The 108796-nt window shown below is 46.5% G+C and overlaps 1 protein-coding gene across 1 annotated transcript; it reads right to left on the reverse strand.

Moving 5' to 3' along the window:
* Window positions 1–7767: 7767 nt before the first annotated feature.
* ddx43 (DEAD (Asp-Glu-Ala-Asp) box polypeptide 43) lies at window positions 7768–83803 on the reverse strand. The gene is made up of 17 exons (XM_072498562.1): window positions 83477–83803; window positions 67528–67583; window positions 58699–58837; window positions 57023–57169; window positions 56793–56874; window positions 42245–42401; window positions 42023–42141; window positions 38911–39021; window positions 34695–34836; window positions 29416–29516; window positions 28950–29037; window positions 27218–27345; window positions 22672–22781; window positions 18235–18373; window positions 10766–10853; window positions 9567–9704; window positions 7768–8147 (listed from the first exon to the last, which is right to left on the reverse strand). The coding sequence occupies exons 1-17, from the start codon at window positions 83766–83768 to the stop codon at window positions 8139–8141; spliced, it is 2046 nt and encodes a 681-aa protein (XP_072354663.1). The 5' UTR covers window positions 83769–83803; the 3' UTR covers window positions 7768–8138.
* Window positions 83804–108796: the final 24993 nt, after the last annotated feature.

A 108796-nucleotide genomic window follows, 5' to 3' on the forward strand; every position in this document is an offset into this window, starting at 1 on the left:
CTAAACCCTTCACATTTGAAAGCATGCAGAGTGATTTACAACAATACTATCAGTAATGAGGAAATTCAGTTATGCATAGAGCTTGGAGAAACTGGGATTATTCTCACTAAAGGTTAAATTATGGGGAGGTTTAATATCAGTGTTCAAAATCATAAAGGGTTTTGATTGAGGTGGCACGGTGGTTAGCACTATTGCCTCACAGCTCCAGGGACACGGGTTCAATTCTGGCCTCGGGTGTCTGTCTGGAGTTTGCATTTTCTCCCCTTGTCTGTGTGGGTTTCCTCCGGGTGCTCCGGTTTCCTCCCACAGTCCAAAGATGCGCAGGTTAAGTGGATTGGCCATGATAAATTGTCCCTTAGTGTCCAAAGGGTTAGGTGGGGTTACGGGGATAGGGTGGAGACGTGGCCTTAAGTAGGGTGCTCTTTCCAAGGGCTGGTACATGGGCCGAAAGGCCTTCTTCTGCACTGTAAATTCTAGGATTCTATATGACTGGCAGGTGGGGTCAGTAACCAGAGGACACAGAGTTAAGGAAATTGGAAAATAGCCAGAGGAGATGAGGAGAGTTTTATTTTAACAAAACAAATTATGATCTGGAATGTGCCACCTGAAAGGTTGGTGGAAGGAATTCAATTGTAATATTTGAAAGGGAATTAGATATATTGTACGAACATTTGCAGTGCAATGTGTAAGAGCAGGGGAGTGAGATATAAAGTTTATCCCATAGACACAACACAGTCTTATGGGCTGAATATCCTCTGTTTTTGCTGCAAGAGTCTGTGGTTCTATGAAATGCGAATTTGATGGGTATATTTTGAACCAGTTTGGATCAAACAGTAAAATCCTGATTTGCTCTTCACCTTCAGTTCTAAATGGTGGATTATTTACTGCGTTTAATAAATGTTCAAACTATTGAACTTCACACAAAGGTAAGTGAATTAAAGAACAATGGGGCAGTAGGAACCTCAGGGATATTATTAGAAGCGCCTGAACATGAAACCTTAAGGCTACACACACAATTAGCTTTTCCCTTCATAAATTCCTAAACTCACATTTCCTGGTCCCCCAGCCGTGTTTCTCGGTGGTGCGGTGTTCGCTGGCAGCGGAATTCTCTTGTTCCGCTGCTTGTCAATGGGATTTCCCATTGAAGCCACCTCATGCCGCCAGGAATCCTGCGGACAGGGGGGTGCCGCCGCCGGGAATAGAGAATCCCAACGGCCGGAGAATTCTGGCTGAGAGGGTGTGATCATAGTGTGTCTCGTTTCCAATATAAATATGGACCGAGGGTATTATAATGGAGATGTATAAAAATAAGAAGAGAATGGATACTAGATTATATCTATAAGCACTGACCCAATTAGCTTCCACCTGAAAACCACAAATTTGTTCTGGACTTCCTCTGTGTTATGTCATGGGCGACATGGTGTGATTAGGGGAGGGGGTGCGGTGTCATGAAATCCATTGATCCTTGCGTCCCTGGGCGCTAAATTAGAAGTCTCTGGAGATTGCTACATTTAAGATAGGTAATAGAATTCTTTATCATGGTGGATAGTGAGGTAGTTGATACTAAGACTATGGATCTGAATCTCAATAAAGGTAACTATAATGGTATGAGGCATGCGTTGGCTATGATAGAATAGGAAACATTACTGAAAGGAACGAATAGGTGAACTCCAAAAGTTATTTATTCCTATTTGGCGCAAGAGTAGAAAGGGAACATTGGTCAAACCATGGCTTACAAGAGAAATTAAGATAGTATCAGATTCAAAGACGAGGCATACAAGTTAGCAAGAAAAAACAATAGACCTGAGGATTTGGAACAGTTTAAAAATCAGCAAAGGCTGACCAAAAGATTGATTAAAGGGAAAATACAATAAGAAAGTAAGCTAGAACGGAACATAAAAACTGACTGTAAATTTTTCTATAGATATGTAACGAGAAAAGATTGATAAAATGAATGTAAGCCCCTTACAGTCAGAAACGGGAGAATTCATAGCGGGGAATAAAGAAATGGCTGAGGAACTAAATTTGTACTTTGTTTCTGTCTTCACAAAGGAAGGCATGAATAATGTACTGGAAGTTCTGAGAAAGACAAGTTTCAGTGAGCAGCTGAAGGAAATTAGTATTAGTAGAGAAATGGTTTTAGGGAAATTAATGGGATTGAAGGCAAACAAATCTCCAGCGCCTGATAATCTTCAGCCCAGAATACTTAAGGAAGTAGCCCGAGAAATAATAGATCCATTGGCGGTCATTTTCCAAAATTCTTTGGACTCTGGAATGGTTCCTGCAGATTGGTCGGGAGTTAACATAACCCCACTATTCAAAAAGGGAGGTAGAGAGAAAACAGGGAACTATAGACCAGTAAGCCTGACGTTGGTAGTAGGGAAGTTGCTAGAGTCCATTACAAAGGGTTTCATAGCACAGCATTTGGAAAGCAGTGGTGCAATCAGACAAAGTCAGCATAGATTTATGAAAGAGAAATCATGCTTGTAGAGTTGACCAGGGAGACACGGTGGATGTGGTATTTAGACTTTCAGGAGGCTTTTGACAAGGTCTCACATAGCAGATTACTATGTCAAGTTAAGCGCATGGGATTGTGGGTAGTGTCTTGAGATGGATAGAAAGCTGGTTAGCAAATAGGAAGCAAAAAGTTGGGATACTGCTAAGGATCTGCTAGGACCACAGCTACTAGTGGGGTATTGCTGGGATCTGTGCTAGGACCACAGCTATTCACATTATATATTAATGATTTGGACGAGGGAACAATATGTATTTCCAAATTTGCAGATGATACAACGTTGGGTAGGAGGGTGAACTAAGGAGGATGCAGAGATTCATCAGCAGGATTTGGATTGGCTGAGTGAAAGGACGTATGTACGGCAGATGCAGTATAACATGGATAAATGTGAGGTTCTCCACTTTGGTTGCAAAAATAGGAAGGCAGATTATTATTGTATGGGTGTAAATTGAGAGAGGTGGATACTCAGCGAGACCTTGGTGTCTTTGTGAATCGCTGAAAGTAAATGCGCAGCAGGCAGTAATTGAGGCAAATGGTATGTTGGCCTCTAGTGAGAGGATTTCAGTATCAGAATAGAGATGTTTTACGACAATTGTGTAGGGCATTGGTGAGATCACACCTGGAGTATTGTGAGCAGTTTTGGTGTCCTTATCTGAGAAAGGATATTCTTGCTATGGAGAGAGTGCAGTGAAGGTTCACCAGGCTGAATCCTGGGATGGTGGGACTGTCATATGAGGAGAGACTATATTGGTTAGGGATTATATTCATTGGAGTTTAGAAGATTGAGGGGGGGGGGGGGGGGATCTCAGAAACTTGTAAAATTTGAACAGGATTAGACAGGGTAGATTCAGAAAGAATCTTCCAGATGGGGGGAGTCCAGAATTAGGGGTCATAGTTTGAGGATAAGGGGTAAACCTTTCAGGACTGAGGTGAGGAGAGATTTCTTCACCCAGAGAGTGATGAATCTGTGGAATTCACAACCACAGAAAGTAGTTGAGGCCAAAACATTGTAAAATTTCAAGAAGGAATTAGATATAGCTCTTGGGGCTAAAAGGAGGAAGGCGGGATCAAGGTATTGAACTCGATGACCAGCCATGGTCATAATGAATGGCAGAGCAGGCTCGAAGGCCGGTATAGCGTCCTCCTGCCTCTATTTTCCAAGTATATTTCTAAGACAGGATGTTCCAATGCTTGTTACGTTAGTTTCTGGCGAGTAACAAGGGTGACACCCTGTGGGAGTGTTTGATAGGTCCCCAAGTCACTTCCAGGGACAGTGAACAGCTCTTCTTGAGGCAATCAGTTTGAGGTAGTCTGCCAGACTGAAATGTCACAGGGACAGGAATTGGGCCCATCATGTAAATTAAAAGGAAGCAAATAAATAGGCTCGGAATTAAACAAACAAATGCAGTTAGCAGACTGACTCCATACTGTGGGCCACTGGGGCAAAGTTACCCCTTTGGAGCATAGTGTTCTTTGGCACGGCCATAGATCTGAAAGTGTGCTTGTGAGCTAGTGTTTGAGTGTATTCTGGAATTCAGGGAGAAGGAATATCGGAAAGCAAGATTGAAACCCTATGAGGGGGCTATTGTTAAAGCCGCCAGAGTGGGTGCGACCTTTGGAGAGAGAAATCCATGGAATGTTTTTTTTGTTGCATTTGTCATTTGCTCTGTAGTGTGGTTGTCCGACCGCAGTTTGTCTGTTAATTCACATGTACCTCATTGCCTGAATGTTAGAATATTAGATGCATATTGTATTTTTTTAATTATAAATTTAGAGTACCCAATTATTAATTTTTTTCCCAATTATGGACAATTTAGTGTGGCCAATCCACCTACCCTGCACATCTTTGTGTTGTGGGGGTGAGACGCTGCAGACACGGGGAGAATGTGAAAACTCCACACAGACAGTGACCTGGGGCCAGGATCGAACTCGGGTCCTCCGCGTCATGTTTTGCTAACCACTGAACCACCGTACTACCCTTAAATATTGTAAATCGTTTTATCTTTCTGAACTTGCACAGTATTGTTTGGCTTTGTTTGATCAAAGTCCGTGTATTCAACTTTAAACAAAATGTTATTGGTCCCTAACCTGGTATCTTCCCACATCTGGTCAAGAATCGCAACAGGAACGATTGACTAATGTACCCCATTAAATATCCTCTAGAATACATTCTTTCTGCCCACAAATCTCGCTTCTGCTTGCCATGCCAGCATTTCATCTAACAACTTTACCCGTTTATTTTGCCAGTGTCGTGATGCAGGTTCCCAGCTCTGCCACAAGATGGCTGGGAAGCGAATTGCCAAGTTTGGTTTCCATCTATCATATAAAAGGACGTGCTGCTTTATATTAGTTGCACTGAATGCCATGTTTAAGATCTGAAATAAAATAAAACCAGAAACTGTACGGTGCTCCAAACAATAAATGAAAAGTAGAACTTTAACAATTTATGCTTTTTATTCTTTTGTTTGTATATTATAAACCGCAGAACCAAAGAGGAGGATTTGATGCATCAATCCTGTGACAACTGTTATCGCTTCATTTACATAAACTTGTGATTTCAACTCTTAATGGTTTAGTCGACATTTATTAAAGGGGACCCTTGCAAAGATTTATATTTAAATTGTTGGTAACAAAAACGTTTACAACCTTGATTTAGCATCGGTTACTGGGTACGATATTGCAATAGTAAACTATCCCATTTTGAAAGGGAAAGTGAACAAACATGTCCATTGCACCAACCTATCCCCCCCCCCAAACACACACACAGCCCCGCAACTACCACACTGCTCCCAGACGACAAGATTGAACACAAGCGTAAAATTTAAACGTAAAAGAGTTACAACACTGATATATTCCGGATATATTTGTTGGAGGGGTTTGGGTGGAGCAGGGAAGATCTGTTTTTTAATGTGTTGTCCTGGAAACCTTATGTGCATCCTGTCTAGCCATGAGGTTTGTGAAGCACCAATGAAGGATAAGAATTGAATGGACCTGGCACACTCTCAACAGTTCAAATTTGAGTCACTGTCTCTTCCTGGCTTCAATTGTTATATTATTTGTACTTCAGCTTTTTCTTCCCAAATGACCGTCTGTTCATTTATTCCCACACCGCAACTGGTAGTGTAATATTATGTACTTTATATGGGTCCTTTATGTTGGAGTAGTGGTGGCTCATTGATGGTTTTGCATGGTATAGCTTCCACATTGCAGGCTCTCTGCTTAAAATGTTCTTTGACCATGTGTTGTCTTTTGTTGCCCTCCTTTGGGTCTTCTGCTGCCTCCAATCTATGGTCTTTCATTGCCTCTTCTTTAAGATCTTCATTGCCTATGGACCTTTTCTTTTGAGAGTTGTCCTCTCCTTCAAATTTCCTGCCATAGCTGTTTGTTTCTTCTTGTGGTTGCCACTTTAAATGTATTACTTCTTTTAGGGTATTGCTGTTTTAAGACTGTCACCGTTTGCTGGTTGTGTCTCTGCGTTTCTTCCTATGCTTTCAGCATTTTGTCAGAAACGTGGCTGTTCTTTTTGAACTTTTAAAAACTTTGTTTCAAAATGAAGGCCATTGCTCCTTAATTGGAAAAAAACCCATAAACACTGCAATGAAGTTACTGTGAAAAGCCCCTCGTCGCCACATTCCGGCGCCTGTCCGGGTACACCGAGGGAGAATTCAGAATGTACAATTCACCTAACAAGCACGTCTTTCGGGACTTGCGGGAGGAAACTGAGTACCCGGAGGAAACCCACGCAGACACGGGGAGAGCGTACAGACTCCGCACAGACAGTAACCCAAGCAAGGAATCGAACCCGGGTCCTTGGCGCTGTGAAGCAACAGTGCTAACTATCAGCCGGCACAGATACGATGGGCCAACACTTCTGTGTTGTAAACTTCCTCTGATTCTATTCTATGAAGTCTATCTCAACTTAAAATTCAGGATTGAGATGTTGATCACTATTATCTGTTCTTGAAACTTGTTGATTGCAGGGTTATGCGGCTGTGCAATGGTGGGATAATAGCCTGGTAACTTGTCTGGTCACAGCCCAGATACAAAAATAGTGGGTGGTTGCTGCCAGCAGATAGCATTGATCAGTGTGGTCAAAATGATAGCCTTGGTTGATTGGAACAGAAGAGGACTGGTGAAAGCACTAAGCAACATTCTATACTGAATACCTCTCTGTTACCACATTATGATTAATGTATAGAGATTAATGCACAATGTGCATTCATCTCTCTATAGATTTAACAGTGTGTGAATTGATCTATAGATTGAACACTGAGTCAAAAAACAGAACTCCACCCCCAATGGTAGAGTGGATGTACCCACATAAGGGCTTCAATGGTTCCAGTAGGTGGCTCACCACCAGCTTTTCAAGAATGCTAAACACTGTTCTTGCCAGCAATGTCCACATCACATGAACAAATAAAAAACAATGTGGGTTGATTTTGTTATATATTAAGATGTGGATTTTTCTCTCTTATCGATTGAACACTTCTCTTTATCCAATAAAGCTGAATTTAAGCCAGGGTCAGGAATCCAGATATTGACATGCACAGATGTGGCATTCTGCACATGTTGCAATTTTAAAGTTTCAGTTCCCCTCCCTCAATGCTGGATGCAGCAGCAGTAATTCTTAGACTATGTTCAATATAACAGATAGATAAGGGGGAAGTTAGCTAAATATTTAGAACAGAGTTCAACAATCAGAAAGCTGTGTGGTGTTTACTTGATATAAGAATATAGGATAATGTACCAGAAAGCTTTCGGTGAAATTCTAGTATTTACTCCTTCACTGAAATCTGTAAGAGTTTTACTCACATTTAATGGTAAATTTCTGGCTCGTGGTGTGTGATCTCCGAGATTTGAACTCAGGCTAAGTAAGTGAACTACTGAAGGGACAGTATGGCCTAATGGTAGCATGCTCAGCCAAGTCTGGAGACTGTGGGTTCAGTCCCCAATGCAAAACCAGATCCAATAAATAAAGCCTGACACTTAACTACAGTACCAAGGGTGAGCATCGCCTACACACCTTAGCATTTGACAATAATTGGATTTACCCAGAGCCCCAAAAAGTACAAACTAAAGTCACAGTGAACAGTAACACATTTTCCTACCACTTCCATAAAGTGTGCTGTAATAAAAAAAAACGCTTGTTTAAAATGAATTGGATAGGCATTTTGCCATGGGAGCACTGAACACCGGGTGACCCTCCATACTGGTCAGGAGCCTCAGGGGAGGCACATATATAGTCAGGGACATTTAAAATTGGAACTGGCTGCTTGTTTATTCATCTTCCAATAAAATACAGAAATATGCATAAAGTTAAACATCAACATCCAGGAACAGCACGTGTTGCTGCTGCTCCAGCTACTGAATGGAACCATCTTCATTTCTTCCAGAAAAGGACAGCCACAGTAGAAAATAACATTCAGATTACATAAAAGAAAAAAGCAATTGTTCAAAAAACATTTTTTCCAGCTTTCCAAAAAGTGAAGGATACAGGAAAGTGCAATGTTCATGTGCGTCGGAATAGTGTCTGTGCAGTAACTTGCACTTTGCTGCGCTGTACAATTCAGGTTTGTTTTCTCCGTTTCCAGAAAAGACAGCAAGTAGTGTGGGGCTCATTGCTTCAGTTTCTCTGCAAAGGTACAAATGCCCAAATTAGTCAATTGTTCGTCCGCAACATTTAAAACAACTAAAACTCCTTTAGTTCAACCCCGTAATTTTAAACATTTGTGAGCTATTCGAGATGTTTTTGAATGAAAACAATCTTTTTTTTTTAAATCCAATTAAGTGGCAATTTTGTGTGACCAATCCACCGACCCGGCACATCTTAGGGTTGTGGGTGAGACACATGCACACATGGGGAGAATGTGCAAAATTCAGCATGGACAGTGACCCAGGGCCGAGATCGAACCCGGGTCCCCGGCTCCGTGAAGAAAACAATCCTTTTTCTTTTAAAAGAGTACCCAATCATTTTTTTTTTCCAACTAAGGGACAATTTAGCGTGGCCAATCCACCTAGCCTGCACAGAGTTGGGTTGTGGGGGTGAAACCCACATAGACACAGGGAGAATGTGCAAACTCCACATGGACAGTGGCCCAGGGCCGCGATTCGAACCCAGGTCCTCAGCACTGTAGGCAGCAGTGCTAACCACTGTGCCACCACAATTTCAAGGACATTTACCATCTAACATTTTTTCCGTGATCAGAGTCCCAATGCAAGCTGATGGCCGCACTGATGGTATGCTGCAGAACGAAGGGCTGCAAGTTTGCCTGATCATGCGGAACCACACATTCCTGTGCCCAATGCATTGCTAGATCAATTTATAAATTGATATTTTTAAAATCCATTTCTTTGGGGTGGGATACTAGTTCTTTGGTGCTAGTTCCATCTTCGTATTTGTAACAAATAGATCTGGGAGGACAACAATGTTACTTCACAGTTTTCTCAGGAGATTGATGAACATAAACGTGAAGAATAACTCCAACCCAACATCTCAGTTCTGTTCATGGCAGCCTGTCAGTAACTGTGTGAATAACTTCACTCTGGGGAGCAGCCCAAACTAGTCATGGTCCCAACACCATTAATATAAGCCCTCAAAGCTGTGAGAATGATAGCATGGGTTATTGTATTAAACATACTAAAAACCTGGAGAAGAAGCATAACATTTAATTCAGCACTGTCAGCAGCAGCAATATTTCATCAACACTTTATTTTTAAGTCAGGGCTAAAGCCAAGTTTGACAAAGGTGTAAATAATTCGGAATACAAAAATCAATCCTTGTTTTCCACTGCTGTCAATTTCGCTGCCAGTTTTTCTCTGCAAGGATGGTTTGAACTTTAAATCATACCCGTGTACGTTTAGTACAGTTTAGTTTATCTCTTGCTTTCCTCTCAAGAAATATAAATTTCACCATCAGATTCAGTACTGTCAGTTGCAGAAGACCAGCATAGCGCATTAGGCATTTAATCAAGTAAATTACAGATTTATGATCTGCCATAGCTATAATCTAATATCGAAGAGATTCAATTGAGAGAAAGTTTTTAGAACTTACTTTGTTCCAGCCTCTTCTGCCTTGCCCACGACCTCTGCGGCCTTCGCCATAGGAGGCTGCGAGCTCCCGTTCATGCTCCTTCTTCATTTTGTTTTGCTCATACCGTTTTGCCATTTGCAGAAGCTCTTCAGGAACCGGCTACACATGGGAGAGACCACATCACATGAAGACCACGTCACATGACCAAGTTTGATTAGAAAGGTCCAGCAATATAACTACCTCACTCCCTGCCAACACAGACTGCAGGTGGAAATGACATTACATAGAATGTGCGACACAACTGGTTCATGTTCCACACAAGGTTCCTCTCACTTTGCTTCATTTAAACCCATCAATATATCTTTCTATTCCTTTTCGCCCTCATAGATTTAGGGGGAAGTTCGGTAAACCTATGCTATTCACTTCAACCACTCTCTGTGACAACCAGTTCCACATTCTAACCGCTCGCTGTACAGACGTTTCTCCTGAAATCCTTTTTTAAAAATAAATTTAGAGTACCCAATGCATTTTTCCAATTAAGGGGCAATTTAGCGTGGCCAATCCACCTAGCTTGCACATCTTTGTGTTGTGGGGGCAAAACCCACGCAAACACGGGGAGAATGTGCAAACTCCACACGGACAGTGACCCAGAGCCGGGATCGAACCTGGGACCTCGGCGCCGTGAGACTACAGTGCTAACCACTGCACCACCGTGCTGCCCTTCTCCCAAATTCCTTGCCGTATCGGTGAGCCTCATATTTGTAGCCCTTAGTTTTGGATTCCCAAAGGTGGAAACATCTTCTCTCGAAATATAGTCCATCAAGCATTTTCATAACTTAAAAGACCTCTATTAGGTCATTCCTCAGCCTTGTCTCAAGCAGCTTGGACCTTTGTGTTTGAGTACAAGAACATCCAGGGACACCAGATCCATTCAATTCAGATCATTTTGACTGAACACCGCTGTTTCTGGGGAATTACACAGTTTTTCCGCTGGTTCTTTTTCAGAGGCTGGGGTACAGGAGATGCTATCTAACTCTCCCAGGAACCCCAAAGCAAAAGTCTCCCTTTTAATTTTTACGCTATTACAGTTAGGGAACAATTTAGCCCTGACCTTTCAGTCAGCCTACATGTTCACCTGCTTTCAGTTGAGGTGTTAGAGTGGAGCTAACTGAATTGGTGAATTCCTGACACACAATGCCACTAGAGCTATAGAAACGTACTTGACATGCTCGTTCCAGAATTGCAATCAACTCTGCAGCAAATCGCCAGTCACTCCTTGTGATGAGGGTTATTGCTGATCCCATGCGACTGAAAGAGAACACAGCATGTTTAAAAGAAAAACAAATCCACAGTGCCCTGGGTCACTGCAATAAATAACGAGAGATGGTTCTGTTTTTGTCCAATGTGTGCAGGAGGGTTTCCTGACACAGTATGTAGATAGGCCAACGAGGCAGGCCATATTGGATTTGGTACTGGGTAATGAACCAGGACAGGTGTTAGATTTGGAGGTAGGTGAGCACTTTGGTGATAGTGACCACAATTCGATTAAGTTTACTTTAGTGATGGAAAGGGATAGATATATACCGCAAGGCAAGAGTTATATCTGGGGGAAAGGCAATTATGATGCGATGAGGCAAGACTTAGGATGCATTGGATGGAGAGGAAAACAGCAGGGGATGGGCACAATGGAAATGTGGAGCTTGTTCAAGGAACAGCTACTGCGTGTCCTTGATAAGTATGTACCTGTCAGGCAGGGAGGAAGTGGTCGAGCAAGGGAACCCTGGTTTACTAAAGCAGTCGAAACACTTGTCAAGAGGAAGGAGGCGGCTTATGTAAAGATGAGACATGAAGGTTGTTAGGGCGCTCGAGAGTTACAAGTTAGCTAGGAAGGACCTAAAGAGAGAGCTAAGAAGAGCCAGGAGGGGACATGAGAAGTCTTTGGCAGGTAGGATCAAGGATAACCCTAAAGCTTTCTATAGATATGTCAGGAATAAACGAATGACGAGGGTAAGAGTAGGGCCAGTCAAGGACAGTAGTGGGAAGTTGTGCTTGGAGTCCGGGGAGATGGGAGCGGTGTTAAATGAATATTTTTTGTTAGTATTCACACAGGAAAAAGACAATGATGACGAGGAGAATACTGAGATTCAGGCTACTAGACTAGAAGGGCTTGAGGTTCATAAGGAGGAGGTGTTAGCAATTCTGGAAAATGTGAAAATAGATAAGTCCCCTGGGCCGGATGGGATTTATCCTAGGATTCTCTGGGAAGCTAGGGAGGAGATTGCTGAGCCTTTGGCTTTGATCTTTAAGTCATCTTTGTCTACAGGAATAGTGCCAGAAGACTGGAGGATAGCAAATGTTGTCCCCTTGTTCAAGAAGGGGAGTAGAGACAACCCCGGTAACTATAGACCAGTGAACCTTACTTCTGTTGTGGGCAAAATCTTGGAAAGGTTTATAAGAGATAGGATGTATAATCATCTGGAAAGGAATAATTTGATTAGAGATAGTCAACATGGTTTTGTGAAGGGTAGGTTGTGCCTCATAAACCTTATTGAGTTCTTTGAGAAGGTGACCAAACAGGTGGATGAGGGTAAAGCAGTTGATGTGGTGTATATGGATTTCAGTAAAGCGTTTGATGAGGTTCCCCACGGTAGGCTACTGCAGAAAATACAGAGGCATGGGATTCAGGGTGATTTAGCAGTTTGGATCAGAAATTGGCTAGCTGGAAGAAGACAAAGGGTGGTGGTTGATGGGAAATGTTCAGACTGGAGTCCAGTTATTAGTGGTGTACCACAAGGATCTGTTTAGGGGCCACTGCTGTTTGTCATTTTTATAAATGACCTGGAGGAGGGCGTAGAAGGATGGGTGAGTAAATTTGCAGATGACACTAAAGTCGGTGGAGTTGTGGACAGTGCGGAAGGATGTTACAAGTTACAGAGGGACATAGATAAGCTGCAGCACTGGGCTGAGAGGCGGCAAATGGAGTTTAATGCAGAAAAGTGTGAGGTGATTCATTTTGGAAGGAATGACAGGAAGACAGAGTACTGCGCTAATGGTAAGATTCTTGGCAGTGTGGATGAGCAGAGAGATCTCGGTGTCCATGTACATAGATCCCTGAAAGTTGCCACCCAGGTTGAGAGGGTTGTTAAGAAGGCATACGATGTGTTAGCTTTTATTGGTAGAGGGATTGAGTTTCGGAGCCATTAGGTCATGTTGCAGCTGTATAAAACTCTGGTGCGGCGGCACTTGGAGTATTGCGTGCAATTCTGGTCGCCGCATTATAGGAAGGATGTGGAAGAATTGGAAAAGGTGCAGAGGAGATTTACCAGAACGTTTCCTGGTATGGAGGGAAGATCTTATGAGGAAAGGCTGAGGGATTTGAGGCTGTTTTCGTTATAGAGAAGAAGGTTAAGAGGTGACTTAATTGAGGCACACAAGATGATCAGAGGATTGGATAGGGTGGACAGTGAGAGCCTTTTTCCTCGGATGGCGATGTCTAGCACGAGGGGACATAGCTTTAAATTGAGGGGAGATAGATATAGGACAGATGTCAGAGGTTGGTTCTTTACTCAGAGAGTAGTAAGGGCGTGGAATGCCCTGTCTGCAACAGTAGTGGACTCGCCAACATTAAGGGCATTCAAATGGTCATTGGATAGACATATGGACGATAAGGGAATAGTGTAGATGGGCTTTAGAGTGGTTTCACAGTTCGGCGCAACATCGAGGGCCGAAGGGCCTGTACTGCGCTGTAATGTTCTATGTTCCATGAGAGAGCAAATTGCACAACATTTCCAAGGAAGTTACAACTTGACCGTTACCAGCCCAATCCCCTTATTTAAGGAAAGATGTAGTGGCATTGGAGGCAGTTCAGGGGAGGTTCACTAGATTGATTCCAGAGATTCCAGCTATGTTGAATGAGGAGAGATTGAACAGTTTAGGCCTATACTCTCTAGAGTTTAGAAGAATGAGGGGAGATCTAATTGAGGTATAAAAGATGCTAGAAGGTATGGATAAAGTAGACGTGGAGCTGATGCTGCCTCTTGTGGGGCATTCTAAAACGAGAGGTCATAATCTTAGAATAAGCAGCAAATTTAAAACAGGAAAAACTACTTCTCCCAAAGGGTTGTATATCTATGGAATTCACTACCCCAGAATGTGTGGATGCTGGGACAGTGAGTATATTTAAGGAGGAGTTAGACAGATTTTTAAATTGGTAATGGGTTGGAGGGTTATGGAGAACGGGCAGGACGACGGGAGGTTCGCGAGCCGGAGGAGAAGTACAGGCTCCCCCCGGGGAACACCTTCAGGCACTTACAGGTAAGGGCGTTTGCCAGGCGGCAGGTGGTAGAATTCCCTCGGCTGCTGCCACACACAGTACAGGACACGGTGCTCTCGGGGGGGTGGGTGGGAGTGGGGAAGATCTCAATCTCGGAAACTTACCAGGTGATGCAGGAGGAGGAGGAGGCCTCGGTGGTGGAGGTGAAAGGTAAGTGGGAGGAGGAGTTGGGAGAGGAGATTGAGGAAGGGAAGTGGGCCGATGCCCTAGGGAGGGTGAACACTTCCTCATCGTGCGCGAGGCTCAGCCTCATACAGTTTAAGGTGCTGCACAGGGCACACATGATCAACGATATGGCGGGGGTTATTAAGTTGGAGAGGGTGAAATTCGCCTTGAGAGGATCGGTACAAGGGTTTTTTTAGGCGGTGGCAACCGTTCTTAGACCCCCCTGGCAAAACGATAGACATTGGTCAATGGCAGCAGCAACTCAGGGGAGGGGGGGGGGGATTACTTTATTATTGTTTTTGTTATTTACACTGGAGGGGTTGAGGGGGTGTATATACCTGTTGTGTTAAGTCGGGGTGTTAATGTTAATTTATTATTTATGTACAGGGGGGAGGGGGATATGGAGGGTTGCTTTTCTAGACTGTTTTGTACTTAACCCTGTTGGGTTCCTTTTTCATTTTGTTATTGATATTTTATGAAAACCTTCATAAAAATTATTTTTCAAGAAAAAAGAGAACGGGCAGGACGGTGAAGTTGAGACTAGGATGGGATCAGCCATGATCACATTGGGCTCGGGAGGCTAAATTGCCTACACTCGCTCCGAGGTCATGTGTTTTAGGGAGGCGATGCTCTGGCTGATTTTGCAGTCTAGCTCTTGGCCTGTAACATTGTCGGTAGCAGATGAGGAACATATCAGCCATGATAGAATGGCGGAGCAGACTCGATGGGCCGAATGACCTAATTCTGCTCCTATATCTTATAAATCTATGAACAATCACTAAAAGTGAAGAAAGTCAGTTTAGTTCTAAATCCAAGTGTCTTACATTGACTCTGGGAGCACCCATGGATAATAGGCAGCCAACATGGCTTTATTTAAAATATATATATATTTTTATTCTTTTTCACATTTTCTTCAAAATTTACACCTGCCAACAAACAATAAACGGTAACGAATACAATGTCAATCCCCTTATTAACAACGATCCCATCCTCCCACCAACCCCAAAACAACAGTCCGCATGACAACACAAACATCAAATTTAAAAAAGGAATCAGGAATCACCCATAGTCACCATCAACATACACAGTCATCTCCCCCCCCCCCCCCCCTAATGTTCGGTATCATCCAATTCTTGAAAGTGCATAATGAATAATGCCCATGAATTGTAGAACCTCTCCATCCTTCCCCTCAGTTCAAACTTCACCTTCTCAAGAGTTAAGAATTCCAGCAGGTCCCCCCACCACGCCAGGGCACAGCGTGGAGAGGTTGACCTCCATCCCATCAGGATCCACCTTCGGGCGATCAACGAGGCGAAGGCTACATCTGTCTCTGCGCCCGTTTCCAACCCCAGCTGGTCCGACACCCCGAATATGGCCTCCTGAGAGTCCGGGTCAAGTTTCACGTGCGTCCATCCCTTACTTCACTCCCAGCTCCGTCAATTCTGCAAACCGACCCCCAAGAAACAAATCTTTTAGTGCCCTACCTCCCTTTCCCCCCCCCCCCATCCCCGAAAATTCCCGTCCCACTTCCCTGGCTCAAATCTGTGCTTCCTCCGAATCGGCATTTTCCGTGACCCTGCCCCCAACCTGAAGTGCTGGCGAAACTGCCTCCGAGTATTTCCCCGGGGCTATCGGGAGCGGCGCCTTCAATCCTGAACCCCTACACAAACTCTCCTCCATTCTGACGCACTGGGAATCCACAACATGGCTTTATGACTGGGTATTCAATTAAAAGCATGAATGATGGCAGAATTAAGGAGAATGAGCAGAGAATGGGAGATAGTTGGGAAATTCTCAGAGATTGGGTGTTGCTCATTGCTTTCTTTGAAAATCAGCAATTTCCAAAGTGCCTAAATTTTCAGATCTCACCAAGTGTGTGCAAACGCGGAAGGATTTCAGAGTAGGTATGTGGCAGATACAGTTCAATGTGGCTGTGAGTCTGGTATATGTCAGGAATGTGCTGCCGGGCATCAGCCCAGGGGGACAGAGCTCTAAATACTGGCATATTGTTCCCAGCACCATTAAGCCCCGAGTGGCCACAGATAGCAATCAAACAAAGCAAAGAGATAATGTAATGAGCTGAATTCTCAGGGATTTATTGACATCACCTTTGGAGAATTATTTCCCCCAAAATATCACATCATTAGAAGGCAAAGCATCAATAGCAATATTTCGGAAAGTGGGCTGTGCAGCCATGCTTTGTTTCTTGTGATGAGACAGTTAACTGGAAGTTCAGTGAAGGCCATGTTGCGATCAGTGAAGTTTTTTTCTATCTTATCTATAATTGGAGACCTAGATAAATTGAGGTATTGAAGCCATTTCAAAATGGAAAAAGACAAAGTCTGTAATTTGAACTGTTAACTGGTTATTACATGGTATACATTACGGTACATTGCTGATATCCAAGAAAAGATGAAGGGTATAACTGAGGTATCGTTGCCAAAGGTACCTTTGCCTGGGTTGTCATACCTGTGTCCAAGCATTACCCTAGCCTGTGTTTTTATCAGTCAATGATATTGAAAAACTTGAATGGCAATCCAGAGGACAGATCGTCAACATTCTGGCAAATGCATCATCTTCTTTTGTTAAACTGAGAGACAGAGTGCAAGTGTGAGAAAACTTGCACTTATATAGCACCTCTCATAACCTCTCCGCAAAAGAGACTGTTAAATACGTTAAACGTCCATGGCGTTTAAGACCCTGGCATGGGTAGAGGATTGGCTGACTGGCAGAAGGCAAAGAGTGGGGATAAAGGGGTCTTTTTCAGGATGGCAGCAGGTGACTAGTGGTGCGACTCAGGGGTCGGTGCTGGGACCACAACTTTTCACAATATACATTAATGATCTGGAGGAAGGAACTGAAGGCACTGTTGCTAAGTTTGCAGATGATACAAAGATCTGTAGAGGGACAGGTAGTATTGAGGAAGCAAGGGGGCTGCAGAAGGACTTGGACAAGCTAGGAGAGTGGGCAATGAAGTGGCAAATGAAATATAATGTGGAAAAGTGTGAGGTTATGCACTTTGGAAGGAGGAATCTAGGCAAAGACTATTTTCTAAATGGGGAAATGCTTTGGAAAGCAGAAGCACAAAGGGACTTGGGAGTCCTTGTTCACGATTCTCTTAAGGTTAATGTGCAGGTTCAGTCGGCAGTTAAGAAGGCAAATGCAATGTTAGCATTCATGTCAAGAGGGCTAGAATACAAGACCAGGGATGTACTTCTGAGGCTATATAAGGCTCTGGTCAGACCCCATTTGGAATGTTGTGAGCAGTTTTGGGCCCCATATCTAAGGAAGGATGTGCTGGCCTTGGAAAGGGTCCAGAGAAGGTTCACAAGAATGATCCCTGGAATAAAGAACTTGCCGTATGAGGAACGTTTGAGGACTCTGGGTCTGTACTCGTTGGAGTTTAGAAGGATGAGAGGGGATCTTATTGAAATGTACAAGATACTGCGAGGCCTGGATAGAGTGGACGGGTGGAGAGGATGTTTCCACTTGTAGGACACCATCTCAGATTAAAGGGACGATCCTTTAAAACAGAGATGAGGAGGAATTTCTTCAGCCAGAGGGTGGTGAATCTGTGGAACTCTTTGTCGCAGAAGGCTGTGGAGGCCAATTCACTGAGTGTCTTTAAGACAGAGATAGATAGGTTCTTGATTAATAAGGGGATCAGGGGTTATGGGGAGAAGGCAGGAGAATGGGGATGAGAAAATATCAGCCATGATTGAATGGCGGAGCAGACTTGATGGGCCAAGTGGCCTAATTCTGCTCCTATGTCTTATGGTCTTATAACAGCTCTTTTACAACCCAAAGTTCTTTACAACCAATGAAGTACTTCAGAAGTGTGATCACTGATCCCCCAAGCTGCCAATTATTCCAAACAACATTAAAGTGATAATGACCAGTTAAGCTGTTGTGATTTTGATTGAAGGATAAATATTAGCTCAGCAACAGGGATAATTCCCCTGCTTTTTATCAAAAAAGTGCCATGGGATCTTTTACATCCACCTGAGAGGTGGGGCCTCGGCCTGATGTTTCATCAAAAACGTGGCACCTGACAGGGCAGCATTCCCAAGGTACAGAGTGTGTGATTAAGAGAGCAACCAGACACATTGACAGGACACAAAGTCAAAGACAGAAAGAAAAAGAAAGAGAGAGAGGTAGAGGCAGAGACTCTATGTCAGAGTCTGTACTTACCCTGCTCTGCCAGTCCGCCCGATTCTGTGCACATACTCTTCTATGTTGCGAGGAAAGTCGAAGTTAAACACATGTGTGATATCGTGTACATCAAGTCCACGCGAAGCAAGATCAGTTGCAATAAGAATCCGAACTCTCCCTGGAGAGCACAGAGGTTTGCATTTATCGTCAGATCCCCCAGCAACATATATTCTGCATTTTCATATTAACCTAGCACCCCCCACAGCTCATACCGACAACTCCCCCCCCCCCCCCCCCCCCGGGCTCATTTATTAATTATAGTCTGAAGTTTAGAACAGATCGTCAACATTTTGGCAAATGCATCATCTTCTTTTGGATGAGATATTAAACTGAGAGGCAGAGTGAAAGTGTATAGTATACAAGCTTAAACACTTTGATATACTGCTTGCCTGGGCATCAGCTATTTTCCTGTGCACATGATAATCTGATAGCTCAATGATGCACTATTTAGGAGGTGGCACCAGTTCAGCATCTTCCTCATCAGGTTTACGAGGTTGGAGGAACACTGGGATTTGCCTGGATTCCCACAGGAGCAGGCACCATGGACTGCTTACACATAGCCCCAGTGCATACGGTTTCTCAAGAGGAAGGACGTCCAGTTAATCAAAGTGCAATTTGAGTGTGGTGACAGGCAGTGACACATGCTGGTCTGGGCCAGCATTCCTGGCAGTATTCGCGCTGCTTTTATTCCACCCTAGTCATCAGTACTCCACCTGTAACTCCCAGTCTAACGGGTGGCAGGCAGGCTGCTAGGGCCAACTAGCTTACGACTCATGTTAGGAGAGATGTCAAGTTTTGATATAACAATAATAATACTAAGAAAGTGGAAGTAGTTGGTGATGGTGAAATATGGGGTCGGAAGCTCATCTGAGGGCCAAGTAGGACGGAAAGTTGCAAAATGTCAGGTTCAGCCTCAAAAAATCAGGAAGAGGGATGAGGTCAGTAGCTATGGATAACGTTTGTGGTGGGGGATGAAGACACTAGCTTATCTTCCCATATTTAGGTGGAGAAAATTTCTGCTTGACCAGTATTCGATGTTGACAATTTAGAGGCAGTGGAGGGGCCTGGGTGTTCTCAATGTACATATGGAATCTGATGTGTTTTTGGATGATGTATCTGATAGGCAGCAGGTAGATGAAAAATAGTGGGGGCGGTTGATGGAGTTAATAGTGCTGGGATGGGAAGAGAAGCCATTACAGGTGATTCTCTGGCTACAACTGGATAGCTAAAAATGGAACAGGAGAATGCAGTTTGGTCTTGGCCTTTGAGGGAGTACAGCATTGATTTATCAGAATGACAGCTGGATGCAAAGTGAGGAAATATTACACAAACTAGGACAAAAGCAAAATATTGCAATGTTGAAAGCTGAATTTAAAAATAATCAGATGAAAAGGTCAAAAAACCTGGAATGTTAACTCTATTTCTCTCTCCACAGATGCTGTCAGACCTGCTATATATTTCCAGCATTTTCGGTTTTAGTTACACAAATCAGAGTTGTATTTTCTGGAGTTTAGAAGATTAATTGAAGTTTTCAAGATAACAGGGGGAACAGATAGGGTAGAGAGAGGGGAACCATTCCCACTGGATGGGAAATCTAGGACTAGGGAGTCACTTTCAAAGATCTGTGTGCAACCCCCATCCCCAGGTTTCTCTGTTCTGCATGCAGTTTTACACTCCTGGCAGCCTCTCCTGTGCTTACCATTGTCTGCAATTCTTTGAAGTAGATGTCCACAGCCAAATTGCACCTCCCCTTTAAGAGGGGCAGATGCCTTTAAGATATATCTCACTTGTGTGAAGTTGGGACCCAAGGTGCCGATCAACAGCATGAGGAGATTATGGCAGCTCGTCACTACTTTCAAAGAGTACCATTTTTTTTCCAATTAAGGGGCAATTTAGCGTGACCAATTCACCTACCCTGCACATCTTTGGGTTATGGGGGTGAGACCCAAGCAGACACGGGAAGAATGTGCAAACTCCACACGGACAGTGACCTGGGACCCGGATCCCATTGCGACACCGTGCTGCCCTTTTCAAAGAGTACCATGAGTAGGGGTCTTCTTTCTGCCCAGGTGATTGGGCACCTCACCTGTCCAAGGAAACACATTCAAATAAAAGTTTACCCATAATGTCTGTCAGCAATCAACAATTTGGCAAATTGCTTCTGGCAGGGCCGGAGACGCACAGTTTCTGAGAAGCTTGTCATGAAGGCTGTAACTATTAAAAATCAACCGCTTTAAAATCATACAGTGTATTAGAATTTAGAAGAATGAGCGGTGATCTCATCAAAACATATAAAATTCTGAGGGGTCTTGGCATGGTATAGATGCTGAGAGTCAGCACAGGAGGAGGCCATTTCGCCTATCGAGTCCATGCCTGCTCTCCGTAGAGCAATCTAGTCAGTGCACCGCCCCCCAACCTGTATCCCTTAGCCGTACAGGTTTATTTCCCTCAGTTGCCCATTCAACTTCCCTTCAAAATTACTAATAATCTCCATTTGCACCACCCTCACAACCAGCGATTTCCAGGTCTGTTATATATTGGGAAAAATTTGTTAATAGGGACAGAAACCCAGAAGTCTAAATCGCATGTTTAAAGACATCATCACATAATGGGTATGCTGCTCATAACATAGAAACACATTACATTGCTCCCCCTTTTATAAAAAAACTCTTTGATAAACTATTTAGTGAACTATAAAACGTCAAAAACAGAAAACATCTTTGAGAATATGTACACTTTGCAAAATAGAAGCTGACTGCTGACTTTTTTTCTTTAAATCTTATCTATAAAGTCTACTGATTGGTTTACAAAGTCTTCCTGATCTTCCTCGGTGTAGATTCAGATTTCGGACTGTCTGGTTTTAATTCAGGACGTACAGAAGATCAGTTTTTTTTTGTGGATGGACTGGACAGCTCAGAACTAGAACATAATGAGGCAGAATTTGTTCACTCAAGTGGGCTGTGGGATGCTTGGGCATTGAGCTCATTCAAAGCTAAAACTGAGAGAGTTTTGGAGATATGGGTCACTCCTGCTTCTATTTCTCATGTTCTTAAACTATGGACACGAGCTTCTGCCACATTCTCATCCTGAGGTTTAAGTTCCTCCAGTTGCCCCTACAATGTTCTACGCTTTATGTTGTCTGTGCTTTATTCTAGGCAATATCCTAGGCTTTTGATAAGGTCCCACGTGAGGTTAGTCAATAAAATTTGAGCACAAGCGATTGGGGGAAATACAGTAGTATGGATTCATAATTGGTTAATAGAATGAAAGCAGAGAGTAGTAATAAATGGATCATTCTCAGGATGGCAGACTGTTACTAGTGGGATAATGTGAAAATCAATGCTTGGTCCAAAATCCATATAAATAACTTGGGTGTGGGGACCAATTGTAATATTTCCAAATTTGCTGGTGACACCAAACTGGGCAGCAATACAAGTTGTGAGGAGGATGCAGGGAGGTTTCAACAGGACTTGGACAGGCTAAGTAAATGGGCTAGAACATGGTAGATGGAATATAATGTGAATAAGTGTGAAATTATTCATTTTGGTCGAAAAACCATAAACTTCTTAAACAGTTAATGTGGGAAGTGCTGGTGCCCAAAGGGAGATGATCAGCCATGACCTAACTGGAAGATGGAGTAGGCTCAATGGACTACTCCTATATATTCCAGCAACCACTTCCAAAATAGCTTCCTCCCTGCTTTATGGAATTCTCATGCTGCACAATCTTGAAGTCTATCTCTTAGACTACACCTTCAGGTGGGATGTCAACCGTTGACCTGAAGTCTCCAGCAGACCAGTGCCGCAAATGTTTGTTTGGTCCATAGTCTAAAAAGCATGTTGCTCTGTGACAGTTACAAACCAGAAAAATAATCACAGGATCACGAAATTAATTGTGTGCATCGTTTTCTTTGAACACTTTCATGTATTAGTCACAAAATATTCAAGGTAAAAAAAACCCCAGCTGTTTTGACTGCCTGGGGCGGTCCGAGGCGGGAAGTCATGTGATGAAACTTCCAGGAACACATCCAGCCAGACTTGCCAACTCTTAATCACCTTCTCAAATGTTCCTCCCACTAAACCCGTTGATTCATATTTTCACCTGGTGGGTGGACCAAGATTACTGAGGGAGGCACTGCTAAGCGCGACAGAGGGAAAGACCATGTTCACTTGTTATGCAACATTGCACAATTGACAGGAACTCCTTGTTCCTTAGGAACAAAGGCAATAGTCAAACATGTCACAAGATGCATCGGGGGAAGTGAGTATCAAATATAGAACTAGAAATAACTAAAAGTTGCCAAGTACTCGAAGAGTCAACAATGGCCCAAATTTTTAAGTGGTGCAGAAAATGTTTAATTGATGCAAAACTTCCTTAACTCAATGTTCAGTGGTTAGACATTTCCCTTTCAGTTACCTTCCTTAAAATCTTCCAGAGCCTGTTCTCGATCACACTGTTCCCGATCACCATGAAGAGACTGGACTGGGATCCCCTGTAGACTGAAGTCACTCGACAAATCATCAGCTCTAGAATCAGGCCCAAACGATATTGTTAGTCACCAGGCGAAAACTTCCAAATTGAAAAAAAAAGGACGCCACCTCTTTGACCAGTGGCCTTCAGCCCCTTCTGACACCTCAAAAGTGGTGTTGGTTTGGTTGGGGGGGGGGGGGGGGGGGGGAAGAGAGAGAGAGAGAGAGAGGAGGAGACAGCTGTCAAAGACTGACAAGTACTCGCTGCAGAGATTTACTATCTTATGCAGAGCGTATCAGCTCCCTCGTCATCTTCCACATATTGAAATACTACGTTTAGGACAAATTTATACTTGCTTTCCTTATTGTTTCTACACATTCTTCTAGTCATACTTTAGAAGGGCATTCAGATTAAGGGTTTCCAAAATTTGTTTTGATGGAGTTTTCAGAAGATTAAAGCACGCTCTCCTGTCATGTTTGAAATAAAAATCAGGAACAAGGGGGTTAATGAGCAGTGGATTGCTGCAGACTCAGACTGAATGACAAATTCTGCCTGCTGGTTACAAAGCCACAAAGAACCTGTTCAGGTTTCCGGAACCAACTGGCTACTCTTCCTGATAGAGATTTCTTGTAGACGAGGCAATCTCACCAAAAAAAACTTGAATAATATAATGCCACACGCTGAGTAATTTGACCACTTGGGTTTCGATTCAGCAGAAATGAAACATTTTTGGATAATTTCTTCCAGTATTTCCTACGAAACATGACCATGTCGTATAACCTGCTCTACAAGAATTACCATTCATATCATGCCATATCTTTCCAACATAGAGGAAAGTCCCAAGATGCTGCACAGAAGTAGAACCATATTTTTAAAATAGACAGTCAGAGATATTGGGAAAAGTCGCCAACAACATGCTCAGACATAGGTTTTAAGGGGGGCTTCCCAAATTGTGGGTCACAATGAGATTTTGGGATCGTGAGCGCGGAGGTTGCAATGGCTGACATGGAGCTCAGACTGATTTCTGACAGCTTGACTGCTCTCCCAGTGTATTGCCTCGTCATTTCATCAACAGCAGCCCCCCCGTCTCTCAACTCCTGTTTTCCCCCCTACCACCCAGGTCAAGAACCAAAGCTGCATTCCCAACCCCATCCACTCCTGATCAACAACTGAAGCCCCCCACCCCACCTCGGCCCAAATTATGACTCTGGGGGGTCACACAGAGTGTAATGGTGCCACATAAGTAAAATGTTTCGGGAGAACTGCTTCAAGGGGTGTCTTAAAGGAGCAGAGAAATAGAGAGGCGGAGAGATTTTGGGACACAATTTCAGTCTTTAAGGCTTCAACAGCTAATGACATTGTTGCTGATGGTGATCTGAAGGGATAGGGGACGCATAATTAAAAGAAACCAAAAGTTATTTTTCGGGTGTGGAGGTGGTTGTTCGTAGAAGAGGTTACAGAGATAGGGCGATCACTTGGAAGGTTTGGAAGACAAGAGTGAGTATATTAAATTGAAGACATTGCCAGACAGTGACTGTTTGTGGAGTGATGGGTGAGCTGGACTTGGTGTGAGTTAGGAAATGGACAGCAGAGTTTTGGAAGTTTATAGAAGTTGGAAGATAACAGGCTAGCCAAAACAGCATTGGAATAGTCAAATTGACAAAAATATGGATGAAATTTTCGGTAGCAGATGAACTCAAGCAGGGGTGGACACAGACAATGTTACAGAGGTGGAATTAAGTGTTCTTAGCAATGGGAAAGGATTTGGGGTCAGGAGCTTAACTCAGCATCAACTAGGCCAGTGAGGTTGCAAACAGCCTGGTTCAACCCGAGAGAGGGGATTGGTGAAGAAGGAACGGAGAATGTGATAGGGTTGAAGATAATGTCATTGTTCTTCTCAATATTTAGCTGGAGGAAAGAATAGTTCATCCAAAACTCAAAATGCGATAAGCAGATTGGCAACACAAAGGGAGTGGAGGGGATCAGGGAGGCAGCAGTGAAATAGAACTGGGCATTATCAGTGTTGGTGGGAAAATTTTGTCTCTCACATTATATGATTGTGGGACATTCATGTGGGAAAATTCAGCTTTTTACAATATATAACTAATTCTTAACTATGTTGCAAATTATATCTAACCCTGCGGTCCGATGTACTTTGTGTGTCTGCTACTGGAATAGCAGCCCTGTGTGCAAAACAAATGTCTCATCGCCAGGTGCATGCTCAAAGACAGTGGACTATTAACAAACTTTGCCCAAGGTCTGAATGCCTTAAGATAGCTGTGTCTGCCCGGCTAGCTACAAGCCGAAGAATTAGCAACAACAGGAAAAGGCTGTAGATTACAAACTAATAAACCATTTACAGCATGGACTGAGATAAGGAAGGATTAATTAGTTGCATGGAATGAATTGTGACGCGAATAAAGGTGATTGGCTGTATGTAAATGAGATTACAAACTGATTTCGCTTTCGAATCTGTATATTAACCCCGTGCAAACCTTACCTCAAGTGAGAAAGAGTGCTGCTGCGGAGCCACAGGCCTTTCTCCCAGATCTGATATAATAAACTGCTTCTTTACTCACTCAAAAAGGCGTGTGTGTGAATATTTTCACCTCTAACAATCAGCATTCATGTGAAATGTGACCCCGAGTTTGAGAATGGCATCACCGAGGCACAGCACATTGACCAGGAAAATGGGCATTTTACTATTAAGCCAAATGTAAGGATTGAATTTAACATTGAAAAGGACAGGTTGAAGTGCCTTTTAACTTTTCATCCTCTATCATAGAATCATAGAATTTACAGTGCAGAAGGAGGCCATTCGGCCCATCGAGTCTGAACTGGCCCTTGGAAAGAGCACCCTACTTAAGCCCTGGCCTCCATCCTATCCCCGTAACCCAGTAACCCCACTTAACCTTTTTGGACACCAAAGACAATTTATCAGGGCCAATCCACCTAACCTGCACATCTTTGGACTGCGGGAGGAAACCGGAGCACCCGGAGGAAACCCACAGACACGAGGAGAACGTGCAAACTCCGCACAGTGACCCAAGCCAGGAATCAAACCTTCCATACATAGAACTCCTGATGAATTACTGGTTTACGCTCAGAATCACCGCTCAGAATCTAAAATGCCCACATGCTACAATTATTGTGAATTAAAACTTTCCTACATAATGCAATCGCAAGACCAGAAACAAGGCTGAGTTCAAGTTGATAAATGGGGTAAAGAATCAGGACGTTTTATGTGGGAGGGGACCAACTCTGATGTTAATAGACAATGAAAGGCAACATGGGCAGCGAGAAATTAATTCTGATGGTGTTTGACGAAAACGTGCGGAGAGGTCCAGGGGTGGAGGATAAGCACTGGCATAGGCATGTTGAATGTGGGGCTGTTTTTGTGCTTAGACTTAATGTAAAGCATCAATGGAACATTCCTCCACTGTGTTGAGGGCATTTTTATACAGAGACAAGCCTGTGATTCGCAATGAATTACAACTCAATCAGTATCAATTCTTGTTTATATTTGAAAGAATTCTCCTTTGAGCTGCATCTTTATCATTGGAAAATTCTCTGTAGTCAAAGTCTAAATCAGGTGGCCAGAAATACAATTTTTAATCTTAACAGCATGCATGGGACTGCCATTTGGACCACTCTCCCTTGGTTGGCCCATTGGCCGAATTACAATTTTTTATTTCCAAGTGCGCAATCTAATTCCCATTTGAAAGTTACATTTTAATTAAATCTAAAGCGATTTGAAGAAAAACCCTAATTTGTTTTGGGGTAGTGGCTACTACATTGTGATGGCCTCCTCGGCATGAAATGCACCTGATGCTATCACTGCTCCCGGCTGCAGCCAGCAAGTCCAAACTCTCTGATATTATCCCAACACCTATACTACTAAGTCAACAAAGTGCTCCAAAAAAAGGGAGCAATCAGGTGTCAACCAGAAAAGGAATCTAAATATATGGAAAACCAGACAATTCATTTCTTCCCAGCCCCATTGTAATGAGGTGAATTTTCCTTGTTTTCTGGTCAATATTTATTCCTCAATCAAGGTGACTAAACAAACCTGGACATTATCATATTAATGTTGTGGGCCTTGTGTCCAAATTAGCTGCTGCTTTTCCTACACTACAATGGTGTGCACGATTCAAAAGTACTTCATTGGCTGTGAAGTGCTTTTGAACATCCTGAGGTCATGAAAGGTGCTATATAAACACAAGTCCTTCTTTCGTTCTGTAATCTGACACTCAATTGCTGCCACATCCAGAGCTGGACTATTGCATGACAGCGGTTCAGGTACTGTTTCCTGCAGGAGCAGTAAAATATCCTGATGAAATATACCAAGTCAGTCTAAGCTAGAGCAACCAAAACAGCTCATTTGACAGCAGCTAGCGCCCCAAATCTGGAATTTTCTAACGTTTCAATAAACAAAGGAGAATGGAGGAAAAGCAGAGCACCACAAGTCCTGCCCTGCTAACACTGAACGTACGTAAGCTTTCTTCCCACAAAGATGATGACTTTGTCCATGGGGTTCATGGATTCAATGAAGTGAAGTGTGTAGCTTCTTTTCTCTTCTTCAGGGATAACTAGTACATTTTGTTCCACTGTCTCCACTGCCTAAGAGAAACATGATTATTTATTTCTTACAATATAAGCACTCATCTACTTTTGTCAGTTGGATAAATATGTTCAGTGTGGTGATATAATTATAACACACATACGCTATGCATTTGGCAACATTAGGTAGATTTGGTGAAGCTACTCTCCCAATGGGAAGAAAACACAAGTCGAAAAACTAACACTATCTCCATGGCAAGTCATTTCACCATGTCTCCTACCAGGATAGTTGAATTTACACTTTTGCCAATATATATCGACCCCTCACTATTCAGTTTAATTCCTGGGCTTCTATTGGGCATCAGTATTGACCTCCAGCTCAAACCAGATTATACAATCCTTGCAGTGCAGAAGGAGGCGATTCAGCCCATCGAGTCTCCACCCAAGCCCACTCCTCCACCTTATCCCCGCAACTCCATAACCCCACCTAACTGTTGGACACGGAGGCAATTTAACATGACCAATCCACCTAATCTGCACATCTTTGGACTGTGGGAGGCAACCAGAGCACCCGGAGGAAACCCACACAGACAGGGGGAAAATGTGCAAACTGCACACAGGACAGTCACCAGAGGTTGAATTGAACCCGGGTCCCTGGCTCTGTGAGGCAGCAGTGCTAACGACTGTGCCATCCCAACAGATGTACGATTACACACATCTAATACAGGAACAGTAAAAACAGCTCCTGAAACTCACAATTTGGAGGAGAGAGTTTCAGATTTCTAATGCAAATTGTATGAAGAAATGCTTCCTGAAATCACCCCTCAACTTCCAGCTCTAATTTTAAGATTATGCCCCTTTATCCAGGACTCCACCCCGCCAGTGGAAATATTTTCTCTCTATCTTACTGAATTCCTTTAGCACCTCAATAGATCACCGTCAATCTTCTAAAGTCAAGGAAATACAAATCTCGTCTGTCTCACTTGTTCTCATCATGTAACCCTACAACTCCCTCAATTGCCGGGCTTGTGCTGATGGCTGAAATTGTTTGGCAAAAGGCCTGTACTTGCTCCACACTATAGATTTCATGCTAATTGCTGCCAGTTTAAAAAAACACCGGCCAGAGCAGCTCTTTAAACATTTTAACCTCTGGTAATGCCAGCTGCACTCGATAATGGTTAGTGGAGCTTTATGTAGAACTCAAGGGTCAGGACACGGTAGCACAGTGGGTAGCACTGTTGCTTCACCGCTCCAGGGTCCCAGGTTCGATTCCCAGCTTGGGTCTATGTGTGTGTGGAGTCTGCACGTTCTCCCTGTGTCTGCGTGGGTTTCCTCCGGGTGCTCCGGTTTCCTCCCACAAGTCCCGAAAGACGTGCTGTTAGGTAATTTGGACTTTCTGAATTCACCCTCTGTGTATCCGAACAGGCGGCGGAATGTGGCGACTAGGGGCTTTTCACAGTCACTTCATTGCAGTGTTAATGCAGTATGTTACCTGCAGTACATCCTACTTCACCTAGCCTACTTTAACAAAACAAAACCACCAGAATTCTCTTTTTATAAGTAGAGCGTGCTTTTACTGTTTTGATACACAATGTAAATTACAGTAACCTTCTGAAAGTGTTTTAACAGATTGCAAACAAAAGTACTTATTTTCCTGTACTCACTGCCAAATCCAGAGTTCCTACATAAACCATCATCGGATTCTTCAGATATGATTTTGCTAATCTCCGAACGCCATCAGGCCATGTTGCACTGCAGAGGAGAAAGGGTTAACAACACAGTGGTGTCTGTAGCTTTGCAATTACATAAAGTTATATGCTAAGTGCTGCAATGATGAAAAAAACAGGCTGATTCCAGCACAATGCACAAGCATATTTATGTATATATTGCTAAAGCATTCTCTTTCTTCATGCCAACCTGCTTTACATTTTCCATAAAAGCATTGAATCTATAGTGCTCAATGTTGGGGTACAGTTCCACACCTAACTTAAAATTTTTTTTTTTTTTTTTTTTTACAGGATGTGGGTGTCGCTGGCTAGCCTGCATGTATTTACCACCTCTCTGATATCGTGGTCTATTGAAAGAGCTACACGATCAGAAAAAGGGAGAAGTCAGTTTACCCTTTTCTACCTGGTCATAAGGGTTTGTCTATCAGGTCGTATGTCCAAAAGAATCTTCATAATCTGTGGTTCAAATCCCATATCCAACATTCGATCTGCTTCATCCAGCACCTGTTAGAGGCAACGTGACAAGATTGTTCAACATAATCTATTCTCTGCTCAAATTACTCAAGTAAAAATTATTTATTTCTGTCACACAAGCCTTCAGACAATGAGGAGCTGCCTCTGATATACAGTTAGCCAGAATCTATCCAGCACCTTGAAAGCATGTGGCATGCAGCTTTAAACACCGAGTATTCTATTGAACACTGGAACCCCCTCCGACAGAACGGTGGGTGTCCCTATGCTTCAGGGACTGCAGTGCTTTTAGGGGCAGCTCACCACTAGGGATGGGCAATGAATGTTGGCCTTGCCAGCAATGCCCCTATTCCATAAATGAATTAAAAGAATTATGGAAGCAATCACAGATAGAATGACAATGTCGTTTTCAAAGAGCTCATCCACTAAAGCCTGAAGATCATTGGGTACCATGATAACATATATTGCTTTGAGAGAGAACTGTCCGTTTTTGCAAGAAAAGTGAGGATCGTTACAAATATCAAAACTCAGTATCTGATGTGCAATGATGTCCATGGTGAGATATAGCAATGCAATCACTGCACATTTGAGCACAGGATTACAGGTTAACATACCACATTCACGGAACAGAAGACTTGAATACACTTCCGGCCAACTTCCTACATTCTAGTCTCCACATTTCTGATGGGAATTGTCCATATAAACTGGTCGTGCTATAAGTAAACCTTCCTGGCAGTGGTGACAGGATTGCAGTAATACATTTGTAGTGCAGTTTCTATGATAAAAGTGAATATAGAAATTTATTTTGGAAATAGAAAGTCTAACTTTAAAATTAAAACCTGCATACAAGATGCACTCAGTCTTCTCTGTATAATGACACTTCACCAGAACACAAGTATAGACTTGTTTCGTTGTGCCAATTCCTTTTATATTTGTTCATGGGATGTGGGTATTGCTGGCAAGGCCAGTAAGTATTACCCATCCCCAGTTGTCCAAGGAGTTAGTTGGTGCGCTGTCTTCTTGAACTGTTGCAGTCATTTTGGAGTAGGCGTTTACACCATGCTGTTAAAGGAGGGATAACCAGGATCGTGACCAAGTGACATTGAAGGAACAGTGATATAGTTCCAAGTCAGGATGATGCGTGACTTGACAGACACTTGCAGGGGGTGGTGTTTCTGCACCTACTGCCCTTGTTCTTCTCGGCAGTAGAACTCACAGGTAATAATAATAATAATATTGGAATATTAATATTAGGTTTGGAAGGTGTTGAAGAAAACTTGATGAGTTGCTACAGTGCAGCCTGTAGATGGTGGCGGAGGGAGTGAATGTTTAAGATCAGGCAGGCAGCTTTGTCACGGATGGTGTAAACCTTCTTCAGAGTTGTTGGAGCCACATTCATCCAGACAGGTGGAAAGTATTCCATCATATTCCTGACATGTACCTTGAAGATAGTGAAAAGGCTTTAGGAAGTCAAGAGGTGAGTTACTCGCCTAGCCTCGGACCTGCCCCTGTAGCCTCAGCATTTATATGGCTGGCGCAGTTAAATTTCTGGTCAAAGGTGACCCCCAGGATATTGTGGGGGGAGGGGGGATTCAGCAATGGTAATGGTGTTGAGTGTCAAAGGGTGGCGTTTAGATTCTCTTTTAGAGATGGTCATTGCCTGGCACTTGTGTGGCACAAATGTTACTTGTCACTTATCATCACAATCCTGAATTTGTCCAGGTCTTGCTGCATATGGAAGGGGCATGCTTCAGTTTCTGCAGAGTCACAAATAGGACTGAACACTGTAGTCATCGTGAACATCTCACCTCATGATCGAGGTGATTGCTGAAGTGGCTGAAGGTGGTTGGGCCTAGGACACTATCCCGAGGAATGCCTGCAGCAACGTCCAGGAAGACTGACTCGTCATCATGTATAGATTAATCCAATGCCCTTGAGCCAATAGGAAAGGGTATTCCTCCCTTTGATTTCTAACTAGCAGTCTGTGCTCTCAGTGTCCATTCTCTATGGAAAAGTCAGTCCACACTCACTACCCAGACTGACATAAAGACCAGCCTCTTTGCCAAAGTTGCCTGGCATATAATACATCTGTATAGTTGCCTCTCGAAAACTGAATGCAGTTGAAACTCATGAGGTTTGAAGAAAATGCCACCTGCTGGGGAACTAATGCACTACAACACATGATCCCAGAAATTTCACCAGCTATTTACAAGTGAATGAATCCTTTGCCGCCACCTCCGATTCCAATGTAACATTGCTAGATATATCCAGACTAAAATTCTATTAAGGCCTGGTTAAACTGAGCAAAACATAAAAACTAATGTGAATCACGAATACAATGCCCAGCATTAAAAACTGAGAACCTGACAAAGTTGGACACTGGATTGAAATCCAGTCTGGACTGAGTGTCTGAAAGACCCCGCTATCTGTTGGTGGCCAGGATCCCATATAAATTCATTTAGCCAGTCTTAGCACAGTTACTAAGTGCCCAGAGAACTGTCGGATGGTCGATTTGAGGAAACATGCTGTCGGACGGACAGTCCTGACAGCCGCATTATTTGCTGGAAATACTGAGTGGGTCTGGCAGCATCTAAGGAGAGTGAGAGAAACAGAGTTAACGGGCAAGATCTACCCGCCGCATCACTCTCAAATGGAAGCGCAGCTGGTAGATGCTGGGTGAACCAACCCACACGTTTCCCAGCAGCCACAATGCTTTGCGGGTTTTACCCAAGTCCCGTGAGGTGTCGGGATTAGGAACCTGCCCACAATGGGTGGAGCCAAGGCCCACTTGCACAAGTAGGCCTTAAACCTATTAAGGACTACTTGCCTGCGATTAAACGGCCTCCCCAGGAAGTCGCCAGCCAGGTGCAGTTCGGTACTGGTCCAAACAAACGTGGACCTGGCGGAACGGCACCCGGGGGTCTGGGAGGCCATCGGAGGCCCCTGCATGACTGGGGATTGTGCAGTGTGGCCCCCTGGCTCCCTCCCTGGAATGTGGGCAACCTGGCACTGTCAAGATGGCAGGGTCACTGCCAGGGTAGCAGTACAAGGCTGCCCTGGTAGCACTGCCAAGGCTCGGGGACTAAGGGGGGACCATGCCAATGAAAGGGGGATGGGGGAGCATGTAAGGGGCGCCTAAAGAGGGAGGCCCCCCTTAGCGAGGTGTCCTCACTTGGTGGTTTGGGGGGGGGGGGGGTAATGCCCATGTGGGTGTGGGGTGACATTGCCAATTAGTGGGGGCTGTAAAGTTCACTTTGAGATCGAGGCACCCTTTCAAAATAGCGCCCCGATCTCGGAGAGGCCGGTCTGGCCAGCAAGTCCAGCTCCCCAGAGATGAAAATAATTTTGAGTGTGGGCTAAACCGGTGAGAAACTCCCCAGGGCCCAAAAAAGTGACTATGTTTTGTTAGACAGCTCTGGGGAACTCGCTGTCAGAGCCAGTGTGAAACCCCCAGGAAAAAACACCATAAATGACCCTCAGAAACTTTGGGGGCAATAGTTGCTTCATAAAATCCTTACAGTGCAGAAGGAGGCCATTTGGCCCATCAAGTCTGCACTGATCCTCTGAAAAAACACCCTACCTAGGCCCACTCCGCCCAATACCCATAACTCTACCTAATGTGCACATTCCTGGACACCAAGGGCAATTTAGCACGGCCAATCCACCTCATCTGCATATCTTGGACTGTGAGAGGAAACCGGAGTACGGAGGAAACCCACACAGACACGGGGAAAAAGTGCAAACTCCGCACAGTGACCCAGGGCTGGAATTGAACCCGGGTCCCTGGCGCTGTGAGGCAACAATGCTAACCACTGTGCCACCGTGCCACCCTCACAAAATTTAGATTGGAAGATGCTTTGAACTCTTCCCCTTTCCAAATTAAAAGAAACACACAAAGCAAGATTTAGTATTAAAGAGATTGGGAAACTATTTATAACCTGTTTTAATGTTACGTTGCTCAGAAAATACTTAAGTAAGAAGATATCATCTGGTCGAAATAACAGAAATGCACGCATTTTCGATTTACTGCAGGTATGTTTAAATATTTAACAAATTAATCAGGAAATGAAATGGATCAGGTATATGTTAATATGTCCCAAAGTGTTTCGCCTGAAAGGGAAAGGAAGTGAGGTTCAAACGTAAGAGTGTTAACAACAATAAAATCAGCATCTTGAGTGGGGGGGTAACTTTAAAACCAAAAATGGTGGGTTGGAGTTGGGAGAGATCTCAAAATGTTAAAAGTTGCAAATGCTTTGGCTTTAACAGATGCAGGTCTGATGCTGCTGCGGGGATGGTCAGGCAATCAAAAATAGGACTGATGCCCGGGCAGGATGGTCAGGCAATCAAAAATAGGACTGACGCCCGGGCAGGATGGTCAGGCAATCAAAAATAGGACTGACGCCCGGGCAGGATGGTCAGGCAATCAAAAATAGGACTGATGCCCGGGCAGGATGGTTAGGCCACTCCTGCGGTGCGGGGGGTGTATTTAAATATTACACGAGGATGCATGCCTCAGGTTTAATATATATAGACAAAGTCAAAGATGCAAGACGATACTTTGAATGTGAGCCGTTGCAGGAAATTAAGTCTTTACAGATTCAGAGAGAGGGATAATCCCAGGTTAAAGAGGTGTGAACTGTCTCAAGCCAGGACAGTTGGTAGGATTTTGCAATGCCAGGCCAGATGGTGGGGGGTGAATGTAATGTGACATGAATCCAAGGTCCCGGTTGAGGCTGTACTCATGTGTACGGAAATTACCTGCAAAGGCTCGCATTCAAAGTATCGTCCTGCATCTTTGACTTTGTCTATATATATGTTTCTGGAACCTACTTCTTCATTCACCTGAGGAAGGAGCAGTGCTCCGAAAGCTAGTGATTCGAAACAAACCTGTTGGATTGTAACCTGGTATTGTAAGAACTTCTTACTAGGAATAAGACCAATCATGTTTAAACAAACACCATGTCATAAATATGGCTTGTTAAAAACAATCCTAAACTCCAGTGCAGCTTTGGGGTGAAAGGGAAATTAGAAAGTCCTCAGTCCGGAATCACTTTTGTGATTGCTTCACGCAGTGTCAGCAAATTACGTGCAGGCTCTTTGAAGCACCCAGATCAAGACCAGATTCAATGAGGACCCATGTCAAATGAAAGCTCCTTGTGGAAAATAGAAGACACGGGGTTAGGTTCTGCTTCACTTCCTCTGTTCACTCACCAAATAAGTGATACTCTTCAGATTGATATAATTGTTCATTTGAAGATCATTCAGCCGTCCAGGAGTTGCAATAACTATGTCCACTCCTTTTGTAACAACGTTGATCTGATCTTTACGGCTTCCACCTCCATAAATACAAATGCTGCAAAATTAAACATTTGACAATTAAACACAGAATAATTGAGAGCATGCGAATACTGAAATGTGTTCAAACATAGGTTATCATAGAATAGAATTTACAGTGCAGAAGGAGGCCATTCGGCCCATCGAGTCTGCACCGGCTCTTGGAAAGAGCACCCTACCCAAGGTCAACACCTCCATTCTATCCCCATAACCCAGTAACCCCACCCAACACTAAGGGCAATTTTGGACACTAAGGGCAATTTATCATGGCCAATCCACCTAACCTGCACATCTTTGGACTGTGGGAGGAAACCGGAGCACCCGGAGGAAACCCACGCACACACGGGGAGGATGTGCAGACTCCGCACAGACAGTGACCCAAGCCGGAATCGAACCTGGGACCCTGGAGCTGTGAAGCAATTGTGCTATCCACAATGCTACCGTGCTGCCTTATACAAGGGTGCAAAAAAAATAAACCCCCCTGTTCAGATGAATGAATCTGGAGCCTGAATTTCAACTGGGACTGTCCTGATCTGGAGTCTGAATTCCCACCCGGATTTTCCTGACTTTCCATTTAAACTTTAGTGACATGGGAAATGCATCATTGGAGTGGAAGATCTGTGGTAATGGACAGTTTTCAATCTGAAACATTTCCTGATCATGTGCAAGTCCAGTCCACCCCAGGTCACTGTCCTCTGCTGCCTGCAAATCAGTTGGGAGGTGTAGTCTGAAAGTGGTCACTGTCCACCCTCCCAGAGGTGGTGTAAGGTTCCAAAATTGGGCAGAAACTGAAGGTACAGTTATCTAAAGTAAAAGGAAAATGCTGAACAGTGAAAATCTGAAAAGAGAGAAAATGCTGGAAAATATTTAGCAAGGGCAGCACGGTGGCACAGTGGTTAGCACTGCTGCCTCACAGCGCCAGGGACCCGGGTTCAATTCCGGCCTTGGATGACTGTCTCCCAGTGTCTGCGTAGGTTTCCTCCGGGTACTCCAGATCCTCCCACAGTCCAAAGATGTGCAGGTTAGGTGGATTGGCCACACTAAATTGCCCCTTAGTGTCCAAAAAAGTTAGGTGGGGTTACTGGGATAGGGTGGAGGCGTGGGCTTAAGCTTAAGTAGGCTGGGGCTTCCAGTGACATTGGGCGGGAGGCAGCTGTACGTTGGAGGGTTCCCGCTCAGTTACAGTATTTTCAGGGTTTTAACATCCGGTCCCGGGGGCAACGGAGGCTGAAAATGTTGTAGGAAGGCACAGTGAGGGGAAATGTCCAAGTTTGGGAAAATAACGGCCGTGAAAAATTAATGTCCGCCGGTGAGTGGAAAAGTCAGCGCAGGAACTGTAAGGAAAGAAGAAGCTGGGGCACCAGGGGAGGCCGCATTGCACACGGCAGAAGAAATGACGAAGGTGATGGCCGTGGAACTTGAAAAACAGTTCACAAAGCACATGGAAGCGATGAAGAAGGAGATGGGGGCGGTATTGAAAGTGCTGGTGGAGAGGCGATTGACCCGGTGAGGGCAGCAGTATCGAGCACAGCGGCGGAGGTGCAAGAGCAAGGTGAGACACTGAAGGAAGTGGAAGAGGCATTATCGCAGCACAGTGATTAACTCACCTCGATAGCGAAGGAGCTGCGGAGGGTGATAAGAGACCAACAAGGGTCTGCGAGCCAAAATGGAAGACCTGGAAAACAGATCCAGGCGGCAGAATCTGAAGATTGTGGGTCTGTCCGAAGGGGTGGAAGGCCCGAGGCCGAGGGGGTATTTTGCCACGATATTGGCGGAGCTATTGGGGGAGGGGAAACGATCCCTCTCGATACGAACTGGATCGGGCTCACAGGTTGTGCAGGCCTGTACTAAAGGCGAATGAGCCGCCAAGAGTAGTGACTGTTTGTTTCCGTAGGTACAGCGTGAAGGAGAAGGCCCTGTGCTGGGCAAAGCAGAAGTGGGTCGTGGAGCTGGTATACGCATATACCAGGACTTTAAGGTGGAATTGGCGAGCGGCCTTCAGCCGGGTGGAGAAGGCACTGTACAACAGCAAGGTGCAGTGAGGCATAGTGTATCCAGCTAAGTTGAGGGTGACGTACAAATTCAAGGACTTTTATTTTGGGACGGCGGAAGCGGCGGAGGGGTTTGCGAAGGCAGAAGGACTGTGGCAGAATGGTGGAATGGGACCGAGAGCTGGTCTTGTACCGATGTAGCCTCATGTAACTTTATTTTTTTCACAGCGTGTTGGTGTTATGTACTAAATAAGTCGATGCTGTATATTTGGACAAGGGAAGAGTGGGACTTTCATTTGTAATGATGGTTATTTGGGGCTTGGGTGTGTATGCTGGGGTTGCGTTAAAGGGGATTTCTTTGTTTGCCTGGGACTGGGCAAGGGGGAAGGAAACCCGGGCGGGGGTCTCCACGCTGGCCAGTTTAAGCCGGCCAGGGAACAGGAGTGAGGTGGGGGAGGGGCTGCGGCCATTGGCGCCTGGTAGAACAGGTTTTGGTGAGTTTAGCTGGGGTGAAAAGTTGGGAGAAGGAACCGAGGCTGGGGTGAGGCGTTTACAAGAGGAAGTGGAGGGGAGGAATCTGTGTGTGTTGGGGGCGGGGGGGGGTCTACAATTCATGGGTGTCATTCACAGTACACTTTCGGGGATTGGATGGCTTTGAATATTAGGGGGGGGCAGAGGGGTTGGGGGGTGGACTATATGTCAATGGTGACCATAGGCGATTCCGGATTCCTTTTTTCTTCTTGGGAGGTTTTGTTTTATTTGATGCGTATATTGTCATGCGGGCCGCTGATTTGGGGGTTGGTGGGAGGATGGGATCGTTGTTGTTAATAAAGGGATTGCCGTTTACTGTTTGTTGGTGGGGTGTAAATTTTGAAGAAAATGGAGAATAAAAATATATTTTTTTAAAGGCTTAAGTAGGCTGCTCTTTCAAGGGCCAGTGTAGATTTGAGGGGCCGAATAGCCTTTTTCTGCACTGTAGGGATTCTAAATTTCCAAGTCTGGTAGCATCTGGCTCTAGAACAGGGAGGCAGTGGTATAGTGTTATTGGCCCTGGACTAGTAAACCAGAGACCCAGAGTAATGCTTTGGGATCCAGGTTCAAATCCCGACACTGCAGATGGTGAAATTTGAACTCAATAAAAATCTGGAATTACAAGTCATGAAACCCTTGTCGATTGTCGTAAAAACCCATCTGGTTCACTAATGCCCTTCAGGGAAGGAAATCTGCCCTCCTTAGCTGGTCTGACCTACTTATGACTCCAGCCACAGCAATGTGGTTGACTCTTAACTGCCCCTTCAAGGGCAATTAGAGATGACAATAAATGCTGGCCCAGCCTCCGACGCCCACATCCCATGAACAAATAAAAAAACAGTAATTATTAGGTAAGGCCGGCAAACTGAAATGTTAGCTGTTTTCTGTTTAGACAGATGCTGCTTGGTAACATTTTCTGTTTTTATTACATTTTTATGTGGCAGACTTTGCTGCTGGAATCAGTTACCTGCACTGACACCAATGGACAAGGCTGTTGGACACTTTGAGCTACAAAGACGTCAACAGCACCATTCTATCGAGTGGGGTTGAAGACGGAGTCCCTAGAAACCACGAAAGAGATCCTGGAATCAGAGGCCCCGAGAAATATTTCTCGCCAGATTTTGTTACAACATTTTGATACCACATTTTCCAGTGCCCGAGAGATGGCACCCATGCTACGCCTGTGGTTCAGTTAGGCAAATTCCATCCCGCCATGGCTGCTTCTAATGCTGTAGGTCTGAGGAACAGCAAGGTGTGTGTACAAAGCAAACCACACCATTTAATATTCATTTTGTAGGGATGTTAGTGCTGCTGATTTGATATTATTGGATGTTCCAAAGTCTAACATCTGATAAATTAGCAGGCAAGATCCACTGGCCAGCCAGATTGTCCTTCCTCCTCCGCTAAATATCCTGTAAACTCGGTGACTGCTGGATCAGGAGACTGCTAGATCAGGAAAGTTATGGAAAGGCTTGTATGCAAAAGTCTGGCGGTCATGGGTACAAAGATGCAACAGGACACGTGAAAGCAGTTTTCTCTGTTAGCTTAACTTATAGCACAATTATCAGTACCTTTTAATTCCTTTATAACTGTACTTGTTGCATTCTTCTTGTATCTGTAGAGCGAGCTCTCTAGTTGGAGTGAGGACCAACATCCCCGGACCATCACTCTTCTCTCGCAGCCTAAATAGAAACAAAGCTGTTATGGAGAACAGGCATGACATAATCCAATAGGATTGAATAATAGCCTCGATCAGCTTGAACAACTCTCAAAACAATTACAATTATTCACAAGCCTGAGGCCTTGCCTTGGAGTATTCATATTAACATATTCATATGAACACGGTGAATAATGTCAAGTATATGGTATCATTTAGAGTATACCTGATTTACTAAAGAGTGAAAGCGCCCCAAAAAGACTACTTATCTATCAGTACAGGCCTTGGCAGTGCCAACAGTGAGTGACTATTAAGTGCAATCACAGCATAACAAGTGAATAAGGAGCTATGGAACAGTCAGGGGGCAGTAGCTTCGCAGGTTAATGATTACATTCATATAAACCAGCAGCAAAAGAACAATCATGCTTCATCCACATCCCTAAATTCTTCATCCTCAAGTACCTGCCCAACGTACTCTTTAAAAAAATAATCAGCTTCCACCACATATTCAGAAAAAACATTCCTAAAGCCAACAACAGTGAAAGAAAATTCTCCTCATCTTCCCTCTTAAGTAATTTGTCAATGATTTTGAATTTATGATCATTGGTCATTAAAAATCAATTTTCTCTTTCAGCATCTTGAAAATTTCAATTCAGTCATTTCTTAACCTCCTCCATACCCCATCTAATGCCTTTACATCTCTTTGGAAGGGAGGTGCCTGAACTATCCATAATACTCCATCTAATTTTAAAAAATAATCTTTATTGTCACAAGTAGGCTTACATTAACACTGCACTGAAGTTACTGTGAAAATCCCCCAGTCACCACACTCCGGCGCCTGTTCAGGTACACACGAGGGAGAATTCAGAAAGTCCAATCCACCTAACAGCACATCTCTTGGGACTTGTGGGAGGAAACCGGAGCGCCCGGAGGAAACCCACGCAGACACGGGGAGAACGTGCAGACTCCTCACAGACAGTGACCCAAGACAGGAATCGAACCCGAGACCCGGGAGCTGTGAAGCAACAGTGCTAACCCCTGTGCTACCATGCTGCCCTGAAGCTCAACTGATGATTCATAAAGTTCCAGCACAATTTCTGTTTTTATATTTTATTCCTCTCTTTATAAAATAACCCATATACTTTTTAAACACCTTATCAACTTGCCTGACCTCTTTTAAGGAGTTGTGCATAGGCACGCCAAGGTCGTTTTGCTCATCTACACGTTTCAGAATAGTGACATTTATAGAATATTGACGTTTCATATTAGTCCTTCCAAAGTGCTTCACATCACAGTTCCCTCCGTTTGGCTCCAATCTGTAACACTTCTGCTTATTTCAGGATCCTGTTATCCTGAAGCCTATAATTACCCTTATTCGTGCTGTAATCTCACCGATTAATGATTTCAGTGAGATAATCTCACCAATTAAATGATTACTAAACCAGTAATCTCTTGAGGAACTAGGCATAGAGGCACGGCTGAGAGCTGTAAATGATGTGAAACTGTTTCCATTTGTTCTGTACATACAATTTGAACGTTTACTTGAACATTTAAACAAAATAGTCTACGGAACTATTTGCAATAGTTTCATTTTTTCACAAGTACTTTTGCGATTGTACTGGTTTCACATCACATGCTGTGTGTTGGTTTCAGTTCCTGCTGCAAAACTGACAATCTGAGGAGCTAAACGTGTTTCCACTTCAAATGATTAATTTTAAAGGAACAAAGATTAGATGAGAACTACAACACAGAAGCGAATTGCATTACTGAATGACATCTCAGGTGCTTTCAGTGCACGGGAATGACTGCCCAGAGTTCAGGCTAGGTAATCAGTTTCACTGTTTCAGGCAGTCTAGGGAAGAGACTTCATTTTGTGGCATTGATAATAGTTTTTGCAACAGGGTTACACTTGTTCAAGTCACATGTTTATGGTGTATGCTAAAGCCAAGCAATTAATGCAAAGAAATACTTTAAGCAAAGGCACTAACGCTGCAGTTTATGCGAAGCCCAGGGTTAATCTGGCAGTCTGACTGAAAACTGTCAAAAACACACAAATGTTCATCTCTTTAATTCTCTGTTGAACTTTTGACTCAATTTTATTGTTACTCAAATAATCAGTGAACTACTGAATTTTACAGCAAAGCAGGAGGCATATTGAACCCCTCATACTCATGCCAGGTCTAAAAGATTATATTTATCTCCATGCCCCACAGTCCCATTCCATGTTGCCCCTGTGGTCTCTCTTTGAACGAGCTCTCCTCAGTCCCATTCCACCATAGTTTCCAGCCTCCCTTTTCAAATATTTAGCTTATTTGCATGAAGGACTCTGTATCTTCCACTGTCTCAATAGCCCAATATCTACTGGCATTAAAAAGACTTCTAATTGCTCCCCTAATTATGTGGCTGATGAGATGCTGATCTGAAATTGATGTCCTCATGTTCCTGACCTAGCAACTAATGCACACAACTTTCCAGAACATTCTTTTCATTCTTTTGAAGTAGTAAATAGACAACCTTAAATACTCTATCCTCATGATGTTCAAATGAAGATTTCTTACTCTTCACCTCTCCCAGCAACTCTTGTTGTTGAACTCACTTCCTCCCTTATTCTCTCCTACAATCCATGCTTGGTGTCGAGTAAACCACTGCTTTTTCATTCCTCTCTTCTCACCTTACTCTTCCTGAGCCTGGTACTGTCCTGCTCTACTCTTGACTTGGGTTTCTTGATATTGCCAGGGACTGGAATGTGCTGACCAAGTGGTAGTGCCAATACAATTGCCATTGGCTTGTTTTTTTTTTTGCCAGTTTTCAGCAGGCTGGGGGAGACAAGCATGGCAAAAAGCAGCAGAGTTTGCCTCACCACACAGTGCACTGCTCCTGTACTCAGTTGGTTTGTATCGGATGAGGTGTGGCTCTCTCAGGCCTGGCTGAAAGTGGAGGACACAAAAGGTTAATAATGGGACAGACAAAGGAGAGAAAGGAGATGGAATTTTAATGTCAGAAAGCAAGAGAAACAAGTAACTTACATTGGTTGCAGGTCCAGGTGGATGAACCCAGGTAAGAGATACGCCAGGGTTTTCCCAGTTCCAGTCTGTGCTATTCCAATTATGTCAATTCCCAGTAGAATTACTGGCCACGCTTGAGACTGAAGCATGAACACAATCCACACATGACAATATTAAGTCTCACTTGCTTTCAAAGAATGGTCAGTATACAGGAAAGCTGTTGAATATACGAAGTTTCTATACCTGGATAGGTGTTGGACGCTGGAACCCAACTCTCTTAATATTTGCCATGATCTCTGGATAATGTTGAAAAGCTTCCATAAATGTGCGCACTGGATTAGGAATGTGCCGCTTTTTGCTTTCAATCATATCTTCACATATTATATTGTTGTTTAACTTTCTATTAAAACAATCGCATCAGTTCAGAGAGTTTGAGATGAACATTTTAAGAAATATCATAACTTTACAAAAAACTATGAAATAATGCATCGCTTTCCACCCTCCCCATTCAGATCCTGGGGCTACAGGAATAGGCAACCTGCTCCCAGGCTTTCTCTTGTTTTTAAACCGCCTGCAAGGGGGCATTGCCAAAATGAAACTCTCCTCTGCCTTAACTGGAAAATCCCGGTTCCACTCAGTACCTCACCATCAGTTCAGCTGAAGGGAGGAATATCAAGCAGAAACCAAGAACACAGTTGCATTTTGATATAACCTCCCATTGGACAGTTTCAACACAAGTGAATAGATGGGATATGAAATGCAGCAGTTCTGCGAACATGGTAAGGTCTCAAACACCAGAGAGCTTCCAGCCGTCAGCTAAAAGACACATCAGGCCAACCTCATGGAAATCCTCCACAAAAAGAATCTTCAATAAACTAGAATGGGCGATACTAAAAGGTGCAGTCGACTAGATTAGGTAACACATTGTATTAAACACAATAAGGGGAACATGCATTGGTGGTATCTCTGCAACTCTCCGTGTATGATGTATCAAATACAATAAGGGGAACATGCATTGGTGGCATCCCTGCAACTCTCCATGTATGATGTATCAAATACAGGGGAACATGCATTGGTGGTATCCCTGCAACTCTCCGTGTATGATTCTTTCAAGGAAGTTCAATCAAGGGGATTCTCACCGCAGGGCTCACTGCTCAAATGGCAGGTCGCGCTCAAAACGCTTCACCAAATTTGCTGTTAAAATACATATTCATCCTGAACACACATTAATTCGCAGACCCATGCTGGGGTGGGATGGGAACTTTCCAGTATAACAAAGTTGTCTGAAATTGCAACAGCCCGAAGGCGTCTTATATTTAGTTCTTCCTTCATCTTACAAAAACTAAAGCATTATGAAAGTAGATTTGATTAATCTAGATTAAAGATGTAGAACCCCAAATCCCGGAATCTTCCAAATCATTATTTTCCAAATCTTTACTGATTTCTCAATGTGACTGGCCGACTGTTAAAAAGTTGCTGTTTATAAAAGCTGTAATGGTGACGGAAAGATAGTTGACTGTCGACAATGGCACAGTGCGGATATGTGGGTAACATGGTTTCCTTTGTATTTGGAAACCCTGTCAATACATGATGAGTGGAGTCAGCAGGGGGCAAGCGTTGGCAACCAATTGATGGGTTGTTTCCTGAAGGTGATCTATTTAAAATACAGAGCTTGAATGCTGCTGACGTTTTTCATCCTGCTCTCATCAGGACAATTGCAAGAATGCCAAATTTCAAACAATCACAACAATTTATTCTACAGGAGAAAGAGCTACTGATTGGCAAGTGAATGCTGATTGGTCGAGGTGTTACCATGGGGAAAGCAACAATAGGCTCCCCAATCTCTTGGGTAATTAAAAAAATCAGAAGGCTCAAACATATCCCTTTTATTTGCAGAGAACCAGTCCCTGAATTTGAATATATGTTTTATTTGTATTCTCTGGATATTTCTGCGTATAATACTGGAAGGACCCTTCCTGTTGATTCTTTTATTTCCCATTTATTTTTACTTTGCCGTTATCATTTTTGATCCTTGGATGTTTAATGGATATTTGAAATGTATTTTAAATAGATCACCTTTAGGTCACAACCCATCTATTTGTTGCCAATGGTTGCCCCCTGCTGACTCCACTCATCATGTATTGACAGGGTTTCCAAATACGAAGGAAACCATGTTATCCACATATCCACACTGATGCTCAGTCCTTTCCCTTAACCTAGATACTTTGAATGTGGTCCATAATCTTTATAATACTACTCCATTTTTGTCCGTCTGGAATGTTTTGATTGATCACTTTAAGGGGCTGGTCTGTTGGAGGATTTATTTGGTGGGCAGTGCTTGATGCAGGCTAGGGGCTGGTTTAGCACAGTGGGCTAAACAGCTGGCTTGTAATGCAGAATAATGCCAGCAGTGCAGGTTCAATTCCCGTACCGGTCAATTCCCGTACCGGCGCCGGAATGCGGCTTTTCACAGTAACTTCATTGAAACCTACTTGTGACAATAAGCGATTATTATTAGATAGTTGGGATGTGCGGGGACCAGAACACATGATACACCTGCACCTACTAATAGTTAGTGATGGATAACAAAAACAAAAGGGAGCTCAAAGTTACTTGGGCCAGAGAGATGGTTTCCCTGAGGAATAGCATGGGACAGGTGGATCAGACAACAGAACTGCGGCAAAATGCAGGGACAATTATTTGATACAACCTATTAATCAAAAGCTATTCTTTGACCTAAAAATAAAGATTTGAATGAAAATATTTTGGAAAAGTTGCCAGATGAATTAAAAGAATACATTAGTGTTGATTCTAGAAATGAAGCTGATAACTGTCTATACCCTCAAGAAGGTCTACACCACCCTACTCCAATGGGCAAAACCATGACTCAGAGACTGAAGGAAAGAGCAGTTATATCCAATTGGGAGATTTTCATGGAACAAGATTTGTAATTAGAAAGCTATGTTTTTAGAAAGATAGATGCTAAAATTATTTCCTGAAAATCTGAGTGTTATGAAGTGTTTATTCTTTGAAAAATATTGAGCCCATTAAATGTAAACCTGCTTTTTCAGCTCAGGAGAATGCTGTTCCCAATTAGACTTTCATATTCTATGACTACAAACAAGTCACAAGGCTAAATTCTTGACAGCGTGTGTTATATTCCTTGGCTTTTTTTACAAATGGAGTTTTGTGTAGCTTTTTCCATAGTGAGGAGTTTTGATTCTCCAGAAGCCTTTGATGGAGAAATAATTTGACGTCAAGTATTTAAAGTACTGTTGCAATAAAGATGCTAATTTGACTGCAAATGTTTTGAGGGTATCGACTAGTTAAATAGACACTTCACCATGAGAACTTAAGTGTCATCAGCAAGTTTCAAATTGTAAATACCTTTACCAACATTTAACCAGTAGGGTGTCCACAAAGGATTGCTGCTGGATGTCACTCAATACTGCCCTCCCTCCATACCAATACTGCTAGGCTCTACTTTCCACTGCTAATCAGGCATTCAACCCAGTCAAAAACATTCTCTTGAACAGAGCTTGTGAAACCATGTGACCGTGGACCGTGCTCCAATGGTGGGAAGACCTAGAGGTAGGAACTTCACCGTACTGCGATTTATAACCTGCATTGGGTTCTGCCAACTGACAGTCAAGCCACAGGGTTCAGTGAAAGGGGAGTGCAGGAATAAAAAAATAGGCAAGTGAAAAGGAGAGAACAAATAGCAATAAAGGAATAGAGACTCATCCAAAAACAGATGTTGGGTCGGGAGGAGATGTTGGGTCGGGGGGGGGAGTAGTGATTCATTGTGGGATATCCATTGCAGTGACCTTTCGTGAGAGAGGTACGAGTGGGAATTGAATGTGTTTTCACTGGAGCTTGGCCAATAATGTTGGAATCACTGCTCTGGGATTTTCATGGCACACAAAAAGAAAATAGGTTAGCAAGTCAATATTATTGCTTCAGTAAAACACCATCACTCAATACAGCCAATCTGGCGCTGGTTTTTCATAGGCAGGAAACAAAAGGTAGATTCATTCTTTATCTGTATTATAACCTTTACAATTCACCTTTCCCCTCAAGCTAACGAACGGTTGGGGCACTAATAAATGTGTTAGCACTTGCACTAATATTTTCGGAACATCCATCTGAGGCCATTCAAATTTTCAGAATTGCAGGTAACTTATGCCAATCTTCCTTTCACTGTATTTTCAGTTCCAAGAACCCCACCAACTACAAGCCCCCTTCCCTCCCAGGTCACATCACATCCTGATTTTGAATGATATTGCCATATCTAAAGCCTAAAAAGATGGTTAAGCATAAAGGACAAAATGTTTTTAAAAATAAATTAAAATGTACATACAGCAATGCAGAGTCCATAATAAAGCATGGAACTGGAGACAATCATACATTGGGAGGAACCAGACATAGTAGTGATTACTGAGACAAGGCTACAGAAAAATCAGGACTTGGAATTAAACATTGCAGGGTATAACATATTTTGAAAGGACAATTGGGGAAAATGGATGTGATGTGCGTCTGTTGGAGGGGTGGGGGGGATGGGGGTGTCGTCTTGTCTCCCAGGGGTCCTGATGTCTGTCTGGGGGGCTGGGGAAGGTTTAACTTTGATTTGGGGCTTGCCGGCTCTATCAGGTCTTACCTAGTGAGAATGAAGGCACAAAACACGCACCCTGTTTTCTTTGCAAAAGTCAGAAGACCTGGAGTGAAAACCTGGCTATATTTCTAATAATCTATAATAATAATCTTTATTAGTGTCGCAAGTTGGCTTACATTAACACTGCAATGAAGTTTCTGTGAAAAGCCCCTAGTCGCCACACTCCGGCGCCTTTTCGGGTACACAGTGGGAGAATTCAGAATGTCCAATTCACCTAACAAGCACATCTTTTGGGGTTTGTGGGAGGAAACCGGAGCACCCGGAGGAAACACATACAGATACGGGGGGAACGTGCACAGACAGTGACCAAGTCAGGAATCACCCTGGCGTTGTGAAGCAACAGTGCTAGCGTGCCTCTCATTCTGGGGAAAAACATGCCGGTTTTTTCAGTCAGAACCTGACACCGCCATTTTTAAGGAAAATTTGCATATGTTTTCTTCCCCCACCCCCTGCTATTTCCACTCAAGCTCATTTGCATATCACCACATGGCATAATTTTTAAGGTGTAATTTTTCAAAACAATCTGCTTCATATATTTATGAGTGGTAACTTGGGTGTAGTTTTATTAAAACGGAAAACATTTTTAACTCTCATCAGCTCTCCTCTACCTGAAAGTCCCCGATTTTCAATTTAATTGACTTTCAACAAATATACAGAGCCATTTCCTGGTTATATTAATAGTAGTCAATATCTTGGTATTTTTCTTAACTTGAAAAAGCAAAGAGGACCAAGAGATTGATAAAGAGAAAAAAAAAGGGTATGCGTAAACTCGCAAGTAACATAAAAGCGGACTGTAAAAGCTTCTATATGTATATAAAATTAAAAAGATTAATGAAGATGAAAGTAGGTCCCTTACAGTCCGAAACAGGAGAATTGATAATGGAGAACAAGGAAATGGCAGAGCAATGAAACAACTATTTTAGGTCTGTCTTCACAGAGGAAGTCAAATAACTTTTTAGAAATGCTAGGGAACAAAGGTCTAGTGATCAGGAGGTATTGAAGAAAATTGGTATTATTAAAAACAAATTGTACTGGAGAAATTAATGAAAGCCAATAAAACCTCAGGGTCTGATATTCTACATCCCAGAGTGCTAATGCTGGTGGCCATAGAAATAGTGGATGGCAGTGGCTGTCATCTTCCAAAATTCTCCAGATTCTGGAACAGTCCCAACAGACTGGAGGGTGGCAAATGTAACCCTGCTATTTAAGAAAATGAAGGCGAAAGAAGGAAAATACTGACAGTTAGTCTAACATCAGTATTAGGGAAAATGCTAGAGTCTAATATAAAGGATGTGATATCAGGAATCTTAGAAAATATCAACGAGGTTAGACAAAGTCAACATGGATTGATAAAATGGAAATCATTGTTTGACAGACCTGCTGGAGTTTTCTTTTAGGGCATAACTAGAAGAATAATTAAGGTGAACTAGTGGATATGATGTATTTGGATTTTCAGAAGTCCCACATAAGAGGTTAGTGTGAAAGATTAAAGCTCATGGGATTAGGTAATATATTGGCATGGATTGAGAATTGGTTAGCAGATAGAAAACAGGGAATAAGCTTTTTTCGAAGTTGCAGATGGTTGACTCGTGAGGTTCACAGGGATCAATGCTTGGGCTCCAGCTAGTCACAGTGATTTGGATTAGGGAAACAAATGCGATATTTCCAAATTTGCTGATGATATAAAACTTCGTGGGAATGTAATTGGTGAGGAGGAAGTTATTGCACAGAGGCTTCAAGACGATTTAGACAAGTTGAGTGAGTGGACAAAATGTGGATAAGTGTGAAGTTATCCACTATGGACAGGGAAATGGAATGGCAGAGTGTTATTTAAATGGTGATACATTGGGAAATGCTGTCATACAAAGGGACCTGGGTGTCCTTGTACACCAGTCACAAAGAAAACGTGCAGGTACAGCAAGCAGCTAGGAAGATTGCTAGAGGACTCGAGTACAAAAACAAGATGTCTTATTGCAGCTGTACAGGACCTTGGTGAGATCACACCTGGGTTTTGGTCTCCTTATCATAGAGGGAGTGCAGCGAAGGTTCACACAGACTGATTCCTGGGATGAAAGGATTGTCGCACGAGGAGAGATTGGGTCAACTGGGCCTTTATTGACTGAAATTTAGAAGAATGAAACGTGTACAATTCTAACAGGACTGGAGACAGGGATTGTTGTTTCCTTGGGTGGCAAGGGTAGGGTGGGGAGGGGGGGGGGGCAAAAACAAGGCATCACATTCTCAGGATAAAGTTTTAAAGTTTAATTTGGGGTCCCTTTGTGCAGCTCGGTAGCACAAGTGGATAGCACTGTGGCTTCACAGCACCAGGGTCCCAGGTTCAATTCCCTGCTGGGTCACTGGCTGTGCAGAGTCTGCACCTTTTCCCTGTGCTCCGGTTTCCTCCCACAGTCCAAAGACGTGCAGGTTAGGTGGATTGGCCATGATAAATTGCCCTTAGTGACCTAAAAGGGTTAGGAGGGGTTATTAGGTACGGGGATAGGGTGGAAGTGAGGGCTTAAGTGGGTCGGTGCAGAGTCGATGGGCCGAATGGCCTCCTTCTGCACTGTATGTTCTATGTTATTTAGGACTGAGATGAGAAACCTTTACACTCAGAGGGTGGTGAACATGTGATACCACAAAAGGCTGTGGAGGCAAAAATCACTGAATATATATTTTTTTTATTCTCCTCCTTTTTCACATTTTCTCCCAAATTTACACCCAGCAATAAACAATAATCAGTAACGAATGAAATGTCAATCCCCATATCAATAACGATCCCATCCTCCCACCAAACCTCCAAACATTAGCCCGCATGTTAACATAAACAAATGACAAAAAGGAATCAGGAATCACCCATAGTCACTATTAACAGAGAGTCCCCCAACCCTCCCAGCCCCCAACCCCCCTAATGTTCGATATGATCCAATTCTCGAAAGTGCATAATGAATAACGCCCATCAATTGTAGAACCCCTCCATCCTTCCCCTCAGTTCAAATTTGACCTTTTCAAGCGTCAAGAATTCCAGCAGGTCCCCCCGCCACGCCAGGGCACAGGGTGGAGAGGTTGATCTCCATCCTAACCGCCTTTGGGTGATCAACGAGGCAAAGGCTACAACATCTGCCTCCGCGCCCGTTACCAACCCTGGTTGGTCCGACATCCCGAATATGGCCTCCCAAGGGCCCGGGTCCAGTTCCACGTGCACCACTTTAGAGATTACCCTAAACACCTCCTTCCAGTAATCCTCCAGCTTTGGACAGGACCAAAACATATGAACGTGATTTGCGGGGCCCTCCCTGCAACGTTCACATACATCTTCTACCCTCTCAAAGAGCTGGCTCATCCTCGCTCTTGTAAGGTGCGCTCAGTATACCACCTTCAGCTGTATTAGCCCCAACCTCGCACACGAGGTGAGGTGTATCACTGAATACATTTAAGATGAAAATAGATAAAGATTTCTCGACTTTAAAGGCATCAATGGTTATGGGGAGAGTGCGGGAGTGTCGTGGAGTCAGAGGATCAGCTATGATCATACTGAATGTCGGAGCTGTCTCAAAGGGCCGAATCGCCTCTTCCTGCTCCGAATTTCTATATTAAATTGTGCTTAAGGCTAATAGGGCTATTGTACTCAAAAAGACCAGCTTCATTTTTGGAGCCTCTTTCAGAGACCATAAATGCACGCAATTAGCAAAATTTCACCTGGTGAACAATTCAATCTGCAGGTATGGCCGTTTTTTGTATGGGCTGGTTTTTGACACGATGTTTTAAAAACAAGTGTAATGAATCACTGAAACGCAACATGTACTGAACACAATGTGTGCTCAAAAGTCTGATCATCTGCACTGGTTATGCCAATTTTGTAATGAATTATACCAAAAACAAACAGCAATATTAAGCAGAAACTCTGCCCCACAACACAAAAATGTAAACTTTACACGGTGCAAAATACGCAACACAAGTACAGTCTACTCCAGTCAATTGGAAATTGTTTTACGTCAAAAAGTGGAACTTTTGTAATTTGTAGTAAGCAATTTAAATGAACAGCACAAGAGGGATTATTTTACACAATTTTAATTTAAGTTAAAATGCAGTAGATTGAATACAATCAGAACAGAATTAGCACAAGTCAAAGGAAGGACTGAACATAAGGCCTGCTCTCTCACGGGGTGGGATTACAAGAACAGCTCAGAGTAAATACACCCCTCTTGCCAAGAGAAGGACTGAAAGAGATTGATAACTTTACAGCTATCGGCTCTTCCTATCTGGTTATGAGGCAACTCCCTATTCAAAATGACTCTTCAGAGACTGGGCTGTTTAAATGTAGATATGGAAAGTGTTGCTTTAAGACAATGAACACCTGACCCTTATCCACCTGGAACTGCTTGTGTGAAGGGTCCACCTACACCCGGAGCCAGAATATAGAATTGAGGCCCAGTTCCTTCCTCAAAACCAAATCAATTTTCAACACTCTCGCTGCAGCTTTCCAACAAACACAGCTGTGAGGAAGGTCTTTACTTAGATTTGACAACATAAAACAGAACTACATCTGCCAGAATAATCACTTGACATTTGTGTAGCAATCAGGGCAAAGAAAGTCACCAAAACACAGATGGCAAAAGCAATAATTCTCCTTTGCTGTCGGTGAGAAGTCAGTGATATTCCATAAAATGGACAGCATGTCAACAGCTGATAACAGCGAGAGTGCAAATGCCACCGCTCAAACACAACAATTAGACAACTCGGAGTTAAATCTACTTGCCTGCAGCTTTTGAGACCTCAATCAACTGAGCACAGTTGGATGAAACTGGCCAGATATACAAGAAAAGATTTGCATTAATATAGCACCTTTCACAACGCACAATGTGAACTTTTTCAAAGCCAATTAAGTACTTTCTTTGGAAAAGTCATCATTGTTGTAATGCAAGAAATGGAATTTACATACAGTAAGATCCCATAATCAGCAATTAAATAAATTATCAGATAATTTGATGGAGTGATGCTGATTTGATGGCTAAATATTGTCCAGAATACAGGAGTGTATTTCCTTGCTCTTTTTCAAAATAGTGCCAGAGGATCTTTTAAACCTGCCAGAAGGGGCAGATGGGGCCCCTTAGGATTTTCCATTTTAGCTGAGGTCCTCCCTGGGTATCCCGCCTCCGACAATGTGTCCTCACTGGGTACCGCCCCTCCGACAATGTGATCCTCACTGGGTACCGCTCCTCCTACAATGTGATCCTCAGTGGGTACCGCCCCTCCGACAATGTGATCCTCACTGGGTACCGCCCCTCCGACAATGTAATTCTCACTGGGTACCGCCCCTCCGACAATGGGGACCTGTCTGGGTACCGCCTCTCCGACAATGGGGACCTGTCTGGGTACTGCCCCTCCGACAATGGGGACCTGTCTGGGTACCGCCCCTCCGACAATGGGGACCTGTCTGGGTACCGCCCCTCCGACAATGGGGACCTGTCTGGGTACCGCCCCTCCGACAATGGGGACCTGTCTGGGTACCGCCCCTCCGACAATGGGGACCTGTCTGGGTACCGCCCCTCCGACAATGGGGACCTGTCTGGATACCGCCCCTCCGACAATGGGGACCTGTCTGGATACCGCCCCTCCAACAATAGGGACCTGTCTGGGTACCGACCCTCTGACAATGGGGTCCTCACTGGGTACCGCCCATCCGCCAGTGGGGACCTCACTGGATACAGTCCCTCCGACAGTGGGGACCTCCCTGGGTACTTCCCCTCCGACAGTGGGGACCTCCTGGGGCACCCATCCTCAGGCGGCAGGGACCTCCCTTGGCCAGCATGGGGAAGAGTGGCATAGTGGTTAGGCCTGCTGGCTCACAGCGCCAGGAACCATGGTTCAATTCCGGTCTTGTGTGGAGTTTGTACGTTCTCCCAGAGTCCGTGTGGGCTCCCTCCCACAGTCCAAAAACGTGCAGGTTAGATGAATTGGCCATGCTAAATTGCCCCTTAGTGTCAAAGATGTGGGGGTTAGATGAGATTACAGGGATAGGGCGGGGGAATGGGTCTAGGTAGAGTGCAGACTCAATGGGAAAAATGGCTTCTTGTGCACTATAGCAATTTTATAATTCTATGCCCCTCTGACAACATGGGCTCTCTGGGTACCCTCTCCCCAATATTGGTGCCTCCCTGGGTACCACCGCCCCTCCCCGAATGTGGAGCCCTCCCTGGGTACCACCATTCTGACGGTGGGGTCCTGCCTAGGTACCGGAAGTGGACTGACTTATACTTGCCCTGTGTGGGAACTTTCTGGCTGCTGCATGGTCATGCAGCTTAGAGGTAACATTGGCCTTGACTGACACGCATAACGCAATCTGTTCGGACTCGAGAGTGGAAAGTGGTTCCAACTCGATGCACAATGCTGACGACATGACCAGAGTGGGCCGGATCTTGAATTACAACGAGTCAGATTACAGGAGGGAGATAGAGAACCTAGGGGAGTGGTGCAACAATCTATCCTTCAAGGCTAGCAAAATTAAAGAGCTGGTCATTGACTTCAGGAAGCAAAGTACTGTACACACCCCTGTCAGCATAAACAGGGCCGAGGTTAACAGCTTCAAATTCCTAGGGTTGCACATCACCAAAAGTCTGTCGACGATACGACCAAGAAAGCACAACAGTAATTGTGCAGGTGAGGGATAGGGCAGGGAAGTTGGTGGTGGCTCCGGATCTGATTAACAAGGTTTTTGAGGCATTATATGAGAGGTTGTACAGGTCAGAGCCACCTGGGGGAGACCATGAGATGCAGGAATTTCTAGATGGGTTGGAGTACCCGAGGCTAGGGGAGGGGGACAGGGCTACATTAGAAGGAGCGATAGTGGAGCAGGAGATAAAGGATGCGATTGGGAGGATGCAGTCGGGGAAGGTGGCAGGGCCGGATGGGTTTCCGGTGGAATATTATAAAAAATTCAAGGATAAGCTGGCACCCCTATGGTTTGAAGAGGCGATAGGGAAGGGAGTGTTGCCACAAACTTTGGAGCAGGCATCGATTTTCCTGTTACTAAAAAAAAGATAAGGATTCAACAGAGTGTGGGTCTTACAGGCCCATATCGCTTCTGAATGTGGATGCAAAAGTATTGACGAAGGTACTGGCGGGTAGGCTGGAGGAGTGCCTCCCGAAGGTGATAGGTGAAGATCAGACAGGGTTCGTGAGAGGGAGGCAGCTCTTTTCAAACAGTAGAAGGGTATTGAACGTCGTTATGGCACCGGCAGAGGGTAAGGAAACCGAGGTGGTTGTGGCATTGGACGCTGAGAAGGCGTTCGACTGGGTAGAATGGGGGTACTTGATGGCAGTTCTGGAGTGGTTTAGGATTGGACCAAGATTTGTGAACTGGGTAAAGGTACTATATAAGGAGCCGAGGGAGAGTGTCCGCACAAACAACATCAGCTCGAGATACTTTTCTCTCCACCGTGGGACTAGGCAGGGATGTCCTATGTCCCCCCTGCTGTTTGCACTCGCGATTGAGCCGTTGGTCATTGCATTGAGATGTTCGGGGGTATGGAAAGGAATAGTGCGGGGGGGGGGGGGGGGGGGAGCATAGGGTGTCCTTATATGCCGATGACTTGCTGTTTTACATGTTGGAACTGAGTGTGTCGATAGGGGGAATATTGGAGCTGCTTCGAGTGTTTGGGTCTTTCTCGGGGTACAAACTAAATCTAGACAAGAGCGAGTATTTTCTGGTGTCTCGGCCGGGGGTGGGGGCAGGGGTGGGGGGCTGCCATTCCATAGGGCAGGGACTCACTTTAGGTACCTGGGGGTGCAGGTTGTCCAGGAGTGGGGGGGGGGGGGGGGGGAGGTTCCGCAGGTACAACATTTCTACTTTGGCGGGGAGAGTGAAAGCTGATCTGGCAAGGTGGGACGGTCTCCCTCTTTCACTGGCGGGTCGGGTACAGGTGGTTAAAATGAACGTGTTGCCGTGATTTCTGTTTATTTTTCAATGCCGGCCGATTTTGCTGCCAAAGGCTTTTTTCAGGGAGATTGAGGGAAGGATTATGTCGCTCATATGGGGAGGGAAGGTGGCCAGAGTTAGAAAGGTGCTGCTACAGAGGGGAAGGCAGGCAGGGGGTTTGGGTCTTTCAAACCTGATGTACTACTACTGGGCGGCGAATGTGGAGAAGGTGCGGAGCTGGGTCAGAGGGGTTGATTCCCAGTGGGTCAGAATGGAGGAGAGTTTGTGAAGGGGGTCGGGATTGAAAGCGCTAGCAACAGCGCCGCTCCCAATAGCCCCGGGGAAGTACACAGAGAGTCCGGTAATAATAGCTTCATTGAGAATTTGGAGGCAGTTTCGCTAACACTTCGGGTTGGGGGCAGGGTCAAGAGAAATGCCGATTCGGGGGAACCACAGATTTGAGCCAGGGAGGTAGGAAATAAATTTTCGGAAATGGGAGGAGAGGGGGATTAAGACACTGAAAGATTTGTTTCTTAAGTTTCGGTTTGCAGGGTTGAAGGAGCTGGAAGCGAAGTATGGGCTGGAGCAGGGGGAAATGTTTAGATACATGCAGGTTCGAGATTTTGCCAGAAAGGAGATACGGAACTTCCCAGAGGAGCCAGCATCCACATTACTGGAGGTGCTGACGACAGGGGGACTAGAGAAGGGGGCAATCAGCGGTTTACAGAGCTATTTTGGAAGAGGAGAAGGCACCACTGGTAGGGATCAAAGCAAATTGGGAGGAAGAGTTGGGAGAGGATATGGAGGAGGGGTTCTGGTGTGAGGTGCTCCGGAGAGTGAATGCCTCCACCTCATGCACGAGGTTGGGGCTGATACAGCTGAAGGTGGTAGACAGAGCACACCTCACGAGGGCGAGGATGAGCCGATTCTTTGAAGGAATAGAAGATGTGTGTGAACGTTACGGGGGGAGCCCCGCTAATCACGTTCATATGTTTTGGTCCTGTCCAAAGCTAGAATATTACTGGAAGGAGGTTTTACGGGTAATTTCTAAAGTGGTGCACGTAAAACTGGACCCGGGCCCCCAGGAGGCAATATTCGGGGTGTCGGACCAGCCAGGGTTGGAAACGGGTGCAGAGGCAGATGTTGTAGCCTTCGCCTCGTTGATCGCCCGAAGGCGGATCCTGATGGGTTGGAGAGCAACCTCTCCACCCTGTGCCCTGGCGTGGCGGGGGAACCTGTTGGAATTCTTGACTCTTGAGAAGGTTAAGTTTGAACTGAGGGGAAGGATAGAGGGGTTCTACAATTCATGGGCATTATTCATCATGCACTTTCAAGAACTGGATAACATCGAACATTAGTTTGGGGGGGCGGGGGGGGGGGGGGGGTAAATTTGGAAGAAAATGTGAAAAAGGAGAAGAAAGAAATATTTTAAAGAAAGCACAACAGTGCCTATACTTCTTCAGGAAACTAAGGAAATTCGACATGCTCACACAGACTCTTACCAACGTTTACGGATGCACCATAGAAAGCATCCTATCTGGCTGCATCACAGCCTGGTATGGCAACTGCTCGGCCAAAGACTGCAAGAAACTCTTCCAACTTCTTCTTTCGGGCAGGACATACAAATGTCTGAGAACACACACAAATAGACTCAAAAGCAGCTTCTTCCCTGCTGTTACCCGACTTCTAAACGGCCCTCTTATGGACTGGCCTGATTAATACTACACTCCTGTATGCTTCACCCGATGCTGGTGTCTGTGTATTTACCTTGTGTTGCCCTATTATGTATTTTCTTTGTGTTTTCTTTTATTTTCATGTACATAACGATCTGTTTGAGCTGCCCGCAGAAAAATACTTTTCACTGTACCTCGGTACACTTAACAATAAACAAATCCAATCCAATCCAATCCAAAAAGCAGTAGATACTGCATTTTGGCCCATTTGAATTATATTGCAATATAAGCTTCAGTTTAGCAAAAGCACCACTGAGTGTTCGCCATGCAGGAATGGAGACCAGACTGGCAGATAAAACAAAATTGAAAATTTCTCTTTCTTTTTTTCCCCAAACTTGTCGGAGTTCAGCTCAAATCAGGGAAAGAGAAATTTAAATTTTTTTAAAATAAAACTTGTTGCTCAAAGCACTCAGAAATGTTTTCGAATAAGTATCTCTGAATTTGGAGAGTCAGATTTCAGAAAAGAATTACCTCCAATCTGTAACTTCTTCTGGTGTCATATTGACAACTGTCTCAGCTTCGATGTAGAAGTTTTTTTTAATTGGTGAAAGGCCTTAATGCAAGAAAAGAGAAAGTTGTTATTGCTAAATCTGATTCTATCTGGTCAATTTTAATATGGGATACGGATACACGGCCACAGCCCTCACTGGTGACCAGGGTTTCTGAATGTTTGTGTAATAAGGCAGAAGGGAAATACCAACCGGCCCACTTCATAGCTTCGTATTTCTCCTTGTTCTCACGCAATGAATTCCAGTTGATGACAGGTCGGGGCGAATTCACGCTGCCACACTTGGCTGAGTTGGTGTCCGAGCTGTTCCTTGCACTGCTGCCTAGTTTCGATGCATTGCCTTTAGGCAGATGAGCGAGGAAAAAAGTCAAACATTTAATGCTGATTTCCAATAGACTGGAGTTTCCTTTCACTTAGAATCATAGAAGTTTACAGCATGGAAACAGGCCCTTCGGCCCAACCAGTCCATGCCGCCCAGTTTTTACCATTAAGCTAGTCCCAATTGCCCGCACTTGGCCCATAACCCTCTATACCCATCTTACCCATGTAACTATCTAAATGCTTTTTAAAAGACACAATTGTACCCGCCTCTACTACTACCTCTGGCAGCACATTCCAGACACTCACTACCCTCGGAGTGAAGAAATTGCCCCTCTGGGCCCTTCTGAATCTCTCCCCTCTCACCTTAAACCTATGCCCTCTAGTTTTAGACTCCCCTACCTTTGGGAAAAGATGTTGACTATCTACCTTATCAATGCCCCTCATTATTTTATAGACCTCTATAAGATCACCCCTAAGCCTCCTACGCTCCAGGGAAAAAAGTCCCAGTCTATCCAGCCTCTCCTTATAACTCAAACCATCAAGTCCCGGTAACATCCTAGTAAATCTTTTCTGCACTCTTTCTAGTTTAATAATATCCTTTCTATAATAGGGTGACCAGAACTGCACACAGTATTCCAAGTGTGGCCGTACCACTTCACTTCTTGTACAACTTCAACAAGACGTCCCAACTCCTGTATTCAATGTTCTGACCAATGAAACCAAGCATGTCGAATGCCTTCTTCACCACCCTGTCCACCTGCGACTCCACCTTCAAGGAGCTATGAACCTGTACTCCCAGATCTCTTTGTTCTATAACTCTCCCCATCGCCATACCATTAACTGAGTAGGTCCTGGCCTGATTCGATCTGCCAAAATGCATCACCTCACATTTATCTAAATTAAACTCCATCTGCCATTCGTCGGCCCACTGGCCTAATTGATCAAGATCCCGTTGCAATCCTGGGATGTCAGAATGAGTTGTCGCTATATCTGAGATCCAGCACACCAGCAACTACTGGCTGCAACTACCAGCAATTACAGCCATAAACGTGGCTCCACATAACAAGCACATATCACAAACTTACACCGTGGCAGCTCATCTAGTCTGAATGTCCTTTGTATAATTACCTTACAGTAATAGAGAGTGGCAGGGGCTGTAATCTGATTGAAGGGCTCCACAGATCTGGGCTTGAAGCTGACAGACTCGGAAATCCACAGTTACAGGCATCAAGAGTTGGACCCAGGATCGGGTTTCCCACAACAGCCTTCAATCAATGTGGTGATTCTGTTTGGTCATCAGTGAGGCAATCCTTACCCACCCGAATGGTAAGTCGATGTAACACTAATCCCACTGTCCACCCCATGTCAGTGTGCATGTTCCCCAACCCCCACAATCCTAACTCCCACTCCCTCCCCTACTGTGGAGCCAACCAAGCAGTAAATGAACATACTGGATACAAACTTTGCAATAAAGTTGCTGCAATGGGATAAAACATCATCTGAACTCAAAAAAGAAGCATGTGACCTTTGTCCAAAAACAAGACTTACTTCGGTCAGTCCTCTTCGCTCCATTCAACTCATCTGTATTTCTCCTTTCGACAATATTCTCAATCAGTTCCTTGGCTTTCATCTGGGCTGCGTAGCTGCCAAAGAGCTTCACTTCCACTTCAAAGTCTCCTTTTAATATCTGGCATCAAAATATACATAAATACATACATACAAAGCACAATGAACAGCACAGTGACCCCTGAATGGGGCAAAGCAGCTTTTTATAGTCCTTGTTTGGGTTGACGCTTTCGGACAGGGTAAGGTAACAGGCTCCACTCTTCTTAGCAATCGCATACACTTTTCTTTGGAGCAATGGTGAACAGCTCTCATCATAGGCTGCAATGAATGAATGGCAGTCTAATCCAGAACTGCTGCATTCAACATTCGAAAGACCCTCAGTTCTATTACAAGCGGTACATGATCTTTAATATTATTACTGCATGGCAATGCTCCAATTGATGCTTCTTCTGGTTTCAGGAATGAATGAATGTTTCAGAATTGATGCTGGTTTGGTTTTTGTTTACGGCTGATTAAATTTTGCTTCTACCGTACGCTGCATCATTACATTCAAGAGGTAAGATTCACAAAGAATGTTTAGTGAAACACCCTCCTTGTTTTGAACAGTTCCCTTCCTGCAGCCTACACACTCGGTGAATGATAGAACGGTGACAAACTAGAAGGCCATTCAGTCCACTGTGTCTATGCTGGCCCGATGAAGGTGCCATTTTCCCTGCCTTTCCACATAGCTCTGGAAATCTTTCCTTTTCAGATAATGATCCAATTCCCTTTGGAAAGCCTCAAATGACCCCCTCTCCACCACACTCCCAGATGCTCGCCACTCACTGCTTGAAAAAGATTTCCCGGGAGCAGCACGGTGCCGCAGTGTTTAGCACTGCTGCCTCACGGCGCCGAGGTCCCAGGTTCGATCCCGACTCTGGGTCACTGTCCGTGTGAAGTTTGCTCATTCTACCCATGCTTGTGTGGGTTTTGCCCCCACAATTCAAAAGATGTGCAGTGTAGGTGGATTGGCCATGCCAAATTGCCCCTTAATTGCAAAAAAATTAATTGGATACTCTAAAATTTAAAAAAAAAGTAAAAGATTCCCCCACTTCCGGTGGAGGCCATGAAGTGAACGGTCGCGCACAAGGTGGCTCCCACTTGGAGACTTGAGTTTTTGGCCCTTTTTACCCGATGAATGGGCATGGCGGTGAGGAGAAAGCTGAAATAATTGAAGTTTGTTGTTTTCTCTTCTGGTGTGGGATGCCTGCAGGATAAAACACAAGGCAAAAATCGAATAAAGCCCCCGCTCCAGATTCAGAGGACTGTCGTGGGGGAGTGAGAGAACATGGTGGACACCTGCCTAATTGCTCACAGGGAAGCTAATGGAATTCATCATGGGAGAATTCCAGCATAGACAGGCGATGGGGAAGGCCTGCCTAAGGCGACTGAGGAGGTGGACCGAGGAGGTGGTAGTAGATACCCTTCGCGTGGCGATAGAAAATGTGGAGCAGTGATTTGAAGTCACTGGTAGTGATGATTCGGGAGGAGGTGAGAGCGGGCTCGGACCACAGCGACCGGATTGTCTCTTTCGAGGCTGAAGTATCAATGTTGGTGGAGGCCTACAAAGTCTTGAAGGCCAGGTTGGATGACCAGGAGAACCGATCCAGGCGTCAGAACTGGGGGACAGTCGGGCTACCGGATGGAATTGAAGGTACGAGTGCCACCGAGTTTATGGCGAAGATGTCTGGGAAATTGGTCAGGGAGAGGGGGTCTTCTCTTCATTAAACCCCCAATCCCCGAGATGGGCCAGACCCACTGGTCGCTGCGCCAGAACCCAAGCTCCAAGGATCCACTGTGGGCAGTAATCGACCCTCTACACAAGTATTTGGACAAGGAGCGAATTTTAAAGTAGGCGAGAGTGTAGCTGGGAGCGACACTCCATTCAAATTTGACATGCTGTTAGGTAGTTTGGACACTGAATTCTCCCTCCGTATATCCGAACAGGCGCTGGAATGTGGTGACTAGGGGCTTTTCACAGGAACTTCATTGCAGTGTTAATGTAAGCCTACTTGTGACAATAAAGATTATTATTATTTGAGGGTTAGGGATCAGACGAGGCTAAGGAAGGGATGTGGGCCGTGGCGGTTTAGTCACCCAAGGGAGACGGGGTCCTCCTTCTTCTCACATGTGCATCTCGGGCAGCACGGTAGCATTGTGGATAGCACAATTGCTGCACAGCTCCAGGGTCCTAGGTTCGATTCCGGCTTGGGTCACTGTCTGTGCGGAGTCTGCACATCCTCCCCGTGTGTGCGTGGGTTTCATCCGGGTGCTCCGGTTTCCTCCCACAGTCCAAAGATGTGCGGGTTAGGTGGATTGGTCATGATAAATTGCCCTTAGTGTCCAAAATTGCCCTTAGTGTTGGGTGGGGTTACTGGGATAGGGTGGAGGTGCTGAACTTGGGTAGGGTGCTCTTTCCAAGAGCCGGTGCAGACTCGATGGGCCGAATGGCCTCCTTCTGCACTGTAAATTCTATGATAATCTCGTCTTCACCCGAACAGACATTTTTTTGTGGTGGGGAAATTGGTATTCCCAAGGGAGGAGGCTGAGTATTCAGTGATTGTAATATCGGACTATGCATCACATTCTGTGGATGTGAAGCTGGATACAGGCTGAGCCCAGAACCCCCACTCCCCCACCTCGGTGGAGGTTGGAAACGGTGCCCCTTGTTGACAAGTGCTTGTGTGTGAAGGTAGCCTGAGCCATAGGGAACTATGTAGGTTTCAATCAGGATGGGGAAGTTTTACCCTCTACATTCTGGGAAGGGTTGAAGGCGGGGATCAGAGGGGAGGTAATCTCATAGAAAGCCCACAGGGACAAGGTTGAAAGTGTGGTTGACTGCATTCTGGAGGTGGATCGGCTGTACTCTACTGCCTCGACAACAAAGCTGTTAGCAGAGAAAAGAGGTTACAAATGGAATTTTAATTGGTATTGACTGGGAAGGCGGTGAACTGACTGTCGCTCACAGGTGACATTTTAGGAGCATGGGAGAATATTAGCCATCTATTGGCTCACCAGCTGAGATGGCAGGCAGCCGCATGAGAGATAGCCCAGGTTAAGGACAGGGGGCGCAGGTTGAGGAGGGGAAGAGAGGGTTGGTTACAGTCCCGGACAAGATTAATGGTGCCTCTGAGGTTTTCCACCGGGGTCAGTATAAGTCTGAGCCCGCGGAGCAAGGTTCCGGGTTGGAACAGTTTCTGGATGGCTTGGACCTCCCGGTGGAGGGGGTAAAGGAGCAGGGGTTGGAGGCACCGTTACGGCTGGAGGAGGGTATGGAGTGCTCCATGCAATCGTGGAAGGCTTCAGAGCCAGATAGTTTCCCGGTGGAATTCTACAAGCATTTTGCAGCATTACTGGCACCACATTTATTGGGGATGTTCAATGACTATCTGTCACGGGCAGAGCTGCCGGCCACGTTGGCGCAGGTGTCAATCTCTCTGATCCCGAAGAAGGACAAGGATCCTGTGGAGTGTGGGTCTTACAAACCTATCGTTTTATTGAATATTGATGCAAAGGTATTAGATAAGGTTCTGGCGAAGCGTCTGGAGGGTTGTTGCCGGAGGTGATCACTGAGGAACCAACAAGGGTTTGTCCTGGGCCAACAGTTGTTGGCCAATATCAGGCAACTTTAAAACGTGGTCATGTCCCCATCTAGGGGGAAGGTGCCTGAAGTAATCATTGCCATGCATGCAGAGGTTTTTGATCGGGGTAGAGTGGAGGTACCTCTTTGAGGTTCTGGGACAATGTGGGTTTGGGCACTCAAGTGCTCCCACGACGAATGTCTGGACTAACTCGGTGAGCTCATGGTATTTCTGTCTGGGCTCAGGGTCAGGGGAACAAGGCAGGGATGCGCATTGCAGTGCGCGCTAGCAATCAAACCTTTAGCCATCGTGCTTAGATCATCGAATAGGTGGAGGGGTATTACGAGGGTGGCAAGAAGCATTGGGTGACCCTTTGTCCGGACGATTGGTTGTTGTACGTTTGTGATCCTCTATCTAGTGTAGGAAAGATAATGGAGCTGTTGAGGAAGTTTCGACCCTTCTTAGGGTACAAAGGGAATGTGAGCAAAAACAAAATGTTCCCGCTAAACCCACTGAGAAGGGTGGCAGACTCGGGAATGCTGCCGTTCAAGCTGGTCAAGATGAAGTTTGGATACCTACGGATTCAGGTGGCTCATGAATGGGTCCTGTTGCATAAATTGAACTTGGCCAATGTAGTGGAGTGGGTGAAAGGGGACTTGAAGAGGTGGGATACCTCCCGCTTTCCTTGGCGAGTAGAATGCAGACGACTAAAATGAACATTTTACCAAGATTCGTATTTGTGTTCCAGTCTCTCCTGATCTTCCTCCCCAAATCTTTTATCGTGAGGGTACACAAGTTAATCTCTGCCTTTGCTTGGGCTGGTAAGACCCCCAGGATTTGAAGGACCTTCCTGTTGAGGGGATGGCATTTGTAGGGCTGGCGTTACCAAATCTAATGTTCTAACACTGGGCGGCGAACATTGAGGTGGTGCCGGGGAGAGGGGGGGGCTTTGGGGAGCTGGGATCAGGGTGGGGCAGATGGAGGAGGCCTCCTGTGTAGGACATGTCTATGGGCGCTGATTACTGCGCCTCTCCCATTCTCTTGGGCCAGATTCACAAGGAGCTGGGTAGAGGTGGCGTCTCTAAGAATTTGGAACCAATTCAGGCAGCATTTTAGATTGAGGGCATGTTATTATTGTCACCAATTTGTGGGAACCAATGGTTTACACTGTCAAGGATGGACCCAACGTACAAGATTTGGAAGAGGGAGGGGGGTCGAGGTTCAGGGAATTGTTTGTGGAAGGTAGGTTCACGGGAAGAGATGATGGAAAAAGTTCAACTCCCAAGGGGGAGTGCGTTTAAGTATCTGTCGGTGCGGGAATTTGTTTGTAAAGAGCTATCTTCGTTCCCTCAGTTACCAAGGTCCAGACTGATGGACAGTATGCTATCTTGTGATCAGTTGGGAGAATGGAAGATATTTGATATATAGGGCGGTGACTGGAGACGGGGAAGGTGCCGTTAGAGGATCTAAAGGGGAAGTGGGAAGAGGAAATGGGCCTGGGGCTGGACGGAGAGGTCTGGAGTGAGATTTTGTACAGGGTAAACTCTCCTTCCTCTTGTGCCAGGCTGAGCCTGATACAATTTAAAGACGTTTATCGGGCTCACCTGACTAGAGTGTGCATGAGTCGGTTCTTCCCCGGTCTAGAGGACAGGTGTGAATGGTGTTTAAGGTGGCCGGCGTACCACTCGCACATGTTCTGGTCCTGACAAAAATTAGTTGAGTTCTGGGTTTCGTTCTTTGAGACCATGTTGGAGATCGTGGGGGTTAGGCTAGAGCCGTGCCCGCTGGGTGGCAATTTTTGGGGTGTCGGACTTGCCGGAGTATTTGGAGAGGAAGAGGGCTGATATCTTGGCCTTCGCCTCTCTGATAGCCCGGGGATGAGTCCTCCTTGGATGGAGGTTGGCGGTGCCACCTAGATCCTCGGCATGGTTGGGGGACGTGGCAGAATGTCTGAGATTGGAAAAGATTAAGTATGTCATCAGAGGGTTGGAAGAAGGGTTCTACTCCAGTTGGAAGCCATTCAATACCTTCTTCAAGGATCTGTTTGTGGGCAGCAGCTGGGGGAGGGGGGTCTTGGGGTTTTGCAGTTATGGCAAACTGTTTGTACTATATTTGAGTGTTTTTTATGTATATGTGAGATTTTTTCAATGCTTGGAATAAAAATATAGTTTAAAAAAATATTTTTCCCATGTCACCATTGCTTCTTTTGCCAATTATCTTAAACCTTTGCCGTCTGGTTCTCGATCCTTCCACCAGTGTGATTGGGGTTGGATTTGTTTATTGTCATGTGTACCGAGGTACAGTGAAAACTATTTTTCTGCGAGCAGCTCAAACAGATCATGAAGTACATGAAAATAAAATAAAAAGAAAATACATAATAGGGTAACACAAGGTACACAACGTAAATACATAGACACTGGCATCGGGTGGAGAAGTTTCCCCCATCTATTCTATCCAGACCCCTCATGATTTTAAATGCCTATATCAAAATCTTCAAATTCACGAGATACCAAGGTTACTCAGTATCAGGCTGAGCATCACAATTCACAGTATCTTCACCGATACCTTTCATCTGCTCTACATACCCGGGAATTGCACCATCACACCAGAGTACCCCTTTTCTTTTCCTCAGAGTACAACAGGAAGAGTGGAAACATGCAATCGCAGCTTCAGCTCCCCCACATAGCCAGACAGGGAAGCAAGTACCACGGTATCAAATGTATTCAGAACAAACACTCTACCAAGTGACAGAAGATTTGAACTAAGCAACAAAACCATAGAACCGCTACAGTAAAGGAGAAGGCGATTTGGTGCATCGAGTCTGCACCAACTCTCTGAAAGAGCACCTTACCGAGGCCCACTCCCTCGCCATATCCCCCTAACCTACACATCTTTGGACTGTGGGGAGAAACCGGAGCACCTGGAGGAAATCCAGATACGGCAGCATAAGAGGGGCACAGTGGTTAGCACAGTTGCTTCACAACTTCAGGTTCCCACGTTTGATTCCCGACTTGGGTCACTGTCTGTGCGTGTCTGCGTGGGTTTCTCCCCGTGTCTGCGTGGGTTTCCTCCGGGTGTTCCGGTTTCCTCCCACAGTCCAAAGATGTGCAGGTTAGGTGGATTGGCCATGATAAATTGCCCTTAGTGTCCAAAAAGGTTGGGTGGGGTTACTGGGATGGGGTGGAGGTGTGGGCTTAGGTAGGGTGCTCTTTCCAAGGGCCGGTGAAGACCCAATGGACCAAATGGCCTCCTTTTGCACTGTAAATTCTGATTCCATGACACGGGGAAACGTTCAAACTCCACAGTCAGTTTTATTACATTGCTGTCTGAATTTCTGAATGAGTTGCTGGGATCACGCCCATCTGACAAAAACAGAAAATATTGGACAGCCTCAGCAGGTCTGACAGCATCTGTGGAGAGAGAAGGGAGGTAACATTTTGAGTCTCAATGACTCTTTGTCAAAGCTGGAGAACACTGGAAATAGGGTCAGATTTAGACTGTTGTTGGGGTGGGGATGGAGGGTGGAGCAGTGGGGCTGAATAGAGGGTGAGCGATAGGTGGAGATTGATAAAGATGTCATGGACAGAAAGACAAAGGGAATGTAAATGGCGGTGATCAAGGCTAAGGGTGCTGATAGCAGCCTATTAAGAGATTAGAACGTGTGAATGGCAGAATCAAGGTAAGCAGTATGTCAAAGGACAATTTGGAACAGGGAACAGATGGCTCTAGTGGGGTGGGGTGGGGGAGCGATAATGTTGAGGGAAAAGGAAAATGAAAATAAATTGATAGAAATACAAATGGGGTGAAGGTGGAGGAGAAGAGTTCAGTCTGACGTTGTTGAACTCAAATGTTAAATCTGGAAGGCTATAATGTGCCCAATTGGAAGAGGTGCTGTTACTCCAGTTTGCGTTGGGCTTTACTGGAACATTGCAGCAGGCCAAGGACGGACAGGTGAATGTGAGAGCAGGACGGTGAGTTGAAATGGCAAGTGACAGGAAGGTCTGTGTGCTGCTTGTGGACAGACCAAAGGTGTTCTGCAAAGCGGTCACCCAGTCTCTGTTTAATCTCTCCAATGCAGAGTAGACTGCATGGGAGCAGCAAATGCAATAGACCAGATTGAAGGAGGTGCATGTGAAGCACTGCCTCACTTAAAAAGTGCTTTTAGGCTCTTGGTGAGCAGGGAAAAGATACAGGGGTATGTGTTACATTTTCTGCGATTGCATGGGAAGGTGCCAGGGGAAGGAGGTAAGGTGTTGGGGGTGATGGAGGAGTGGCTCAGGATATCCTGGAGGGAACGGTCCCTGTGAAATGCTGACAGGGAGAGTAAAGGGAGGGTGTGGTTGGTGGTGGCTTCATGCTGGAGTTGGTGGAACTGGCGGAGGATGATTCTTTGAATGCTGAGGCTGGTGGAGTGAAAAGTGAGGACAAAGGGGACCATATTCTGGTTCTGGGAGGGAGGGGAAGGGGTGAAAGCAGAGGTGCGGGAGATGGGTCGGGCACGATTGAGAGCCCTGTCAACCACAATGGGTGGGATGCCACGGTTAAGGAAGAATGAACACGTCTGGAAAATGGAATCATCGAAACAGATGCATCGGAGGTGAAAGAACTGGGAGAAAGGGATGGAGTCCTTACAGGATGTGGGGTGTGAAGAGCTGTAGTCGAGGTAGCTGTGGGAGTCGGTGGGTTTGTAATGGATACTAGTGGAAAGTCTATCCACAGAAATTGAGATAGAAAGGTCAAGGTAGGGAAAGGAGTGTTCAAGATGGACCATGTGAAGATGATAGAGGGATGGAAATTGGAAGTGAAAGTAACAAATTTTTCCAGGTCCAGACAGGAACACGAAGCGGCACTGAAACAGTCGTTGGTGTACCGAAGAGCTGTGGGATGGAGTAGGACTGGAACATGGAATGTTCCACATACTCCAGAGTCAAAACTGCCCCATGCAGGTACCCATAGCCATGCCTTTGGTTTTGGAGGATATGAGACATGTTAAAGGAGAAATTGTTCAGTGAGAGGACAAGTTCAGCCAAATGGAGGAGAGCTTTTAACAATCTACCAGTGGTTTCTGGTGACTGCATTAGTCAGAACCTGCTGTATCTGGAATCTGTTAGCATTTTGGGAAAAATTACACTTCACAATTGTATCTAGATTGGAATGAATTCTAGTTGTAAAAGTCTCTTCAAATTCCTACCTGTATTTTCGATCCTGATGTTTCCTCCAGCTCACGTATTTTAGATCCTCCTCGACCTAAACAAACATGAATGTGATATCAACCCCTGAGCTAGACAATGCTGCTGAACAAAGAACTGTACAGTTACTGGACCACGTAGACGCTCAGTGCTTGTACCAAATCCGCTTCGTCTGATATTGTACAGTAAGGGTCTTCCAAACAGCAGGACCTTAGACACACGCAGATTATTGGAGTAGGATGGAATCAGTACGGAATAGTTGAGACAACATTATAAAAGCCCTGGACACCAGAAACCAAGTGAATCCTACATGTCATGCCAATGATCTCTACTTATGTTCCATACTTAAACTGATAGATTCAGAAATTGGATCACATTGTGTCTATATTATACAAACAAAACAGGCTAAGGCTCCAATATTGTAGTCAGTATGTGTGCACACATTATGCTCCAGCCCTGCACCTTGAATATGTAAGGAGTCTTACAACACCAGGTTAAAGTCCAACAGGTTTGTTTCGATGTCACTAGCTTTCGGAGCGCTGCTCCTTCCTCACATTCACCTGAGGAAGGAGCAGCGCTCCGAAAGCTAGTGACATCGAAACAAACCTGTTGGACTTTAACCTGGTGTTGTAAGACTTCTTACTGTGCTCACCCCAGTCCAACGCTGGCATCTCCACACCTTAAATATGTAATAGACCCTTTAAATAAGCAAATATGGGATGATCACCTATTTCGAGCTCCCTTTGTAAAGCTGGATTGCAAATTATGGCATTTGGTGTTGTGCCTGGTGTGGGAACTTTCATCAGATTCTCAGCGGATAAACCATTCAAGAAGATGGTGCTTCCATATAGTGGAACGCCTGGGAGAAGGTGAGCTCTCCACAGCTCCTCATTAAATCACAGATTGGATTGGATTTGTTTATTGTCACGTGTACCGAGGTACAGTGAAAAGTATTTTTCTGCGAGCATCTCAAACAGGTCATTTAGTACATGAGAAGAAAAGAAAATGCGTAATAGGGCCACACAAGGTACACAATGTAAATACATAGACACTGGCATCGGGTGAAGCATACAGGAGTGTAGTATTAATCAGATCAGTCTATAAGAGGGTTGTTTAGGAGTTTGGTAATAGCGGGGAAGCTACTTTTGACTGATGGCTACCATTAGCCCTCTACCTGCATGTACGGGTGGAGGGAAAAGTAGTGGAATGAGAGTGATTTAACAGAGTATCAACCTCTAGTATTTATCCCAGTATTCACCATCAGAATTTAAAAATAAATAAATTTAGAGTACACAATTCTTTTTTTTTCCAATTAAGGGGAAATTTAGTGTGGCCAATCCATCTACCCTGCACATCTTATTGGGTTGTGGGGCGAGACCAATGTAGCCACGGGAGAATGTGCAAACACCACACGGACAATACCATTAATCAAATTGCAATGTTTTTGAGGGAGTATTACGATGAGGGTTGAAATGTCTTTGTGGGGAGGAACAAAGGAACAAGATTAGGTCATTTAGCTCCTCGAGCCTGTTCTGCCATACCACGAGATAAACTGATTTGTGATCATACTCCATATACCCACTATTGCCCCTTGTCCCTCAACACATTCAATTAACAAAAATATATCAATCAAGAATAAAAAATAATCTAATGTCAATCAACATTTGTGGAAGAGTTTTAAACTTCTCCCATCCTCAATGCAGAAACATTTTCTAATTTCATTCCTGAAACACATGGTTCTAATTTTATGACATAGCCCCTGGCCCTAGACTCCCCAAACAGCAGAAAGTTTCTATCTACATTGTTCCCTTGACTACTTTGATCAAATCACCATGGCTTGATGGCATAGTCGTTAGCATTGTTGCCGCAGTGCCAGGGATCCCGGTTCTATTCCGGCCCTGATTGACCGTCTGTGTGGAGTTTGCACTTTCTCCCCATGTCTGCATGGGTTTCCTCCCACAGTCTGAAGACGTGCAGGTTAGGTGGATTGATCATGCTAAATTTTGCCCCCTACATTTAGAGTCCCCAATTCATTTTTTCCAATTAAGGGGCAATTTAGCGTCGCCAATCCACCTAACCTGCACATCTCTGGGTTGTGGGGCCGAAACACACGCAAACACGGGGAGAATGTGCAAACTCAACATGGACAGTGACCCAGGGATCGAACTTGGGACCTCGGCGCCGTTAGGCAGCAGGGCTAACCCAATGCACCACCGTGCTGCCCAACCATGCTAAATTTCCCAAGTTCCCAGAGATGTGCAAGTTAGGTGGGGCTATGGGGTTACAGGGATAGGGCAGAGGAGTGTGCCTAGGTAGGTTACTCTCAAGAGGGTCGGTGCAGACTTAATGGGCCAAATGGCCTCCTTTTGCACTGTAGGAATTTTATGGTTCGCCACTTAACCATCTAAATTCCACGGAATTCAACACTAGTTTGTATAATCTTTCCTCATAATTTAACCTCTGGAATGCAAGCTTTATTTTGATAAATCTACACTCACTGCAACATTAATATATCCCGTTGTATTCTTGTCCTATAGATGAAAAAGCCATCATTCCATAGCCTGTTCTGACATTGTACTGATCTATTACATGGAACTCCTAGTCTCTTTGGACCTTCACTGTTCCTAGCTTTTTACTACTTGGCAAGCACATGGTTCTATACTTTTAAGATCCAAAGTGGATCACCTCACACTTATCTACATCAAAATTCATTTTCAGTCTTGCAGCACATTCACTCAATCTATTAATGTATCTTCTCAGTTTTATGTTTCCATCTACATTGCTAACAATGTTACCGGTGTGTCTTCGGCAAACTTTAGTATATGGCTTTTCACCCCACCTTCCAAGTTGTTACTAAATATGTCAAACAGCTCAGCCCCAACACAGATCCTTGAGGGACACCGCTGGACACATTATGCCAATTAGTACACTTGCCCAGTATCCCTACTGTCTCCAGTTGCTCAAAACATTGCCTAATTAGGTCAATAATTAACCTTCAATTGCATGAGCTTCAGCTCTTGCCAAGTCTCTTATGAGTTTATCTTATAAGAAACTTTATTAAATGGATTCTGGAAGTCCATATAAATAATATCCCTGTCCATTACTTTAGCCACATCTTGAAAATACTTCAGTCACAATCATCAGGCGTGCCTTACCTGTTACAAGTTGGTTCTATGATTAGCGGAAATATTTAAAGCTGTTCAATCACCCTAGTTATAGACTTACTAGTTTCCCAGCAAACTGATCCCTCCTTGCCTTAAAAATAATGGAGTGACATGCACAATTCTCCAAATTAAAAAGGGTTCCTGAGGCACGAGAACGTTGGAAGATTGTAGTTAGTGAATTACGATGTTCTTACCTACTTCTTTTAAAACCCATGGATAGAAACCATCTAGTTCTGGGGAATTGGTTACTCTTTAAAGCCATTATTTTCTTCTTCACTGTTATTTTGTTTATATCAATTTTGAGTTTGTTTTTGATTCAATATTAGCTTCCTTAGGATGGATGGCACAATGGTTAGCACTGCTGCCTCATAGCACCAGGGACCTGGGTTTGATTCCAGCCTTTTGTGAATATCTGGAGTTTGCACGTTCTCTCATGTCTATGTGGGCAACCTCCAGGTGCTCCAATTTCATCCCACACCCCAGACGTGCAGGTTAGATGGGGTTACAAGAACAGGGCGGGTGAGTGGGCGTAGGTCGAGTACTCTTATGGAGGGTAGTTGCAGACATGATGGGCCGAATGGACTCCTTCTGCACTGTAGGGATTATATTCTTAGTTTGGCCTGCTGATTTAAATCTCTGCATTTATACAATTTTCTACTTGTTACGTAAAACCCCCTTTTCTATTTTTTAATTCTGCCCAAGTCTCCACTGCTTTCTTACTTCTCAGATCATTTAAGTGATTTCTTTCTTAACAAATGAAGAGAGCATTCTTAAGAGTGCATAACCCTGCCATACTGTGTTAACTCAATTTCATTACAATTACACAGATCTTTCTTTAGGCTTGCCTCTGCCTGGCTGATGCTCTGTAACTACAAAGCTGGGAAATTAAATCTTTTTTATTATGAGCTTCCATCTCACCAACTGGCTTCAGGCCAATCCACATCCAACAATCTGCTCTAAAAAATCTGCTCATATTTTGACAGCTGTGATAAACAGCAGCTGATACATTCTGAATAGAACCTAGAATATTCTAAAAAAATATAAATTTTCCCTATTTCCCAAAGTTCCAGGATCTGGATTGTTATCAAAAACAAATCTGTTCTTCCTTGCCATAACCCTGTGTACCAAGCTTGTTGAATTCCGTTTCTGAGATACATTACTTACAGACTAACAGAGGAGAAACATGATCACCTCTTCACTGCCCTTTTTTCTATCTTTCCTGAAGATTTTGCCTGATATATTTAGTTCCCAGTGCTGAACATCTTACAGCCCTATCTCAGCAATGGCTACCCTATCAACCCCTTCATATTGAATTTGTGCCTGTAAATCATTTGATTTGCACGTTATACTCCATCTGTTTGCATGAAGGAATTTTATTTGGACTACACATATTAACCTGTTCGTCTGCCCTACTGTTTCACTCTCATTTTTGAGTTTTAATATTAAATCATAGGTTTCCTCTTTACCTGCATTGCGTAAAGCATGACTTTACTCCTTTTTGTTTGTTTTGAACTATTTATATTACCTTTCCACATGAACCTTCCCTCCCACACCCTACTTATTCTTTCCACTCGAATCTTGGCTCCTGCCCAGTTCGCAAACAGCCCATTTCAACATTTCCTTCCTGTCCCAGTGGGTGTGCCAACATTGCGTTAAATAGAAACCCTCTTCCAAAGCACTCCTTCAGCCACATGTTCACTTCTTTAATCCACTTATGCCTACACCAAGTTGCACATGGCATGCAAATACATTTTGAGATTGTTATCTGCAAGATTATATTCTTTAAAGTTCACTCTGAGCTCATGGCAGTCCAAATTGGACCCTTGTTTACTCTTCCTTATGGCTTTGCTCCCAACATGGATCACAATGAGTGGATCCTTCCCCTGTTGCAGCTCTAGTATGCTTTCAAATCGCTTTGGGATGGCCTTCACCCTCATACTAGAGTACCAACATACCACATGGGTCTCTTCATCTTGCCCACAAAGGATGCTAACTGTCCTGCTGATTCTCCGACAAATTGCCATTCTCCACCTCCCCCACCCTTGGACAGCCTTCTGCTCCATTCTGACTATGCTTCCAAAGGTCTTTATCCTTATCCTCACAGGTAGCATATCTATTGTACCTGTTGAATAGGATCAATTTCTACAGATCCTCATCTTTTATTCCAACTGAAACACATTATAGGTCTCACCAAACTCATTCTACACCTGCATCTCTCCACAAGGTGACTGAAGCAAACTATCCAGATGTGCTGGGGTGTCTCCAAGTTGCATTCCAGCTCAATGACGTTGAGCCAGAGAGATCGAAATATAAACATCAACTGCCGATGTGTTCCACTAAGGATAGATTGGCTCTTCATAAATTCCCACATACTGCAGTCCAGAGAGGCAACCTGCTGTGCCATATTTAAGTCTAGATTATTTATATTTACGTTTTAGTTTGTTGGAAGTTTTTGCTCCCACAAACTAGTTGGCAATTAACACCTAGATATTATTTTAATATGTATTGCCTCAAGCTTACATAAACCACAAGTATTGGAGGCAAAGGGCAGCACTTTAGTAGAAATGAAAAGCAGAATATTCTTTTTAAAAGGCAAGAAATTACTCAATGATGAAACTCAGAAGGATTTAGATGTCTTTGCATATAAAACAAATTTATCAGGCAAGTATAGCAATTAAATTCACAACTTTTATATTTATTTACACTATACTCCTTTTGTAAATCACTCTCCATCGGGGGAACCAGTGGATGCAGCATATTTGAAATTTTAGAACGCATTCAAAAAGATGTCTTACAAGATTTTACTTCACAAGATTAGAGTTCAAGTGGTTGGAGTTAATAGTGAAGATTGGTGAATGAATAGAGAGAAGAAATAAACTGATCATTGTTGAGATGGCAAGCTGCAACCAGCGAATGCTGCCAGGACCTTCGTTATTTAGAAGCCATTATCCATTGCTTAGATGTGGGGCGATGTGGGGCACAGTGTGCAACATATCCACTATAATAAAAGCAAAACAATGCAATGATAGAAAAGAAATTTAAAATAAAAGCAGAAAATGTGGATAAACTGAGGAGGTCTGGCAGCATGTGTGGAGAGAAACAAGAGCTAATGTTTAATGTTTCGAGTCCATATGACTTCTTCAGAGCGAAGAGAGGGTGAATTATGATGGATTTTATACTGTTGGGAATGGAGTGGAACAAAATAGGTAGGTACAAGACAAGTCTTAATGGCAGTGTAAAGGACTACAGAGGTGCCAATAGTGGCATTAAGGTGAGATAGCAGAATGTGATAATTGGAGACAAGTGACAGTTGAGGAGGGCAATGCATTGGGGCAAAAACATTTCTGGATTTAAAAAAAGGTCAAGATGGTAGAGAAAGTTCAATCTAAAGCTGTTGAACTCAAATGTGGAGTCTAAAAGGCTGTAACGTGCCTAATTGGAAGATGCAGTGTTATTCCTTCAGTTGCACTGTGCTTCACTGGAACATTGCAGTAGACCAAGGATGGACATGTGGGCATGAGAGCAAGATATAAATCCAAGCAAAATATATCCAAGTTTGATTACACAAAGCTAGGTGGAAAAGTAATCCACGAGGAGGTGCAAAGAAACTGCAATGGGATAAGAGACGGATGAAATGATGGCAAGAGCAAGATCAATGAGTGTAATGTTGGGAAGTGTGAAATTCATTTGGGTAGCATGGAAAAGCAGAATATTCTAACAGGCAAGAAACTAGTCAATAATGACATCCGGAAGGATTTGGATTTCTTTGTACACAAAACACAAAGTTATCATGCAAGTAATTAGGAAGGCAAAGGGTCTGTTGATCTTTATTGCAAAGGGCAATTAGGGATAGGCAATAAATGCTGGTCTGGCCAGCGAAACCCACATCCCTTGAATGAATAGAGTATAGGTTTTGTTGCAATTATATGGGGCCTTCGTGAGACCACATATGGAATAACGTTTTAGTCTTCTTTCTATGAGAAATATATCCTTGCCTTAGGTATGGACAAGGTTCACTAATTTATTCTTGTAATGGGAGGGCTATCCAAAAAGGGAAATTAATAGCAGGGTCCTTATGTTTTGTGCAATTCTGAAGAATAAATGATGATTCTCATTGAGATGAACAAAATTTCGAGAGGATTTGACAGGGTAGATGCTGAGAGGCAGGAGAGTCTAGAATTGGTGTCAGTCTCAGGATAATGAAGAGATTAAAAAATCTTCACTCTGGAGGTTGTGAACCTTTAGGATTCTCTATTCAAGAGTGCTGCTGTGGGTCAGTCTCAAGATCATCGAGGGTAATTTTGGTCTCAATACGAATCAAAGGACAGGCTATATGTAGAAGTTCAGTCTTAATGAATGACATGGCAAACTTGAGGAGTTATATAATTTGTCCTGTCCTTATGTTATTATTCTCTGATATTTCATCTGGTATTTCCCACTTGATAAACACAGTACACAGTCAGGTCATTCTACACACATTTGGATCTTGACCCTTTTCTACTGTATTCACACCTGGGTATTTACCGCTGATATTCACAAATAGCAATGACCCTTCTGGGTATTTACCTCTCCCTCCAAGCCCATTATTTACCCTGGCTGTTTACCCTACGTTTCACGAAAGGGTATTTATTCTGGTAATAGGCAGACGGGTATTTGCCTATCCCATACCGGTATACCATGTTTATAAAGCAGCCAGAGCTACACACGGGGAAGAAGGCCGATGCCCTAGCTTTCGCTTCCTTAATCGCACACCGGAGAATCCTGCTCGGCTGGCAATCAGCAGCACCACCCTCAGCTCCAGATTGGCTAGCTGACCTCTCGGAATTTCTCCACCTGGAGAAGATCGAATACGCCATCCGAACTGCATGGGGGCAATTTGTCGGTCTGTTCCAAAACCTGTTTGAGGCCAGCAACAACCAATAGAGGGAGAACTGGAAGGAGTAGAGGAAAAATAAAGACAAGGAGCAACGCCAGGGATGCACAACCCGGGGGGGGGGGGGGGGGGGGGGGGGGCTCATCCATCAAAATTACACAGGGCCTTGGTGAGATAATACCTTCAATATTGTTTGCAGCTTTGGTCTCCTTATCTGAGGAAGGATGTTCTTGAAATAGAGGGAGTGCAATGAAGATTTACCAGACTGATTCCTGGGATGGCAGGACTGCCATAAGAGTAGAGATTGAGTTGTTAGGATTATATTCACTGGAGTGTAAAAGAATGAAGGGCTGGGGGGAGGAGGGGGGGGTGGCGATCTCACAGGAACCAATAAAATTCAAACAGGATTACACAGGGTAGATGCAGGAACGATGTTCCCGAGGCTGGGTGTCCAAAACAAGGGTCACAGTCTGAGGATACAGGATAACCCATTTAGGACAGAGACGAGGAGAAATTTCTTCACTCAGAGTGGTGAGCCTGTGGATTTTGCTACCACAGAAAACAGTTGACATAAAACATTGTATGTTTTCAAGAAGGCATTAGACATAGGTTTGGGGGCTAAAGTGGTCAAAGGGTATGGGGGGAAAAGCGGGAACAGGTTACTAAGTTGGATGAACGGCTTGAACGGCCGAATGTTCTACTCCTGCTCCTATTTTCTAAAGTTTTCATATACATTAGCCCCTCCTAGTATTTACCATTCTCTGGTCTTTATCCAGCTATCGACACCCAGGAACATCCAATGGTATTCACAGCCAGGTTTATACCTCGAGTGTTGACTCAGGTACTTATCTCAGTATTTACACCTAGTATTCACATGTGCTATCAAGAAGCAGTTGAGCAACTAAATACAAGAAAAAGACGATACACCGTTACAGTAACAAAGCATGTGACCGAGTGGGGCATCAAGGAGGCCTAGCAAAACTAAGTCAATGGGAATTATAAGGAAATTTCCTCTGGTTGGCGTCAAGCCTAATGCAAAGCAAGAGCGCTGTGGTTGCTGGAGGCCAATCGTAGGTGTCAGGGCAGCACAGCAGAAGTTCCTCATTGTAATGTCCTAGGCCCAACTATTTTCAGCTGCTTCAATGATCTCCCCTCCATTAGGTCAGAAGTGGGGTAGTTTGTTGATGATTGCAGTGTTCAGTACTATATGCAAATCCTCAAATACCAAAGCAGTCTGTGCCCACCTGCAGTAAGAACTGGAACAACATTCAGACTTGGGCTGATAAGTGGCAAGTAATATCACACTACACACGTGTCAGGCAATGTCCATTTCCAAAAAGAGTGAATTTAATCATTTCCCCTTGATGTTCAACTGCATAACCTTAACTGAAACTCCATCATCAACATCTTGTGGTTGGTGGCGGGTGGGTGTGGGCAGTAGGGGGATGCGTCAACATTGACCAGAAACCTAACCAGTCACATACTGTGGCTTCAAGAGCACATCACAGACAGATTTCTGCGGCGAGTAACTCAACTCCTGACTTTGTGCACATCAAGACTGACATTTGCACCTGAATATTTACACTTAACATAAACAGATAGGAACTGAAGAATGTTTCACATCTGGTGTTTACAGCCGACATTCACACCCAGATATTCATCACTATTTACTCCTAAAATTCACCCTCAGGTATTTACCACTAATATTCACATTTGTTCCTACCCAATACATTTACGATGTGGAGATGCCGGCGTTGGACTGGGGTGAGCACAGTAAGAAGTCTTACAACACCTGGTTTGAAACAAATCTGTTGGACCTTAACCTGGTGTTGCAATAATTTACATTAGGGCATATAGCACTTATATTTACACCAGTGAATACCCAGGTATTCATCATCACTGGACATGTGCTAATATTTATCTTTGTTTTTTTCACCTGGCTATTTACAACTGACTTTCAAACCAGGAATAAATTCCTGGATCAGGATGGGGGAAGTGGGGCTCCAAGTCTCAATACTCATAACTTGGTAGTTAATCTCAACATGAACACAATACCTCACGCAGATGTCTGGGTGCTTATCCAGTGACGCCAATGTCTGGACGTTTACCCATCAATCAATGGGGGAATACCACTCTGACACCCAAGCCCTTGGGGTGGGGGGGGGGGTCAAATCATGATGAGCTCACTGATCCATTAAAGCTCAAACCAGCCCATGATGTACACCTGGGTACTCACTCCACAAATGTCCAGTAGATAACCACACACACCATGCCCTTGCCCACGCATTTACAGTCCCGACACACGCATCCTGGCAATTACCCCTATCGAAACATCTGGGAATTTAACCACCTCCGACACACGTAGCTGAGTATTGCCTGCCACTGCCCCCCACAAAACAGGGAATTTTACCATCTCAGACACACCTGGGCATTTAACTCCCCACAATGCAAACGTCTGGGTATTGGGCATCTACACCCCACGCTCTGGACACTCAGGCACGGGCAATTAGCGAGGTATTTACCCCCCTCCCACACACTGGGGTATTTACCCCCCTGACTCTGACACTGGGGTATTTACATCCTTTACTCCCACAGTGGGGTATTTACCCCCTGACTCCCACACTGGGGTATTTGCCCCCCCGACCCCCACACTGGGGTATTTACCCCGACTCCCACACTGGGGTATTTAACCCCTTTACTCCCACACTGGGGTATTTACACCCTGACTCCCACACTGGGGTATTCACCCCCATGACTTCCACACTGGGGTACATAACCCCTTTACTCCCACACTGGGGTATTTACCCCGTCTCGCACACTGGGATATTTACCCCGACTCCCACACGGGGGTATTTACCCCCCCCGACTCCCACACTGGGGTGTTTACAAGTCCCTGCCTCCCACACTGGGGTATTTACCCGCCTGACTCCTACACTGGGGTATTTACCCCCCTGACTCCCACACTGGGGTCTTTATCCCGACTCCCACACTGGGGTATTTACCCGTGACTCCCACACTGGGGTATTCCCCCCCCCCCGGCTCCCACACTGGGGAATTTACCCCCTGCCTCCCACAGGGGTATTTACCCCCTGGCTCACACACTGGGGTATTTACCCGACTCCCACACTGGGGTATTTACCCCCTGGCTCCCACACTGGGGTATTTGCCCCTGGCTTCAACGCTGGGGTACTTCCCCCCCCCCCCCGGCTCCCACACTGGGGTATTTACCCCTAACTCCCACACTGGGGTATTTATCCCCTGGCTCCCACACTGGGGTATTACTCCCTGGCTCCCACACTGGGGTATTACCCCCTGGCTCCCACACTGGGGTATTTACCCCCTGGCTCCCACACTGGGGTATTTACCCCCTGGCTCCCACACTGGGGTATTTACCCCCTGGCTCCCACACTGGGGTATTTACCCCCTGGCTCCCACACTGGGGTATTTACCCCTGACTCCCACACTGGGGTATTTACCCCCGACTCCCACACTGGGGTATTTACCCCCGACTCCCACACTGGGGTATTTACCACTACCTCCCACACTGGGGTATTTACCACTACGTCCCACACTGGGGTATTTACCACTACCTCCCACACTGGGGTATTTACCACTACCTCCCACACTGGGGTATTTACCCCCTGGCTCCCACACTGGGGTATTTACCCCCTGGCTCCCACACTGGGGTATTTACCCCTGACTCCCACACTGGGGTATTTACCCCCGACTCCCACACTGGGGTATTTACCCCCGACTCCCACACTGGGGTATTTACCACTACCTCCCACACTGGGGTATTTACCACTACGTCCCACACTGGGGTATTTACCACTACCTCCCACACTGGGGTATTTACCCCTACCTCCCACACTGGGGTATTTACCCCTGACTCCCACACTGGGGTGTTTACCCGACTCCCACACTGGGGTATTTACCCCTGACTCCCACACTGGGGTATTTACCCCTGACTCCCACACTGGGGTATTTACCCCTGACTCCCACACTGGGGTATTTACCCCTGACTCCCACACTGGGGTATTTACCCCTGACTCCCACACTGGGGTATTTACCCCTGACTCCCACACTGGGGTATTTACCCCTGACTCCCACACTGGGGTATTTACACCTGCCTCCCACACTGGGGTATTTACCCCTACCTCCCGCACTGGGGTATTTACCCCTACCTCCCACACTGGGGTATTTACCCCTAACTCCCACACTGGGGTATTTACCCCTACCTCCCACACTGGGGTATTTACCCCTGACTCCCACATTGGGGTATTTACCCCTACCTCCCACGCTGGGGTAATTACCCCTACCTCCCACGCTGGGGTATTTACCCCGACCTCCCACGCTGGGGTATTTACCCCGACCTCCCACGCTGGGGTATTTACCCCGACCTCCCACGCTGGGGTATTTACCCCGACCTCCCACGCTGGGGTATTTACCCCGACCTCCCACGCTGGGGTATTTACCCCGACCTCCCACACTGGGTTATTTACCCCGACCTCCCACGCTGGGGTATTTACCCCTACCTCCCACGCTGGGGTATTTACCCTTACCTGCCACAATGGGGTATTTACCCCTGACTCACACACTGGGGTATTTACCCCTACCTCCCACGCTGGGGTATTTACCCCTACCTCCCACGCTGGGGTATTTACCCCTACCTCCCACGCTGGGGTATTTACCCCTACCTCCCACGCTGGGGTATTTACCCCAACCTCCCACACTGGGGTATTTACCCCTGACTCCCACGCTGGGGTATTTACCCTGACCTCCCACACTGGGGTATTTACCCCTGACTCCCACACTGGGGTATTTACCCCTACCTCCCACGCTGGGTTATTTACCCATACCTCCCACACTGGGGTATTTACCCATACCTCCCACACTGGGGTATTTACCCCTGCCTCCCACGCTGGGGTATTTACCCCTACCTCCCACACTGGGGTATTAACCCGACTCCCACACTGGGGTATTTACCCCTACCTCCCACACTGGGGTGTTTACCCCCTGGCTCCCACACTGGGGTATTTACCCCTACCTCCCACACTGGGGTATTTACCACTACCTCCCACGCTGGGGTATTTACCCCTACCTCCCACACTGGGGTATTTACCCATACCTCCCACACTGGGGTATTTACCCCTACCTCCCACGCTGGGGTATTTACCCCTACCTCCCACACTGGGGTATTAACCCGACTCCCACACAGGGGTATTTACCCCTACCTCCCACACTGGGGTGTTTACCCCCTGGCTCCCACACTGGGGTGTTTACCCCCTGGCTCCCACACTGGGGTATTTACCCATACCTCCCACACTGGGGTATTTACCCCTGACTCCCACACTGGGGTATTTACCCCTACCTTCCACGCTGGGGTATTTACCCCTACCTCCCACGCTGGGGTATTTACCCCTACCTCCCACGCTGGGGTATTTACCCCTACCTCCCACGCTGGGGTATTTACCCCTACCTCCCATGCTGGGGCATTTACCGCTACTTCCCACGCTGGGGTATTTACCCCTACCTCCCATGCTGGGGTATTTACCCATACCTCCCACACTGGGGTATTAACCCGACTCCCACACTGGGGTATTTACCCCTACCTCCCACACTGGGGTGTTTACCCCCTGGCTCCCACACTGGGGTATTTACCCCTACCTCCCACACTGGGATATTTACGCCTACCTCCCACGCTGGGGTATTTACCCGACTCCCACACTGGGGTATTTACCCTACCTCCCACACTGGGGTATTTACCCCTGACTCACACACTGGGGTATTTACCCCAACCTCCCACACTGGGGTATTTACCCCTACCTCCCACACTGGGGTATTTACCCCTACCTCCCACACTGGGGTATTTACACGATTCCCACACTGGGGTATTTACCCCTGACTCCCACACTGGGGTATTTACCCCTGACTCCCACACTGGGGTATTTACCCCTGACTCCCACACTGGGGTATTTACCCTTGACTCCCACACTGGGATGTTTACCCCTGACTCCCACACTGGGGTGTTTACCCCTGACTCCCACACTGGGGTATTTTCCCCAACCTCCCACACTGGGGTATTTTCCCCTACCTCCCACACTGGGGTATTTTCCCCTACCTCCCACACTGGGGTATTTACCCCTGACTCCCACACTGGGGTATTTACCCCTGACTCCCACACTGGGGTATTTTCCCCTACCTCCCACACTGGGGTATTTACCCCTGACTCCCACACTGGGGTATTTACCCCTACCTCCCACACTGGGGTATTTACCCCTACCTCCCACGCTGGGTTATTTACCGCTACCTCCCACACTGGGGTATTTACCCATACCTCCCACGCTGGGGTATTTACCCCTACCTCCCACGCTGGGGTATTTACCCCTACCTCCCACACTGGGGTATTAACCCGACTCCCACACTGGGGTATTTACCCCTACCTCCCACACTGGGGTGTTTACGCCCTGGCTCCCACACTGGGGTGTTTACCCCCTGGCTCCCACACTGGGGTATTTACCCCTACCTCCCACACTGGGGTATTTACCCCTACCTCCCACACTGGGGTATTTACCCCTGACTCCCACGCTGGGGTATTTACCCCTACCTCCCACGCTGGGGTATTTACCCCTACCTCCCACGCTGGGGTATTTACCCCTACCTCCCACGCTGGGGTATTTACCCCTACCTCCCATGCTGGGTATTTACCCATACCTCCCACACTGGGGTATTAACCCGACTCCCACACTGGGGTATTTACCCCTACCTCCCACACTGGGGTGTTTACCCCCTGGCTCCCACACTGGGGTATTTACCCCTACCTCCCACACTGGGATATTTACGCCTACCTCCCACGCTGGGGTATTTACCCGACTCCCACACTGGGGTATTTACCCCTACCTCCCACACTGGGGTATTTACCCCTGACTCACACACTGGGGTATTTACACACTGGGGTGTTTACCCCCTGGCTCCCACACTGGGGTATATACCCCTACCTCCCACGCTGGGGTATTTACCCCTACCTCCCACGTTGGGGTATTTACCCCTACCTCCCACGCTGGGGTATTTACCCCAACCTCCCACACTGGGGTATTTACCCCTACCTCCCACACTGGGGTATTTACCCCTACCTCCCACACTGGGGTGTTTACCCCTACCTCCCACACTGGGGTATTTACACGACTCCCACACTGGGGTATTTACCCCTGGCTCCCACACTGGGGTATTTACCCCTGACTCCCACACTGGGGTATTTACCCCTGACTCCCACACTGGGGTATTTACCCTTGACTCCCACACTGGGATGTTTACCCCTGACTCCCACACTGGGGTGTTTACCCCTGACTCCCACACTGGGGTATTTTCCCCAACCTCCCACACTGGGGTATTTTCCCCTACCTCCCACACTGGGGTATTTACCCCTGACTCCCACACTGGGGTATTTACCCCTGACTCCCACACTGGGGTATTTTCCCCTACCTCCCACACTGGGGTATTTACCCCTGACTCCCACACTGGGGTATTTTCCCCTACCTCCCACACTGGGGTATTTACCCCTGACTCCCACACTGGGGTATTTTCCCCTACCTCCCACACTGGGGTATTTACCCCTGACTCACACACTGGGGTGTTTACCCCTGACTCTCACACACTGGGGTGTTTACCCCTGACTCACACACTGGGGTATTTACCCCTACCTCCCACACTGGGGTATTTACCCCTGACTCCCACACTGGGGTATTTTCCCCTACCTCCCACACTGGGGTATTTTCCCCTACCTCCCACACTGGGGTATTTACCCCTGACTCACACACTGGGGTGTTTACCCCTGACTCACACACTGGGGTGTTTACCCCTGACTCACACACTGGGGTGTTTACCCGACTCCCACACTGGGGTATTTACCCTCACCTATCACGGTGCCCACGGCCGCACTCTGCATGTAGAAGCTGAGGAAGGGTGAGGCGGAGGGCGCTGGGGTAGGGCAGTCCCGGGACACCCCCCCGCCGGCTCCCCGGCCCCCAGCCTGCCTCCCCCGCCGGCCCCTCCTCGAGTCCCCGCGGATCTCCCAACGGTCCCCGCTGCCCAGCTCGCTCCGAGGGCGGCTCCGGCTGGGGCCCGGGCTCGGCGCGGCTGGCGGTCTCCACTCGGACCTCGGCCTCGGCGCCTGCTCATCGCCGCTGTCCGCCTCCCAGTCCGACATGGCTGGCTCCGCCCGCTGAGCGTCCGCGCCTGCGCACCAGCGCCGGGGGCGCGCCCGCGGCCTTATCGGGGCGCGCGCAGTGGCGCGCAGCGAACCCGCTCCGGGAGGGGGCGCGCCCCAAACCCATCAGAGACCCCAAACCCACCAGACTCCCAAACACATCAAAGACCCTCAAACCCATCAGAGACTCAAAACCCACCAGAGACCTCAATCCCATCAGACTCCCAATCTCATCAGAGACCCTCACAGAGACCTCCACAATGGGCAGCACGGTAGCATAGTGGATAGCACAATTGCTTCACAGCTCCAGGGTCCCAGGTTCAATTCCCCACTGGGTCACTGTGCGGAGTCTGCACATCCTCCCCGTGTGTGCGTGGGTTTCCTCCGGATGCTCCGGTTTCCTCCCACAGTCCAAAGATGTGCAGGTTAGGTGGATTGGCCATGCTAAATTGCCCATCGTGTCCAAAATTGCCCTTAGTGTTGGGTGGGGTTACTGGGTTATGGGGATAGGGTGGAGGTGTTGACCTTGGGTAGGGTGCTCTTTCCAAGAGCCGGTGCAGACTCGACGGGCTGAATGGCCTCCTGCACTGTAAATTCTATGATTGGACCACCAAATAAATCAGAGACCCCCAATGTTATCAGAGACCTCAATCCCATCAGACTCCCAAACTCATCAGAGACCCTCACAGAGACCTCCACATCCATTGGACCACCAAATAAATCAGAGACCCTCAAACCCATCAGAGACCACCAATGTTATCAGAGACCACAATCCCATCAGAGACTCCAATCCCATCAGAGACCCCAACCCATCAGAATCCCCAAATCCATCAGAAACCCCAAACGCATCAGAATCCCCAATCCCATCAGAATCTCCAAACCCATCATAGACCCCAATCCCAGCGGAGACCCCAAACCCCATCAGAATCCCCAAACCCATCAGAGACCCCAAACCCATCAGAATCCCCAAACCCATCAGAATTCCCAAACCCATCAGAATCCCCAAATCCATCAGAAAGCCCAAACCCATCAGAATCCCCAAACCCATCAGAATCCCCAAACCCAGCAGAGACCCCAACTCCATCAGAATCCCCAAACCCATCAGAATCCCCAAACCCATCAGAATCCCCAAACCCATCAGAATTCCCAAACCCATCAGAATCCCCAAATCCATCAGAAACCCCAAACCCATCAGAATCCCCAAACCCATCAGAGACCCCAAACCCATCAGAATCCCCAAAGCCATCAGAATCCCCAAACCCATCAGAATCCCCAAATCCATCAGAAAGCCCAAACCCATCAGAATCCCCAAACCCATCAGAATCCCCAAACCCAGCAGAGACCCCAACTCCATCAGAATCCCCAAACCCATCAGAATCCCCAAACCCATCAGAATCCCCAAACCCATCAGAATTCCCAAACCCATCAGAATCCCCAACTCCATCAGAAACCCCAAACCCATCAGAATCCCCAAACCCATCATAGACCCCAAACCCACTAGAGTCCTCAATCCCATCAGACTCACAATCTCATCAGAGACCCTCACATTGACCTCCACATCCATTGGACCACCAAATAAATCAGAGACCCTCAAACCCATCAGAGACCCCCAATGTTATCAGAGACCACAATCCCATCAGAGACTCCTATTCCATCAGAGTCCCCAACCCATCAGAATCCACAAATCCATCAGAAACCCAAACCCATCAGAATCCCCAATCCCATCAGAACCCCCAAAGCCATCATAGACCCCAATCCCAGCAGAGACCCCAAACCCTTCACAATCCTCAATCCCATCAGAGACCCAAAACCCATCAGAGACCCCAATCCCAGCAGAGACCCCAAACCCATCAGAATCCCCAAACCCGTCAGAATCCCCAAACCCATCATAGACCCCAATCCCAGCAGAGACCCCAAACCCATCAGAATCCCCAAACCCAGCAGAGACCCCAATCCCAGCAGAGACCCCAAACCCATCAGAATCCCCAAACCCATCAGAGACCCAAGACCCATCAGAGCCACCCTACCATCAGAGACCCCAATCCCATCTGTGACCCCAAACCCATCAGAATCCCCAAACCCATCAGAATCCCCAAACCCATCAGAGACCCCAAACCCATCAGAGACCCCAAGCCCACCAGTGACCTCAATCCCATCAGACTCCCAATCTCATCAGAGACCCTCACAGAGACCTCCACATCCATTGGACCACCAAATAAATCAGAGACCCTCAAACCCATCAGAGACCCCCAATGTTATCAGAGACCACAATCCCATCAGAGACTCCTATTCCATCAGAGACCCCAACCCATCAGAATCCCAAATCCATCAGAAACCCCAAACCCATCAGAATCCCCAATCCCATCAGAATCCCCAAACCCATCATAGACCCCAATCCCAGCAGACCCCAAACCCTTCACAATCCCCAATCCCAGCAGAGACCCCCAAACCCATCAGAATCCCCAAACCCATCAGAATCCCCAAACCCATCAGAATTCCCAAACCCATCAGAATCCCCAAATCCATCAGAAACCCCAAACCCATCAGAACCCATCAGAATCCCCAAACCCATCATAGACTCCAATCCCAGCAGAGACCCCAAACCCATCAGAATCCCCAAACCCAGCAGAGACCCCAATCCCAGCAGAGACCCCAAACCCATCAGAATCCCCAAACCCATCAGAGACCCAAAACCCATCAGAGACACCCTACCATCAGAGACCCCATTCCCATCAGTGACCCCAAACCCTTCAGAATCCCCAAACCCATCAGAATCCCCAAACCCATCATAATCCCCAAACCCATGAGAGACCCCAAACCCATCAGAGACCCCAAACCCACCAGTGACCTCAATCCCACCAGACTTCCAATCTCATCAGAGACCCTCACTGAGACCTCCACATCCATTGGACCACCAAATAAATCAGAGACCCTCAAACCCATCAGCGACCCCCAATGTTATCAGAGACCGCAATCCCATCAGAGACTCCAATCCCATCAGAGACCCCAAACCCATCAGAATCCCCAAACACATCAGAATCCCCAAACCCATCAGAATCCCCAAACCCATCAGAGACCCCAAACCCATCAGAGACCCCAATCCCATCAGAATCCCCAACCCCATCAGAGACCCCAAACCCATCAGAGACCCCAATCCCATCAGAATCCCCAAACCCATCAGAGACCCCAAACCCATCAGAGACCCCAATCCCATCAGAGATCCCAAACCCATCAGAGACCCCAAACTCAATTGAGACCCCAATCCCATCAAAGACCCCAATCCCATCAGAGACCCCAAACCCATCAGAGATCGCCATCCCATTAAAGGCTCCCAAAACCATCAGACTCCCAATCTCATCAGAGACCCTCATCTCAACAGAGACCTCCACAACCATTGAACCCCCAAACACATGAGAGACCCTCAAAGAAATCAGAGACCCCCATCTTATTAAGGATCTTCAAACTCATCGGAGATTCCCAAACTCATCAGAGACCCCCATCTCATTAGAGACCTCCAAACGCACCAGACTCCCAAACCCATCAGAGACCCCCAATCTTATCAGAGACCGCAATCTCATCAGAGACTTCAAACCCATCAGAAACCCTCAAACTCAGCAGAAACCCCAAACCCTTCAGAGACACCCGAGCCCATCAGAGCCCCCAAACTCATCAGAGACTTCAAACTGAACAGAGACCTCCAAACACATTGGAGCTCTCCCAACCTCATCAGAGCAGCCCTACCCAACGGTTCACCCCAAAACTATCAGGCCCCCTAAACCCAATAGTGCCCTCCACAACCCATTTGAAACTCCCAGAACCTAGCAGCATTGCTCAAATCCAACAGGATACCCTAAACCAATCAGGGTATTTACTCTCTGCTGTGCTGTCTTCAAATGTTTTACTATTAAGTCACTCTACGGTAATTCAATCAACCTCTTTGAATTGAATACATTTGCCTCATTCTCTATGTCTGCCTCATTGACTTTCAGCTGGCTAAACATGGTATCAGATAACCTGATCACAATGGACTCACCCTGGGCTTGAAACTCCCCCACCTTTTGTCTTAGTTTATGAGTCCCTGATTGCATCACCACGCAATCCAGAAATACTCCAAGGGGGTCTGTTTGTAATTTCTCTGTGGTAGGATGCTCTATTGGCTATTCAACTATAGTATGCATCACGGTCATCTGGAATCCTGCAATATCATTCCCTAGAATGAATTGAATGCCTGCAATGGGCAAGGTTTCGACCAAGCATACCACTACTTCCCATGTCTTCAAGCGCTACTCTGTAAGTTTTTTTTTATTGAAGGAACTTCTATCATTTCTGAGAATGCTGCTGATCAGCACCATTTCTTTTAATAACCCTTCTGGACTACGAATGTCTTTATCCCACAACATTAGGGATTGACTCGTGCCTGTATCTCGTAACATTTTAATATCTTTGATCCTGTCCACATGGAAATATTTTACCCTGGCACACAAATTCTTTAAACATGTCCACCACCTGCTGGTCATTCTGCCCCTGTGCAAGTTGTGCCACATGTTCCCTCCTATTGTCTGTCCCTTTATTGTGTGTACAAATCCCACCTGCTTCTCCAGTTCTCCAGCCTCTAATTTCATATTTCCAGTTCTAAGATTTGTAACATGCCTTGGCTGACCAGCATAGTGACTTGGTGTGGCCCAGTTTATTACAATGGAAACATCTGGGGCTGGAATTTCTGTTTCAGTGGCTAAGTACTGGCATCAGCAGAGCATGAGTGGTCTTTTAAGACTGAAATATTGGCGTGAACCCTCCCCGATTCCGGCACCGGTGTGGGGCTAGCACTGGTGCCGACTGAAACTCCTGCCTCCCCCGCTGAAAGAGGCCGGAGAATGGCTGGGTCACGGGTCGCACAGGCGCACGGCTGATGACCTGCAGCGGTACAGCATGGCGCCGGCCGTGCGCGAACCCAACACACCATACGCGACCCCACAGCCCAACCCCTGGGCACCCCTTGGCCACCCCCCACCAGTTGTTGCTCTGTTTCGGTCCCAACAGCGTCGCCAATACTGTGGGTATTTCTATTTATCTGAGTGAACCACAAGCCTTCCCTTATATCAATCAAATGACCACACAACCAGTTAGTTAGTTCAAAGATGGTTTATTTACATACACAAGAGTTATCTCAACATGCAAACACAATATCTACTACGAGTTAAACTACACCTATCAGCTACAATAACCTATACTTAACTTCAGCGCGACCGGCACCGTGCAAATGGATAAGGCCTTTGTCTGGATTTCACTTGGCTGGTTCGAAGAAAGTGGCTCTGTCTCTGCTGGGCTCATTTGTCAGGTAGCGATCATTGGTCTTGTACTTAGCTGACTGTTCCTGCTGCAATTGGGTTAGGCACAGGCCAGATCCAAAAGAGACAGAACACATGGCTGTGTCCTCTTTTATCCCTTTGGGATTTCGCGCTCTTTGGGGTGGTCCTTAACCTTGGACCCAATAGATCGATAGGGCTCTGATCACTGTTTTCGATTTCGGCCAATAAAGGGGCGGGTGCCTTGGTGGCTGGGCGGGTCCTTAGCGGTCATTGACCTTGGCAGTTGTGCTTTCGAGTAAGGGGAGTGGCGCCGATCAGTCTGTGGCTGTACCGGTTGCTTGATTGGAGTTCTATTGTCCTGGGAAAATGGGCTATTAAAATGCAAACGAAGGGGGGTTTCGATCAGGTCTGGTTACCTGTGTTTTAGATACACATGGGCTGTGTATCTGTCTGAGTCCTGGGTTGGCCATAATTCCCATGGCCCTTTGCAGGTGGCCAACTTAGATGGCTACATTCTGTCTTTTTGATCCTGAATGCGAAGCGTGGTGGATCACACTATTGATCCCTGTTCATCCTTGGTGTACCGGTCACCCTTGGTCAAGGCAAGGTTCTACTCTACTCTATCTTATAGTTTAGGACATTTACCTAATATTCCATTAATACATTCATAAATTAATTCATCTCTAACGGTTACTCCAATTCAGGTCACTATAAAATATTTAATTTATCCGCACATTTGATCTCTAGCTAACGCTATCTAAACTACTCTCATGCTACCGGTGAATATCAAAGAACTTATCTACAGTACAAAATTTAAAACAGCAGCGTCACATTTCTACTTAATCCTAATAAAGTTAAAGAGGTACATGGTTTATTTTTAGCAGCGATTGTTACATGAGTTCAATTTTGTTGAATTCCAAAGAAGGGGGATCGGACTGTATATATTGGGGAGCGGGAGGCTTTTGCTCACCATTTACGGAGTCGGAGTGTCTGTATGACACTGCAGATTATTGCAATTACTAGAAGGGCCTCTACTATGTATGAAAGGGGGTTCCATTTGGCAATGTTTTCGCACCAGGTGGGGGTTTCGATGTCTGTCTTTATGTGTGGTGTAGTGTCTGGGCAGGTGGTGGCCTGTTGTGTGGTAGTGTTCGGGGCTGGTGCAGGGTTGTTACAAAGGTTCGTTGCGCACGCAGTTGCAGAAGTCCAGCGATGATCCAAACGCAAGTCAGCAGTCCTTGCTTCATCCTGTGTTTTCTGTTTTCCGTGTAATCCTGGGGGTGCAAGCATAGTATCTGTTATTATCTTTGGTTAGTATCTCATTTTATTAATCTTTCTCTCCTTATTCCAATTCCCCGTTATAATTGTCACCATTTGTGACTCCCTCATTTTTTTTTTCGAAATACAATTTTGGAGAGACAAGAATGCAAAAAAATGTTTAAAGTACCGAGACTCTCGCAGCTTGTGATCGATGCTTGGAGTGGGCGGACAATTTCTTCGTCGAGTCTTTTCTTTCAGGGGCTGGTTTAGCACAGGGCTTAATCGCTGGCTTTGAAAGCAGACTAAGGTAGGCTAGCAGCACGGTTCAATTCCCGTACCAGCCTCCCCGAACAGGCGCCGGAATGTGGCGACTAGGGGCTTTTCACAGTAACTTCATTTGAAGCCTACTTGTGACAATAAGCGATTTTCATTTCATTTCATTTACTTGCAACCAGTCGTGGTTGAGGCTTATCTTAATCAGTCGAATTTCAGGGCGGCCAGTTTAATAGAGTTTCGTCCCAGGGTTCAGAGGTAGTTCGCATGTAGCAGCGTGTATAGCAGCAGTGATTAGCAACCAATTGTGTCATATGTGTAAATAGCATGTGGGGAATGACCAGGGGGTCGCGGGAGGTAAAGGAAAGAAGGGGTGAGTGCACGGAATGTGGCAAAATGCATTCTTTACACCACAACCAAAGAGAGAGTAGAGAAGGTGAAACTAAGGCCTGCCAAAGCCATGCAGAGTGTAGAGAACCATTCCAGAGTGTATGAAGTGATGGGAACATGAAATGAAAAAAAATGTAAATCGCTTATTGTCACAAGTAGGCTTCAAATGAAGTTACTGTGAAAAGCCCCTAATCACCACATTCCGGCGCCTGTTTGGGGAGGCTGGTACGGGAATTGAACTGTGCTGCTGGCCGGCCTTGGCCTGCTTTCAAAGCCAGCGATTTAGCCCTGTGCTAAACCAGCCCCTTGAGGTGCGTGTGGGCCGCTGCGGGAGAAGAATGGGTGGAATCCCCGGGTAGGGCGGGGGTTAGTGCCGTTTCTCCACTACCCGAGCTTAACTGACCGGATGCATTTGGGGTCCTCTGGTAGGGCGGGGATTATTGCCGTTACTCCCTACCTGGGCGACCTGGGGGAACGGAAAGAATTTGTAGTCGTGTGGAAACTTGTCATGAAGACTGGGAGAACAGTGAGCTGTTTCCCAACAAACGTGTACCTTCAACTGTTATTGGATATCGTACCCTTGAATCAGAAGAGTAATTTTGTGTCGGGCGACATGAGTTGAAACCATGTAGTACAAAAAAGAAGGAAAAAGGCGGGCAGGCTCCATCAGAACTTTGGACAACTTAATACTTAGGCGGTGTCTGTTTCTCATCACCTTGACACCTCAGGGTTCTGTGTTGTAAAAGCATTACCGAAACGAGAGTCAGTATCTGAATCATCACCATCTCCCGGTTGCCAGACTCGTTCGTGTCTGCCGTTTCTGTGCCTTGGCCACGTGGGCCTTCGGATAATCCGAATTGTCGTGCCTTACAAGTCTGCAAGAGTTGTCGCGATGCCAAAGAGGGGCTTGTTTGCTGTGAGGCGTAGGGGAGGTGGGAGCGGAGGGCCAGTTACTGTGGTCGGGTGGTGGCTGCAAGTTGCTATGGTCGGGCTGTGGCTGTGGCGGTGGTTTTGGGAGGGCATATAAGGGGTCAAAGATATCTAAATCATGGTTCCGGGGGCTGGGGTGACTGGGGGCAGAGAGATTGCGCCAGTGTTCAGGGATAGTAATCAAATCCGGGAGGCTCTCGCTGTCGTCGGAGTCAAGTTCAAGGTGAAAGTCTGTACCTGTGGTCGGAGCCAAGTTCGGGTCTGTGGGCGTAGATGAGGGATAAATGTCAGCATGGCTGGGGGAGGGTTGGTGTAGGGGTTGGACTAGGTTGTCGATGGGTGGGGCGTAATCGTCTCTTATTGCCAGAGAGATGTGGTGGGAGTGGCTACATTGTGATCCGTAGACTTTGAGTTGGTTGATGTGGAACCAACCAATTTTACCGTTGGGGTACATTATCTTGTACACGGAGGGGCTCACTTTGTCCAAAATGGAGTAGGGTCCTGCAAATTTGGGGGAGAGAAAAGAACTGGGGTTGTAAAGTGAAACCATTACTTGCTGACCGACTGTGTACTCTACGGGGAGATAGATTTTGTCAAAGCAGGCTTTACTCTGCTTCCTTCTCGCACCTAATCGGACAGCTGAAGCGAGTTGTGGCGCTTTAATGTTATCTGTAACCTGTTGGATGCCTTATCGTGGGTGAGGACGGTTACTCTAGGGCTTGCCAGATCGACGCCTAATAAATATTCAATACCCTTCATGGGCCATCCAGTCATGAGAGTGTGGGGGGTGAAACTTGGGGAACTAGAAACGGTGTTCCGAATAAACCTGAGAGCAAATGGGAGGACTGTGTCCCACGTGGGATTGTTCTGTTGCACCATCTTCCTAATGGTCACTTTTAAAGTTTGATTCATTCTCTCGACAATGCCACTGGATTGGGGGTGATATGCTGTATGGAATTTCTGCCTGATCCCAAACATTGTTAAAACATTTTGCATGACTCTGTGGGAGTGCGAACCTTGGTCTGACTCAATGCTGTTGGTGAGACCCCAGCGTGTGAATATCTGTTGGGTCAAAATCTTAGCGGTGGCCTTTGTTGTGTATGTCCGTAAGGGAAATGCTTCTATCCATTTCGTAAAGGTGTCGATTATAACCAGCACGTACTTGAAACCGTTTCTGCAAAGGGGAAGGGGGCCAGTGTAATCGATTTGCAAATTTGTCCAAGGGCCATTCACAGGTCGGGTGTGTCTTAATTGTCCTTTCTTTGAGTAACGTTCGGGATTGTTCTGAGCACAGATAAGGCAATTCTCGACATAATGGGTTACATCGTTTTTTAAACCAGGCCACCAACACAAAGATCCTAAATGGGCAATGGTATTGTCTATCCCCTGATGTCCGTGTACATCATGAAATTGGTAAATGAGCTGGTTTCTGTCCTGGGTGGGGACCACATAAATTCCGTTTTTTAAAACTATGCTGTCCTGTACAGTCGGTGCGTCTTTCCATTTATCATAGGGGGCTGGGAAGTTGCCGTTTAAAACCTGTTTGAGGGTGTCGTCTGCTTTTTGCGCTTGAGATAGATCCTCAATATTGGTCTGGGAAACCTGGACTGAGTGTATCGGTTCGCTTTCGGGTGGCTGCCAGAAATGACCATGGTGTGATCCTGCTTTAGCTAAGGCATCTGCCTTTACATTACCGGGTGGGGAGGAGCGATGATGGTTTTTACTTTAACGATACCATATGTGCGATCCGAGGCTGTCTTGAGAATATGCTTTAACAATGAGACAGAGGGTAGGGGTTTTCCATCGGCTGAAACAAAACCTCGAGATTCCCACAGGGGCAGGAATTCTGTTAAGCTGTTGCACATACAGGCTGTCCGAGTGTATGTCTGCGGTGGTTGGAAACGAGTCGGGGTGCTGAATTACATAGGCTATGGCTGCGAGTTCTGCAGGTTGTGAACCTAGATGGTCGGGCAATTTTAAAGAGATCTCTTCTAGTGGGCGACCCTGCGCTTCTGCCACGTAAATTCCACAACCAGTAATTCTAACTCCATTTTCGATTGTGGACGAACCGTCTACATAAATTTTTAATGTATCCCCTGTGGCTCAGGAATCCTGTGTCTTACTGCCTGCTCGTGGGAGTAGTGACTTTGGTATTGTAGCGCACAATGACTTACGAGAGAGACGAGAAGTGATGAAGTCGATTCAGGTTTTATTAAGCGAGATTTGTCCCCAGCAGCTCAGCAACAGAATTAAGCGGCGGGGAGAAGCTCGGGTTCTTATACTCCGCCTTCAGGGCGGAGCCAGGAGTTGGCAGCCAACCAGGACCCGGGATCTGTCAGCCAATAGCATCACGGCTTCACAGTCCCACATGACCCCTAATACATACCACCACAGGTATAAAGGGTCCCCTGTGGTGTTGGGCTGCTATGATCTGGCACTCATTTGGGGTCCCTGCATATTGGAGATTATCGGCCAGAAATGTGTGGGCCTTGGTGCGTTTTACCGTGATGTCCCTGCCTTGTAATAGCAGTATCCAGCGAGCTGCTCTGATTTGGCTGACTGAACCATCCTTTAATCTACCGTCTAGTAATAGTTGAGTGGGGGTGTGCTCGGTCAAGATCGTGACTGGGTTGAGGCCTGTGATGTACGCAAAGTACTGTACTGCCCAAAAGACTGCAAGCAAGTGCCGTTTGCAGGCTGAAAATCCTTGCTCTACGGGGTCTAATACTCTTGAGGCATAGGCTACGGGTCCTAAGTGATTGTGTCGTTCTTGCAGGAGCACTGCTGATAGGGTTCGGTCGGTGGTTCCTACTTCTATGGCATAGGGCAAGTCTGGGTCTGGAATTTGTAAAGCGGGGGCTGTGCCTAGGGTGCGTTTTAAATCATTAATGGTGTCTGTGTGCTGCGGAAGTCATTCCCATGGGGCGTTCTTTTTAAGGAGCTCTGAGAGTGGGGCTGCTTTGGTGGCAAAACCATCTATATAATTTCTGCAATATCCTACCAAACCTAGGAATGACCGGAGTGCAGTGACATTTTGGGGCAGGGGCAATTTAACGATGGACTCGATCCGTTTTTGCTCAATTTCTCTCTTCCCGTGGGTGATGATGGTGCCTAAATAAAGAACCTTTTCCTTTAAAATCTGGGCCTTTTTGGGGTTTACCTTACATCCGATTGATTGCAGTAGGCCTAGTAATTCAGATAAGAGCTCTACATGTTCCTCTTCTGTATCCGTTTGCAAGAGCAGATCGTCTACATATTGTATTAGGCATTCGGGTCGGGAAAATTTAGAAAGTCCGTTGGCCAGTTGTCGGTGGAAAATCGAGGGGGAGTTATGGAATCCTTGTGGGAGGCATGTCCACGTGTACTGCTGCCCTTGAAACGTAATACTGGCAGGCCCTGTCTAATGGGATGGACCAAAAGCTATTGCTGATGCCCAGCACTGTGAAATATTTTGCCTGTACTCCCTGTTTGAGCCTGGTCTCAGGACTCGTGGCAACATTGGGGGCTGCTAAAGGGGTTACCTGATTAAGTTCTCGGTAGTCGATCGTTAGTCGCCATGAATCATCAGGCTTTTTTACGGGCCAAATTGGGGCATTATTTGTGGAAGCTACGGGTCGAAAAACTCCTTGGTCTAACAAACTCTCCCTCAGCTTGCTGTTGTTTACTGGGTCAAACGAAAGGTTATTGGAGTTCATAAAATCAATGCCTAAAATGTGCTCTGGGGGTAAGTCAACTAAAACGACAAGGTGTTTGGTGCGAATGTTCCCGATCTGGATGGGTATGGGAGCTGTGATATATCCTTGTTGCATGTGGCCTGTGATTCCACTCAGGGTGTTGGTGTCTGTGGTGGGCCATTTGTCCTGTTGACACATGGTGGAAGAGTTTAAGGTGGTGCGGGATTCTCCTGTGTCCCAAAGAAAATCGACTGTATGTCCCCGGACTGTGCCTGTAACTGTCCCAGCATGTGTCACAGACCCACTTTGGGGAGTCCGAACACTGTCAATCTGTGGAGTTAAATGCTAAGTCATCTGAACGGGCGCTAACATTATGCATGGGCCTAACATTGTTCCTAGGTGCGGGTTTAGTGGTTGGTATCGTTGATGGTTCGGGGGGTTTAGTCGGCAATCGCGGGCGTAATGTCCTATGTGGCCACAATTGTTTACAACCTCATGGTGTCTGTGCTCTGTGGTGCTGTTCCTCGTGTCTACCCTCGTTTATCTATGCTGGGTCCTGGCTAGTCCTAACTGGGTGCATGTTTGCTTCTATATCGTCCTGATCTGTCCGTCGATGTAGGGTTTGTTCCCATGCTCTAGAAAGTCGTTTAAGTACCCAAACCTCATTGTGTGTGTGGTCTGCAGGGTCATAGTTTACACAAGCCTTTTGACCTGCGTCTGTGGCTTGCGAGACTAAGGTGCGGGACCATTTAGTGGTGTCCTCCTCATTTAGGTGTGCACGGTTCAATTGTCCGTATACTGCCATGAAATGAATTCATAGGCGACCAGCAAACGCGGTCGGATGTTCTCACTTCTTTTGCCTGAAGTGATTTAAACCCTCGACTGGATCTCCTTTGTTATACCCGATGGCATCTAATATGGCTGTTTTCATTTCCTGTAGGGTTCCTTCTGCTACATTTTGGGGTTCTGGCAAGGCTGACCTTACGGACTGGCTAAGGCTCATAACTATTAGCTTTACTTCCTCCCTCTCATCTAGGCCGTACAAAACATTTTGTTGCCGCACCTCCTCAAAGAAGCTGTGCGGGTCTGCGGTGGGCTGGAATGGAATAATTTTTGTGCAAACGTCTCTTAATTGGGTTATGGATAGTGGGGTGGTGTAAACAATATCAGGCTCCTCCTGATCCGATCATCTGTGTTCTGTGGTAACCGGATTCAAGGGGGTCGAATTGTGAGTGGGGGTGTGTGCTGCCTGTGCAGTCGGTGCTGCGGGTGTTTTTTTTCTTGGGGCGTGGGGGGCTCGATTTTGATTTCCCATGTCCTCTACGTATCTTTGGGCACTTTTGTTTAACTCTTGCCAATCGGGAGCAGCTTCCTCATCTAAATCCTGCCCGAAAGTGTACCTAAAGTCATTCTGTACTGAGAGTAGCGACTGTAACTGCTGTCGGCATTTCGCATGGTCAACGGTACTCTGCCTCTGTTCCTTAGTGGAGTTGTGGAGCGTTCGCAAAGCTGCTTTTAAATCTGCGCATTTGCTAGTTAGCTGGGCAACCTGTTGTTATGTTTCTTCTCTTACCAGGACTGCGTGCTGTGTATCTTGGTCGGCTTTATTGTCCTGGGTCTGGAAGTTACTAAGGTAAACTAGACAAGATTGATGTGCACGTTTTACATCGGCCATTTCCTTATCCTTAGCTGTTAACTGTTCCCGGAGGTGCTCAATTATCTTCTCGCTTTCATTACTGTTTTCCTCGTTCTTTTCTTCCTTCTCAATTAACTGCCTACGGAGCGTCTTCACGACCTCCTCTGTGCCTCGCAACTGTGCCAAACAGGACACTATTGCCATCCGTTTTCTGACTTTCCCTACATTTTTCTTGTGGACCTCGCTTAGGTTCTCCCACCAAGTCTGTCCTATCTTTCCTGGACCTGACTCATCATTAGCGCAAAAATTCGACCAAAGGGGCCATCCTTTTCTCTTTAAGTATTTCCTTTTTCAAAAAAATTATTTTTATTCAAATTTTTACATATTTTCAACCAAACCCCCCTTACAGGAAAAAGAAAAACAAAGAACGCAAAAATAAACCTCTTACAACTACATAAACACAGTAGCAAACACAAAGTACACCTCCCCCCCCCCCCCGCCTCACCCCCCCGCCCCCCACCCCCGGGTTGTGGCTGCCGTTGACCACCTCCTAATGCCCCGCTAGAAAGTCTAGGAATGGTTGCCACCGCCTGAAGAACCCTTGCACAGACCCTCTCGAGGCAAATTTTACCCTCTCCAATCTAATGAACCCTGCCATGTCGCTGATCCAGGCTTCCACGCTCGGGGGGCCTCGCATCCTTTCACTGTAGCAGAATCCTCTGCCGGGCTACCAGGGACGCAAAGGCCAGAATACCGGCCTCTTTCGCCTCCTGCACTCCCGGCTCGTCCGATCCCCTAAATAGTGCTAACCCCTCGGCTTAACCCGGGTGTTCACCCCCTTAGACACCGTCCTTGCAACGCCCCTCCAGAACCCATCCAGTGCCGGGCACGCCCAGAACTTATGGGCGTGCCCAAGCACCTCACACACCTGTCTTCCACCCCGAAGAACCTGCTCAGCCTCGCCCCTGTCATATGCGCTCTGTGAAGAACCTTAAATTGTATCAGGCTAAGCCTGGCGCAAGAGGAGGAAGAATTAACCCTACCCAGGGCGTCTGCCCACGTACCCTCGTCTATCTCCTCCCCATTTACCCTTTAGCTCCTCCACTGAGGTCTCCTCCTCCTCCTGCGTCTCCTGGTAGATCGCCGAGACCTTGCCTTCTCAAACATACACCCCCGAGAGCACCCTATCCTGGATCCTACGTGCTGGAAGCAGCGGGAACTCCCTCACCTGCCGTCTTACAAACACCCTTACCTGCATGTACCTGAAGGCATTTCCGGGGGGAAGCCCAAATTTTTCCTCCAGCGCCCCAAGGCTCGCAAAAGTCCCATCTAAAAACAGGTCCCCCATCCTTCTAATTCCTGCCCTGTGCCAGCTCAGGAACCCTCCATCCATTCTCCCCTGGTTCTCTCAGATTGGGGACCAAATCGAAGCCTCTACCTCACCCCTGAGGCGTCTCCACTGCCCCAAAATTTTCAAAGTCCCTGCCACCACCTGACTCGTGGTGTACCTAGTCGGCGGGAGCGGCAGCGGTGCTGTCACCAGTGCTCCCAGACTCGCGCCCACACAGGACGCCATCACTAGCCTCTTCTACGCTGCCCCCTCCCCCTCCATTACCCACTTGTGTATCATCGCCATATTGGCAGCCCAGTAGTACCCATACAGATTAGGCAACGCTAACCCTCCTCTGTCCCTACTCTGTTCCAGAAACACCCTTCTCACCCTCGGGGTCTTTTTCGCCACACGAATCCCATGATGCTCCTGCTGACCCGCTTAAAAAAGGCCTTAGGGATCAGGATGGGGAGGCACTGGAATACAAAAAGGAGCCTCGGGAGCACCGTCATCTTCACCGACTGTACCCGACCTGTCAGGAAGAGTGGCAGCATATCCCACCTTTTAACCTCCTCCTCCATCTGCTCCACTAGTCGCATCAAGTTGAGCTTGTGTAGGGCCCCCCAGCTCCTGGCCACCTGGATCCCCAGGTACCGAAAATTCCTTTCCGCCCTCTTCAATGCAAGCTCGTCTATCCCCCTTCCCTGGTCCCCTGGGTGTACCACGAAGAGCTCACTCTTCCTCACGTTGAGCTTATACCCGGAAAAGTCCCCAAACTCCCTGAGGATCCGCATCACCTCCGGCATCCCCCCCACTGGGTCCGCCACATACAGTAACAGGTCATCGGCATACAACGGTACCCGGTGTTCCTCCCCTCCCCGGACCAGCCCCCTCCAGTTCCTGGACTCCCTTAAAGCCATAGCCAACGGCTCAATTGCCAATGCAAATAGTAAGGGGGATAGGGGTACCCCTGCCTCGTCCCCCGGTACAGCCGAAAGTATTCCGACCTCCTCCGATTCGTGGCCACACTCGCTAATGGGGCTTCATAAAGTAGCCTAACCCAACTAATGAAACCCTCCCCAAACCCAAACCTCCTCAACACTTCCCAAAGGTGCCCCGATTCCACCCTATCGAAGGCCTTCTCCGCGTCCATCGCCGCCACTATCTCCGCTTCCCCCCCCCCACTGCAGGCACCATGATTACGTTAAGGAGTCTCCGCACATTGGTATTTAGCTGCTTTCCCTTCACAAAACCCGCCTGGTCCTCGTGAATCACTCCCGGGACACAGTCCTCAATTCTGGTAGCCAACACCTTCGTTGTGGAGCGCGATTGGCCGATACGACCCACACTGTAATGGGTCCTTGTCCCGCTTCAAGATCTGCGAGATCAGCGTCGGGGTAGGGCCCCCCCCCCCCCCCCCCCACCCCCTCCCTCCCTCGCCTCATTGAAAGTCCTCACTAATAGAGGGCCCAACAGGTCCATGTACTTCCGGTAAAATTCCACCGGGAATCCATCTGGCCCCGGTGCCTTCCCTGCCTGCATACTCCCCAGCCCCTTAGTCAGCTCCTCCAGCCATACCGGTGCCCCAAGCCCAGCCACCTGCTCCTCCTCCACCCTCAGGAACCTCAGCCGATCCAAAAATCGACACATTTATTTCCACCGCACTCCGCACCGTGTTCCCCCTTTAATCTCCATTGCTGCCTTCTGCTTCCGAAGCTGGTGTGCCAACATCCGGCTAGCCTTCTCCCCGTACTCATACACCACCCCTTGCACTTTCCTCCACTGCACCTCTACCTTCTTGGTGGTCACCAGGCCGAACTCGGCCTGGAAGCTTCGTCGCTCCTTGAGTAGTCCCTCCTCGGGGACCTCTGCATACCTCCTATCCACCCTTAAAATCTCCCCTACCAATCTCTCCCTCTCTCTCCTCTCCTTCCTCTCCTTGTGGGCCCTAGTGGAGATTAGCTCTCCCCTAATCACCGCCTTCAGCACCTCCCAGACCACCCCCACCTGCACCGCCCCATTATTGTTAGCCTCTAGATAGCTTTCAATACGCCCCCGGATCCGCCTGCTCACCCCCTCATCCGCCAGCAAGCCCACATCCAGGCGCCACAGCGGGCACTGGTCCCTCTCCTCCCCTAGCTCCAGCTCCACCCAATGTAGGGGCATGGTCTGAGATGGCTATGGCTGAATACTCCGTGTCCTCCACCCTCGGGATTAGTGCCCTGCTCATAATGAAGAAGTCTATCCGGGAGTAGGCTTTATGGACGTAGGAAAATAAAGAGAATTCCCTGGCCCCCGGCCTGACAAACCTCCATGGGTCCACTCCTCCCATCTGGTCCATAAACCCCTCAGCACCTTGGCCGCCGCCGGCCTCTTACCTGTCCTGGACCTGAAGCGGTCCAATGCTGGATCCAGTACCGTGTTGAAGTCCCCCCACATTATCAAGCTCCCTGCCTCCAGGTCCGGAATCCGGCCCAACATGCGCTGCATAAATCCGGCATCGTCCCAATTCGGGGCATATACAGACACTAATACCACCCGCACCCCCTGCAGCTTACCACTCACCATCACATACCTACCTCCATTGTCTGCCACGATGTTCAGCGCCTCAAACGACACCCGCTTCCCCACCAAAATCGTCACCCTTCGATTCTTTGCATCCAACCCCGAGTGGAAAACCTGCCCTACCCACCCCTTTCTCAGCCTAACCTGATCTGCCACCCTCAAATGCGTCTCCTGGAACATAACCACATCTGCCTTCAGTTCCTTCAGGTGCGCGAACACACGGGCCCTCTTGACCAGCCCGTTCAGGCCTCTCACATTCCAAGTTATCAGCCGGATCAGGGGGCTTCCGCACCCCCCCCCCCCCCCACCCCCCTGCTGATTAGCCATCCTCTATTCTAGGCCAGCCACGTGCCTGCGCCTCCCGCACTCTCCATTCCCCCCCAGCGGCAGACCCCGCCCCGACTCTCTCTCTGAGCTCCAGCTCCCCTTTGCCAATGCAGCAACAACCCAGCACCCCCCCCCCCCCCCTCCCCAGCTAGGTCCCCCCCTAGCTGCGTTGCTCCCCCCATAGCACGCCCGTAAGTCAGCTGACACCTGCTGACCCCGGCCACTCCCGCCATTCCATCGACCCCCCAGTGTGGTAGTCTCCCCCCCCTTCTGTCCATCAGCGGGCGCTCCTCCCCAACACTGCCCTTCCCCCTGGCCCCGCCCCCTTCGTTCCCCAGCGCGGGCAAAAGCCCGCGCTTTCCATCAAACCGGCCCCGCCCTCTCTGGCGCAGCTCCCTTTGGTGGCCTAATCCCAGCTCCCCCACCTCGGGCCTCCCATCTCCCTTCCCCCCCCCCCTGTTTTTCCAACCACCGACGCCCAAACTCTCACAAAACCCCCACTTCGAACCATTTCACCCTATCCCACCCAGCACCCAAGGAAACAATACAGAGCAGAACAGAACATCCCCCAACATCCCCCAAAACACAGTAACCACAGCAGCCCCCCCCCGCAACATCCCCTCACAACTGACCCTCAGTCCGTGTCCAACTTTTCGGCCTGGATAAAGGTCCACGCCTCCTCCGGTGTTTCAAAGTAATGGTGCCGGTCCTTAAACGTGACCCACAGTCGCGCCGGCTGCAGCATCCCGAATTTCACCCCCTTCCGATGCAGAACCGCCTTAGCCCGATTGTAACCGGCCCTCTTCTTGGCCATCTCCGTGCTCCAGTCGTGGTATATACGGACCTCTGCATTCTCCCACCTGCTGCTCCGCTCCTTTTTTGCCCGTCTTAGGACACACTCCCTGTCCACCAAGCGGTGGAACCGCACGAATACTGCCCGTGGCGGCTCGTTAGACTTGGGCCTCCTCGCCAGGACTTGGTGGGCCCCATGCAGCTCCAGGGGCCTCGGGAAGGCACCCGCACCCATCAACGTGTTCAGCATCGTGAGTATGTATGCTCCAGCATCCGATCCCTCCACTCCCTCCGGGAGACCCAGAATCCGTAGGTTCTTCCTCCTCGACCGATTCTCCATGTCCTCAAACTTCTCCTGCCATTTCATATGCAGCACCTCGTGCGCCTCTACCTTCACCGCCAGGCCCAATATCTCGTCCTCATTCTCCGAAGCCTTCTGCCGCACCTAACGGATCGCCACCCCATGGGCCTTCTGTGTCTCGACCAGCTTGTCGATCGAAGCCTTCATCGGCTCCAGCAGCTCTGCTTTCAATTCTGCGAATCAGCGCTTGAGAAACTCCTGCTGCTCTTGCGACCACTGTGCCCATGCTGTCTGGTCTCCACCCGCCGCCATCTTGGTTTTCCTCCCTCGCACTTTTCGCTGCACCAAAATTGCTTTTCTCACCGCTCCGCTCCTGGTCCAATCCATACAGTGCCGGGGAAATTGTCCTGTCACCTTCCCGCACTGGGAACCGTCGAACAAATGCCACTGGGGCCTTAAAAAGGAGCCCAAAAGTCCGTTTCTGGCGGGAGCTGCCGAACGTACGACTTAGCTCAGCATAGCCGCAACCGATAGTCCCCCTTTAAGTATTTCCTTAACTCTTCCTCCCATATAGGGCATTGCTCTGCACTGTTGGTCACTGCGACCTCAGGTTCCTGTGGATTCATCAATCTTTCGATTGTTTTAATGGCCATTACTTCTCTTATCTCTTCCTCTACTTTTAATTTGGGAAGGGGAATAAGGCGGCGATTTGAACAGCGGGCATGGCTTAAGCTATTTTCCGGCTCACAATCCCTTGATAGTTGTACATAATTCTAACGAGTTTACCTTACTCTTTCTGTTAGGTACACATGTGTGTTAGTGCACACTTCTGATATTCGGTTATTTGGTCGATATGGGACTTGCACGTGTGGTTCTTTCTCTTTCTTGCAATTGGATTCAAAGTTTGTGGGTTCTCCCGGAGTGACAAAGTCACTTCTAATCGAGTCCTGCCAGAGTTCGCCAATAATGTTGCTCTGTTTCGGTCCCAACTGCGTCGCCAATACTGTGGGTATTTCTATTTATCTCGGTGAATCACAAGCCTTCCCTTATATCGATTAAATGACCACACAACCAGTTAGTTAGTTCAAAAGATGATTTATTTACATACACAAGAGTTATCTCAACAGGCAAACACAATATCCACTACGAGTTAAACTACACCTATCAGCTACAATAACCTATACTTAACCTCAGGGCGACCGGCACTGTGCAAATGGATAAGGCCTTTATCTGGATTTCACTTGGCTGGTTCGAAGAAAGTGGCTCTGTCTCTGCTGGGCTCATCCGTCAGGTAGCGATCGTTGGTCTTGAACTTGGCTGGCTGTTCCTGCTATGATTGGGTTGGCTCAGGCCGGATCTAAAAGAGACAGAACACTTGGTTGTGTCCTCTTTTATCCCTTTGGGATTTTGTGTTCTTTGGGGTGGTCCTTAACCTTGGATCCAATAGACCGATAGGGCTCTGATCACTGTCTTTGATTTCGGCCAATAAAGGGGCGGGTGCCTTGGTGGCTGGGCGGGTCCTTAGCGGTCATTGACCTTGGCAGTTGTGCTTTCTGAGTAAGGAGAGTGACGCCAATCAGTCTGTGGCTGTACCGGTTGCTTGATTGGAGTTCTATTGTCCTGGGAAAATGGGCCATTAAAATGCAAATGAGCGGGGGGTTCGATCAGGTCTGGTTACCTGTGTTTTAGACACACATGGGCTGTGTATCTGTCTGAGTCCTGGGTTGGCTATAATCCCCATGGCCTTTGCAGGTGGCCATTTTAGATGGCTACACAGTCCATCAGCCCTCGCAGAAGCCCCCCCGGCCAGCGGCATTGATCCCGGACGGGTATGGCGGTGCTGGACATAGTCCATAGTCAGCATGCCAGGTTCCCGACCGCTGGGACCATGTGTGTCCTGCACCGTCGGGATCTCGGCCCATCAGGGGCGGGGCACCGTGGGTGGGCCGGTCGATGACACGCCAATGCTGTTGAATCGGTGCATGTCACAATGATGCCAGTTTGGAGGGGGCGGAACATGGTGGACAGGCGTTAAACTGGTGCCAGCCCCGATTTCGGCACAAAAATCCATTCTACGCTCAATCACCGAACACGATTTCGGCGTCGGGCTACGGGGAATCCTGCCCCTGACCTTTTTGCAAATATCTCACTCTTTCAATAGGCTCTGTTGCATTTTGAGATGAGAGCTCCTTGGAATTTCCGACCCATCCTTCTCTGGCTGATCTGACTTGTCCTTTCTTGCACCTTTCCAATTTCCAACTTTCTCTGATTTAAAATTGGGTCCAAACGGCTTTGGTCTATGAACCAGCTCATAATTGTCCGCAAACTCCATGGCTTCTCTGGCATAGAACATAGAACATAGAAAATACAGCACAGAACAGGCCCTTCGGCCCACGATGTTGTGCCAAACCTTTGTCCTAGATTAATCATAGATTATCATTGAATTTACAGTGCAGAAGGAGGCCATTCGGCCCCCCGAGTCTGCACCGGCCCCTGGAAAGAGCACCCCACCCAAACTCAACACCTCCACCCAACACCAAGGGCAATTTTGGACACTAAGGGCAATTTATCATGGCCAATCCACCCACCCTGCACATCTTTGGACTGTGGGAGGAAACCGGAGCACCCGGAGGAAACCCACGCAGACACGGGGAGGACGTGCAGACTCCGCACAGACAGTGACCCAAGCCGGAATCGAACCTGGGACCCTGGAGCTGTAAAGCAATTGTGCTATCCACAATGCTACCGTGCTGCCCTTAAGAACAAATAAATCTACACTATATCATTTTACCGTAATCCATGTACCTATCCAATAGCTGCTTGAAGGTCCCTAATGTTTCCGACTCAACTACTTCCACAGGCAGTGCATTCCATGCCCCCACTACTCTCTGGGTAAAGAACCTACCTCTGATATCCCTCCTATATCTTCCACCTTTCACCTTAAATTTATGTCCCCTTGTAATGGTTTGTTCCACCCGGGGAAAAAGTCTCTGACTGTCTACTCTATCTATTCCCCTGATCATCTTATAAACCTCTATCAAGTCGCCCCTCATCCTTCTCCGTTCTAATGAGAAAAGGCCTAGCACCCTCAACCTTTCCTCGTAAGACTTACTCTCCATTCCAGGTAACATCCTGGTGAATCTTCTTTGCACCTTTTCCAAAGCTTCCACATCCTTCCTAAAATGAGGTGACCAGAACTGTACACAGTACTCCAAATGTGGCCTTACCAAAGTTTTGTACAGCTGCATCATCACCTCACGGCTCTTAAATTCAATCCCTCTGTTAATGAACGCGAGCACACCATAGGCCTTCTTCACAGCTCTATCCACTTGAGTGGCAACTTTCAAAGATGTATGAACATAGACCCCAAGATCTCTCTGCTCCTCCACATTGCCAAGAACTCTACCGTTAACCCTGTATTCCGCATTCATATTTGTCCTTCCAAAATGGACAACCTCACACTTTTCAGGGTTAAACTCCATCTGCCACTTCTCAGCCCAGCTCTGCATCCTATCTATGTCTCTTTGCAGCCGACAACAGCCCGCCTCACTATCCACAACTCCACCAATCTTCGTATCGTCTGCAAATTTACTGACCCACCCTTCAACTCCCTCACCCAAGTCATTAATGAAAATCACAAACAGCAGAGGACCCAGAACTGATCCCTGCGGTACGCCACTATCTAGTTCTAACTTTCTACTCCTCAACCTGAGCTCTAATTATAAGTTCATAAGATACAGGAGCAGAATTAGGCCATTCACCCCAATGAGTCTGCTCTGCCATTCTATCATGGCTGATATGTTCCTCATCCGCTACCTACAGTGTTACAGGCCAAGAGCCTGCATCATGGTAGGCAACGAAACTTTAAATTCCTCCAACAGAATTATCTCTCCAAGGGCTTCATAGGTTTCTTTTATTTTCAAAGCCCTTGCCCACCTATCAAAATGACTTTGCTTAACCCTTTCGAATTCAAGGTAAGTCCGTTCAGCCGGTTTTTTACAGCTCAAAAGTTCTATCTGTAAGCCTCCGGTACTTGATCTAATATAACTTTCTTCACTCTTTCATCGCCTTCAGACCTCCTCTAATAAGGATGCATAGACTTCACTATCCCTATCCACAAGTTTAGCTTGTAAGAACAGAGTCCAACAATCTTGTGGCAACCTCATCTGTTCAGCTATTTTCTGTAAAACACAAAAAAAAGTTTTGACATCTCTTGCATCAACTTTTGGTAGAACTTGTACATATAGAACACCTCCCACTAGGTTCCCGGTCAGAACTACCTCCCTCCGCCTTTCAAAGTCACAAAATCAAGTCACAAATTCCCTACACTCAAGGAATTATGCCTTTTTAAGATCCCGGACACGAGGCCCCAATTTTCTGTCATGAAGCACACTGATGTTATCTGCGAGGGTATCCCAACTTGGAACATCGGTTCCTGGGTGTATAGTTTTGTTTTGGTGTGAGGAGACAAGTGAAACCCCAGTGAGAATAAATAGCCCAGTTGTGTAACAATTATTAAAGACTATTCATTGAAGTGGAGACAAATACACACAAACAGGATGACTCTATTCGCCTACAATTAAGATGTATGAATTACTGAACACATACACAATTCATATAGAATGTATCCCTTGTTACCAATATATCTACCATACCTGAACTCTGTAAGACTTCCCCAAACTCCCCAAAGAACATCAAAATTGAATAATTAGCTACAGTTACCACACAATACAGAGATGATACTGAAGTCTGTGAACTGTCTTTTTCGTGGTCCAACGAAGATGCGTTAAAACTAATGTTACAAAGGTTTTCTGCACTGCCTTGGTTCTAAGGCTTGTTTGCTTTAAACTTGACCTTCAGGCTTGGTGGCTGGAAACTGGCTTGTCTGCTTTCTGAGACTGCTAGATAGTAACTTCCTCTCTGGCTTCCCAGGGTCTGGGCAATTATACCTTGGTTGTTCTTTGATGTCAAGCGTGTGACTTCACTGCACTTATATCTCTTTGATGTGGGCAACGTTTACAACCATTGGTGTTTCATCACTTAGGCCACAGACGTGTGAAGGGATATGAATGTATCAAAGCTGCAGTTGGTTTTTACGAGCTGTCAATCGCAGACCACTACCCCAAAGCTAGGAATGGCCTGCAGATAGTGGATTTCTGGGAATCAGAGCCAGATACAGAAGCTCTCCTTGGAGAAATGGACACCTGGACTGCAAGGTAGGCATTGCAGCTATAATGCTTCCCAATGACCCTGCTGTCTGGACCGTTCTCTAGCTTCCAGGCAGGGGTCCCTTTTCTGGGGAGGAGAGTCTGTGTGCGGGGGAGAGTCTGTTTGTGGGAGGGGGTCTGTGGTGGGGGTTCCTTTAGGCAGGGGGTCCCTGTGGGGGGGGGGTCCCCCTATTGCAGGGATCCAGTGGGAGCAGGGTCCCTCTATTACAGGGATCCCTCCTGAGGTTTCCCTGCCACAGGGGTCCCCATATTACAGGGGTCTCTGTGCGTGGTCTCCCTATCACAGGGGTCCCTGGGGGGGGTCTCCCTATCACTGGGGTTCCTGGGGGGGGGGGGGGGTGTTCTCCCTATTAAGGCATCCTGGGGGGAGGCGGGTCAGGTCACCTCCATACTTGGGAGTGGCAATCTGGGGGGTTGGGGTCTGTGCAATGCGGGGGGGTGGGGGTGCCACATGGACCTTGGATGGACTCGGATGGTCTCTACCATCATGGGCCTGGCGTGACCATGGACCTCACAGTGGGCCAAAGGGTCAGCGATTGCACCCTTGGCCTACTGCGAGGTCCACTATGACAGGAATATTATGGTAGAGACCATAAGTGAACTGTGACCACATGATTCCAGACCGCGGGGAGTGGATAATCACAGGAGGGCGGAGCATAGGGCGAGAGGCCCGGTAAATAGATGCAAATGGGTCATTGTAACACATTTGCATCTATTTCCATGCCCCCCGCTGACATGTCAGAACATCCCGTTCGAGTCGTCGCCCAGCCCCTGTCCCGATTTTGTCCGGATGCCCGATTCTCCGTCCCATCGGGGAACAGTCTGGGCGTTCCGGGACGGAGAATCCAGCCCAAAGTGCTGGAAAAACACAGCAGGTCCAGCAACATCTGTGGAGAGAGAAAAACAGAGTTTAAAAAAATATATATTTATTAAAGTTTTTTAACAAAACAATTTTTTCCCCTTACAAACAATAAACCCCGCCCCCCCTGTAACAAAATAACACAAAATCGCCC

The sequence above is a fragment of the Scyliorhinus torazame genome, chromosome 4 (genome assembly GCF_047496885.1).
Source record: "Scyliorhinus torazame isolate Kashiwa2021f chromosome 4, sScyTor2.1, whole genome shotgun sequence".
Taxonomy (NCBI): domain Eukaryota; kingdom Metazoa; phylum Chordata; class Chondrichthyes; order Carcharhiniformes; family Scyliorhinidae; genus Scyliorhinus; species Scyliorhinus torazame.

What these genes read in the sequence shown, in the direction of transcription:
- ddx43 (XM_072498562.1), bottom strand. Translation starts at nt 83,768, where the DNA reads ATGTCGGACTGGGAGGCGGACAGCGGCGATGAGCAGGCGCCGAGGCCG. An exon ending in GAAGAAGTTACAGATTGGAG is followed by an intron (nt 42,402 to 56,792) that starts GTAATTCTTTTC and finishes TTGTTTTAATAG; the next exon opens with AAAGTTAAACAACAATATAA. An exon ending in GGGCGGACTGGCAGAGCAGG is followed by an intron (nt 10,854 to 18,234) that starts GTAAGTACAGAC and finishes GTTCTCTTTCAG; the next exon opens with TCGCATGGGATCAGCAATAA.